This window comes from Moschus berezovskii, chromosome 11, assembly GCF_049115385.1.
Source record: "Moschus berezovskii isolate FMDL1 chromosome 11, NW_MosBer_1.0, whole genome shotgun sequence".
In the NCBI taxonomy this organism is placed as follows: Eukaryota; Metazoa; Chordata; class Mammalia; order Artiodactyla; family Moschidae; genus Moschus; species Moschus berezovskii.
The window spans coordinates 58,428,516-58,556,226 of NC_142470.1; the positions used below are offsets into that span (position 1 = coordinate 58,428,516).

The following is a 127,711-nucleotide window of genomic DNA, read 5'->3' on the forward strand; positions in this document are numbered from 1 at the left end:
CCCCCACCCCCCTCCTCAGATATCACTAATCCACTGTGGCTCTTTGTCTGGTGGGCGGGTCTGAAGCTGTCTGAGTTCAAGACAGTGCTCCAGGCAGTCACTATTAATTGAAGAGATGTGCTTTCTTGGTCATCCCAGTCTTAGGGCCATTCTGGAGTAAATTATGGGTGGGAACCCCTCAGGCTAGCCTCCTGGGGTACCATTGGGATGACATGATGAAGGATATGCTAGGAGGTCGCCTTGCTATGTCCACGGGGCTATGTGGCCACTCCATGACTGGCCTCCTCTCTCTGATCTGTTCCTTGCTGACCCTTACTCCACTACTGCAAACTGGAGGTGTGTTGCTAAAGTTCCTCCCCTGGGCCTGTCACCTCTAGGCAAAGTCCAGTCTCCTTAGCTGCCCATAGGACTTGTCACAGATGGTCCCATCCCCTCCTGCAGTGACTCCAGGGTCTCCCTAAACCTAGTTTGGTCATCTAGGGATGTGGCTGAATCCCATCCCCAGGTGTTAACAGCCCCTGTTTCTCAGCCATGTCTCAATACCCTTTCTTCTGGCTGTCCCCAAAACACGATTCTTTCTGGACGCTGGTGTTTACTGCTGTGGAAACTGTTCCTTTTTGTTTGTTTTGGCCGTACCTTGCACCATGCAGGACCTTAGTTCCCCAACCACGGATTGAACTCATGGTTCCTGAAGCGGAAATGCAGAGTTTTAACCACTGAACAGCTGGGGAAGTCCCAGAGACTGTTCTTTTTTAATCTAACTTCCTTCTGTATCGAATCCATCAAGACCCCTGATTCCCCAGAGGGAAATCTAATTCTCTCAACTCCAGAACCTGGGCAGACAGAGAGGCCCTGGTCTCTCTAACCCAACAGCAATGGCCTGAGTTCATGTCTCCCCATCCTAAGGCTCATCTTTCCTGTTCATATGTAAATCAGAACATTGCTTTGCTCCATCTATATTGGGAAGCCCATTATTGCTCCAGATCTCTGATGATTCTCAAAGGGCTTAGATCCCCATGGTTATCTCTTGAGAGTTGAGAGTTATCTTTGTTAGTTGCCCAGTTGTATCCGACTCTTTGTGACCCCCATAGATTGTAGCCTGCCAGACTCCTCTGTCTGTGGAATTCTCCATGCAAGAATACTGGAGTGGGTAGCCATGTCCTTCTCCAGGGGATCTTTCCAGGGCTCGAACCCAGGTCTCCTGCATTGCAGGCAGATTCTTCACCAACTGAGCCACTGGGGAAACCCATGGTTCCATCTCTCCAATCTAATTATCTCTCTCAATTGCTTCCTGTGGCTGATCCCTCCTGTCTATTCTGCTTCAGTTTAAGGAACACAGGCACTTTCCCTAGATCTCCCCCAAACTCAACTCACACAAGGCAGTTGTGTATAGAGGAATTATTAACATTTTTCTCTCTCCTGATGATTTTTTTTTTAAATGTTTACACTCCCAGAAAACCAAACAAGACCTTGCCTATTTCTCCCCAATTTCTTTAGCTGATTGCATGTATTTTTGACAGGTTCATCATGTTTCCAGCAGTTATAAATATTTTCCCCTCTGGCTTCTCTCTCTGACACCACATTTCTGCTCTGTGACTCACTGAAGTTGTCCCACAGCTGGGGCTTGAATCCAGTCTTTTTTCTTCAGTTTAACATCTCCCTACCCGACCCCAGGTCACCACCAAATCCCAGCCTGAAAACAGGAGACTGTAAAATACGATGCCCAGTGGAAAGGTCATAAGCAAATACGACAGCTGGCCGGGCCTCTCACCCACACTCAGCTGAGCAGGCATCCAGGTCTTGCCTCTGGGAGAAGAGATGCAGTGCCTAGACCAGCCACATTCCTCTCCCTAGGCTCTCCTATAACCGAGGCTTGTCCAGAGGCAGCTGACTGGCAACACCGAGGGGAGGAGGGGAGGAGGGGAGAGCACAGAGCCTGCCCCTGCCCCAAGAGGCAAGTAGAGCCCTGAATTTAGCCGGGTGCCAAAGCTATACCCCAAACTACCTTCAAAGACATCTGGTCCACAGACAACATGCATTCCTCCTCTGGGATTTCATTTCCACAACTAGAAGTTTCTAGAATTTTCCTCTTGCATGGACACATATGCATGCAACTCACCCCCCCCCTTTTTTTTTAAATAAAGAACTCAAAATCCTTCCAAGTCCCAGGAAATAAATCACCATTTTTGGAGAAGAACTAGAAGAAAAAATCAAGCGTTTGGTACACATTGGGATAGCTATGCTGACCTTTATTTTCTAAATAAAAATCAGGGTAAGGGGTTTAACAAAAATTTTAGTGCCTCTTCCAGGTGTGAGAGGCAGCCAAGGAAGTCAAATGCTGTAATTTGGGTTCAGCTCCAAGATGAACAGGACTAGGATTTTTAAGAACAAAGAGTTCAGTGATCCTCTCCACTGGGATCTGTAGCTAATATTGCCCCATCATAAAGGCTCTGAAAAGTCCTGCGAGGTTCCATTACAAAAAACCGTTTTCTTTTGGCTCCGATGGGTCTTTAGTGCTGTGCAGGCTTTTGCAACGAGCAGGGGCTACTCTTCAGTTGTGCGTGGGTGTCTCATTGTGGTGGCTTCTCTTGTTGGGAGCATGGGTTCTACGGCAGTAGTTTCGGCATGTGGGCTCAGTAGTTGTGGCCCATCGGCTTAGCTGCTCTGTGGCGTGTGGGATCTTCCTGGACCAGGGATCAAACATGTGTCTCTGTTGGCAGGTGGATTCTTGACCACCAGGGAGTCCTAAATTTATTTTTATTGAATGAAATATTCTTTAAATTCTATAGCACATTACAATTTTCAGAAGTTTTACATACATGATTTCATATAATCCCATAAGAACCCTTTTAAAAATAATTTAATTAAATTTTTATTTAAAAATAAATAAAAATTTAAATTTAAGAGGTTTTTAATTTAAAAATTTAATCCCCAGCCCCTATATTGCCCTTCCATTTATTTTATTTTATTATTTTTTTCTTTTTTGGCCCCTCCATTTAAATTTGAGAACTCAATGTCTCCCAAACTTGTTCGAGCACTACATTTAAAAAAAATTTTTATTGCCATAAAATGTGTATAACATAATATTTATCATTTAAATCATTTGAAGTGCCCTAAATAAGGTATGATGTTGTGAAAGCGTAACCACTAACTGTATTGCAGATTTTTTCATCATCCCTGAGAAAAACACTGTACCTATTAAATAACTTCCCTCTTCTCACCTTCTCTAACCCCCACCCCTTGTACCTCTATCCTACTTTCTATCTCTATAAATTTGCCTATTCCAAGTACCTCATTTAAGTGGAATACAATATTTGTCCTTTCTGGTTGGGCTTATTTCAATAAACATAATTTTTCAAAGTCTGTCCATATTGGGACTTCCTTAGTAGTCCAATGGCTGAGACTCTGTGCTCCCAATGCAGGGGACCCGGGTTTGATCCCTGATTAAGGAATTAGGTCCTGCATGACACAATGAAGATCAAAGATCCTACATGCTACAACTAAGACCTAGTGAAGTCAAATAAATAAAAGTAAATATTAAAAAACAGATCTACCCATGTTGAGCATGTTCCTATTTATGGCTATATAATGCTCCACTGTACATGTATGCTACATTTCGTTTCTCCGTTCATCTGCTGATAGAGCGCATTTATTCTTTATTTCATGCCCCTCCCACAGGACGAGCATCCCCCTGCTCCACGCCCAGTGGCTCAGTGGTAAAGAATCTGCCTGCATGCAGGAGACATAGGCGATGCAGTTTCGATCCCTGGATCAGGAATATCCCCTGGAGAAGGAAATGGCAACCCACTCCAGTATTCTTGCCTGGGAAATCCCAAGGACAGAGGAGCCTGGCAGGCTACTGTCCATGGGTTCACAAAGCACTGGACACGGCTGAGCACTCACAAATGCATCTCACTGGACACCACTGGCAGGGCGAGGTCCATGGAACACAATTTGGGGACTACTGGTATCAGGGCCACTAGAACGTTCGGCTTTTGGATAAGCTAGGATTTGCTTATACATGTGGTTGCCCCAGGCACTGCCAGAGGGTCTCTGACCAGCTGAGTCTCCAAACTGAAGGCAGAGGCTACAGCCATGAGAGGACTTAGGAGAGGGGGCTCAGCCGTCACCACTCAGGGGGGTACACACTGGAGAGCCTTGTTCTCCAGCCCTCACAGGACGGTGGAGGGGGTGCTGTGGGGACCTGCTGGGATGACTGACAGCTCTGTGCTGGTGACATCTGTCAGGGCGGCCTCTCTTGGCTTTGATGACAGGTCTGGATCGGAGCCAAGCTGGAGGGGAGCAGTTGCCTGAGAGGCCCCAGCCCCCTTTTGGCAGCTCATAGGTGCACCCTGTCCTGCTCCTCAGGGAGCTTGGACGGACTGTTCCGAACCACTGCCCCTCCCGTCAGCACTTCCCACAGGCAGACCCGTTGGGCTAAACCCGCCTTTCCAGGGGGCCTTCTCCTGCGCTATCCTCTCCCAAGCACAGGGATGTGGGAGAAGCAAGTGAGGAACCGCCCAGAACCAAGTGCCCTGTGACTGAGGGAGAACATGGCCCTCTGGGAACCCAGAAGCCTGGGGTCCAGCTTGGCCAGACCCTCAGCTCCCTGAGTGACCCTTCTTGAGTACAAGTAGACAGTGGCTCTGTGACCTCCAAGGTTGCTTGTAGTCCATTTCCCACCTGGGCCCCAAACTGCCTGCATGCCTGAGTTCAAGGCTCAGGTTACAGCCTGCAAGGGCTTTCCCACCACATGGAGCCTGAGGTCTTGCCTCCTTCTTGCTAGAAAAGTTTTATTTCTCCTCCTGAGGGATTCTTTTGAACCAGGGAATAACTGGAAGGAGCCGATAGCTTCCAGAGTCGTTAAACAAAACAAACACCAACAGAGCATCTTTAGAGAAATTACAAATAAATGAGTGGCTGTCCTTCTGATCCAAGTAGAGGTCACCTCCCCTGGCTCTTGACCTGCCCCTCAGTTAAAGGTCCTTTCACTTTTATCCAGATTCCACATGCCTTGCCTTGGGCCTGTTGGGACACCTCCTTGTCCCCTCGTGGCTCTGTGGCTTGTCTCTTCAACCATCTTACTGGCTTGACTGTGGGCTCCTGGAGGGCAGAGAATAGGTCTGTCTGTCACCACATTGCAGGACAGTCCTAGGCCCTGAGGCTTCAATATACAGCCTGGGCTGGGAGGGCTCTTGGGGGTCTCTTTACCCTGATAAGGAGCTACTGGGTGAGCCCCGAGGGCCCTGCCCACTCCACTCGAGTCCAGAATGTCTGGCAGAGCCCCACAGAGATGCAGGCCAGGGAGAAAGTCAACATGGTGAGAGTTCTTAGCAGGAAATGAATAATGAGTGGGAGCCGGATGGAACCCACAGGGAAGGGAACTCCAGGAGTAAACTGAGGTTCTGAGTTCAGTTCAGAGGGTTTAAGTGAAGTGGTCACACCCACAGGCTAAGGTGCAGGCTTTTCATTCCTCCCAGAGCCTGTGTGCCGCTTCCTCCGGGTCCTGGGCCCAGTGAGACCCACTCTCTCAGACCTCAGGGCCCCTCTCCATGATCAGGAGGAGTCCACTCTGCTGGGAGCCAGGCCTCTCTTTCCTCTGTCAGAGCCCATGGGCTTCTGCTGCCTCCTGCTTTCCCCTCCCCAGCCTGGTTTCCTCCGTCCATGGATTCAGGAGGCAGCACCGTTTCCCAGGCACCCCCTCGGCACGTACAGGTGCCAGGGGTCCTGATGCTGGTTCTTAGCCCTGCTGCTCACGGCCGCTTGACCCATGGCAAACACCCACTCTCTGAGCCTCAGTTCCTCCATTTGTAAAATGCGTGGTTCACGGACATGATGACTATAGGCCTCTTCCAGCTAGATAATTCTCTGTCCAGAAAATGTCACTCAGCCCCAGGGTGAGCTGAAAATCTGTTTCATTTCTATTTGAAATTCACCATTTTTAGCCTGCCCTGTCCCTCCAGGCATCACCCACAGCAGGAAGGAAGAGGCACTTCATAGCATCTGCTTTTCTCACTCAGGACAGACCTCGGCTGGCCTCTCCCAAGCCACCCCCATCCCCCGCTACTCCCCCACCCCCGGCTCCTCACAGGGCTGTGGCCTTCCTCTGGCCCGGCCCTCGTTGGGGACTCATTTCCTCCTCCCGGCCTTAGCACTTTTCCGAGGCCCAACACCAGTCCCAGCGTCCTGGAAGCTTCCTCAGAGGCAGCACTGAGATCAGGCCCCACCCGGCAGCTTGGCAAGCACTGACTTGCTGTTGATGGGACTTAATTAACGCAGGGATCCGCTTTCCTCCCGGCCGCCCGGCCCTGGGTGAGAGGCGGCCTCCTTGGAGCTCAAGGACACAGGGCCCTCCATTGTTCTCCGGAGACGGCCAGCTGCCCCACAGCAGCTTGTCGGGCTCATCAGCTGCTGTCCTCCTGGTCCTCCTTGCTCTCGTGCTTCTTTCCACTTCCCTGCCTGAGGGGCTTGTACAAGTGCCCACCCTCCGTGACAGAAGTCTTCCACCAGGGTTGGGCCAGCCCATCTTCTTCAGGATGTTGGTCCTTAGTTCTCATCAGACTTGATCGGTCAGCCGGCACACTGGAAACAGCCCATCCGTCCCCCCGTGAAACACAGCCCAAGCTCCCTGGGTTGCCCCCTACCTCTCTGACTACTCCTCCTTAGCCTCCTTTGCTGGTTGGGATGCCCTGGGGTCTGGTCCTCAGTTCCTGCTGTCTCCCTCCTTACCGCCCTCAAGACTGCATGACCTTTGTAGGTTGTTGACTTCCTAATTCTTGTCTGCATCCCCGAGATGGCAAGATCCCACTCAGAGTGAAGCCAGGTCCTTGCAATGACCTCCAGCAGGCCCACCTGCCCCATTACCTCCCTGACTTCACTCTGGTTCTCTGACACAACGGACCCTGTCTGCCCCTTGGCCTTGGCATCAGCTGTTTCCTTACCTGGAATGCTCCACTCCTAAATATCCCCATGACTTGTTTCCTCCCCTTCTTCAGTTCTTTGATCAAATGCCACCTTCTCAGTGAGGCCTTCCCTGATTGTTCTATTTCAAAGTGAACCCCTTCCCCCGCCCCCACACTCTACTTCCCCTGGCATTTTCTCCATCTTTCTTCCCTGTTCTGTTTTTCTCCATGCTATGTCTTTTAAGTGTACCTGGGGGTTTTTGGTTTCCTTTGTTTTTTATTGATTATCTCCTCCCTCTGAAAGATAAACTCCATGGAATCACGGATTTTTTTTTTTTTGTTTTAGTCACTGTATTCTTAGAGCCTGGCACATAGTAGTTAATCAACAAATAGTCATTGAATAAATTAGTGGGTATTTCATTAGATGTCCTTGTATGTATGTCTTCATGTTCTGTGTTTTGTTTTTTTTTAAACTTTTATAGAGAAGATCCTGGAAGTAGGGTTGTTCTGACAAACGTAAACACAAGAGTATTTTTAATTTTCATAAACAAGTCTAGATTACTTTCCCAAGAGGCTATAGAAGTTTAAGCCCATTGCTCTGCCTGTGCTGCATGCTCTTACACTTGACTTCATGCCAGTATGCTGGGGGAGGGGAAAATCACCTCATTGTTTTAATTTTCTTTTTCCTGACTCATTAGAGAAGAACATGCTTCTTAATTATTTACTTGTGAATTTTCTTGTTTATAACCTTTGCTCTTGATATTTTGTTGTTGTTGGAGAGGGGAGATTTACCTTTTCTAATGAGTTTGCAGAGGGAACCCTCATTTCTTAAAAGAAAATCCCATACAATTCTGATACTTACGCAAGTGTTAGAGCAATTGTTCTAGAGTGACCATCCTCCTGGTTTGCCATTTCCTGACACAGCACAGTCCCCCTGTGCATTTTGGAATTAAAGATGCTTTAAAGTTTTTTTTTCTTGTTGATTTTTTGTCTCTTCTACAATGTACTTGTGTTAGTTTAAAAAAAGATATTAGAAAAGGATCATAGGAAAATCCTTGTGTTGTAATGCCAAGTGGAAAAAACATTTACAATTAGGATGTAGTTTTGATGACAGCTACATAAAAAGGCTCTCTGTATATAGAAACTCTAGCAGTGAACCAGCCAAAGTGAAAAGGGTGGGATTATGAATAATTTTTCCCTACTGTGGGAGACAGGCAAGTGAGGGGAAACAGAGTGGTAGTGAGTCCTAGCAGAGAAGAATAAACTGTTGAAATCATGCACTTGGTTTACAGCACTCTCCCCTGGGCCTTGGGAGACATCACTAATCATTGCTTCAGTGGTTCCTCCCAAGCCCAGACTCAGCCTTAGAACCTTTCTCAGTGCAAGAGACCAGGGGGGGACTAGTCATAGATCAGAGCTTGCAGGCAGATTAAACCCACTTGCCCATCCTTGTCCAGTGCCATCAGCATCAGCCCTGCAGAGGTGCTCTTGCTGGAGCAGTAACATGCTCCCCCGTGTCCTCCTGGTTCCATCATGGCTGCAGTCTGGTTGGCTGTACCTCTTCAAAAATGCCCTGAATGAGTTTCCTGGGGTCTTTACAACTTGCATTTTCAACCCATCACTGATACCAAGCATCACTTTCTGAAATCTCTTTTCCTCCTGTTCCCTTGGCCTCATTGGAACTCCAAACACTGTCCTCAGCACGGACACTTAGATGCCTTGCCCACACCCTGGCACATCCCCTTGGGCACCACACCTTGGCTGCTCCCACTTTTGGACTGACTCTCTGTTCTGACTTCTGTTCTAATGGCATGCCCCCCACCGCCTACTCAGCTGAGATTTCCAGCCCTGGTACTATGACGGCTAGCCCATCCTCACTGTCTAACCAGACCTCTGGCCCTGCCCTCCTGCTGCCCTATGCTTGGCTTGCCTCTGATCTGATAGATTACCCAGCAAGTCTCAATGCAGGACACCCAGGAATTTTTCACCAACATTCTTTCTAGACCAGCTTGGGGAGGTGAGTTGACTCTGAAAGGATAGGAAGAAATACTGTGTATGTTTTTTTTTCTGTTTGGGGAAAAGCAGTAAATGATATAGAAAAATGACAAATGTATGAAATGACTGCCAATAATCCAATCACCTGGAGATAACCACAATGACTAGGCTGGCAAATATCCTTTCAATCACCTCTCAGCCTCCGCGCCCATTAAGATCTGCGTCTATCAACTGTCTTGAATGAATTCACGCTGTTATTCGACCTGTGTTTTTCACTCATCCATCTGTCACGAGCATTTTCAAGGATGCCAATGATGAGAAACATGTTTTCCTTTTTCCAAGAATGTAAATTATATTCCACAGCGTTCTTTTTTTTCCCCCCACCAGCATATCTGCGCATTTGCTTCTTCGGAGGCAGAAAATTTACTCGTGTACCATTTCCCTCCTATAGTAACAGACCACCCATTTTTGGTTGGGTGTCCAGCCACTTCAACAAAAATGATACATCCCAGCTCCCCTTGACTGTGTGTGGTCACGTGACTGAGTTCTAGCCAACAGGGGGTGAGCAGAAGAGGAATATGTGCAACTTTTTGGATGTGTCCTGTGGTGGTTTTACATGTGTTCACAAATTCTTTCACATTCATTTCATTAAGGTGAAGCCTAATTCCCACCCCTCCCTTAGATATATGCTATACTTAGGGACTTGTGTCTTTTTTTCCTGAAAGATTTTTAATTGAATGGAAGATTGTTTGAATTCTATAGTGCTTTACAATTTTCAAAAGTTTCACACACATGATTTCATATAATCCCATAATAACCCTTTTCCCCCCTACCTCTATACTGCCCTTCCCCTCTTTTCCCCACTGGTAACCACTAATTTGTTCTCTACATCTGTGAGTCTGCTTCTTTTTCGTTATATTCATTCAGTTCAGTTCAGTTCAGTCGCTCAGTCGTGTCTGACTCTCCGCAACCCCATGAATCACAGCACGCCAGGCCTCCCTGTCCATCACCAACTCCCGGAGTTCACTCAAACTCACATCCATCGAATCAGTGATGCCATCCAGCCATCTCATTCTCTGTCATCCCCATTTCCTCTTGCCCCCAATCCCTCCCAGCATCAGAGTCTTTTCCAGTGAGTCAACTCGTCGCATGAGGTGGCCAAAGTATTGCAGTTTCAGCTTCAGCATCAGTCCTTCCAATGAACACCCATGATTGATCTCCTTTAGAATGGACCGGTTGGATCTCCTGCAGTCCAAGGGACTCTCAAGACTCTTCTCCAGCACCACAGCTCAAAAGCATCAATTCTTCAGTGATCAGCTTTCTTCACAGTCCAACTCTCACCTCCATACATGACCATGGGAAAAACCATAGCCTTGACTAGACGGACCTTGGTTGGCAAAGTAATGTCTCTGCTTTTTAATATGCTATCTAGGTTGGTCATAACTTTCCTTCCAAGGAGTAAGTGTCTTTTAATTTCATGGCTGCAATCAGCATCCGCAGTGATTTTGGAGCCCCAAAAAATAAAGTCTGACACTGTTTCCCATCTATTTCCCATGAAGTGATGGGACCAGATGCTGTGATCTTAGTTTTCTGAATGTTGAGCTTCAAGCCAACTTTTTCACTCTCCTTTTTCACTTTCATCAAGAGGCTCTTTAGTTCCTCTTCACTTTCTGCCATAAGGGTGGTGTCATCTGCATATCTGAGGTTAGTGATATTTCTCCCGGCAATCTTGATTCCAGCATGTGCTTTTTCCAGCCCAGCGTTCCTCATGATGTACTCTGCATAGAAGTTAAATAAGCAGGGTAACAATATACAGCCTTGACATACTCCTTTTCCTATTTGGAACCAGTCTGTTGTTTCATGTCCGGTTCTAACTGTTGCTTCCTGATCTGCATACAGGTTTCTCAAGAGGCAGGTCAGGTGGTCTGGTATTCCCATCTCTTTCAGAATTTTCCACAGTTTATGGTGATCCACACAGTCAAAGGCTTTGGCATAGTCAATGAAGCAGAAATAGATGTTTTTCTGGAACTCTCTTGCATTTTCCATGATCCAACGGATGTTGGCAATTTGATCTCTGGTTCCTCTGCCTTTTCTAAAACCAGCTTGAACATCTGGAAGTTCACGGTTCACGTATTGCTGAAGCCTGGCTTGCAGAATTTTGAGCATGATTTTCCTAGCGTGTGAGATAAGTGCAATTGTTAGTTTGTCATATTTTTTAGTTTCTACATATAAGCAATATCATACAGTATTTATGTCTTTCTGTGTCTGACTTGTTCCACTTTAGCAAAATGCCTTCCAAGTCCATCTGTGTTGCTGCAAATGGCAAAATTTCATCCTTTTTTTATGGTTGAGTGTGTGTCCTATGTGTGTGTGCATATATATATATATATATTACATATACATATATACACCACATTTTAGATTTATTTTATTTTTTGTTATTGAAGTACAATAAAGAAATTTCTTTATTGATTTATAATGTCCCAGTCTCTGCTGTACTGCAAATTGACTCAGTTATACACTCATAGATGTTCTTTTTTAAATATTCTTTTCCATGTGGTTTATCTCAAGAGACTTTGATATAGTGCCCTGTGCTATATGGTAGGACCTTGTTGTTTATCCATTCTAAATGTAATAGTAAACATCTACCAACCCCAAACTCCCAGTCCCTCCTTCTCCCTCCCCCTCTCCCCCTTGGCAACCACAAATCTGATCTCTGTGTTTGTGAGTTTGTTTCTGTTTTGTAGATAGGTTCACTTGGGTCATAGTTTAGATTCCACATATATGTGATATGATATAGTATTTGTCTTTCTCTTTCTGACTTAATTCACTGAGTATGGTAATCTCTGGGTCCATCCACCCTGCTACAAATGGCATTCCTGTGCTCTTTTTTTTTAATGGCCGAGTTCCCTGGTGGCTCAGAGAATAAAGAACCCACCTGCAATGCAGGAAACCTGTGTCAAATCCCTGGGTTGGGAGAATTCCCTGGAGAAAGGAATGGCAACCCACCCCAATATTCTTGCCTGGAGAATCCCACGGACAGAGGAGCCTGGTGGGCTACAGAGCCTGGGTGGCAGAGTTGGACACAACTGAGCAACTAATACTTTCACTTTCAACAATCTATTGTATACATGTACCACATCTTCTTCATCCATTCATCTGTTGATGGACACTTGGATTGCTTCCACACCTTGGCAATTGTAAATATTGCTTCTATGAATAATGGGCAGCAGATATATTTTTGGATTAGTGACTTGCTTCTAAAGGGTAGAATATGGCAGAAGTTGTTGTGTGTGACATGTGAGGTGAGGAGGCAGAGGGCTTCCTCCTTGCTCTCTCTTGTAATAAGCGCAACAGGGAAGCCATCTGCCAAGTCATGAGGACAATCAAGAAGCACTATGGGACTGGTGGTCCAATAGTTAAGAATCTGCCTGCCAATGCAAGGGACATGAGTTTGATCCCTGGTCCCCACATGCTCAGGGCAGCTAAGCCCACACTCTAGAGCGCTCACATTCCAACAGCTACTGAGCCTGTGCGCCCTACAGACCGCGCTCTGTAACAAGAGAAGCTGCCACAATGAGAACCCTGTACACCACAACTAGAGAGTAGCCCCCACAAGCTGCAACCAGAGAAAGCCCATACGCAACAACGAAGACTCAGTATAGCCAAAAATCAATGAAAAAAAAAGAAGCCCCATGGAGCGGCCCATGTGGCAAGCACCTGAGGCTTCCTGCCAACAGTCATATGCCGGAACCGTTTTGGAAATGAACCCTCAAGCCTCGGTCTAGCTGGCATTCGGAGGACCTTGGTCTTGGCCAGTGCCTTGACTGCATCCTCTGATCTCCTGACTTGCTAAAACTGAGATAATACATGCTTGTTGCTTTAATTAATTAAGTTCTGGGATAATTTGCTATGCAGCAGCTAACACACCCTTAAGAGGATGAGCAGGCCTCTGCTTCCCCTTCACCCTCTCTCTAGATGGAAGGTGGGTGTGGGGTGTGCCATCCTGGATCTTTCAGATGAGGGCAGTGTGCTAAGGATGGAGGAGCAACAATACAGATGGGGTCCAGGCCTTTGACGGCTTCATAGAGCAGATTCAGAATGACAACTCACTCTTCCATCTGACGGGGAAGTGAACGTCTACCTTAATAAGGCCAAAGCTTCCCCATCAAAGTTTGGCCTCCCTGGTGTGTGGGTACCAGGTGTGTGAGGCTACTGATGGTCTCCATCCTTAGTCCAGTAGAGCTATATATTGCGCTGGCCAAAAAGTTCGTTTGGATTTTTCCGCACAGCTTACGGAAAAATCCGAACGGACTTTTTCACCAACCCAATAACTGTTGTCATTTTCCCTGAGTGCCAGGATGGGAATACGATTGAGGAAGCTTTGGATCTTGATCACAATAGCTGAATTTGATCCTAAAGAAGACTCTGCAAAGTAAGCTGATGCTGAGTTTGACTCATGCTTCTCTCCTTGATGGGCTTCCTGGGTAGCTCAGCTGGTAAAGAATCCACCTGCAATGCAGGAGACTCCGCTTTGGTTCCTGGGTCGGAAAGATCCCCTGGAGAAGGGATAGGCACCAGGATACTCCAGTATTCCTGGGTTTCTCTGGTGAATCAGATGGTAAAGAATCCACCTGAAATGCAGGACACCTGGGTTCAATCCCTGGGTTGGGAAGATCCCCTGGAGAAGAGAACCCACTCCAGTATTCTTGTCTGGAGAATTCCATGGACAGAGGAGCCTGGTAGGCTAAAGTCCCTGGAGTTGCAAAGAGTCGGACACAAATGAGCAACTTTCACTTTCTCTTTGATAAGCCTCCCCTCCCCGAGTGGTCATGCCCTGACGGGGTCTCTTAGACCTTGGCAGGAGAGAGCTGGCCCCACATCCGCTCAGGGGCCAGCTGGGCAAATAGGAATGTCCTCCCTTCCCCGCCTCTGGTGACTTTGACTCCTCCTCTCTCCCCGCCGAGCAGTCTCCACACCCCAACCTGACTTCTCTTCAGGCTCAGCTTTTCTCTTTCCTGCATCCCTGTTCTCTTTGTCCTTTGTGCGGTGTCTGTCATCAAGTCCTGACGGGGCAAGGTGCTTCATTCGGTTCTCTTGGATGAGAAGGGGGGCTCCCAGGCTGGGGTCTGCACTGGGAAGAGATGTCTCGTGGAGTAGTACCATGAGAAGACTCTTTCTTTGGTGACGGATCAGGAACGCTCACTGTTACCCTCCACTCCCACATTTTGTAAGCCTGCCTATCATGCTTTGGTTTTTTTTTTTTTTTCAATATGACTTCACATTGCTTATTTGATTTAACTCAAACCCTATGATGTAGGCTGGGTGTCAGTAACCCCTTCTCACTCCGAGGAAGCTCAGGCCCAGGGAGATGATGAGTCTTGCCTGCCCAGGAGGTCAGTGGTGTCATTGAGACTGGATGAAGGCACCAAATCCAGGAATTGTATGACCTCATCAGGTGTCTTGAAGGTATCGACGGTTTCAGGCTCCCCTGTTGCATCGTCATGCCTTCTCCTGCCATGAAGGGATTGGATAGAGAGATTAGGTTTAGAGAGCATGGACAAATGGGGAAGAAGGAACAGCTCTTCCCATTCCTCAGCTTGTGGCAACTCCAACCTTCTTTTGAGCTACCATTAGGGTGAGTCTGGCGACCTCAAGAGGCCAGGGCGGGAAAATGGGCTGCGTCGCCTTCTGGGCTGCTGCTGCTGCTAAGTCGTTTCAGCCCTGTCCGATTCCGTGCGACCCCATAGACGGCAGCCTACCAGGCTCCTCGGCCCATGGGATTTTCCAGGCAGGAGTACCGGAGTGGGTTGCCATTGCCTCCTTTGCGCCTTCTGGGAACTTAAGCCTAAAGCCATGGGGCTCAGGAAATACGCATCAAATTTTATTATCTAGGTACTTCAGAGAGGAGCTAAAGCGAGGATATGGGGGAAGGCCTGCTCAGGGAAGGCCCCATTGGGTCCTGCTCAAGTACATATCCAGTAGCCAGATGTGCCTAACAAGCAACTTAAACGTGGCCATCCAAATGAAGGGGCTTCCCAGGTGGCGCTAGTGGTAAAGGACCCGCCCAGAAGATGCGGGTTCAATCCCTGGGTTGGCAAGATCCCCTGGAAGAAGGAATGGCCACCCACTCCAGGATTCTTGCCTGGAGAATCACCATAGACAGAGAAGATTTAAAAGTCTTAAAGCGTGACTTGATTTTTGAATCTTTAAAGTAAAATATCATTAATGCATTTTTATATGTTAATAGTCTTATTGTCTTTCAGTGAAAACATGCCTACTTTTAATATAGTCAAATCAGAATATTTTTCTTTATGACTTTGATTTTGGCATGTTGTTTAAGGACTCCTACCCTGTCTAGAAAATAGACATATTTTCCTATAGCATCTTCTATGATTTAGTTTTGGCACTTATATAGATACATATTTTAAAATTTTTAATTGGAGGATCATTAACTCATTTTATATTGATTACATGTTGAGGTAATGATATTTTGGATATCTTGGATTAAATAAAATTGAAAAAGAATAAAACCATAGGTCTGGAATCCTTCTTCTTACCTGTGTAGCTTGCTTTCCTACAGGAAGTGCCAGTAACTGCAACCTTTTCTGAGAGGGTTTCATGCTCATGGTTGAAACATGATGTGATACAGAGAGAATGCAAGGAAAAACCTTTTTTCACTGCTGTCACCAGCACCCAGTTCCTTTCTTAGAGGAATCAATATTTTCTACTTTTGTATATCTTTCCTGAGAAATGTTTTATACATACATGCAAAGACATATATTCACATATGTGTGCATGCATATATGTGTATATGTATATATATCTTTGCTTCTTGTTTTACTTCACAAATAATAGCATATTATACATGCTTCTCTGTGGCTTGCCCTTCTCCACACTCCCACAATATTTCAGAGTAATCATAATAAACATTTATTAAGCAGTTACTTGGAGAAGGAAATGGCAACCCACTCCAGTGTTCTTGCCTGGAGAATCCCAGGGACGGGGGAGCCTGGTGGGCTTCCGTCTATGGGGTCACACAGAGTCGGACATGACTGAAGTGACTTAGCAGCAGCAGCAGCAAGCAGTTACTATGAACTGGGTGTGTACTGTCCTAAGAACTTAATGTCTATTAACTGTCTTAATTTATTTATTCCTCACAATAACCCCATGAGGTAACGTTATTATTTTTTCAACCCTACACATAATGGAAACCATGCAAACTAAAACACTGAGATAGTATTTTTCATTCATCATGCTATTAAAGATCAAAAAGCTTGCTAACATACCATGTGGGAAAGGCTGTGGGGAAATTGCCAGCCCATAGCTTGTTGGCAGGCAATTTAGTAATATCATTCAAAATTATAAAGGCTCATATCTTTGGCCCAGCAATTCCACTTCTAGGAATTTTCCCTGCAGATACACTTCACCAAGGCTGAATGACTTGGGCACAAATTGTTCATACAGCATTGTTTGTAACAGTGAAAGTTTGGAAACAGCTTAAATGCACATCAGCAGGGACTGGCTAAATAATTATGATATATTGCCATCCATTGAGTGAAATACTAGGTTGTGATTTTAAAAGTGAGTAAACTTAGCTCCCCTGGTGGCTCAGTGGTAAAGAATCCGCCTGCCAGTGCAGGAGACAGGGGTTCCATTCCTGATATAGAGAGATCCCACAGACTGCAGAGCAGTTAAGCCTGTGCACAACTACTGAACCTGTGTTCTGGAGCCTGGGAGCCTCAGCTACTGAGTCCGTGTGCTGCACCTACTGAAGTCTGCACCCCTATGCCTGTGCTCTGCAACAAGAGAAGCCGCTGCAATGAGAAGCCCGTGCACGGCAACTAGGGAAAAGCCCTTGGAGCAATGAAGATCCAGCATAGACCAAAAAAAAAAAAAAAGCGTAAGAGGCATCAAAGTGGACTCTACTCATTAAAAAAAAACGAGCAAACTCTCTATTCATAGAGGTGGGTTGCTCCCCAAGAGGGAGAGTGTTTTAGTCTGTTGGGGCTGCTACAACAAGATACCACAAACTAGGTAGATTGTAAATAACAGAAACTTATTTCTAACAGTTCTAGAGGCTGAAAAGTTCAAGATCAAGAAGCAGGCAGCTTCACTGTCTGGTGAGAGCCTGCTTACAGTTTGATAGGTGCCTGTTTTTCTCCTGTGTTCTCACAAGGCAGAAGGGACTAGAGAGCTCTCTCTGGGCCCCTTTCACAAGGGCACTAATCCCATTCATGAGGGCTTCACCCTCATGACCTAATCATCTCCCAAAGGCCTCACCTCGAAATACCTTGGCACTGGAGATTAAGAGTCAACAATTACATTCACAGAGAGGAGGTGCACAAACATTCAGTCTGTAGCAGAGGGACAAGGCAGTGCATCATAATGGTTAAAAATCCAGCTAGGAGCCAGGCTCCTAGGTTTTCATTCTGGCTCTGCTGCTTATCAACTGTGCAAACTTAGACTGTCCCTTTACCTCTCTTCACCTCTGGTCTGAAAAGTGAAGATTGTAATAACAACTTGTGATACCCCCAGCCAACTCAAAGACAAGTGAAGAATAAGTTGTTGTTCAGTTGCTCAGACATGTCTGACTCTTTGTGACCCCATGGACTGCAGCACACCAGGCTTCCCTATCCTTCACTATTTCCCAGAGTTTGCTCAAACTCACGTCCATTGAGTTGGTCATGTCATCCAACAATCTCATCCTCTGTCCTCCCCTTCTCCTGCCTTCAATTTTTCCCAGTATCAGAGTCTTTTCAGCTCTTCCCTTCAGGTGGTCAAAGTATTGGAGCTTCAGCATCAGTCCTTCTAATGAATATTCAGGGTTGATTTCCTTTAGGATTGACTGGTTTGATTTCCTTGCTGTCCAAGGGACTCTCAAGAGTCTTCTCCAGAACAATCGTTCAAAGGCATCAATTCTTCACTGCTTGGCTTTTTTTTTTTCTTAATTGTCCAACTCTCACATCAGTACATGACTACTGGAAAAACCATAGCTTTGACTATATGGACCTTTGTCAGCAAAGTAATGCCTCTGCTTTTTAATACACTGTCTAGGTTTGTCACAGATGAATAAGTACTTACAGTTATATGTCACTGTGATTTTGTGGGTGTTTGTTACACAGCATGATTGCAGTAACACCTAACTGATACAAGCAAATGGTAGGTGCTCATTAAATATGCTTAGTAGGAAACCAAGCAAGCCCTTTCCTTATAATGGGGAACTTCACAGTTTACCTGAAGAGTAGCTCCATATATGACCCAAAGAGAAAGCTCACAGTTAATATCCAAAGTATCACCAAAGCACTGGGGTTTTATTTATTCAACAGTCTGTGTTTTGAGTACCAGCCACTCTGGAAGCTAAGGTACATGCAAATAGAGTAAGGATTGGCCCTTGTTCTCAGAGCTCACAATCTCTGGAAGGAAAGATTTGAAAGCAAGTAATTATAAGGGGAAGAGCACTTGCTATAACTAAAGTGTGGACAAAGAATGCAAAAGAGAGAAAAAGCACATTAGACCAAGGTGGGGGTGGTGGTGGTGGTGGCAGAGGCGGCTTAGGAAGGGGATGGTGCCTGGTAAGGAGGGAAGTGATTTAAAGCTGCAAAGGTAAACTGAATCCAGGGTGGGAAGGACCTTGAGGGCTCCGGAAGAGCATCTGAGTGCCAGTCTTAGGGCCCAAGAGAAGGTGGTAGGCTTTAGGGGAGAGTAGTGCCATATTCAGGTTTGTGTTTTGGGGGCAATAACTCTGGAGTAGATGTGAAGGGGCACCCCTGGAGGTGGGGTGCCTAAATCTTACTTCCTGTTGCAGTCGGAACTGACTGGGGACCAATTCTGGGGACTGGATTGATCTGGGGCCATGTAACCTCAGATGAAGAAATGGGAGGAACGCAGGGGTTGATAACCAGGAAAAGTCCTTTCTTCCAAAGCCCCTGCTAGGAACTGTACCAGATAGGAAGGTATTTGACTGCAAGGAGGAAGAAGCCTGGTTATAGAGGTTTACACACACAGGGGATCTTTTTCTCATAAGGAGAAATCAGGAGAAAGAAATCAGAAATCAGCTATAACATTGCTGTTGCAGCTCAACAACTCTGAGGTTTCTTCTGGCCTTAATTATTTATTTAATTGATTTACAATGCTTCAGGTGTACTGTAAAGTGATTCAGTTAAATATACGGTTACATCTTTTTCATATTCTTTTCCAATATAGGTTTTTATAAGATATTGAATATAGATCCCTGTGCTATACAGTAGGTCCTTGCTGTTTGTCTATTATATATATAGTAGTGTGTAACTGTTAGCTCCATATTCCCAGCTACCCTTCCCTGCTCCCTTTCCCCTCTGGTAACCATAAGTTTGTTCTCTATGAGTCTGTTTCCATTTTGTAGATAAGTTCATTTGTATCATTTTTTTTGAGTCCACATTTAAGTGACATCATATGATGTCTTTCTCCGTCTGACTGACTTAGTTCACTTACTATGTCCATCCATGTTGCTGCAAATGGTATTTCATTCTTTTATATGGTTGAGTAATATTCTCTTGTATATGTATTCTAATATCTACCGTATCTTCTTTATCCATTCACCTGTCGATGGACACTTAATTTGCTTCCATATCTTGACTATTGTAAATAGTGCTGCTATGAACATTGGGGTGCATGTATCTTTCCAAGTCAGCCTTTTCTTTTTTTTCATTTGTTTGCCCAGGAATGGGATTACTGGATCATCTGGTAACTCTGTTTTTAGTTTTTTTTCAAGGAACCACCATACTGTTCTCCATAATGGCTGCACCAACTTACTTTCCCACCAACAGTGTAGGAGAGTTTCTTCTGGCCTTTTCTTTGTGGTTTTAGATTACTGGTATAGCACCATTTCCTTCTCCAGGGAATCTTCCTGACCCAGGGATCAAACTGGGGTCTCCTCCATTGCAGGTGGATTCTTTACCTACTGAGCCACCAGGGAAGCACCCAAGGTATCATGCCCACATTCAATAAAAAAACAGAGACAGAAAGATAAAAAGAGAGAGGCCACACCAGCTGAATCTGTCCCCTTTTGTTAGGAAAGCAGAAGCTCCTGGACTTGACACTGCAAAGTTCACTGTGTCTCCCCACTTCTCCTCCAGAGACTTGCTGCAGTGGGTCCCAAGTTGTCCCTATCTCTCCTTAGAGGGGCCCTTAGAAGTAGATCCAGCTGCTGTGTGACTGGTGCTAAGCAGCGTGGGGAGGGCTCCCTGGGTCACCTGACACGGGTGCTGAATACCCTGTGGGCCTTTTCCAAGCTGAGCTGGTGCAGAGGGCCGAGGGACTGCTGCCACTCAGAGTCCAGTTTCCTAGTAGCAGAGAGTTCTAGTAGCAATATGCTCTAGGGGCTGTATTGTCCATATAACTCTATGGCTTGTCTCCTTTCCTGGCAAGTCCACTGTGCCCTTACGCTGCAGTGAGGGGCCCTCCAAAGTCCAACTTGGTGGCTGTGTCAGTCAGGAGAGGATGAGTGAGGTTGTGCTAACAAATGCCCTTAAAAGGGTAATGGCTTAGGGACTTGCCTAGAGGTCTGGGGGTTAAAACTCTGCACTGCCAATGCAGGAGGCACGGGTTCTACCCCTGGTCGGGGACTAAGATCTCACATGCTACCAGGCTCAGCCAAAAACAATTAAAAAAAAAAAAAAAGATACATTAAAAAAAAGTGTAATGGCTTATAATGGCTTAAACACAAAGATTTTTCTTGTTCATTCTAAATGTCCATCATGAATCCACTCAGAGCTCTGTTCTATTTCTCCCCTCTCTCGGATGCAAGGAAATCCAACCAGTCCATCCTAAAGGAGATCAGTCCTGAGTGTTCATTGGAAGGACTGATGTTGAAGCTGAAACTCCAATACTTTGGCTACCTGATGCAAAGAGCTGACTCATTTGAAAAGATCCTGATGCTGGCGGGAAAGATTGAAGGCAGGAGGAGAAGGGGATGACAGAGGCTGAGATGGTTGGATGGCATCACTGACTCAGTGGGCATGAGTTTGGGTAAACTACGGGAGTTGGTGATGGACAGGGAGGCCTGGCATGCTGCAGTCCATAGGGTCGAAAAGAATTGGACATGACTGAGTGACTGAACTGAACTGGGATGCAGGCTAATGAATGGCCACCATTTTTAACTTGCTGGTTGCTGGAACAGAGGGAGAGGAAAGATCTGGAGGGTCCTGAATTGGCATTTAAATGCTTTGACTTGGGAGAGATGCTTATAGATTTTACTCACAACTCACTGGCCAGGACCAGTCACATAAGTCAGTTTAGTTGCTCAGTTGTGTCTGACTCTTTGCGACCCCATGGACTGCAGCACGCCAGGCTTCCCTGTCCTTCGCCAACTCCAGGAGCTTGCTCAAACTCATGTCCATTGAGTCAGTGATGCCATCCCAACCATCTCATCCTCTGTCGTCCCCTTCTCCTCCTGCCTTCAATCTTTCCCGCCATCAGGGTCTTTTCCAGTGAGTCAGCTCTTCACATCAGGTGGCCAAAGTATTGGAGCTTCAGTTATAGCATCAGTCCTTTCAATAAATATTCAGAACTGATTTCCTTTAGGATGGACTGGTTGAATCTCTTTGTAGTCCAAGGGACTCTCAAGAGTCTTCTCCAACACCACAGTTCAAAAGCATCAGTTCTTTGGCATTCAGCTTTCTTTATGGTCCAACTCTCACATCCATACATGACGACTGGAAAAACCATAGCTTTGACTAGATGGATCTTTGTTGGCAAAATAATGTCTCTGCTTTTTAATATGCTGTCTAGGTTGGTCATAGTTTTTCTTCCAAGGAGCATCTTTTAATTTTGTGGTTGCAGTCACCATCTGCAGTGATGGCCCCACCCAACTACAGAGGGGCCCCTGAGATGTGATCCTACCACATGCCTGGAAGAGAGAGTGGAAATGGCCAGTGAACAACACTCATGATCAACATAGTAATTTGGGGAAAGTTGTCTAATTTCTCCAAGCTTTCTTTACTTCTTCTAAAAATGGAGATCCTAAGGCAGAAACTGTGTATGCTCAGTCACTCAGTCATGTCCAACTCTTTGCGACCCTATGGCCTGTAGCCCACCAAGCTCCCCTGTCCATGGGATTTTTCAGGCAAGAATAGTGGAGTGGGTTGCCATTTCCTTGTCCAGGGCATCTTCCCCACCCAGGGACTGAACCCGTGTCTCCACAGACTAAGATTGTTAAGTGTCAGTTCAAGTTGCCAAATGAGTTCTGTTCAGCTCAAATGCATCCCTGAACATCACACATGTGAGAGAGGGAACTACAGAGCAGAGCCTGTGGAAGACAGGCTGAGATCCTCCATGCACAGATGCCCATGTGACCCAGGCTGCGTCCACTACAGATTGCTGTGCTCAGGGTGCGAGTGACCCCTGGGAGGCCCCTGACTATGAGGGGTCCTCAGGGATCTCTTTCTGGCCATGAGACACACTCCCCCCTCCCCGCAGTGTTACAGCCCTGGGGGAGGGGATCAGACTTCGCTTCCTCACATGGTCACCCAACCTGTGTTCCAAGTAGATCGCAGTCTCCTGGGACCTCAAGATGCTGGGGCTGGGGCTGGCAGGAGCCTGAGATGGAGCCACACCAGCTCCTTTTCACAGGTGAGGGAACCGAGGCCCAGTGAGGGTGAGGGAGTTGTATAGACTCACACAGCCAGTCAGGGAAAGAGACTGAATGATTTCAGACTAAGGTGGAGGTGCTGGGGGCAGGGTTAAAAGCAGGGATTGGACAAGGCTCCCCGCCCCCGCCCCGGCCCCAGCCCCGGCCGGCCCGGGTACAACCTGGATCAGCCCCTCAGTCACGGGGAGCCCTCCCCACCCCCATGAGATGAGAGAGGTTTCCAGCTCATAATTTCTTGCTCCAGGCGGCGTGGGAGGGGTGGGGGGGTGAAGCAGTGGGTCTCGCAGGCAGTCCGGCCCTAGCCTCCCGCCATCAGCGCCCCACACCAGGGCGGAGGAGGGGGCTGGGGGGCTGGGGGGAGGCTCGGAGGCCGGGCATGGGCGCCCTGTGCCCCCCAGGGACCCTCGCGGGCGCCCCAGCCCTGTGTGGGCTGCTTTGACTCTGCGCCGCGAGCCGAGCTTAGGCAAACCACGCCGCACTGGACGCCATTCAAGCTTTTACAGGCCCTCAAATTGGGGCTGGAGCCGGAGAGGAAATACTAAAATCCTGTGTACACAACTTCTGTCTGCGCGCGCCGGGCTCCGGGAGAATCCAGGCGCGGGACACATTTGCACAGTTTTAAGGGTTCCACGCCTTTCCCCCTGTCCTGCTTTGAACAGGGAGCGGCTGATGTGTAGCCTGAAACCTAGACTGCTAGGCATGGACCTGGGGAGGGGTCTGCAGGGTGGAAGGGGGAGGGGCGGGGGCGGAGAGGGGCAGAAGGGAGTCGGGGACTGAACTTTTTCTCCTGCTCTTACTTCAGGCCCACAAAGCTGGGCTCAATCCCAGGATCTATGAGCCACAGAGACCATGGCCCAGGACCCTTCTCTGGCAGCAGAAAAATATGGTGGCTTAGAAGGTCCCTGGAACCAGGCAGGAGGGGAAGGGAGGAGGAGAAACGGGCCGGGTGTTCTGGGCAGGGGTGTGGAGCCAGGCTCATTACTTTGCTGCTCTGTGACTGTGACCATCTTTCCCCATCTGTAAAATGGGTGCAGTCATTGTAAGGTGATAGTACCTCCGAGGTGTCCTATGAAGGTTAAAGGGATGATGTAGAAGATAGGGAAATAGCTCAGAGTCTGGAGCATCCTATGTGCTACCCAAATAGCTGTTGTTATTATTTATATTCTGTAATAGTCAGGTACTTGCTAAGTGCTGCACACAGTTGAATTTATTTCATGCTCACAGTAGCCATCATATTTGAACAACATTTTAGGTGAGAAACTAGAACAACAAGGAACCCGATGACTCACCCAAGGTCACACAGCTAGTGATTGGCTGGGTTGGGACTTGAACCCAGGCAGCCTGATTCAGAGTCTTAGGTGCTTTGCTACCCTCCTGAGGTGCTGGTCAGCTGTATGTGCCCGTGGCATCCTCAGCCTGACACATAGGTCCCCACGCTTGCCCCCTGCCCACCTTCCCTATTTCATCCCTGACAAACGCCTTCAAACATTCCCCACCATCACACATTCTCCTGGTTCTGAACCCGGGCCCCTCCTCCCGCCTCTCAGCCTGGGCTCAGCCCCTCTCCTAGCTCAAGGCTCTGTCTGCTGACCATCGTTCAGTGCGTTAGGTCCTCCTGGGCCCTCCCCACCAGACAGGGTACCCCAACACTCTGCTCACCTTCAGGTCTCCCATTCCCTTGGCCTTGGGCCACCTTGAGCTGTGGATGTGTTCATCTCCCCCATTCTGGTCCCTCATCAAAACCGCTGTAGGTCTGACCCAGCCTCTTGTGGGGAACTGAATTTTCATTGATGGTAAATCTGGGCTGCTGGGTGACGTCACATTGGTTGCCTCCAAGAGGGAAACAGAAAAGGGCCTCAAGCCAGCTTACTTGGAGGAGATGGGGGACAAGGTGGGTGCCAACTGCCTATTGCTGCCACCGGTTGCCAACCCAGGAAACAGGACAGTGAGAGTGGCCTGGGGTCCCCTGCCCACCCCTGCCTTTAATTTCGCTAATTGTCCTGTCATCAGGGCCTCCCAGGAGCCCTGCTCAGCCTCAGGGAAGCATAGACACCTCACAGGGTCCGAGCTCCTTCTGACGAGGCTGTCCCAAACAAGCTGCCTACAGTGGGCATCTGATCTCCAGGCCTGTCCGTGCTCCACGTGATGCCAACCTCAGCTTGAGTTATGCCAGCCTGTACCTGCACAGTGCACCTTCTAGACCTCTGCCAGGCAACTAGAACCCCCGCCATCCTGCTTCCCCCAAACACCCCAAACCCCCAGGGCCATGTTCAAGAGACTCAATTCTGTTGTGGAAATCATGTGGCCTTTGGAATCCAAAGAGGTCTGGGATTCAGTGCAGCTCCATGAGGTCTTGGCAAGTCACTTTGCCTTTCTTGTGTCAGTTTCCCCACGGGGTGAGGGTCTCTATCTCATTCCTTTGAGATCAGGTGACATGAGGGGTCTGAGCGGGCCTGGCACACTACGGGAGTGGAATTGATGGTGGGGTTAAGAGCAGTCACACAGTTGTGGTGACCTGGATCCTCCAGAGAGTCTGGAAGCTGGCCTGAGTGGAGACCCAGTGACCCGGTCCAAGGGATGAGACAGCTCCTCTGAAAGGGGGATGGATGCTGGATAGCACATCTTCTCCATACAGCTATGAGGGCTGGGGGCCTCCTTGAGGTGAGCTGCCGGTCCTACAGGCTGAGGCAGGAACAGTCTGCACGGCATGGCAGTGCCCTCTGCTGGCCAGGCTGGGCTGGCACCAGCTGCTCCTCGCTACAGAGAGTGACTCTAACACTTGCCACCTGCAAGGCCTCCAAACCCTGGACTGGGCAGGAGGGCCATACCCTGGCTTGGAATGGACTCTGGTAGGTGTGAAACCCATTTCCACTTGACAAATAAGAAAACTGAAGGCCGGCGAAGTGCGGTACATTGCTGTCGAATGGCTGAGCCAGACCGGCCCTGCAGTGGTCTTGTTCTGTTGGTGGTTCAGTAACAGAGTTCTCACCTCCCTCCCTGCAGTGCTCTTCCTCCTCCTCCAGGAAGAATCAGTTTATGTAAATATCACAGGACTCAAACGCTGGAAATGGTGCCCTTCCCTATTTCGTTAAAATCAAATTAGACCTGGAGTGGGGGAAGGATAAATGAGGAGGTTGCGATTAACCTATACACATTACTATATAAAATAGATAGCCAACAAGGGCCTACTGTATAGCACAAGGAACTCTACTCAATATTTTGTAATTGCCTATAAGCAAAAAGAGGGATTCCCCAGGTGACTCAGTGGTAAAGATCCGGCTGCAGTGCAGGAGCCTCAGGTTTGATCCCTTGGAGAAGGAAATGGCAACCCGCCCCAGTATTCTTGCATGGTGAATTCACACATGCCCACATAAGCGAAAGGTCTTGGAGAAAGAATATATACATAAGAATATATATATATATATATATATATATATTTTGCGACCCCATGGACTGTAGCCCCTCAGGCTCCTCTGTCCATGGGATTCTCCAAGCAAGAGTACCGGAGTCGGTGGCCATTTCCTCCTCCAGGGGATCTTCCCAAACCTAGGGATTGAACCCGGGTCTCCTCCACTGCAGGTAGATTCTTTACCATCAGAGACCTGTCCTGTCCTGTTCCGTCGCTCAGTCGTGTCCGACTCTATGCGACCCCGTGGACTGTAGCCTACCAGGCTTCTCCATCCATGGGATTCTCCAGGCAAGAATACTGGAGTGGGTTACCGTTTCCTTCTCCAGGGGATCTTCCCGACTGACCCAGGGATCGAACCCGGGTCTCCCACATTGGAGGCAGAAGCTTTAACCTCTGAGCCACCAGGGAAGCCCACCATCAGAGACACCAGATTGTAAATCAGCTATACTTCAACTTAAAAAAAAAAATCAAGTTAGACTTGACTTCACCTTGCCAGGGCTGAAGAAGCATTCGAATGTACTTGTTTTTGGAGGTGGGGTTCCTCCTCCCTAGGCCCGTGCAAGCACCCAGGAGCCTAATGGGATGCAAGGAAAAACGGGAGTGGGAGGCAAGGGAATTATTCATTGTGTCGGGGCCACTGTGAGAGCTTCACATTTAAGGTTTCAGGAGTTTCTGCTGCTTCCTCACCAAGATCAGCAGCCCCAGGGCCTGGATCACACCCACGTGCTCCCCGGATGTCCCACACAGCTTAGCCTTGCCACTGGAGGCTCTGTCCCTTCTGGTGGGCACTGCGACTCTGGACCACCACTCTCCCCAAACCACCTCTTTCTCCCCTCCCCAAACCCCCAGACCACTTCCCTTAAATTGTTCAAGATCCTGAAAATAAAAGCAGGAAAGGTAGGTTGAATACGGGGAGGAAAACAGATTAAGAACAAAGGGTAAATGATTATCTCGGGAAAAGCTCCTGCCCCTCTAAACTCTGCCGGGCAGCAACTTGTGCCTGTGGGAAAATGCTATGTATCTGAAGTGACCTTTTTGCTGCAGCTGAAGCCAACAAGACGTGGCTCCATCAGTGAGCAGGTTGTGTTGTGTTGTTAGTCCCTCAGTTGTGTCTGACTCTTTGCAACCCCATGGACTGTGGACTGCCAGGTTCCTAGGTCCATGGAATTCTCCAGGCAAGAACACTGGAGTGGGTTGCCATTTCCTTCTCCAGAGGATCTTCCTGACCCAGGATTGAACCCGGGTCTTTTGCACTGCACAAAATGATTTTTGAGAGTCGCTTAGACTGTAAGGAGATCAAACCAGTCAATCCTAAAGGAAATCAGTCCTGAATATTCGTTGGAAGGACTAATGCTGAAGCTCCAATACTTGGGCCACCTGATGCGAAGAACTGACTCATTGGAAAAGACTCTGATGCTGGGGAAGATTGAAGGCGGGAGGAGAAGGGGATGACAGAGGATAAGATGGTTGGATGGCATCACCAACACTATGGACATGAGTTTGAGCAAGCTCCAGGAGTTGGTGAACTACAGGGAAGCCTGGCATGCTGCAGTTCATGGGGTCGCAAAGAGTCAGACACGACTGAGGGACTGAACTGAACTTCTGCATTGCAGAACTTCTGCATTTGAGCCACCAGGGAAGTGGGTGAGCAGGTTGATTCAATCCAGCCGAAGAAGCCTGGGGGAGGGAGGGACTTCCCTGGTGGACCAGTGGGTAAGACTCCGTGCTCCCAGTGCAGGGGGCCTGGTTCCATCCCTGGTCAGGGAACTAGATCTCACATGCTGCAACTAAGACCTGGCAGAGCCAAATAAATACTAAAAAAGAAGAAGCAGCAGCCTGAAGGAGGGGTCACGAGGAATGGAACATGTTAACTGATGTTCCAGTTAAGCTGATAAAAGCAAAAAAAGAGGTTATGGAAAACTGGGTAAAGGGTTAAATGCCTAGGGAGCCTAGGTTGCAAAGCCATTTCTATCTGAAAGGGATGAAATTGGGGGCCTCTACTTGTCATCTCAGGGCTTCCCTTGTGGCTCAGGAGTTAAAGAAGCCACCTGCAGTGTGGGTTCGATCCCTGGGTCAGGAAGATCCCCTGGAGAAGGAAACGGCACCCACCCCAGTATTCTTGCCTAGAGAATTCCATAGACAGAGGAGCCTGGCAGGCTACAGTGCATGGGGTGGCAAAGAGTTGGACACGACAGTGACTAACACTTGTCATCTCAAAATATACAAAGGGCCTGGTGGATCCAAACTGCAGCCCTTTGGACTCTGTAGCTTCTAGATCCACAATTCTGTCTTGAAGTTCTGAACAGAAAACATCCACCATTTGGCCACACACTCAGCCACGTTACCAGTTCCCTGAGGGTGGTGCCCTCGGCCTGTTGGAAGCAGTGCATTCGATTCTTCAAGGGCCCTTTTCCAACCTGGGAAAGTTGAGGTTTAAACATGAAGATGATAAGATAAATTAAGCCCTAAGGATCAAACTATTAAGTTTAGGAGTAACCCTTGTATTTATTGTAGCCCATGAGACTCCTCTGTCCATGGGATTTCCCAGGCAAGAATACTGGAGTAGGTTGCTGCTTCCTTCTCCAGCGGATCTTCCCAACATAGGGATGAAATCCGTGTCTCCTGTATTGCAGACAGATTCCTAACCACTGAGGCACCAGGGAAGCCCAACCCTTGTATCGTGGTTTCTTTAAAGTATTATAATAGTTAAGAGATTCTAGCACATTGAAGGGAGAAGGAAATGGCAACCCACTCCAGTATTCTTGCCTGGAGAATCCCAGGGACGGGGGAGCCTGCTGGGCTGCCGTCTATGGGGTCGCACAGAGTCGGACACGACTGATGCAGCAGCAGCAGCAGCACATTGAAGACTGATAGATTAGCCTGATGCATTTTAAATATGTAATCGTATTTAGACTTTTGAGTTTCAGTAGGAAAGGGAATGAAAATTTGATTCCATTTTTGTGAATATCATGAGATTTTAAAGAAAGCTGGTGCTTCACTATATTAATACATCTTATTTCTCAGGCTTATAAGAATTTGTTACTTGCAGATATTTTGCTTTGTTAGAGAACCAAAGCAGAGCTGATTTCTCTAGGCAAGAATACTGGAGCAAGTAGCCATTCTCTTCTCCATGGGATCTTCCAGACCCAGGGATCGAACCTGGGTCTCCCACACTTCAAGCAGATTCTTTGTTATCTGAGCCACTAGGGAAGCACCATGAGAATTTATTACTTGGAGATATTTTGCTCTGTTAGGCCACCAAAGTGTTTACAAAGAAAACACAATATATTAAATTTATGAATGCAGTTCAAAGTGTTTAGGGGAATTTAATTAAGTTTGTAAGTGAATTTTCAAAAGAGCTTAGTGTCCTCAAGTTAACAAATAGAATTGAAAGACACTAGACTCATATTGTCATATTTATAAACAGAATAACAAGATTTGTGAACTGAACATAACAGCTTGAGGATAACTAGGTAACTTCTATGTTATGAAGGGAATATTAATTTAAAATCTAAGTGGTCCTTTGTGGTCTACTCTCAGACTTAAAAAAATAATTCAGAGATGGCCATTAATGCTAACAGCTAATATTTATGGAGCACTTTACGCAGGTGATCTCATTCCATCTTCTATTCCAGATGTTGTTGTTCAGTCACTCAGCCCTGTCCAACTCTTCATGATCCCATGGACTGCAGCACTCCAGGCTTCCCTGTCCTTCACCATCTCCCGGAGTTTACTCAAACTCATGTCTATTGAGTTGGTGATGCTATCTGTCATTGCCTTCTCCTCCTGCCCTCAATCTTTCCTAGCATCAGGGTCTTTTCCACTGAGTTGGCTCTTCACATCGGGTAGCCTAAGTATTGGAGCTTCAGTTATAGCATCAATCCTTGCAATGAATATTCAGGGTTGATTTCCTTTAGGATTGACTGGTTTGATCTCCTTGCTGTCCAAGGGACTCTCTAGAGTCTTTTCCAGCATCACAGTTCAAAAGCACGAGACTGTGGGAGGTCAGGAACTTGCTCAAAGCCACACATCTAGGAGGTTGTACAGGTTGTGCTTGAGCTGTTTCTTCCAGAGGCTACACTGTTAACCACAGTGCTGGATGATCTCTGGGGCCTGGGTTTCCAGGGTCTACACTGAGGTTGCTGGGGAATGGCTCACACTTCACTAACTTTTATACCAGTGAATGAGAACTTGTCTGCACCCATACCTGCCCCACTGCCTGGTGCTCAGCACAAACAGAGAAAGATAGACCCATCTGAACACAGAGTTCCAAAGAACAGCAAAGAGAGGTAAGAAAGCCTTAAGTGATCAATGCAAAGAAATAGAGGAAAACAACAGAATGGGAAAGACTAGAGATCACTTCAAGAAAATTAGAGATACCAAGGGAATATTTCATGCAAAGAGGGGCACAATAAAGGACAGAAATGGTATGGACCTAACAGAAGCAGAAGATATTAAGAAGAAGTGGCAAGAATACACAGAAGAACTATATTAAAAATGTCTTAATGACCCAGATAACCATGGTGGTGTGATCACTCACCTAAAGGCAGACATCCTAGAGTTTCAAGTCAAGTGGGCCTAAGGAAGCATACTACGAACAAAGCTAGTGGAGGTGATGGAATTCCAGTTGAGCTATTTCAAATCCTGAAAGATGATGCTGTGAAAGTGCTGCACTCAATATGCCAACAAATTTGGAAAACTCAGTAGTGGCCACAGGACTGGAAAAAGCCAGTTTTCATTCCAATCTGAAAGAAGAGTAATGCCAAAGAATGTTCAGATTACTGCACAATTGCACTTGTTTCACATTCTAGAAGGTTAATGCTCAAAATCCTTCAAGCTAGGCTTCAACAGTATGTGAACTGAGAACTTCCAGATGTTCAAGCTGGTTTTAGAAAAGGCAGAGGAACCAGAGATCAAACTACCAACATCCATTGGGTCACATAAAAAGCGAGAGAACTCCAGAAAAACATATACTTCTGCTACATTGACTATGTTAAAGACTTTGACTGTGTAGATCACAGCACACTATGGAAAATTCTTAAGTAGACAGGAATACCAGACCACTTTACCTGCCTCCTGAGAAACCAGGACAAGAAGCAACAGTTAGAACCAGACATGGAACAACAGACTGGTTCAAAAATGGGAAAGGAGTACATCAAGTCTGTATATTGTCACCCTGCTTATTTAACTTATATGCAGAGTACATCATGGGAAATGCCAGGCTGGATGAAACTCAGCTGGAATCAAGATTGCCGGGAGAAATATCAGCAATCTCAGATATGCAGATGACACCACCCCAATGGCAGAAAGCAAAGAGGAACTGAAGAGACTCTTGATGAAGGTGAAAGAGGAGAGTGAAAAAGCTGGCTTAAAACTCAACATTCAGAAAACTAAGATCATGGCATCCAGTCCCATCGCTTCACCGCAAATAGATGGGAAAACAATGGAAATAGTGACAGGCTTTATTTTCTTGAGCTCCAAATTCACTGTGGATGGTGACTGCAGCCACAAAATTAAAAGATGCTTGCTCCTTGGTAAAAAGCTATGACAAAACTTGACAGCGTATTAAAAAACAGAGACATCACTTGACTGACAAAGGTCTGTATAGTCAAAGCTACGGTTTTTCCAGTTGTCATGTACAGATGTGAGAATTGGACCATTAAGAGGCGCTGAAGAACTGATGCTTTTGAACTGTGGTGCTGGAGAAGACTCTGGAGAGTCCCTTGAACAGCAAGGAGATTAAACCAGTCAATCCTAAAGGAAATCAACCCTGAATATTAATTTGAAAGATTGATGCTGAAGCTGAAGTTCCAGTACTTTGGCCACCTGATGCAAAGAGGGACTGATTGGAAAAGACCCTGATACTGGGAAAGATTGAAGGCAGGAGGAGAAAAGGAAGACAGAGGATGAGACGGTTGGATGGCATCACTGATTCAGTGGACAAGAGTTTGATCAAATTCCAGGAGACAGTGAAGGACAGGGAAACCTGGTGTGCTGCAGTCCATAGGATCGCAAAGAGTTGGACAGAACTGAGCAACTGAACAACTACAGCACTGAACCCACGCGCCTAGAGCCTGTGCTCTGCATCAGGAAGCCTATACACCACAACTGGAGAGGAGCCCACACACAGCAATGAAGACCTAGGGCAACCAAAAAAAAAAAACTTTTTAAAAATAAACACATTAATTAATTTTAAAAATTTGCCTAAAATAGGAAATGATGATATTAACATAACAGTATTGTTTCTTTTTTTCTTTATAATACAATGAGCATCCATGCACTTTAGATTTTTTAAGATTAATTAATGTATTTGACTGTGCTAGGTCTTAGCTGGGGCATGCCAGATATTCTGTCTTCCTTGTGGCATGCTGGATCTTTACTTGCAACCTGCAAACTCTTAGTTGTGGCATGTGGGATTTAGTTTCCCAACCAGGGATTGAACCCAAGCCCCCTGCATTGGGAGTTAGCCACTAGACCACCAGAGAAGTCCCTCCAGGATTGTTTCTAGGTAACAGAAAATTCAGGTGGGATTGGTTTTTGAACTAGAAGAGAAATTAACGTTGAACAGAGATGGAGGCAGTGACTAGGGGAACCTGGTATCTAATATTTTGTGGACAGAGTGAGTGTGTCCAAAGGTATGATGATGGTTGCCTCCTGTTGTCAGAGTGTAGTGATCACTGTCACTCAGAAGTTTAAATAGTATGGGGTTTCCCTCATAGCTCAGTTGGTAAAGAATCTGCTTGCAATGCAGGAGATCAGGGTTTGATTTCTGGGTAGGAAAGATCCCCTGGAGAAGGAAATGGCAACCGACTCCAGTATTCTTGCCTGGGAAATCCTATGGATAGAGGAGCCTGGCAGGCTACAGTCCATGAAGTCCTAAGAGTCGGACATGACTTAGCAACTAAATCAATCAATCATGGATGCTGAGGAGCAAAGAGGCGGGCTATGCTGGGTCACGTGCACTGTCTCCTGATTGCTTGTCTAGAGCATCATCTCCACTGCAGGATCTGGAAATCCAAAACCCGTAGTCCCTGACTCTCCTGCCTTTCTACCTGTGAGGTTCTGGTGATGACGGGAGGCAATGGAGGGAGACTGGAAGAGGGATATGGGAAAAGCCTTTTTTGGGGGGTGGGGGTGGTGGTGCTACTGGGAGCAGCTCTCCAGGGAGCAGTGGTGGTGGTTCTTGTAACAATGTTGCTCTTTGCTTCCTGCAGGCATGAATCTGTAAGTAGCTTTAACCTCCACTTTGTTCCTATAGCAATCCAACCCCTTTATCACTAATGCTCTGTGTTCTAGCCCCTCTGTTTAAAATATTTACAGTGTTTTCCATTTTGTCCATTGGACTGACAAAGGTCTCATTCTGTTGTTTGCTTTTTGTGCTCAGCTCTTTGATTTGAAGTTAGATCCATGTTGTAGCATCTACATCAGGTCTGGTTGCCTCTAACTGCTATGTGGTACTTTGTGAGGTGTACATGGACCACACTGGACCCATCTCCTCCTCCAGGGTGGACACCTAGATTGCATCCACCAACATGCTATGATACATATTTTTATACATGTTTCCTTTTTAGACCTGTGTGAGAATTTATCAGCAATTAAATTACATACCCAGGATTGAAATTGCTTTGTCATAGATCAAAGGTCTCTGCTATTTTTGACTAAGTATTATAAGATCATGATCTTGAGTAGCACACCTCCCTATTAGATAATATTAGATAATTAGAATATTAGATAATGCTACAGATGTTGCTGTTTAGTTGCTAAGTTGTGTCTGACTCTTTTGTGACCCCATGGACTGTAGCCCACCAGGCTCCTCTGTCCATGGAATTTCCCAGGCAAGAATACTGGAGTGGGTTGCCATTCCCTTCTCCAGGGGATTGTCCTGATCCAGGGATTGAACCCAGGTTTCCTGCATTGGAGGCAGATTCTTTACCATCAGCGCCACCAGGAATTTGTTACCTGTGAGATGTTGCCTATCAGTTGCCTAAACTGAGTTGTTTAGTGGAAGAGCCCTGGAATTTTCTGCATTTGGAGTCTGAGATCCAGGCTAGCTGGGGAGGAGGCAATGTCCTGGAGGAGATGGACATGCTAGGCTGTGGCTCTGGAAACTTGATGGGGAGGCCCCACTGCAGATCTGCGTGTGGGAGAAAAGAGAGCCAGTGTGACCTGTGAGAGTGGATGATTCCTCAGGAAGAGATTACAATTGAAGGGGAAAAGAAGAGACGATCAAGAGCAGAGACTTTGAAGGGGTAAGGTGAACCCAAGGAGAAGTGGTCAGAGATAGTGCAGGAAGGAGGGAAGTAACCCCAGCTGAAGAGGAGGCCTGACCTGCACAGGAAAGGGGCCGACTCCCTGCTCTGGAAGCCTGGTGCTCTGAGAGCTGCCATACACCATATAGACACGAGGTGGCGCTGTGGCCCATTCTAACAGCCACTCCTTTTAGTGTGGGGATTTTCTCCCTATTGGGCTTCCAAGGTGGTGCAGAGGTTAAGAATCCGCCTGCCAAGGCAGGAGACACAGGTTCAAGCCCAGGGTTGAGAGGATCCCGTGGAGAAGGAAAATGGAAACCCACTCCAGTATTCTTACCTGAAAAATTCCATGGACAGAGGAGCCTGGGAGGCTACCATCCACGGTGTCACAAAGAGTCGGATGCGACTGAGCAAGCACCCACAATTTCTTCCAGGCTACAGTCCGTGGAGTTGCAAAGCATTGGACATGACTGAGCGACTAACACTTTCAAAGGGAAATTAATGTGTGTTGCCCTCCCCACAACCCTCCCTCCCCATGACCTCTTTTTTGTTGTTCAGCTTCTCAGTCATGTCCAACTGCAGCACGCCAGGCCTCCCTGTCCATCACCAGTTCCCAGAGCTTGCTCAAAGTCGTGTCCATCAAGTCGGTGATGCCATCCAACCATCTCATCCTCTGTTGTCTCCTTCTCCTGCCTTCAATCTTCCCCAGCATCAGGGTCTTTTCCAGTGAGTCAGTTCTTCGCATCAGGTGGCCAAAGTATTGGAGCTTCAGATTCAGCATCAGTCCTTCCAATGAATGTTCAGGACTGATTTCCTTTAGGATGGACTGGTTTGATCTCCTTGTAGTACAAGGAAATCTCAAGAGTCTTCTCCAACACCACAGTTCAAAAGCATCCATTCTTTGACGCTCAGCCTTCTTTATGGTCCAACTCTCACATCCATACATGACTGGAAAAACCATAGGTTTGACTACAGACCTTTGTCAGCAATGTTTCTGCTTTTTAATATGCTGTCTAGGTTGGTCATAGCTTTTCTTCCAAGGAGCAAGCGTCTTTTAATTTCATGGCTGCAGTCACCAACTGCAGTGATTTTGGAGCCCAAGAAAATAAAGTCTGTCACAGTTTCCGTTGTTTCCCCATCTATTTGCCATGAAATGATGGGACCAGATGCCATGATTTTAGTTTTTTGAGCACTGAGTTTTAAGCCAGATTTTTCACTCTCCTCTTTCACCTTCATCAAGAGGCTCTTCAGTTCCTCTTTGCTTTCTGCCTAAGGGTGGTGTCATCTGCATATCTGAAGTTATTGATATTTCTCCCAGCAATCTTGATTCCAGCTTGTGCTTCATCCAGACTGACATTTCGCATGATGTACTCTGCATAGAAGTTAAATAAGCAAGGTGACAATATGCAGCCTTGACGTACTCCTTTCCCAATTTGGAACCAGTCCATTGTTCCATGTCCGGTTCTAACTGTTGGTTCTTGACCTGCATACAGGTTTCTCAGGAGGCAGGTAAAGTGGTCTGGTATCCCATCTATTTAAGAATTTTCCACAGTGTGTTGTGATCCACACAGTCAAAGTCTTTAGCATAGTCAATGAAGCAGAGGTAGATGTTTTTCTGAAGTTCTCTTGCTTTTTATATGATCCAGTGGATGTTGGCAATTTGATCTCTGGCTCCTCTGCCTTTTCTGAATCTAGCCTGAACATCTTTAACAGATGAGAAACCCAGAAAGGGATGTAGTTTGTCCCAAAGCATACAGGGGTGTCATGGCCAAAGTAGGGCCGAGTTACTCACCAGGCCCAGCTCTCCAGCACCACCCACTTTTCAGTCTTGCCAGCAGTGAAATCATCTTTCTTGGTTTTTCCCATCCTTTCTGTTTCAGGGTTCCCCACCCACCCCACCTCCATTATCCTTCCACCTGCAGCCAGCCTCTAAGATATGTTTCAGTATAAACTGAATCAGGTTGAACATACCACCAAGACCCTCTGGTGGTTCCATCTTACCCTGATATTCATCTTACCCTGGCCTACAGGGCTTCCTGCCTCTGGAAGCTTGACTGAATCTATCTATGCTTGCCTTTTGGGTTTGCTCTGATAAAGCTGGTCGTGCGGTGCCACCTCCATCAGTCTGTTTGCTCTGTTTCCCGGCTCTTCCCCTCTCCCCCACCGATCCTGGTCTCAGGCTGACTCCCTGGGCATCCCCTACATTCTCCACAGTGCCCTCCCCTCTGCTCTACTGCCTGTGTCGCCATGTTCAGGTCTTTATTGTTTCCTTCCCCTCAGGACTCAACAGTGGGGCGGGAGGCCAGGGTCCGTCCTGTCTGCAGCCTGTCCATCGGGGTCCAGGCTTGGTTCTAGGAAGGTTGTGGCACTAAGGGTGACCGTACTGGCAAAGCAGAGATGGCTGGCACCAGGTGTCACAGGACAGGGTCGTCGGGGGCCAGACCACTGAGTACTAAGATACAGCCAAGAGCATCTGTTTGGAACCTTGAGCAGAGCGTCCGCTGTTTTCAGCATTTGACCAAATGGTGTTCAGTACAGAACAGTCTGCCAGAATGGTTAGCCAGAGCCACAGAATCAAGGCGGCAGAAGGACCCCTCACTGTTTGTCTCACTTCTGTATTCTAGGAGCTGGTATATTTCAGTGTGTGTATAAAAAAAAAAAAACTGAAACTTGGTTTCAATTCCAAGTTTTGGAGAATGTGGGGCTGCATCTGGAGCAGGTAGGAGTCAACATGGCCTTTGTTCTGACTTGGTCAGACACTCTCCCAGAGATGGAGACACCAGACCCTTGAGCCAGACAATGACAATAATGTGAAAGCATGCCATTGCTTGTGGATATAACGAGTTTGGTTTGTTGGTCCATCGGATCGACACTTCAAAATATTTCCCTCTCCTTTCTCTCATACAACAAGGCTGGGAACTTTCGTGGTGGTCCAGGGGTTAACAATCTGGCTTCCAATGCAGGGGACGCACGTTTGATCCCTGGTCAGGGAACTAAGATCCCACATGCCTTGGAGCAATTAAGCCTGAATGCCATAACTAGAGAAATCCCACACACTGCAACCAAGACCCAGTGCAACATCGCCCCTCCCTCTGCCACCAAAAAAAATTTAGAGAGCTGTATCAATGGGTGTGAATAGAGGTTTTAGATTTCCTCAGTGCATAAGCCAGACAGCTGCAGGGTTACTGCAACACAAGTTTGTTATGCAAAAGTCATACACAGAGACTGGAAAAGGCTAAGGAAATAAAAAATGATCTAAATTAGCTTTTCTTCTATTTCGTATCTCAGTGCTAAATGATATTTGTTTTTTATTTTTCCAGAAGTATCCAAAATTGGACAACAGAAATCAGATAGTCCTTTATTTCTACAGGAAGTTTTGACATTTGACAAACAGAAACAAGTCTGTGGTTTTTAAATCTGGCTCCCCGCTCCAGGCCAGAAACTCCTCAGCTGTCAGCTCAATTCTGCCAACTTCCTGAAGAGGAAGAATTCTGTCTAGTTGGAGAGATGCTAAATCAATGTTCAGTACAGGATGTGAACAGGGGGTGGGGTGGGCAGAGGAAAGAGAAGACAGGAAGAAAATCAGGACTAGCTCTTTATGGAGAGAGGTTTGGGGGAAATTCTGCAAAGGCTTTGAAGCAGCTGCAGGCTGAGATGCAAAGGTCAGAAGAACCCTTTCTGAAAGTTACTCCAAATGTCTTGGCATCAATACTTTGTGTGTGTATGCTTAGTTGCTCAGTTGTATCCAACTCTTTGCAACTCCATGGACTCTTGCCCTCCAGGCTCCTCTGTCCATGGAATTTTCCAGATAAGCTACTGGAGCCAGTTGCCATTTCTTATTCCAGGGGATCGTCCCAACCCAGGGATTGAACCCGAATCTCTTGCATCTCCTACATTGGCAGGCTGACTCTTAACCACTGCACCACCTGGGAAGCCCCACAAATACTTCTTAAAAAACAAAAAATAGGTCACTAGGAATAAGTATATAAAACAATGAGTATGGTGATTATACTGTTTAAAGTCAAAATCAGGATATTTGACCTGCTAATTGGACAATGTAATTGGAACTGAGACTGACCACCCCTTCCAGAGGGGGGGCTCCAGGCCGGCATGCATGAACTGGAAATGTTTGGCTGTAGAGCAAAAGGTCGACCAGATGGTTTCCTGTTCCTGATTAGGCTTCCAGATCATGCATAGTGGCGGTGCTGAGAGAGCAGGAGAGGTTAGTAAGAGGACAGAGGGTCTGTCTTTCTGACTTCTCCTCAGCTCACCCCTCAGGACCACAGTGCACTGTGTCCCTAAATTTAGGTCAAATTTGCTAAAAAAAAAAAGTGACATAAATGAGCCATTGGCAAGACAGTGAGGAAAAGACCACTGCTGGGACATTCCTCTCAACCTTGTCGGGACAAGACTTTTGGTTTACACTGGAATCTACCGTTTTGCTTGTTTGGAGTATGTGTATGCATGTATAATCTGAATCTCACTCACTCTTTACACTGGAAGCGGAAGCAGCTCCAGAACAAGACCTGAGTCAGAAGGCAGGTTTTTTTTTTGGCCGCCCCTCATGACTTGTGAGATTTTAGTTCCCTGATTGAGCCTGGGCCCCAGTAGTAAAAGCACTGAGTCCTAACCACTGAACAAATAGGGAATTCCTGTGTCCACCATTATTTTAAAGACTGCCCAGTTCAAAATGCGTCATATCTTTCGCAATTTTCTTTTTTGTATATATTTATTCATTTGTCTGCCTCCATCTTGTGACATGCCGGATCATCATTATGTCATGAAGGATCTTTCACTGCAGTGCAGGGACTCTCTAGTTGTGGTGTGTGGATTCAGTAATTGCTGCTTGCTGGTTTAGTTGCCCTGTAGCATGTGGGATCTTAGTTCCCCAACCAGGAATTGAACCCAAGTCCCCTGCCTTCCAAGGCAGATTCTTAACCACTGGACCACCAGAAGTCCCTATCATCTTTCAAAAATAATCTTTATTGAGTAAACCATGTATAGTTTTTTTTTTTTTTAAAGAGAAATGTGTAGGTAAAATAGAGAAGTATTATCTTGGTTTCCAATTTCCATATAATAAACTCACTAAGACTGCCTTGACTGCAAATCATAGAACCTTTGATTCAGGAATTCCTGTTAAGAGTCAGAAACCCCAACCCACACTGTGATACATACCTCTCAGTGGGTCTTTGAAAAGATAAGCTACACGGATTAAACTTCTATTTTAGAAACTTCTGCAATAAATTGGTTTTCAAAAACATATGAACATGATACAGCCATTAAACAGACCTAATAAGCTTTTACACATTCTTTAAAATATCATTTAAATCGTTAGGATAATTATATAAAGAAAAAGTGATATTACAGAACTGACGTCCAGCAGTTCGATGCTCAAAAATCAATATATGAGGACTTCCCTGGTGGTCCAGTGGAAAAAGAATCCGCTTACCAATGCAGGGGACAGGGGTTCAGTTCCTGATCTGGGAAGACTTCACATGCCACAGGACAACTAACCAGTGCTCCACAACCACTGAGCCCGTACTCCAAAACAAGAGCAGCCTCCACAGTGAGAAGTCTGAGCAGCACGACAAAGGGCAGCCCTTGCTCACCGCAGCTGGAGAAAGTTTGAGAACCGCAACAAAGACCCAGCATAGCCAAAAATAGATGTTGAAAAAAAATCAATAGGCAAGAAAGAGACAAGTGTTGGTAGAAAGGAAAGCTACTTTTAATTAGAATGCCAGCCGTCTGGGGAGATGTTGGACTCAATGCCACCCCCCAAACCATCTCCAAAGGTTATACTCAGCCCTGAAAGTTTCTGAAGGGGAAAAGGGGAAGCAATCTCAGTTAATCGCTGAGGCAGGGGGTCAGAGTCCTCGCCCTCCCCACCGGTGTGCGGCCTTGTCGACCTCTTGCAGTTTTCCTTTAGATGCTCTCTTGTTCACACAGTCTGTTCTCAAGATTACTAAGCAGGAAAGGAGGGTCACTATCTGGTCATCTGTTAATTATTAGCACTTATTCTTCATTTCTGCTTCTTTGATCAACAGAAAGAACCAACACGTTAGGCAAGGTATCGTGTGATCAAAAGATCTGAAAAGTGTGTGAGGGCTTGAGGTGAGAAGAGCATGGGTGGCGCCTGGTTTAAAGTTAGTGCCAAGGGACCTCCTGCAGAGAGCTCTTTTCTGCCTGAAGCGCTTACTGTGACCACATTTATTTATTGCATTAATCACCTGTATTTCCCTTCTTCTTAGCATAAAAGACTTCCTTAACCCAGCTTATAGACCCAAGAGTTCACCATAAACAATCTTAAAACCATCAGCTGACTGTCTTCAAATTACATCAAAGATATCAAATAAAATCAAACATATTTGGACTTCTCTGTGGCCACCCGACAGTGCAGGGGACATCGGTTCAATTCCTGGTCTGGGAAGATTCCACGTGCCTCAGAACAACTAAGCCTGTGCCCAACAACTACTGAGCCTGTGCTCTAGAGCCCTCGTGTTGCAACTGCTGAAGCCCATGTGCCTAGAACTCCACAAGAGAAGCCACCACAATGAAAAGCCTGAGCGTCACAACAGAGTAGCCCTCGCCAGCTGTAGCTAGAGAAAGCCCGTGTGCAGCAATGAAGATCCAGTGCAGAAAGAAAGATCTTAAAACATCAAACATATTTATTTAATGCCCACAATAGGCAAGGTCTTCTTGTGGGTGCTATGGTTTAGTCGCTAAGTCATGTCTGACTCTTGCGACTCCATGGACTCTAACTTGCCAGGCTCTTCTGCCCATGGGATTCTCCAGGCAAGAATACTGAAGTGGGTTGCCATTTCCTTCTCCAGGGAATCTTCCCAACCCAGGAATCGAGCCCGGGTATCTTGCATTGCAGGCAGATTCTTTACTGATTGAGCTATGAGGGAAGCCCATTGGGCTATGTGGGTGCTATAGATGGAATAAAGTATAAAATTCTGTCACTAGAGAGTTTATAACTTAGTTCCAGATGTACTCTCAAATTCTTATTGCTTTAGGACTGATAGTCAATTTCTTCCCACCCCAAATGAGTCATCCTGAGAGGATATCTGGATATGTTATAGGTAACAAAATGAAACTACTTTTGTTTGACTTTAGTCATTAATTGCTCTTATCTGCACATTCTATCTCTGCTAATTTATTACCATCTGGTAGTTTGGAGAGGTATTTCATATCAAGGCCCTAACCAACATTTTATGGGCTTCCCAGATGGCTCAGTGGTAAAAAGAATCTGCCTTCCAATGCAGAAGACTCGGGTTCCATTCCTGGGTTGGGAAGATCCCCCGGAGTAGGAAATGGCAACCCACTCAAGTATTCTTGCCTGGGAAATTCCATAGACAGAGGAACCTGGCAGGCTACAGTCCATGGGGTCGCAAGAAAATCAGACAGGACTTAGCAGACTAAACAACAACAACAAAGCAATATTTTAAATGAACTCATTGTCTTTACTGTTTGTTTTGGCCATGCCTCAAGGCTTGCAGGATTTTAGTTTCCGACCAAGGATTGAACTACCACACTTGGCAGTGAAAGTTCCGAGTCCTAACCACTGGACCGCAGGGAATTCCCTCTTTGTCTTTAAAACCGATTTTCTTGAAACTGATTTTCTTTGGTAAATATATATATTTATAAATTATGTATATACATATATATATATGTGTGTGTGTGTTGGTTGTAGGTAAATACAGATAAATTCCCTGTTCCATGAACACAAAAACAGGCTAGAATGGTCTTGCGATGTAGAAAGAAGAGAAATAGACTGAGAAATTTGGGTCTGGGTATCTGGCCCTCTAGGGAAGGGCAAGAAGTGCACTGTGTCCTCAGTCCCTTCCCCTGGTGGTCTGTACTTTAGTTCAAGAGCTGAGCATGTGGTCCATCTTGAGGGTCAGCATCTGGGAAGCGGGTGTCGGTCCCACAGGCAGCTACCTAGGGACCTTCATTTGTTGCTGTTGTTGTTTGTTCACTAAGTCGTGTCTGACTCTTTGCAATCCCACATACTGCAGCTTGCCAGGCTTCTCTGTCCTTTATCATCACCTGGAGTTTGCTCAAACTCATGACCATTGAGTTGGTGATGCCATCTAACAATCTCATTCTCTGTCGCCCCCTTCTCCTCCAGCCTTCAATCTTTCCCAGCATCGGGGTCTTTTCCAATGCGTCAGCTCTTTTCATCAGGTGGTCAAAGTATTGGAGCTTTAGCTTCAGCATTAGTCCTTCCAATGAATATTCAGGGTTGATTTCCTTTAGGATTGACTGGTTTGATCTCCTAGCAGTCCAAAGGACTCTTTAAGAAGTCTGTGGCTTGTCAGGAAGTGGGCTGCACACAGGAGGTGAGCGGAGGGCAACTGAGTATCTATATTTATGACTGCTCCCCATCACTTGCACCCCCCTGATCCGTAGAAAAATTGCCTTCCACGAAATCAGCCCCTGGTGCCCAAAAGGTTGGGGACCACTGATTTAGAGCATGTACTGCCTGCTAGAAATGAAAAGTTGAGAGGCATGGGCCCAGGGCTGACATTCGCTGAAATGAAAGCTGGAAAGTGCTGGACAGAGCTCTGGGCTCTGGAGTGCAGACTCAATAGCTGCGGCAAATGGGCTTAGTTGCTCCAAGGCAAGTGGCATCTTCCCGGACCCGGGATCAAACCTATGTCTCTTTCATTGGCAGGTGCATCCTTAACCATGGAGCCACCAGGGAAGCCCTTAAATCTCACCATTTAATGGGTGAGATGTATCTTAAAACAGTAGAAAGCAAAATCCATAGAAAAATTTTAAGAAAAGACATAAAATCACAGAAATGCTATTTTGCTACTTGGGCCCTTCTGAGCTTGGCCCCAGGACCCTGGAGATCAGAGGGACTTGTTCAGGGCTATGATCCAACTCTTTGCCCTGCCCAGGCCGAGGAGCTGGCAGATGTGGGAGCCACTGGCCTTGGCTGGGGGTCAGAGCTGCACCAGGGCTGTGGGTGACATAAGAATTGCAGGGGAAGGGGGCAGCAGTACCTAGGGAGCTGGAGAAGAGAGAGACACAGGGGCAGTGGGAGGTCCCTCCATCCCGTCTCTACTGTCCCTACAGTGAGGTCCTGCCTGGCAGCGGCATCCAAGAAGGACATTTTACTACACTTATAAACTTCTTTTCTTAAAAAAAAAACAAACCCAAACCCTCAAATTAACTAGCTTATAAGAGTTCCTCAAAAGCTTTTATTCTTTTTTTTTTTTTGACCAGCACACTGCCTGGTACACATTGCCAAGTAGGCATTCAAAAAAAAGATTTTTTTTTAAATAAGAAATTTATAACACTGGGAAGACTTTATTTCAGTGTTTCCGAAAACATTCCTAGAAAGAGTTTACTCCCCTATGACTCCAGAGAACAGAGGTTTTGTCCTAATTTTTATAAGCTACCTCAGAGAAGACAGTGGAATCATTTGGATGAACACTTAAGTGTTTGGAAGGGCAAGTTAAAAACTCCCAGAAATCTAAGAGTTGTCCTAATTGCGGGGAAGATCGTGGCTTCTGCCACCCAGGGCAGCTTTGCAGTACTCAGAGGACACAGAAAGTGTCTCAGTGTCCCTCCCTGACCAGGGGCCTCCAGGATATTTCTCCTGCTTGCTTCCTCTAAGACTTCTGGCAGAAGGCAGATCAAGAGAGAGGGACCATGAATTCTCCAAGTGGCCCAGGCTTCAAGCACTAGCTTGGCCCAACCAGTGGTTTAACTACCAAGCATGTCACCGTGAAAGTGCGTCCGACATTCGTCCCACTAAACAGACTAACAGAGAACCAGAATCAGGCATTTGGAACTGTCATCAAAGGAGTCACCTCCCTTTTTCCACTTAATGACCTGGGATTCTGTGTGCAGTAGACAGGAACAGAGCTTTTACAAATTAAATAACTTCCTTACCATACAATAAAACATCATGACATACAATTCTCTTTGGAAAGTCTTTCCCATTCTCAAAATTAACTTACAAAATTTTGTGCAAAAACACTGGCCTCAAATAAATAGGGGGAGAAAGTGGGAAAAGCAGAACTTTTGTGGTTGCTTTTGTTTTTTAAATTAAAAGTTAAAAAACACTGGCTGCACTTCAAAGTACTTGCAGGATGAGATTCATCAAGAAGGCTGTGAAAAACAGCCCTCTGGGTCAGAGCTGCATTTTTTTTTTTTTTGGCTGTGCCTCACAGTATGTGGGATCTTAGTTCCAGAATGGGGATTGAACCTGGGCCCCCAGGATTGGAAGCACGGAGTCTTAACCACTGGATGGCCAGGGAAGTCCCCCGGAGCTGCATTTTCAAGTGAGGTTTTTTTGGGTTCAAAATTCACTATGGATGCCTCCGCTGAGATCTCTCACCACGCCCTCTCGGACCAGCTTCAGGAGGAAACTGGTCTCTGTTGTCACATTGTGCATGGTCTGAAAGTTCATGGCAGCCATGCAGAGATTGTCGAAGTAGTGCAAAGGGGTTCTGGGTTGGTTGAGGGCGTAGCTAAAGCCCGCCAAACTGACTTCATCGCACAGATGCGTGGCTAAGACGACGGCAATGACACCAATCGTGGGGACATTCTGCAAAGGAGAAAAGACAAAGAAAAAAGGTCTTAGCACAAGTCACTGTTTCCCAGGTTCGCTACACGCTATGCAAAGTAATGCAAAGATGTACTCAGGACTGCAACTTTATATATCACACCATTTTAAATATCACCCAGTTCTAAAGTCTGACCTGCCATCCAAGTCAGGAATCTGGACTCTAAAACATGGTCTGTGATGTGAATTCTCGTTTCTTTTCTAAAGTTTTTGTTTATTTATTTGGCTGCACTAAGTCTTAATTGCAGCATGTAGGATCTAGTTCCCTGACCAGGGATTGAACCTCGGTCCCCTGCATTAGGGGTATGGAGTCATAACCACTGGACCCCCAAGGAAGTCCCGATGTAAATTCTTTGAACACATCAGCGAAAGGCAGCCTGGCGGGTCCTTTAAGCACCAAACTAAAAGGTATTCTTTCTAAAACCTTCACCCACCAGCCCTACAAAGGATGACCATAATGGCGAATCAAACTCATGTCCTCTCTCACGTGACAAAAGTCCACAAGGGCTGCTCTGGGATAAGTGGCCATAGCCCTTCTTGGGACATGGATTTTGGAGCCCACCCTGTCCTAACTGACTCCTAGCTCCATACAGCCTCTGCCTGAGAACAGAGGGGACTCAGAACCTGCCCTGTGAAGACTGTGTTCACCCCTTACCTGCAGATTAAGGCCCCCATCTGTTTTCCTGGCAAATAACGTCCCTAGGTCATTTTCACATGTCCTGTTGCTCAGTCAATTTCTGCTTACTCTCTGATCAAGCAAGTACATTTTTAACCTCAAATTATGGGCTTTCACATTTGGGTTTTTTTCCCCTCAAATGTACCCTTACTCACTTTAGGCTAGAATGCCAAATGTCCAATTCTGAATTCTGACTGTATCACAGTTCCCTCTTCATGTCCAACATCTTGCTGCTAGTACAACTGGAAGCCTGCTCTCTGAATTTTCCATGCAGTTTGTAGATAAAGATAATACACAGGGTGGCAGACAGGAATATAGAGAGCCCTCCTGGAGGCTACTGCCCATCTACTACTTGATATTCTTTTGCATCTACTAACATATTCATCTGAGCTGAGTCTGTGGCTTCTATAAGCAACTGTCCTTTTCTATCAACTAGGACAACAGGGAACCCTTCAGAGATCATAGATGAAAGTGGGATTAGGAAACATCCAGGGAGTCCACCATTCGGTAAAAATTGCTTCCTGATCCCCAATGTGCCATGTCTACCTCTCAAGTCTTATTATGAAGGAACTCAACAGTCATTTTGCAGGTTTGCAAACAGAAACCAAGGGAAATTGATCCACAGAAAGCCTGACTCTGGCTTGGGCTTAGGACTCTCAGGTGTCCTCTCTTCTCTAACTGCACCCAGCAGGTCAAGAATTGTTGTTCAGTCACAGTTGCTAAGTTGTGTCCAACTCTTTTCGACCCCATGGACTGTAGCACACCAGGCTCCTCTTTCTCCACTATCTCCTGGAGTTTGCCAAATTCATGTCCATTGAGCCAGTGATGCCATCCTAACTATTTCATTCTCTGCTGTCCCCTTTTCCTCCTGCCTTCAATCTTTCCCAGCATCAGTGTCTTTTCCAATGAGTCAGTTCTTTGCCATCGGGTGGCAAAAGTATTGCAACTTCAGCATTAGTCCTTCCAATGAATATTCAGTGTTGATTTCCTTTAGGATTGACTGGTTTGATCTCCTTGCAGTCCAAGGGGCTCTCAAGAGTCCTCTCTAGCACTACAGTTCGAAAGCATCAATTTCAATAGGCTATTTTAATCCTTGGCTATTTGACCTTGGCTATGATGAACCACCCAGAATAGCCACGCAGATTATCTCTAATTTCCTTATAATAAAAATTTTATAGTTAAAAATTTTAGAGTCCTTCCCAATTTCCCTATTCATATTTTAAATTGATACATACATTGCCAAACTACCCTCCAGAAAAAGTGCCAACTTAAATTCTACCTACATTCCTGCCAAACAAGGACATTATCAAGCTTTTAAATCTCTGCTAAGAAAAACATGCAAAAATGTCATTGTAGCTTTAATTCCCTTTTATTTGATTACTGGTGAAGTTGAACATTTTATTATCTATTCCTTGGCTGAATTAATTTCTTTTGTGAAAATCTGTTCAAATTCTTTTCCCATTTCTTTTTTGGCTTATCGTTTTCTTTTTGATTTAATAAAATCTTCCCTGGTGCTCAGATGGTAAAGCATCTGCCTGTAATGTGGGAGACCCAGGTTTGATTGCTGGGTCGGGAAGATCCCCTGGAGAAGGAAATGGCAACCCACTCCAGTACTCTTGCCTGGAAAATTCCATGGACGGAGGAGCCTGGTAGGCTACAGCCAATGGGGTTGCAAAGAGCTGGACACGACTGAGCGACTTCACTTTCACTTAATGTTTTGAGAGTATTTACTCCATTGTTTCTATGATAAATTTCCCCCCACTAACTTTGTTTCTGATACCCTTTTCTATTTAGCAACTTCATATTTTATGTAATTAAATTTTTAAAGGTTATTTTTTAAATAAAATCGACCTGCAAACCAACAAATGAGCATTTGCCTGTGCTTAAAAAATACTATGGAGTAAAATAAAGTAAAAATACTCTATTAATACTATCTAATATAAGAAAGAAACCAGGCCATTTAAAAGATATAGAAATCTAGGTATATTATAGTGAAATCTCTTTATAACTTAGTTTAAGAGTCTTGCTGCAGTATGTTATCTTTTTTTAGAAAAATTGTTTTGCTAAAAGTGATGCCAACAGGTTAAAAATTGTAAGCCCACATTCTGGGGGACTGCACGTGCTCCATGTAGGGGAGGCCAGCTAGAGCCGGTCAGAGACCTGACAGTCACTGGGAGGGGATAGGGCTTCTTTCCTCTGAGAGGGAAAAGGCACCGTGGATCCTGAACATGTTCCTGCAGTGGCAGGAATCACATGGCCCTCCTGGGCTCCCCGTGGATGGAGGGCAGAGCCCCCGAGGAAAATGGCGGCCTGTGAAGGGGACCACTTCCACCATGTGAACTGTTTCACCTGAGCTGGGTACCCAAGCCCGAGGCTGGAGCCGGCTCTTACTGAAGATCCCCCAGAGAAGGAAATGGCTACCCACTCCAGTATTCTCTCCTGGGAAATCCCAAGGACAGAGGGAGGCTGGCGGGCTACAGTCCGTGAGGTCACAAAGAGTGAAACACAACTTAGCAACTAAACAACAACATTCGGACACTTGCTTTCCTTAACAACCACAGAATTCTTAATTTAAAATTTACACAGTTGTGTTACATCATCTTTTTATTTAGAATTTGGTTCAAAGGGCAAATAGAAGAAGCTGCTCATCTGTCTATTGGATGAGGACCCCCCCCGAGTCCAGTTCGGTGTTGCAAACTGCCTCCTGGATCAGTCCTACCTTCTAGGAGGTATCTCAGGCCCCTGGTGTGGGTAGCAGAACCTCATATTAAAAAATTCCTTGCTCTCCCTTATATATAAATGCTTTGCTTAAAATTCTGTTTAAAAATGATTTCCACTGCTTTTACAAAAGTTTTATTTAGAGACACAAGAGGTGGCCCTAGTGGTAAAGAACCCACCTGCCAGTACTGGAAACCTAAGAGATGCAGGTTCGATCCCTGGGTTGGGAAGATCCCCTGGACAAGCAAATGGCAACCCACGCCAGTATTCTTGCCTGGAGAATCCTATGGACAGAGGAGCCTGGTGGGCTACAGTCCCTGGGGTCACAAAGAGTGGGACACGACTGAGGCGACTTAGGACAGATAATTCTTTAGATCATCAGGTGATAAAGGCGTATCTGACCAGAGCCACACAAGTTGACTGCAGGTAAAGAACCTACTGCAGTGAACCATCTACAGCACAAAGGTTCTCAGGGTAGGCTGCACAGCACAGATGGATGAAATCGGAATGTTTGGGGTGTGGGACGCAGGCATCAACTGAAAAGCACTGCTCGAGACCAGGGTTCCCAAGCTTTTTGGCACCAGGGACCGGTTTTGTGGAAGACAATTTTTCTACGAACCTGGGGGCTGGGAATGGTTGCAGGATGATTTAAGCACATTATATTTATTGTGCACTTTATTTCTATTATTATTATACTGGCTCTACCTCAGATTATCAGGCATTAGATCCTGGAGGTTGTGGACCCCTAATCTACAGAAATTGCCCATTTACCATCACCTATGTATGCGTGCATGTGCGTGCTCAGTCGTGTCCAACTCTGCGACCCTACAGACTGCAGCCCATGAGGGTCCTCGGGAGTGATGATAAATGTCAATTTTCTCTTAAGTGGCCTGTAGTGCTAAAATGTAGACAACTTTTCTGGAGTCTTGAAGTAACTTTTTATGGATTCCTGGAGTAAAAATACCTTAAATAACATCTCAGTGATTGAAGTGCTAACTATAATAAAGAGACGAGCCACTGGGGGTGAAAGGATTAAACAATGGGGAGCCCCTAAGGTCAAGATGTTGAGAGGTAAACACACACGGAACATCTAATCGATGATGAGGTGTCATCTCTGGAAGATGCTCCTGGGTCTACAGCTGAGCCTAACTGAAAGGTGTATAGATGGCTCCTTTCCAACACAGAGAGGAACAGTTACGTATCAGCAGTGACAAAAATACCTTATCTCGGCCCCAGAACCTTGACTGAGGCTCTGAGTATTGAAGGATATCAAAAGCAGTCTCTTTGATAATAACTGGATTCAAAATCCTGAACTGTTTCGGCTGTAGTGGGATTTTTTCCGCCACCTGCTTCCAAAAGAAGAGCCGCACCCAAAATGGCTAAGGAAAGAGAGCAAGCAATCATTAGGGGGAGTTAACAAGTTATCGGAGGAGGGGGAGAATGTGGCCCCTGCTAATGAGGGCAAAGCTGTGGGTGTGGCCCCACATGGGTTTGTGTTCTGCATTCTGTGGCAAAGTCACAGAGCTATGCAACTGTAAGGATCTGATTCAGGAAGGTGGCACTGGACAAGGAAAGGAACTGCAGAAGCAACTCTTATCGGTTTGGGAAAAGAAATTCTTAAGGTAATGGCCTCAGATGGTAGGTCTTTTCAGGATCCAAAGCCATCATTTTGTCCAGGGAAGATCAAGCAAATAGATTCAGTTTGAGGCCCACTTCTGCTCAGGCCCCACCACGCCCCCACCCCCAGCCACTTACTCCATTTCCTGTCTGGTGATATCTCTTGTCTGACTATAAATCATTTCATATGTGCTTCATCTTTCAACTAGAAAAACTACCCAGAGGAAATCCAGAGGACCCCAGTAAGTTTTGGAGACACAAATTCTCCGTCACGTGAAGCTTCTCTAAAGAGTTTGATATGTCCTATTAATTTTACAGTCACCCAGTTTGTGCAAGTGCATATAAATGCACACACACTCCTTAAAAGTTGACCTCTAAAATTTATTTCAACATAATGGAGGGGGCCTCATAAAGTAGGGTGATCAATTACTGTAAAGAAAAACAAAAGGAATACCGAGTCAGGGCCATCTCATCCACATCTGCCCTTCTGGAACGCTGTGAATTGAGCACCACCAATCAAAGCATTTTTGGAGACTCTTTTTGAAAGGACCCCTCAGAGAATTTATGGATATCCTTCTGAGCAGCCTTGATAATAATTTATACTCATGCACGTAAGTCTAATTTCTGACAACAGCCAGAAGCCATGTAAATCAGCTGGGTGGTCAACCTCAATCATAGCAATTTTGGTCCCATGCTTTTTATTTCCACTAAGTAATGATACCGGTTTCCATGTGTGACTTGGGTTCTGAAAGCAATTTCCCAAGGGGAGTTCTGAGGGGCTTCAACAAAAGGAGAGGCTATTTGAAAGACAACACAAAAGCATGAATGTTAACTTAAAAATGGAAACAAAAAACACCCTATAATTCCAATTAGAGAGTCCTTCACTTTTTACAAAGGCACATCCGATGGGTGAATTTCTAGCGCTTACCAGGGTTTCATTTTTGACCATTGCCTGAAGCCAGTTGAAGTCAACACTCTTAAATAAAACAGCAACAAACAGGTCACTGGAATAATATTCAAGGTCAGACAGAGGTGCACCTTCTGGATAAGTCATCCTTATGGTAGTTTTATTGCCAACATGCTCCGAATATCCTTCAACTGGTGCGTTGTTTAACCTATTTAAGTAAAAAGGACAAAGATAAATGGGCATTAACCACTTAATCATATGCAAAATTCCTGCAGCGTGTTTTCCACATTTTTTAAGGACTGGGAATGAGGGCATGGCTGGGGATAGGGTGCCTCCCTTCCAGCAGCCCCATCGTCCCTCAGCTCTGCCCTTTCCAGGTGTTGATGAGTGAAATCTTCAGTCTGCAAACTAGCAACGTCCACCCAGATCCAATCTGTGAATGACAAGCAATTCCATCTAGTCCTGCCATGTTAAGCCAACCTAAACACATTATACTGTGTGTGTTCTCTGGGCACTAGTAATGTTTCCTTGAAAGCTTTCCATTGTGCTTGGATATTAGTGGTTCTTGCCAGAATTTCAAAAAGATAATCAGAAAAGAAAACCTAGAAACCACGGCAAAGCAGACACAAACCATAGTTACACAGACAGCGTTGGGACTGAGGACGGCACTGGGCCCACGTGTAAAGTGAAGTGAAAGTCGTTCAGTTGTGTCCAACTCTCTGCAACCCCAACTGTAGCCTATCAGGCTCCTCTGTCCAGGGTATTCTCCAGGCAAGAATGCTAGAGTGGGTTGCCATTCCCTTCTCCAGGGGATCTTCCCGACCAAGGGATTGAACTAGGGTCTCCTGCACGACAGGCAGATTCTTTACCGGCTAAGCTACCAGGGTGCAACCTGGTCTTAAATTAAAGCAGGAATTTGGGGCACTGACCACTGTTAGATGGATGGAGGCTTTGCCAGTGTGGATGGTCTGGGGGAAACACTAAGAATCCTTCCTAAAGCAGTATCACTCACCCAGGTACATAGTTTTGAAATCTCAAGAAAAGTCTGTTTGGTCTTTTCCCTGTATTATCACATCTGCGTAAACCTTTCTTTTCCATTCTACTGCCACTTCCTCTTCTAGATCTCAGATACCTAAGTCCTGGATCATTAAAAGATATTATTAGACATGACAACTAAATGCAGAGTATGATCCTGGACTAGTTTTATTCTTTTTCTTTTCTTTATTTTTTAAAAATTTTTGGCTGTACTATAAGGCATGTGGGATCCTAGTTCCGTAACCTGGGACTGAACCCATGTCCCTGCAGTGGAAGTGCAGTCTTAACCACTGGACTGCCAGGGAAGCCCCTCCTTTTTTTATAAAATAATGGACACTACTGGAATAACTGGTGAAATCTCAATCAGGATTGTAAATAAGTCTCTACTGCATCAGTGTTAATTTCCTTATTCTGAATATCATCTTGTAGTTCTATAACAGAATGTCCTTGTTCTTAGGAAATGCACACTGAAGTATTTAGACGTAAAGCAGCAGCTTGAAATTTGCAACTAACTCTCAAAGGGTTCAGAAAAGAATAATAAAATATAAAGAGAGAAACTTATAAAGCCAGTGTGATCAAGCGTTATCAGCTGGGGAATCTGGAAAAGGGGAGCTCTTTGCATGACTCTGGCGACTTTTCTGTTAATTGTAGAACTGCTTTAAACCTAAAAGTTACCCACCAAAATTTTTCAACCGATTTCCATTACAATCCGGCTAAGACACCCTCCTTAGTCCCCAGTGTTAACGTTCATGCCTCCCAGTCTGACCCCACCATCACTGGGCATCGAACGAGCCCCTGTTCCCTCTCTCATTCTCCTCCTGCAAGGCAGGGCTCAGCACCCAGACCTCCCTGCCCTCTTTCTTCAAGGTCAAATCCCACCTTTGTTTTAGGGGTTGTGAACAATAGTGGGGTGAGAGACGATGAAACCCCTGTTTCTGGGTGCTTCCTGTGAGCCAGACACTGTCACGTACTCTGAATATTCTCATTTTTTGTTTCTTTTTAAAATTTTTTAATTAATTAATTTTTACGTATTTATTGGTCTGCACCAGGTCTTAGCTGTGGCATGCAGGATCTAGTTCCCTGACCAGGGATGAAACCTGGGACCCCCGGATTGGAAGTGCAGAGTCTCAGCCACTGGACCACCAGGGAAGTCCCTGAAGAGTCTCCTTCTTTGTTGAAGCCGTCTCATTAGCCAAATCCCACGCTTCCTCAAGGTCAGCTCCAGGCCGTCCTTCTCTTCCACTGTAGCTCTCCTCTGGCCAGAGTGTGCACGCTAGTTTCTCACTGTGTCCCCTCCCATACCCCACTCATGTACCGTTAAATGGGCATGGGGTCCCGTCTACCTCTTCCAGTGCTGCCCGTGCACATCGCTCAGCTGCTCACACAGAGCTGGGGCTGCAGTTCTGGAAGCCTCAACACTCTGTGTTTGGACTGTCAGGGTCTGGTCGGAACTCCACGCCCTATGGTGCCTCCGTGTCCTCATCTCTGACACTGCCTAACAGGATGGCTTCACCAAGGCATGAGACCTACCAGAGCTGGCGACAGCGGCTGGCACACAGGAAGTCCCCACAGGAAGGAAGCGGTTACACCCTCCCTCACCTCAACAACTTCCACACCCCTGAAGCCCTGACCCTACTCCCAAACTTCACACATTTTGCCTTAAAACTTGTTCCTTGGTTCTTCTCTCTCTTGGCCCTTACAAAAAAGTCTGGTTCTTTCCTAGAAACCTCTTGCACCCCCTCCCCTTTCTTCCATGGCTCCTCCTCCTTCCTATACATCTTCTAAACATAGCTCATAACAGCCACTCTAGTGTTCTTGCTTGGAGAATTCCATGGACAGAGTAGCCTGGCAGGTTACCATCCATGTGGTCACAGTGAGTTGGACATGACTGTGTAACTAACACTTTCATTTTTCACTGAGCATCTACTGTAAATCTGACACTGTTCCACATGCTTTATTCCTGTTAACTCATTTTGTCTTCACAGTAACCCTATGAGCTCTGTGCCATCATGGCCTCCATTTACAGAAGAGGAAATCAAGGCACAGGACAGCGAGGAGACTTGCCCCAAATCACAGCTACTGGTGACAAAGGCATAATGTGGACATATCACCCTCTAAATGTCTAAGATGGATCTTGTCATCCTTCGTCACTAGCTAGGGATTTTCCTCAACTATCCCAGTGGTTCCACTAACATCTTAGACCTGGTGTTTCCTAACATGACTGTCAAACTATCAGCAAATCCTGTAATTTAGGATGACTGCCTCTTGCCTGTAGTGAGCGTGATTAGTCCACGTCAGCCATGGATGACTCTTTGCAACCCTATGGATTGTTGTCCACCAGGCTCCTCTGTCCATGGGATTCTCCAGGTAAGAATACTGGAGTGGGTTTCCATGCCCTCCTCCCGGGATCTGGTGTTTAAATGCTTCTGTGTGTTTTCTGGTCCCAGCCAGGGCCACCTTCCAGGTTCACCCACCCCAAGTCCCACTCCTAGAAGCCAGGTGTCCCACTGACTCAAGTATGCCCCCCTTCCCCACATTCTCCTCTGGGCCCTGCCTAGCACAGCCTTCCTCCTTCGCTGGCTTATCTGAATCTACCCATCCTTCCAACCCTCAACTCCACTGAAAAGGTTTTTACCAAAATGAGGGTCAGTACCGCACAGTTTGGAGCATCCAATCATTTCATGTCTTTGTTTCAACTTCTCAAAACGTGAGTCCCTGGAAGGCAGGGACATGTGGGGTTGTTCTGGGTGCTTCCTGTTTGTGGTGCTGCCCTGACCCATGGCAGTGAGCTACAGTCTACAGGACAGAGGCTGGTCTTCAAGCCACCGTACCGTATCACGACATCAAACTGGTTCAGGGCATGGCCCAGCTCCAGTCCGTGGAGGATCCCGCCGCTTCCGATGACCACACAACGCTTGCAGCTCTTGGCTCTCAAGTGTTCAGGAAAGTCAAGCTCTGGCAAGAGTTCCAAGAGGGTCTGGACTTTCCCAGAGAACTTGCGGAATCCGAAAGGAGGGTCGTACTTGTACTCAGCCTCGCTCTCCGCGGGAACCTTCGTCACGAACGGTGGCAGGTCCAAGCTGTACCTGCTCCCAAAGAGCTGTGCCATCGATCTCTTGGCAAACTGGGGCCGGCACTCCTTCTGCAGGACTTGCTGGGCGTACTGCTGGGCTCTCTGGAATGAAGCACACAGACCTGCGTGTCAAAGGCTTGCAGGCATTAGAAGTACACTCTGACAGGTGACACTTGGCCCTGCGGTGTTTGATGTAGCTCCCTTGTGGATGACTAACTTGTAACACAAAACAACTGCATATAAGAGTTAGTTTATGGGCCTTTCCTGGTGGCCCAGTGGTTAAGAATCCTCCTGCCAATGCAGGGGATGAGGGTTCAATCCCTGGTCCAGTAAGATTTCACTTGTCAAGAGGAAATGAAGCATGGGGGCCATGACTACGGAGCCCATGCTCTAGAGCCCACGAGCTACAACTACGGAGCCCATGCTCTAGAGCCCATGAGCTACAACTACAGAGCCTATCCTTTAGATCCCGAGAGCCACAACTACTGAGCCTAAGCACTGTAACTACTAAAGCCCTTGTGCCTGGAGCCTGTGCTCTGTAACAAGAGAAACCACCGCAAGGAGAAGCTCTCGATGGCAACTAGAGAGAAGTCCCCACTCTCTGTGGCTACAGAAAGCCCATGTGCAGCAACAAAGATCCAGCACCACCAAAAATAAATAAACTTTTAAAAATACTTTAAAAAGAGTCAATTTATGCTAGACGTTTCAGAGGAAAATCTAGGAGAACCACATGAAAAGGAGATAAACTCAATTAAGATGTTTCGTTGTATGAGGGAAACAGGAAGGCCCCCACCTCCCACCCTTCCGGCCTAGCTCGTTCACATAAATCCGGGGTTCAAAAAGGTGTTTAAGATTTTATTTTTTAAAAATCTTCTCAGAAGATTTCATGGTTCATAAAACCCTGACACGTGCTATAACACAGATGAACCTCAAAGATCATCGAAATAAGCCAGTCTCAAAAAGACAAGTACTGTAGAACTCTACTTGTAGCGTATCTAATGTAGTCAAATTCACAGAAATAGAAAGAATGGTGGTTTCTATTCTATTCTAGAATAGACTGGTGATTACTAGGGGCTGGGGGGAGGGGATAGTTTCATTTTAGCAAGATGGAAATGTTCCAGTGTGAATATATTTAACAGGACTAAACTACATTCAAAAATAATAAATATGGTAAATTTTAAATTAAATTTAAACTTTATGGTTTTTTTTAAACCACAGTTTAAAAGAAAAAAGATTCCTAGGGACTTCTCTGGTGGTCCAATGGTTAAGACTCTATGCTCCCAGTGCAGGGCGCCTGGGTTTAGTCCCTGATTGGAGAACTAAGATCCCACATGCCGCATAGCGTAGCCAGAAGAGAGAGAGAAAAAAAAAAAAGAATTCCTGTTTCAGGTTCCTATCTAGTGGGATGAAAAAGAAGATTATTTATCAGTTAGGGTAACGAGCTTCACAGCATGGAATGGAAACTAGGTGTAACCTGCAACTTTGTCCTGTCAACAAAAAAACTGCCTTGGTTTTGTATACAATTTTCCCTGCAAAGTTAATGTTTTGCATCAACAAGAAATGACTGCTGAAGGCCAAGTACACTAGCCTGGCTGAAGGCAGCTGGACACGAACAAACGTGGAATAAATGGCCACTCAGCCCACAGTCTGCCCTTTGGCTCAGTCTGGCCAAAGGCTGCCTTGGGCCCATCTGGCAGGAACTTCTCCTTCATCACTGAGCTCCGTGTTCTCGTAACTACACGCCGCAGCCTTGGCCATGCCTTATCCCTCCTTCCATCAAACTGCATGTGCGCGTGCACGCGTGTGTGTGTATGTGTGTGTGTGTGTGGTCCTCTATTTGCTGGGATATTTATTTTTAGTATTGAACATGTCCTTTGAACCGTGTCAGTACTCTTACGCGGATTATTATTGCTGTATACAGTTCTAAATGTTTGCCTCCACTATGTTTTTTTCTCAAAGTCCTGTCTGATTTTTGCATGATAAAATTTTTGTAGAAACAACGATTCTCTGCATATAGCAGAACCCCCTCCCTATTTTTAAAATCACCGCTTCAGAAAGTTATTATTCTGGAAAGAGCACATTGTTTGTATCTTTTATATCTTGAGGATCTGGCCTCACACCTGGAGAAGGGAAGTGATGTTCTTGGAGCCTCGGACAATGCTGCAGACATGGTCACAGTCTAAGGACACCTCGCAAGATGGTCCTGTCTTCACTTTGTAGGCTCAGGGTGGTTCACCCGGAAGGAAACACCTGAGCCGGCAGGTCACCTAGTCTGATCCCCTCCCAGGCTCTGATGATCCTAGCCTCTGTCCACAGAGAGCAGCTGACAATCACCATTGGGAGCAAGAGTTTGAACTGGCATCTTGGTAAGCAATCAGTGAGAAAGCCAAGCAAGAAGCCAGCTGTGACCCAAGAAAACCCCAAATGGAGGCCTCACCATGACCACGCCTCCAAGTTCAGTGACACTCCGCAACCACTGGCACTTAACGCCGGACTGTGCGGGCAGGGCAAGCAGAGGGACCATGGGTAATGTACCCACTTGTCTCTAGACCCCAGGCCTGAGGGTTATTAACAACAGTTTTTAGAGAACAAAAGGTCTAATTCTTCACTACAGAAGCATATCCCAAGCATCTTGTTTTACAAATCTTCTGGGATAAAAGAGAACATCAGAAAAGTACCAGGAGACAGAAGCCTCATGACTGACCCAGGACCAGAGAGAGAGGTTAGGTGATGGAGTTGGAGACCTGAGCATGACTCTTCCGGCCACCGAACTTTCTCTTTAATTTGAAAGGAGTGAAATTTCCATTCTGGCAGAGAGTCCCATCTCAGGCTTCAAAGTGAATTTTCTAAACCATGAGCAGAGCACCTTCTGATGGTGACCCCTCCTGTCCCTCATTCATAGCAGGGGCAATAAATCCATCCCAGCGACCATGTTCTCAGTGCCACTGGAAATGGCCGAAACCACAGCAATTCCTTTTCCTCTTTTGTTTCCATTTGTTGAAACGTGTTGTAACCCGTCCCACAAAAGTCTCAGCCTCCCTTCTTCCTCTTCCTGGCTTCAAAGCTTAGAAGAAAAATGCCCGGGGAGGACAGCTCGCCTTGCAGAGCTGCAGTCAAGACCGGAAGCATCACAACCTTCCTCTTCCCTGCTGCAGACAGTGCCAAAGCTGGGAGCCAGCACAGGCTGGTGAGGAAGGACAGGAGTCTGGCTGACATCCGTCCCAAATGGGGTCCATCACCAAGCAGAGGGCTGGACTCTCTCACAGACACAGGAAGCCCCTTTGCTCCTGATCAACACAGGGACACAGGAGACTCAGCTTCTCAAAGACTTGCAGGCTAAGTTTGCTGACTGCCCATGACTGAGAATAAACAGATGCCAGGCAGCTTCAGTTGTCAATGACATAGCCATTTGCCATGGAAACCCACAAAGTGAGAATCCACAGAGGGATATTAAAAAATGAATGTTCTTCAGTAGAATCTCCATGTTCGGTTCTACCCCATAATTTTTAGGACAGTCCTTCTCAGAAATATAGGTAAGTGGAATAATTCTGAGTAAAAGGCAATGTTTTATTTATCGATTTAAACCCAAGACAGGGAACAGCATTTGGGTTGGAGGGGGAGGGTCTGAGATCTGGAGCTGACCGGACATGTGTGGGAACCCAACTCAGCCACAGATCACATGAACCAAAGGTGTGGGTTACGTTATGAAACTTTCACTTCTGTGTTTGTAAACTCTGGCTTAACTCCCACAGGTTAGCTGTCTTTAGCTTTTACCTGTTAAAGACAGAAAAATCTGAATAACCAAGTCACAGAGAGAATAGCATGATAAAATCTCAACCAGCCAATGGTTGCCTGGGGCTGGTACTGAGGGTAGGGACTGGCCACAGAAGGGGTGACAGGGAATTAACGTGTGAGGAAATGTTCTCAATGGGATTGTGGTGATGGAGGTATAACTATAAACTTACTAGATGCTCCTTCTAGAACTAACACTCAGAAAAGATGCCCTTTTCATCACAGGGGACTGGAATGCAAAAGTAGGAAGAGACACCTGGAGTAACAGGCAAATTTGGCCTTGGAATACAAAACGAAGCAGGGCAAAGGCTAACAGAATTTTGCCAAGAGAACGCACTGGTCATAGCAAACACCCTCTTCCAACAAAACAAGAGAAGACTCTACACATGGACATCACCAGACAGTCAATACTGAGATCAGATTACATTCTTTGTAGCCAAAGATGGAGAAGCTCTATACAGTCAGCAAAAAGAAGACTGGGAGCTGACTGTGGCCCAGATCATGAATTCCTTATTGCAAAATTCAGACTTAAATTGAAGAAAATAGGGAAAACCACTAGACCATTCAGGTATGACCTAATCAAATCTCTCACGATCATACAGTGACAGTGACAAATAGACTCAAGGGATTAGGTCTGATAGACAGATTGCCTGAAGAACTATGGACAGAGGTTCGTGACATTGTACAGGACCATTCCCAAGGAAAAGAAATGCAAAAAGGCAAAATGGTTGTCTGAGGAGGCCTTACAAATAGCTGAGAAAAGAAGAGAAGTGAAAGGCAAAGGAGAAAAGAAAAAATAGACCCATTTGAATCCAGAGTTCCAAAGAATAACAAGGAAAGATAAGAAAGCTTTCCTCAGTGATCAATGCAAAGAAATAGAGGAAAACAACAGAATAGGAAATACTACAGATCTCTTCAAGAAAATTAGAGATACCAAGGGAACATTTCATGCAAAATGGGCACAATTACAGACCTAACAGAAGCAGAAGATATTAAGAAGAGGTGGCAAGAATATACAGAAGAACTATACAAAAAAAGACGTTCAGTTCAGTTCAGTCGCTCAGTCGTGTCTGACTCTTTGCGACCCCATGAATTGCAGCACACCAGGCCTCCCTGTCCATCACCAGCTCCCAGAGTTTACCCAAACTCATGTCCATCAAGTTGGTGATGCCATCCAGCCATCTCACCCTCCGTCATCCCCTTCTCCTCCTGCCCCCAATCCCTCCCAGCATCAGGGTCTTTTCCAATGAGTCAACTTTAATGACCCAGATAACGACAATTGTGTGATCACTTACCTAGAGCCAGACATCCTGGAATGTGTAGTCAAGTGGGCCTTAGGAAGCATCACTATGAACAAAGTTAGTGGATGTGATGGAATTCTAGTTGAGCTATTTCAAATCCTAAGAGATGATGCTGTGAAAGTGCTACACTCAATATGCCAGCAAATTTGGAAAACTCAGCAGTGGCCACAGGATTGGAAAAGGTCAGTTTTCATTCCAGTGTTAAAGAACATTCAAACTACTGCACAAGTGCACTCATTTCACACGCTAGCAAAGTAATGTTCAAAATTCTCCAAGCTAGGCTTAAACAGTACATGAACTGTGAACTTCCAGATGTTCAAGCTGGATTTAAAAAGGCAGAGGAACCAGAGATCAAATTGCCAACATCCACTGGATCATCAAAAAAGCAAGAGAATTCCAGAAAAACGTATACTTCTGCTTTATTGACTATGCCAAAGCCTTTGTATGGATCACAACAAACTGTGGAAAATTCTTCAAGAGATGGGAATACCAGACCTGCCTCCTAAGAAATCTGTACGCAGGTCAAGAAGCAACAGTTAGAACCAGACATGGAAAAATGGACTGGTTCCAAATTGGGAAAGGAGTACGTGAACGCTGTATATGGTCACCCTGCTTATTTAACTTATATGCAGAGTACATCATGAGAAATGCTGGGCTGAATGAAGCACAAGCTGGAATCAAGACTGCCGGGAGAAATATCCAATATCAATAACACTCCTCCAACTGGGTGCCTAAAAGGAGAATGAGTAAGTCTTATGACATGTATATTTTATCAAAAGACACTGTTAAGAAGAAAACAATCAGAAGATCCGGATCTAGACTCAGTTCCAGATCTCTTTATCACAGTGGTGTTGTTCAGTCACTGAGTTGTGTCCAACTTTTTGCAGCATGTCAGGCTTCCCTGTCCTTCACCATCTCCCTGAATTTGCTCAAACTCATGTACGTGAGGCCATCCAACCATTTCATCCTCTGTTGCCCCCTTCTCTTGATCTCAATCTTCCCCAGCATCAGGATCTTTTCCAGTGAGTTAGCTCCTCACATCAGGTGGCCAAAGAATTGGAGCTTCAGCATCAGTCTTTCCAATGAATATTCAGGACTGATTTCCTTTAGGATTGACTGGTTTGATCTCCCTGCTATCATAGTATAAACTTGGTTAAAGCATGAGCTGGAGGTCTAGGCTTCAGTTTCCTCACCTCTACGAGGCTACTGAATGATGGTCAGGGGGAAAAGTAAGGACACCAGGGAGAGAAGGACCAGTTTGGAAGTATGAATGCCTGGACTGATTTAAAACTCAGCCCAGGGTTACTCTGCTTACTTCGTTTTTTTTTTGGCTGCACTGTGTGGCATTTAAGAACTTAGTTTCCTGACCAGGGATCAAACCCAGGCCCTCTGCCGTGGAATCATGGAGTCCTAATCACTGGACCACTAGGGAATACTCTGCTTACTTTAGATATGTGAGTGTGGGTCTACGGAGTCAGAGCAAAGCATAAACTTAGCCTTGATGAACAGCCCAGAATGCAGTCCCCAGGGTGATGATGTATGGTTGTTAGTTCCTAAGAGAAGGCCAAGTTCAAAATGGTGCTACCATGTGGCCCCAACCTAAATTGATATGACTGTGACCTTGTCTCTCTTCAAATATCTCTTAAGTGCAACTTGGCACCTGTACCATACTCAAACTGTTCTAGCAACCCTGAAGACACCACCGTCAGTCTTTTTGCACAAGTTGCATATTAAGTTCAGTTCAGTTGCTCAAGTCCAACTCTTTGCGACCCCGTGAATCACAGCACCCCAGGCCTCCCTGTCCATCACCAACTCCCGGAGTTCACTCGTACTCATGTCCATCGAGTCGGTGATGCCATCCAGCCATCTCATTCTCTGTTGTCCCCTTCTCCTCCTGCCCCCAATACCTCCCAGCATCAGAGTCTTTTCCAGTGAGTCAACTCGTCGCATAAGGTGGCCAAAGTATTGCAGTTTCAGCTTCAACATCAGTCCTTCAAATGAACACCCAGGACTGATCTCCTTTAGAATGGACTGGTTGGATCTCCTTGCAGTCCAAGGGACTCTCAAGAGTCTTCTCCAACACCACGGTTCAAAAGCATCAATTCTTCAGCGATCAGCTTTCTTCACAGTCCAACTCTCACATCCATACATGACCACTGGAAAAACCATAGCCTTGACAAGACGAACCTTTGTTGGCAAAGTAATGTCTCTGCTTTTTAATATGCTATCTAGGTTGGTCATAACTTTCCTTCCAAGGAGTAAGCGTCTTTTAATTTCATGGCTGCAATCAGCATCCGCAGTGATTTTGGAACCCAAAAAAATAAAGTCTGACACTGTTTCCACTGAAGTGATGGGACCAGATGCCATGATCTTTGTTTTCTGGATGTTGAGCTTCAAGCCAACCTTTTCACTCTCCTCTTTCACTTTCCTCAAGAGGCTTTTGAGTTCCTCTTCACTTTCTGCCATAAGAGTGGTGTCATCTGCATAGCGGAGGTTATTGATATTTCTCCTGGCAATCTTGATTCCAGCTTGTGCTTCTTCCAGCTCAATGTTCCTCATGATGTACTCTGCATATGAGTTAAATAAGCAGAGTGACAGTATACAGCCTTGACATACTTCTTTTCCTGTTTGGAACCAGTCTGTTGTTCCATGTCCAGTTCTAACTGTTGATTCCTGACCTGCATATAGGTTTCTCAACAGGCAGGTCAGGTGGTCTGGTATTCCCATCTCTTTCAGAATTTTCCACAGTTTGTTGTGATCCACACAGTCAGTGGCTTTGGCATAGTCAATAAAGCAGAAATAGATGTTTTTCTGGAACTCTCTTGCTTTGTCCATGATCCAGTGGATGTTGGCAATTTGATCTCTGGTGCTTCTGCCTTTTCTAAAACCAGCTTGAACATCTGGAAGTTCACAGTTCATGTATTGCTGAAGCCTGGCTTGGAGAATTTTGAGCATGACTTTACTAGCATGTGAGATGAGTGCAATTGTGCGGTAGTTTGAGCATTCTTTGGCATTGCCTTTCTTTGGGATTGGAATGAAGACTGACCTTTTCCAGTCCTGTGGCCACTGCTGAGTTTTCCAAATTTGCTGGCATATTGAGTGCAGCACTTTCACAGCATCATCTTTCAAGATTTGAAATAGCTCAACTGGAATTCCATCACCTCCACTAGCTTTGTTCGCAGTGATGCTTCCTAAGGCCCACTTGACTTCACATTCCAGGATGTCAGGCTCTAGGTGAGTGATCACGCCATTGTGATTTTCTTGGTCATGAAGATCTTTTTTGTACAGTTCTTCTGTGTATTCTTGGCACCTCTTCTTAATATCTTCTGCTTCTGTTAGGTCCATACCATTTCTGTCCTTTATCGAGCCCATCTTTGCATGAAATGTTCCCTTGGTATCTCTAATTTTCTTGAAGAGATCTCTAGTCTTTCCTATTTTGTTGTTTTCCTCTATTTCTTTGCATTGATCGCTGAGGAAGGCTTTCTTAGCCACACTTCTGCTGTACTCATACTGGCAGAATGTAACCAGATGTTCAGAGTCCAGTGGGGTTGCTGGCCTTGCAAGCTGCTTAATGTCATCAACAAAGCTAACAGGGCCCCCTCACATGACACTGAGATCTTCTGCTGATACACAACCATAATCATCAGATTCATCCAAGTGCTCTCGGTAGGAATGGTCAGTCTCCACCAAAGCCTGGACACAGAGATTTCTCTGTAGGGAGCTCATTCTGAATACCACCTCCCAGCCATTCACACCAGACATTTTCCCGTCCACTTCCTCTTCATAATGGGGACTTAGAGGGTTTCTCTTCCTGTTTAGTGATGTGGGACCAGATATCAAATTTAGGAGCTGCCCAGAGTCTAGTCAAAACTATGGTTTTTCCCATAGTCATGTATGCATGTGAGAGCTGGACCATAAAAAAGGCTGAGGGTTGAAGAATGTATGTTTTCGAACTGTGGTGCTGGAGAAGACTCTTGAGAGTCCCTTGGACAGCAAGAAGATCAAATCAGTCAATCCTAATGGAAATCAACCTAAATATTCATTGGAAAGACTGATGGCTGAAGCTGAATCTCTTATACTTTGGCCGCCTGAGGTGAAGAGCCAGCTCACTGGAAAAGACCCTGATGTTGGGAAAGACTGAGGGCAGGAGAAGAAGGGGGCAACAGAGGATGAGATAGTTGGATGGCATCATCAAGGCAATGGACATAAGTTTGAGCAAACACCGGGAAATAGTGAAGGTCAGGGAAACCTGACACACTGAAGTCCATGGGGTCGCAAAGAGTCAGGACTGAGCGACTGAACAACAACAGAGTGGAAATCAAGGTTTTTCCTGCTCTGGTCCTGTCTCCTTTCAGTCTCATACTCTGCTATTCCCCACCCGACATCCTTAGCAGCATCCAGCTCTTGCTGTTTCTCTCCTTGGCCATGTTTGCTGAGAAGCGTGCTTTTCGGCACAGTCATGACCACCGTGAGAAGTAGGGCATTTTAACAGAGTCAACAGCGCTAACATTTAAAAAAGTGTCAAGTAATAGAATAAAAGATACCCCTCATCTCACCATGATTAGAGGAGGTTTTCACTTTCTACTTTTTAAATTTCCAAACTGAGACTTGAACAAACCTGTTTGAGTTACACAACCATATCCCTATTCCTTCTCCTTTCCACACAATTATGGGGCACTTTCTAATTGGAAAAGATAATGATCTTTTAGAAGTCTTTCAGAACTGGGTTGAGGTGGCTGGCCCCTTGGACTGCCTCCTGGGTCTCCATTTCCTGTCCCTTCCTCTTCCGGGAATCGTAGTGTCATCATCCCTTCTCCAGCAGGCAGTGGGGCTTGGGAGGCTGACCCTGCCCATTAGGTACCCCGCCCCCTCCACCCCTGCTCAAAGACTAGTCAGGAATCCTTACTGAAGCCAACTGGGACAGGGCACTAGCACCCATGAGAGGCTGTTACTGGTTCAACAGTGAATTTAAGTTTAAAACTGGCCCCACCAGCCTAAAGGGGGAATTCATGTTGCATGGCTTAGGGGGAAGAGGAAGGAGAGCTTTATTTCTGTCTACTGGGAATTATGAAGAGTCAAAGAGGAAGTATCTGTCTTATTCTTCGAAGGAATATTATATATATTGTATATTACTGTAGGGGCTTCCCAGGTGGCGGGAGTGATAAAGGACCCACCCGCCAATGCATGAGACGTTAAAGATGCGGGTTCAATTCCTGGGTTGGGAAGATCCCCTGGAGGAGAACATGACAATCCATTCCAGTATCCTTGTCTGGATAATCCCATGAACAGAGGAACCTGGTGGGCTACAGTCCATAGTGTCATAGAGTCGGACACGACTACAGAGACTGAGCATGCACACACGCATATTACTGCTAAGTCCTCAAAGAACTGCCTGTTAAAACTTAACCATGGATTTTCTGTACAATCTGGAGCTCAAAGAGGAGACATTACCCTGTGGTTCATGTAACCTCTCTCCTTCCTCTGGAGTTTAATACAGCTCAGTAATAAAAAGACAAATAACCCAGTTAAAAATCAGGTGGAGAATCTGAATAGACTTTTCTCCTTAGAAGATCTACAACTTAATTGTAGATTAAGGGTTTTGTTTTTTTTTTTTTTTGTGCCTGATACAGGCAGGGCTGGGATGGTGGGGTGACACAGGGGCTGAAGAGACTGCCAGGAACCAAGTCATGCTGCCGGGATGAACTGAGTCAGCAAACGTCTGAGGAAAGAAACAGCAGGAAAGAAAGGCCCCATGATCAGCAAGACTCCTGAGACACAACGGTTCTACACAAGCCATGTGTGCATTTATTAATTACGCTCTTTTCAAGTTCATGTTTATACCTGTTTGTCCCACAAAAATATCTGAGGCACTTCCAAGCATATACAGATTAGAAATACATGAGTAAAAGCCAGAACTAGAAAAGGGGCTCTGTGCCGGTTATCTTACTGGACTCTGATCACTCCATTTCACAGATGATGTTATCGGTACCCCACAGCTGAGAAAATGGGGACTCCAGGGTTCAATCTCTGGGTCGTAAAGATCCCCTGGAGGAGGGCATGACAGCCCATTCCAGTATTCTTGTCTGGAGAATCCCATGGACAGAGAAGCCTGGCGGGCTGCAATGGTCCAAGGGGTCACAAAGAGTCGGACACGACTGAAGCAACTTAGCAGGCATGCACACCAAACAAATTAAGTTACTTGCCCAAGGTCTCACTGTAATTGAGTGGCATTTAGATTGGAAACCAGCTCAAAGTTTAAGCGCTCTGCTCTCTTCATCACACTACCTATAACTTCTGGCTTCTTCTTTGTGGACACACTCTAGCCAGGCAAGGAGCAGAGTCATCAGGAGCCTGCACTCTGAAACCACACTGCTGGGTCCAAGCCCTGACTTGAGCACTCAGGTAACCTTAGACAGGTTACTTAATCTTGCTGTTCCTACATATCCTCAGCTATCAGATGGGGTGATAATAATACCTTTATCTCCAGGACTATAATGAGGGTCAAATGAACTTCTATTGTAAAATCATTTTTAGAACAGCTCCACAGTATATGCACTTCCCAGGTGATGAAGTGGTAAAGAATCCACCTGCCAACTCAGGATGTGCAAGAGACGTGGGTTCAATCTCTGGGTTAGGAGGATCCCCTGGAAAAGGAAATGGTAACCCACTCCAGCATTCTCACTTAGAAAATTTCACGGACAGAGGAGCCTGGTAAGCTACAATCCATCAGGTCACAAAGAGTCACAGACATGACTGAGCACACACACACACACACACATACACACACACACATACACACACACACAATATACTAGATTAACTAAACTAGCTAACTAAACTAATCATCATGTGAAATGCTGGGCTGGATGAAGCACAAGCTGAAATCAAGATTGCCAGGAGAAATATCAATAACTTCAGATATGCAGATGACAGCACCCTTTTGGCAGAAAGCGAAGAGGAACTAAAGGGCCTCATGATGAAAGTGAAAAGAGGAGGGTGAAAAAGCTGGCTTAAAACTTAACATTCATAAAAACAAAGATCATGGATCCAGTCCCATCATTTCACAGCGAATAGATAGGAAACAATGGAAACAGTGCCAGACTTTATTTTCTTGGGCTCCAAAATCACTGCAGATGGTGACTGCAGCCATGAAATTAAAAGACGCTTGTCCTTGGAAGAAAAGCTATGACCAACCTAGACAGCATATTAAAAAACCAGAGACGTTACTTTGCCAACAAATGTTGGCATAGTCAGTATTATGGTCTTTCCAGTAGTCATGTGTGGATGTGAGAGTTGGACTATAAAGAAAGCTGAGTGCCAAAGAATGGATGCTTTTGAACTGTGGTGTTGGAGAAGACTCTTGAGAGTTCCTTGTACTGCAAGGAGATCCAACCAGTCAATCCTAAAGGAAATCAGTCCTGAATATTCATTGAAAGGACTGATGCTGAAGCTGATGCTCCAATACTTTGGCGACCTGATGAGAAGAACTGACTCACTGGAAAAGACCCTGATACTGGGAAAGATTGAAGGCAAGAGGAGAAGGGGATGAGAGAAGATGAGATGGTGGATGGCATCACTGACTCGATGGACACAAGCCTGAGCAAGCTCTGGGAGTTGGTGATGGACAGGGAAGCCTGGCGTGCTGCAGTCCATGGGGTCGCAAAGAGATGGACACAGCTGAGCGACTGAACTAAAACTAAGTGTGAACTTGGGCCAGCAGCTTAACCTCTCAGGGCTTCACCTGTAAGATGCAGAGAACACTGCATGACAATTAAATATAATTTAATTTATAAAGATAATATATGTAAAGCACCCATATGTGTCAGTCATTATTAATACCATGCTACTTTACTTAAAATCATCTCATCTTTAGTCCAGGGCTTAACATTCTCAGATAATTTGCAACTCAGTCAGCAGAATTAGCATTTAATATGACAATTGATTAAAAAAAAATACACATTGAAGGAAAAATCCTGAAATACAATGTGAAATCATTAAAACAAAAAAATTAAACACAGAAATGACAAACAATAGGAAAAGAATTTCTTCCTGATCTGCTTTAAGAACATGGACATTGAAACATCACAGCATATTAACTTCACAAACCCCCAGGCCATAGGCCAAAACCAGTCCATGATCTGTTAGAACTGGGCCACACGGCCGGAGGTGAGAAGCTGGCAAGCAAACAAAGCTTCATTTCTATTTACAGACGCTTCCCACTGCTCACCTTACTGCTTGAGCTCCGCCTCTGTCAGATCAGCAGTGATATTATAAATGTAATATGCTTGAATCATCCCAAAACTATCCCCATTCCCACCCCAGTCCATGGAAAAACTGTCTTCCACAAAACCCTGGTGCTCAAAACCTCCCCCCATGACTTCAGTGAATGCAGGAAGAACAATGAGGGTGAGGTGGGTGCTTTGAAGTGCAAAGGTTAAACCATTTCCCTTCTGCTTATAACTTCCATGAACATTCTTATAACACTTCAGAGATGATATTACTATTTAGGTATACACTTGGAAATATTCTAATTTAAACCACACTGATGGAATAGCTAACCTTTATGCGATCGGGATCCATGTAAGGCATTCTTTTCATGTCACATTCTTCAGTAGTATGATTTAGCTTGAGGATATAAAAAAGGATCCACGCTCCAAATACAAGCAGTGTACACCTAGACAAAAGATTAATGAGGCACAATGACGCTGTCATGGAATAATCAAGAGAGAACACGTGAAATAACTGAAAACCTAATCCAAACTGAGTTTGTCTGACGCGTGGCAAGAAAGTACAGCTTTTAAGATGACCTCGTAGGGCGGCATTTCTTATTTTCCTAACAAGATAAATGAGTCACTTATGACTGTCTTTGTTATAAACAAGTAAAGAAAAAATTTTGTTCTGCAAAGGTACCACAGTAAAATCTGAACTGGACTTCGAAAAATAATAACAATAAATTTTGAGCTACAGAATCTCAGCTTTGTTTGCTACTTTAAAATAGCCCTTCAAATTCTGTAAGATTCCACTTACATGAGATGAGCCTAGTCAAAACTACAGAAACAGAACCTAAAATGTTGGTTGCCAGGGGCTAGAGGAAGCGGAGGAGGGGGTAGTGTTTAATGGGTACAAAGGATCAAGTTTTTCAAGATAAAAAGAGTTCTGGAGGTGGATGGTGTGATGCTGTATAACAGTGTGAATGTACTTAATGCTGATGAAACTGTATACTTAGAAATGGTTAGGACAGTAAATCTAAGATATTTTACTATAATAAAAAAAATTCGGAGAAAATACTGTGAGCTCTTCCATAAAAAAAGAAAACAAACAATCTACTTATTATTCATTCTTCTAAAAAGTTATACCCAGAAACGAGACAGAATGAAAGACAGTACCACTAGTCACCTTGAAGACCACTTGTGAAAACAATTTTTAAAACTCTGACAAATTTTTTTAAAAAGCCTGATAAATTAAAAGTATTCTACAGTTTAAAATACACACACACACACTGGGAGAAAAGAACTGAGTTTAGTCCTGGTTCTGGAAATCTCATTCTTTCTGGCCAGGCCATGAGGCTTATGAGATCTTAGTTCCCCAGCCAGGGGCTGAACTTGGGGCCAGGCAGTGAAATGCCGAGTCCTAACTGCTGGACTGCCAGGGAATTCCTAAGAAATCTCATTTTACTAAGCTCCCCAAGGGTTACTGACAAAGTAAAGGCTAAAAAATTTTAAATCAAGTTTAAGAAGCACTCCTTTAAATAAGTTGTGTTATTGAAAAAACAAAGTGAAGGAATAACCTTAAAGGGAAAATAATCAATTTTTTAAAGAAAGGGACAGTTTAAAAAATAGAGCATCTAGCATAGGATACTGTATAAAATAGATGAGAAATATTTCCTAGTATCTGAGGATTATGACGCAAGAAAGTATCACTGGGAAGTGGGAGGTGATGTATGTGTAATTATGGCTGATTTGCACTATTGTATGGCAGAAACTAACACAACATTGTAAAGCAACTTTCCTCCAATTTAAAAACAAATTTTAAAAAAAGACTTCTTGATTCTCATTTCAATAGAGTCCATCATGAAACCTGAACAAGTATCTTAATTCTTCTGTGGTATCAAATACAGAAGTGAGTGGGATGCAACCATTTGCGTAAAAGTGAGTAGGATGCACTCATTTGTGTAAAAATGAGTAAGTGAGTGGGATGCACCCATTTGTGTAAAAATGGGTAAGTGAGTGGGATGCACCCATTTGTGTAAAAATGGGTAAGTGAATGGGATGCATCCATTTGTGTAAAAATGTGTAAGTGAGTGGGATGCAACCATTTACGTAAAAAACTGAAGGTTTGGAGAGGGAAATACACACAGAGTATTTGTTACATACACAAGACTGGTAATACTAGTCATCTTTAAGTGGAAAGAGGAAGTGTGGGGAGCAGAGATGATGAGTACCTTTAATCTGTTTTGAATCTTGTGACGGCAGTTATTACCTATTCCTTTCTTCAGCCCTCAGTAAAGGTATTATATTCAGTGCATTAATAATTCCCTTATTTCGATTAGAAAAGGAAAAAAGGGGGCAGTTTCCTGGCAGTCCAGTGGTTAGGACTTCAAGCTTCCAAGGCAGGGGATCAGGGGAACTAAGATCCCATGAGTCATGCAGCACGGATGAAAAAAAAAGAAAGGAAGAAAAGGTTAATAGCAGGTTCAGCGCCACACTCGGCTTGAAGGCCTGGAAACAACCTGTGACTCACAGTAGCCTTTCCCGGTGTGTGACTTTTACTCAGAGACCTTTTTTTTTTTTCCTTTTTCATGAAAGGTAGCAGGTATTTGGAGAAGGAAATGGCAACCCACTCCAGTGTTCTTGCCTGGAGAATCCCAGGGATGGGGGAGCCTGGTGGGCTTCCGTCTATGGGGTCACACAGAGTCGGACACGACTTAAGTGACTTAGCAGCAGCAGCAGCAGTAGCAGTCAGCGTCTACAGCACTGATTTTGCTGCACTCTAATTCCTGGCTGTGAGTCTGTCCCATCCACATTGTATGGAGTTCTGGTCCTAGGTCTATCTCCCATTTGGCCAGTTCCCAGCACAGAGCCAGGCATGTGGAAGCCTTGATAATTACTGGTTGATGATAAAAGGAGATGTTTATTAATATACACTTTCTTTTCTACCCATCTCCTTCCCAAATTAGTAAAATGAGGTGAGAGACTAGATTTCAGGGTTGGATTTCTACCCAGAGACATGAAAAAAAAAGGGTAATTTACCACCTGGTTTCACTGGTACCAAACAAAACAGACAAGATGCCCCCTTTAACAATTCTTTCTCTTATTGACTTCCCAGGTGGCTCAGTGGTAAAGAATCTTCCTGCAGGCAGGAGCCCCGGGTTCAATTCCTGGGTTGGGAAGATCCCGTGGAAAAGGGAATGTCAACCCACTCCAGTACTCTTGCCAGGAAAATCCCAAGGACAGAGGAGCCTGGAGGGCTACAGTCCATGGGTTTGCAAAGAGTCAGACACCCGACTGATGAGAGCATGCTCACATTCATACCTCTTATTAGGATGGAAGGGTGACCTGGCTGGAATACTTCTCATGCTTTTTAGTGTTTAATGTTAAATGTTATTCAAATGCCTGTAGGGAATTTTAACTAACCGCATTTTTAGACTCACTGGAAATAGCGAAGGGGAAGCCCTCTTTTGTTGGACCGCAATGGGAAGGGCTGTGACCTGGCAGTTGCAGGGCCTGGCGACCCCCTAGGCCAGCACTGCACTGCCACCAAGCATGACCTGATGCAGGTACCTGGGCCACATGTGCTCTCAACCCTGACTCAGACACGCCTTAACAACCACGACCAAGTGTGACCAAGGGGCTCTCACTGAATCTTTCTCCCAGTTCTGCCCAAATCAGAGGCATCTTGTGGCCTGAGGGCCCAGGCTTACTTGAGGATGTCTTTTAGCAACAAGTTGGGTCTTCGCATCTTGTTCTGAGCTCTGGTGTACCATTGCAGGGAGGGCCGTGAGCAATCGCTTCTCAGCTTCACGCGGCTGTGGTCACTTGGCATTGCTGTGAAGAGAGGAGAGAGAGGAGAAGGGGAAGAGGCAAGTAAGTTTGGCAGATGATGCTTTTAAAGAACCTTTTTTCGCAGGGGTCGGGGTGGGAGGCACTTTGTATGGCTTGCAGAATCTTAGTTCCCTGACCAAGGATTGAACCTGGGGCCTCAGCAGTGAAAGCACAGAGTCCTAACCACTGGACCAGCAGGAATTCCCTAAGGAGCCTTGATGTTGTACAGCCGTACCATGTAATACCACTCAGCCAGAAAGAGGAGTGACAGATTGACAGACACAGTAACTGGACTAATCTCGAGCTGAGCCAATACTAAAAGGTTACGCATTATAGGATTTGATTTACATAATGTTCTTGAAATGACAAAATTACAGAAATGTAAACGGATTAGTAGTGGTCAGGAGTAAGGGAAGGAATGATGGAAGTGGCTATGGAAAGGCAACATGAGGGGTCCATGTGGGGATGGAAAAATTCTGTTTCTTGACTATACGCCTGTCAATATCCCAGCTTCAATAGTCTACAGTTTTGTTAACATTAGGGGGAAGGGCTTCCCAGGTGGCTCTCTGGTAAAGAATATGCCACCAATGCAGGGGATGCAGGAGACTTGGGTTTGATTCCTAGATTGGGAAGATCTCCAGGAGTAGCAAGTGGCAACACACTCCACTCCATTCTTGCTTGGGAAATCCCATGGACAGAGGAGCCTGGAGGGCTACTGTCCATAGGGTCAAAAAGAGTTGTACACAACTGAGCACACACAGACACACAGCACTGGGGGGAAAAGGAGTAATCTGTGTTATATCTTACAACTGCATGTGACTCTACAATTATCCCAACATCAGATCTAATTTTTTTTTTTTTGAGCCTTTACCTTTTAGAGATACATATGGAACTATTTACAGACTAAACAGGAGACATGAAAACCGCTTCAAAAAACAGGAAGGGGATAAGTGTGTGTGGGAACAGCTGAAACAAGATGAACCTTAAAACTGCTATTGAATCTAGGCAATGGGTACACAGGGCTCACTATACAATTCTCAATGATATTTGAAATTTTCTACCATAAAAATTTAAAAAGAAAGTGTACATAAAAAAGAAAAGGAATGTACACAGAGGAAGAGAGTTACACTAAGGAAAAAAGAAAAACATGGTAATTTTAAAAGAAGCTTTTCTTTAAAAAAAAAAAGTATGTTCTCAGGCACGCTGCCTACTTAATCTTTTGGATTAATCTTATTCTCAGATTCTCTGTTTTTAAGTAATATTCTAATGGGTATTGCAGTAGACATCAAAACATCTCCCCCCCAGATCAGTTTCCCCCCTCCTCTCAGTTGAGCAGAACTCTGGATTTTGAGCTGGGCACATGGTCTCCCAGAATAAAAACTACATTTCCCAGCCTCCCTCGGGGCTAAGTACAGTCTCCTGGCTAAGTTCTAGTCAGTGGGAAACAAGCACAAGTGACTTGTACAGCTTGAGGGTGCATCTCTTGGCGTACTCCCCTTTCTCCTCTTCCTGATGGCTGAAATACTGACAACTGATGAGCCACTCTGGACCACACAGCACATCACCCAAGAGATGGAGGAGCAACGAGAGAAGAGACCGGGGTCTCTGGGCCACCCTTATGGGCAGAGCCACCAATCCACCTCGGACCGCCTGTCTCTGGACTCTTGCATGACAGAAATAAACTTCTGTCTTATTTAAGCAACAGTTACTTAAATCTCAGCTAGTACAGGCACCACAGCATTATGGTACATTTATATATTAATTTGGAGAAGGCAAAGGCAACCCACTCCAGTACTCTTGCCTGAAAAATCCCATGGATGGAGGAGCCTGGTGGGCTGCAATCCATGGGGTCGCGAAGAGTCGGACACGACTGAGCGACTTCACTTTCACTTTTCACTTTCATGCATTGGAGAGGGAAATCCACCTTGGACCGCCTGTCTCTGGACTCTTGCATGACAGAAATAAACTTCTGTCTTATTTAAGCAACAGTTACTTAAATCTCAGCTAGTACAGGCCCCTACAGCATTATGGTACATTTATACATTAATTTAGGAAATCATGTCTTTACTGTACTTAGTCTTGCAGCAGGAGGAAGTAACACCTCATTGTTCACTTCATTTCCCCCATTAGTGCTGTGACATTTTCTTCGAAAAAAGCTTTTCTCAAACTGACATTCAAGTATTTGATGTTTTGCTACCATTAACACTCTCCCCAGTTCTAACCGTGCAGCACTAAAATGTAAGAATTTTTATAGACCTGCGTCACTCCATTTGAATATTAAAAACAAGCAAACAAACAAACATGCCAAGGGCTTCATGAGCAAACTTCTGCTGAAGAAACTACTGAATTCTTTTTAAAGGAGAAATGAGATCAACCGAGACCCTGAAAGGTTTTCAACCACCATAACTCTGTGGTTACCTGGACACACAGTCAGCCAAGCAGAGGGTCCCAAGGGGCTGCTTATGATCAAGACATTTATAAAGTGGAAGTTTCTATGATGCTTGTGTTTTTATGACCAGAATGACACTTTACGCCTGAGTGGACCTCCCGAGAGCAAAGCAGACGGTGCTATTAGAATCTGGATTCTGCCCTTGCCTACGGCTGGCACCCTGGATAGCGCTGTGGGCTCTGGCCTCTACTCTCCCCCGCCTCTCTCATTGTCTCTGCCACTGAGACTGAAACCTGCAAACTGCATTCCCAGGCTTTCCGTTGTGCCACCCGGCTTCCTGCTGAGTTGTGACTGTGGACCATCTAGGTGGAAGCCTGGAAGGCAAGGACAGGTGGCGGCAGCCTTTCTTTTCCCTGACTCCATCACACAGGAGCAGAGGTGATGGAGTTGCCCGCAGGCAACTCCAGCAGCAGCTGGGGCCCCCAGCACCCTAGGTTTCTGCCCAGCAGAGGGGACGGCACCTCCAGTTCTGTGTCAAGTACGAGCTTCGGCACAGGCTGACAGTAGCTCCCTGGCCGCTGCCCCCTGCCCTTGCCTTCCAGGCTTCCACCCCAATGGTTCAGGGCTTAGGTAACCTGCATCCTTTAGGCACTCTGGTTTCTGGCCACAGCTTTCCAATCCAGCCCCATCAGAGGCCTTTCTTAAATCCTGTCCACGCTCCTTCCTGGGGTCTCTGGACAGGCAGCATCTTCTGGAAACCCCTCCTGTGCTTGCCTTGTCAGTTTCTGGTCAGGCTCTCTCTCCCGAGCCCCTTCCTAAATGCCCAGCTTCCTTCATGGGTCTCTCCTCCCCATCATGACAGCCCAGCTGCTCCTTCACTCAGTCTGCAGACCACACTGGGTGCCTTGGAATCACACCTCCATTCCCACCGCTGCAGTCATCAACTCCCCCAAGCAAGGCACAGGACTCCAGGGTCCTGGTCCCCATTCTCTGCACCGTTTTCTCCTTGCAAAAGTGGAAGTGCTAGTCACTCAGTCATGTCCAACTCTGCAACCCCGTGGACTGCTGCCCACCAGGCTCTTCTGTCCATGGGATTCTCCAGGCAAGAATACTGGAGTGGGTTGCCATTCCCTTCTCCAGTGGATCTTCCCGAATCAGGGATAGAACCTGGATCTTCTACATTGCAGGCAGATTCTTTATTGTCTGAGCCACCAGGGAAGCTCCTTCATTCTTAACCCTCTCCTTCTCTGTGAAGGTCATTTTAAACACCATAATCACCCCTGGGCACTCCCCTATCTCTGTTTACCATTATGAACAGAAATTTCCCGTGTACATTTTAGGTCTCCTCCAACATCCTGGGTGTTCATTGGAGGGACTGATGCTAAAGCTGAAACTGCAATACTATGGCCACCTCATGTGACGAGTTGACTCACTGGAAAAGACTCTGATGCTGGGAAAGGTTGGGGGCGGGAGGAGAAGGGGACGACAGAGAATGAGATGGCTGGATGGCACCACCGACTCTACGGACATGAGTTTGGGTGAACTCCGGGAGTTGGTGATGGACAGGGAGGCCTGGCGTGCTGTGATTCATGGGGTCGCAGAGAGTCGGACACGACTGAGCGACTGAACTGAACTGAACTGAACTGAACCCTTTGGCCTGGATGACTGAGCTGTAGGGGTAGGACCTGGCACAGAGCAGGACCTTAAGAAACATCCCAGGGATATCCCTGGAGGTCCAGTGGTCAAGAATCTGCCTTCCATCAGAGGGGATTCGGGTTTGCTCCTTGGTTTGGGAAGTGATATCCCACATGACGTGGAGCAACTAGGCCCATGTGCCACAACTAGAGAACCTGCATGCTGAAACTTGAAAAGCCTGCATGCCACAACAAAGATCCAGCACAGCCAAAAAAGAAAGAAAGAAAGAAACATCCCACACGGAATGAACGTGTGTTATGCACCTATAGTCTGTCATCAAACAAGATAAACTCCCCACCACCAAAATGTACTTTCCCAATGATATTTAAGATTCAAACTAAAACTGAATGTGAACAGCAATTATAAGAGCAAAGAGTAAAATGTAAACTCTACTGAACTATCTAACATGCCTGCATGCATGCATCCAAGTCACTTCAGTAGTGTCCAACTCTTTGCGACCCCATGGACTGTAGCCCACCAGTCTCCTCTGTCCATGGGATTCTCTAGGCAAGAATACTGAAGTGCGTTGCCATTTCCTTCTCCAGGGGATCTTCCCAACCCAGGGATCGAACCTGTGTCATTTAGGTCTCCTGCATTGGCAAGCAGGTTCTTTACCACTAGCACCACCTGGGAAGCCCTTCTAACATGCCTCAGTTCAGTTCAGTTCAGTTCAGTCGCTCAGTCGTGTCCAACTCCTTGCGACCCCATGAATCACAGCACGCCAGGCCTCCCTGTCCATCACCAACTCCCGGAGTTCACTCAAACTCATGTCCATCGAGTCGGTGATGCCATCCAGCCATCTCATTCTCTGTCGTCCCCGTCTCCTCCCGCCCCCAATCCCTCCCAGCATCAGAGTCTTTTCCAGTGAGTCAACTCGTCGCATGAGGTAACCAAAGTATTGGAGTTTCAGCTTTAGCATCAGTCCTTCCAATGAACACCCAGGATTGATCTCCTTTAGGATGGACTGGTTGGAACTCCTTGCGGTTCAAGGGACTCTGAAGAGTCTTCTCCAGCACGTGAAATCTCACAACTGCTCACCACACCCGACTCTTGCTGAATCAAGGGATTCATATAAACATTTAGTTTGAGAAGCTCTCGCTTATTCAGTGCCTACATTTATTGACACAGGAAGATACTGTAAGAAAAAAAGCTGGTTTGTAAAATCATATATATATATATATATACATGAAATCATGTTCTGGGGTATATCCATTCAAACCAGGAGAATTTGATTTCCCATATGAAGTTTCACTTGGGCTGGAATATCTTCTTTCAACTTAGAAGGGACCATTTGGATTCTATGTCCCTCCACACAACAAAAGGAGGGCCAACCTGAGTTGTCTTCACAGACTTACAGCTGACATACAGCTAAGTGGCGCTAAGGTGCTCCTTTGGAGAACCCAGGGGTTTATAGTCATGCTCATCTCTATACCATCTGCACTGTGTCCACTCAGTCCCTTTGTCTTTAATGTTCTGTTTGGGACTTGTTCGTGATCCAGTGGGTTAATAATTCCACATGTCGTGAGACAACTAAGTTGTGTATGCCACAACTACTGAAGCCTGTGCACCCTAGAGTGTGTGCAACAAGAAAAGCCACTCCAATGAGAAGCTCATGAACCGCAAGGAGAGAGTAGCCTCTGTTCTCCGTAACTAGAGAAAAGCCTGGGTATGGCAACAAAGACATATAAATAAATTTCTAAAAATGTTCTCTTTGGTAGAGGATGGCATGCAATTGAAGTTTCCATTAGAACACTTATCATGAGACAAATTACTGATAATTTTTTATTTTGAATAGACATTTCTCTCTTTTCTTCCCCACTAGAATATAGATTCCAAGAGAGTAGGTTTCTTTGCTCACCACTGAGTTCACAGTGCCAAGGCTATGGTTTTTCCAGTGGTCATGTATGGATGTGAGAGTTGGACTATGAGGAAAGCTGAGTGCCAAAGAATTGATGCTTTTGAACTGTGGTGCTGGAGAAGACTCTTGAGAGTCCCTTGGACTGCAAGGAGTTCCAACCAGTCCATTCTAAAGGAGATCAGTCCTGGGTGTTCATTGGAAGGACTGATGCTAAAGCTGAAACTCCAATACTTTGGCCACCTCATGCGAAGAGTTGACTTATTGGAAAAGACCCTTATGCTAGGGGGGATTGGGAGCAGGAAGAGAAGGGGACGGCAGAGGATGAGATGGCTGGATGGCATCACCGACTCGATTCACATGAGTTTGGGTGAACTCTGGGAGTTGGTGATGGACAGGGAGGCCTGACATGCTGCGGTTCATGGGGTCGCAAAGAGTCGGACATGATTGAGCAACTGAACTGAACTGAGGATGGTAAAAGGCACATAATAGGCAACTAATACCTATTTACTGAAAAAATATTCCGTTTCTTACAAAGTTTCAGACATGATGGTGGTTTCAGGCATTCCTCCAAGGACGTGTGTTAGCAGGCCATCACCGTCTGCCCCGTGGCACTTTCCTGGTTCCCAACTTGTCCATCTCCTTCACCGGCAGCTCCTCCCACTCCTTCCAAGTGCTAAGATCCCAGGGCTGATGAATATCTCCCTCCTTTCATTCAGACTGCCAGGGTAAGAGCCTCCACTAATCCCTTCTATGCAGAAAAGACCTGGATTTCAAAATTACCTATTTCCATTCACATATAAAAATGTAACAGCTGCTTCTCAAATGTTTATATATCTGATGAGCAAATCACTCTTATTAAGGCCCCGATGAAGAAACATTAGGGCAAGGTCCAGGCTTTCAATCCACTTGTAGATCTGGCACTAACGGTTTCAAATTAAGAATTAACCATTCAAGATAAGAGTACAACATATGCTGCAAAGCAGTATATGAAAAATTTTTAGATAAACTATATAGGCAACTACTGGTGCAACAAAGAGTAGGGCACTAATATTTATTGGGGGGAATAATCCTACACAAGATATCACTAAATCCTAAGTCACTAAAACACCTACTTCATTGGACTGCTATCTGCATTTAACCTGATAAATTTAATCTGAAAGTCACACGTGGAGAAGTAGAGGGCTGAGAATTCCAACCGTCTTTATCCATTCCCTTCCACGTGGGGGTTGCTTAGGGAGGGTAGGTATTGGAATATGTGGGTAGACTTGTATGTGAAGGGGTTTTTGGGTTTTTGTTTATTTTTTTAACAATAAAGGCTGGCTTCCTGTGTGGCTCAGTGGTAAAGAATCTGCTTGGATTCAGGAGACACCAGTTTGACCCATGTGTTGGGAAGATCTCCTGGAGAAGCGCATGGCAACCCACTTCAGTACTCTTGCCTGGAGAATCCCACGGACAGAGGAACCTGGCAAGCTACAGCCCATGGGGTTGCAAGGAGTCAGACATGACTAGAGCAACTGAACATGAACACACACGCAAGATTATTAAAAACAAAAACTCAAAGCTGACAAACCAGTAAATAAAAATGACATGGGTCTGGGAAGATGAGCAGGTACAGCTTAGACATTAACATGGCAGTCAAAAGAGCATGCCCTTTTAGGTGGGAGGTGTCTGAGAAGGACGGTGCAGCAGGACAGAAGGAAGCCTCACCAGGCTGCCCGTGGACAGCGGGGCAGGATGCTGGGTGCTTGAGGGGAAGGGTAGCCTGAGGCACATCTGGGTGAGAAAGAAGACAGGATGAGGATAGACATGGATGGAGAAATCATGAAGACTTGCACTGAAAAGATGCAGGCTAAAGGAAACTGCAGTACTTTGGCCACCTCATGCGACGGAAAAGACTCTGATGCTGGGAAAGGTTGGGGGCGGGAGGAGAAGGGGACGACCGAGAATGAGATGGCTGGATGGCACCACCGACTCTATGGACATGAGTTTGGGTGAACTCCGGGAGTTGGTGATGGACAGGGAGGCCTGGCGTGCTGTGATTCATGCGGTTGCGGAGAGTTGGACACGACTGAGCGACTGAACTGAACTGAAGACTAATTTGGGTCCTGGTTACGGAAAGAAACAGGAATGGAAGTCAACTTTGGTAGTTTAGTGATGATGGCCACAGGACTGGAAAAGGTCAGTTTTCATTCCAATCCCAAAGAAAGGCAATGCCAAAGAATGCTCAAACTACTGCACAAGTGCACTCATCTCAAACGCTAGCAAAGTAATGCTCAAACTTCTTCAAGCCAGGCTTCAATAGTACGTGAACCATGAACTTTCAGATGTTCAAGCTGGATTTAAACAAGGGAGAGGAACCAGAGATCAAATTGCCAACATCCGCTGGATCATCAATAAAGCAAGAGAGTTCCAGAAAAACATCTATTTCTGCTTTATTGACTATGTCAAAGCCTTTAAATGTGTGGATCACAACAAACTGTGGAAAATTCTTAAAGAGATGGGACCACCTGACCTGACTCCTGAGAGATCGGTATGCAGGTCAAGAAGCAACAATGAGAACTGGACATGGAACAACAGACTGGTTCCAAATCGGGAAAGGAGTACGTCAAAGCTGTATATTGTCAGCCTACATATTTAACTTATATGCAGAGTACATCATGAGAAACGCTGGGCTGGAAGGAGCACAAGCTGGAATCAAGATTGCTGGGAGAAATATCAATAACCTCAGATATGCAGATGACACCACCCTTATGGCAGAAAGTGAAGAAGAAGTAAAGAGCCTCTTGATGAAAGTGAAAGAGGAGAGTGGAAAAAGTTGGCTTAAACCTCAACATTCAGAAAACGAAGATCATGGCATCCGGTCCCATCATTTCATGGCAGATAGATGGGGAAATGGTGGAAACGGTGAGAGACTTTATTTTGGGGGGTCTCCAAAATCACTGCAGATGGTGACTGCAGCCATGAAATTAAAAAACATTTGATCCTTAGAAGAAAAGTTATGACCAACCTAGACAGCATATTAAAAAGCAGAGACATTACTTTGCCAGCAAAGGTCCATCTAGTCAAAGCTATGGCTTTTCCAGTAGTCATGAATGGATGTGAGAGCTGGACTATAAAGAAAGCTGAGTGCCACAGAATTGATGTTTTTGAACTGTGGTGTTGAAGAAGACTCTTGAGAGTCCCTTGGACTGCAAGGAGGTCCAACCAGTCCATCCTGAAGGAAATCAGTCCTGAATATTCATTGGAAGGACTGATGCTGAAGCTGAAACTCCAACACTTTTGCCACCTGATGTGAAGAACTGACTCATTTGAAAAAACCCTGATGCTGGGAAAGATTGAAGGTGGGAGGAAGAGATGACAGAGGATAAGATGGCTGGATGGCATCACTGACTCAATGGACATGAGTTTGAGTGAACTCCGGGAGTTGGTGATGGACAGGGAGGCCTGGTGTGCTGCAGTCCATGGGGTCACAAAGAGTCAGACACGACTGAGCGACTGAACTGAACTGAACTGATGATGATATGAGGAACTTGAGATGATAAAAAACTAGACAAAGACACCCCGAGGCAGCTGGAAATGCCCTCCCGCCCCCGGGCTCCACAGAATACCCACCCTTCCAGCCAGCCTTTCTCAGCAGGTCTGAGAGTGACACCCTGAGCCAGTCAACAAGATGAAGTCAATTCACGTCTCTCCTGTGAACCCCAACTGGTGCAAGTCATACCCATCCACGGGAAAGCAGAGAATATGATTACTTGACCCGTGCTTGGGGTTTGTGTTTTAGATGAAGAGCTCTACTTGATAAAAGAGGACAGGAGGCAAGATAGAAAGCCTGTCCCAGAAGGAGACGGCTCTGAAGTGTGCAGAGATTAAACATCCCCTGGTGCCAAGGACAACAAACCCAGCTATAGCAGGAGCAGGGGCAGCTGCGTGAGGCGGGAGACCCACCCTGTGGGCAGAAGGAGCAAAGCAGAGGTCTGGGGAGTTTGGGGAGCAAGTGAGCTAGGTGCAGCTGAGAAAGTATGGCCTGGGTCGGGGCACAAGCAGGACTTAAGGGCAATACCGTGGGTTTGCTGGACATCCCAGGGCCGGCACCACATCTCGGCTGTGAGTGTTGACAGAGCACACAACTACCCGCTTCTCCACGATGTGCCCTCTGTCCCCAGGCAATGACTAACGGGGTATAAAAGGCCTGGGATCACTCTGAGCAAGCAGTTCGAGCTCCGTGGGGGACAGCAGAGACCATGATTCCTATTTCAGGCTCTGCTTCCAGGGAACCGTGACTCATACAGTAAAGAATCTGCCTGCAGCGCAGGGTACCAGGGTTTGATCCCTGGGTGGAGAAGATCCCCTGGAGGAAGACATGGCAACCCACTCCAGTATTCTTGCCTGGAGAATCCCCATGGACAGAGAAGCCTGGAGCCATGGGGTTGCAAAGAGTCAGACACAACTGAGCAACTAACAGTTTTACTTTCTAGAGAACCTGACCTAAGATACGCCATTATGTCTGCAGGGTCAATATATGGATGATGGCAGAAGGTCGTGGATGATCACAAGAAGAAACGTTGAAGATTTTATTCGGGTGTGGTGGTAGGGGGTCATGATATGTGCACGAGCATCACTGGGGAGGCAGCAGGGATATGAGAGAGGTGGCAAACCTGAGACAGGGCTGGCCTCGGCAGCAGACCTTGTGCCCTGGCCGCCACGCTGGTGGCTAGATGGTCAGGAAGGGCTTCCAGCTGCAGAAGAGATGGGCTTGAGCTGGTCAGACGTGGTAAGCAGGCAGGATGGAGAACTCAAGAGTCAGGGACGTCACAAGAAGGACATGTGAGTCCCCAGGGTCTGTGGGCCATCAGGCTGATAGACCCCATGCTTGGAGCCCTAGGGAGGGATCTGAGCTGGAGTTTCAGCCAAGGCTTTTGGCTAAAAGACTGTATCTATTTTCTTTTGTTTTTTAGCTGCACCTTGAGGCATATGGGATCTTAGTTCCCTGACTAGGGATTGAACCTGTGCCCCTGCAGTGGAAGCCCAGAATCCTAACCGCTGAAGCCCCAGGGAAGTCCCCAGGGGTGTCTTCTTCTCACAGAATGAGAAGTCCAGGGACAAACAGAAAAGAGCTGGCACAGGGGCTCTCAAAGCCATTGGTGTTCCCGGCTCCCACCAGTATCTGCTCCAAGCTCCAGGCTGGAGGGAGATAAGGGATGAACCGGAGAGGAAGGGGAGGCACCTCCATCAGGGGAGGAAAAACTTCCCTGGAAATCCCTGATAGGCAGCCAGTTCTGTCCCTTTGGCCAGAACTGCATCATGTGACCACTCCCAGCTGCCAGGAAGGTTTCACATGCTGCTCAGGCGGCTTCCTGCATGGAATGAGAATCCTGCCCATGAGGAGGGTGGAGACAAGGAATATTTCAGAGTTAGCAGTAGGGCCTTGATAAGGGCCCTACTTGATAAGGGCCATGATAAGGGCATGGAGCTGTTTGGATAAAGGGACAATTAAGGCTGCTGTAAAGAGATTAGATCCCCAAGAGGAAGAACAAAGGGCAGAGCCTTCCAGGGATTGGAGATAAGAGGAAAATGCTGCTGGAAATCAGACACCTTCAGTAAAATCTGTGACTCTGTGTGACAATTTCAAGCCCATCCATTCCATTCCATTCTGTGGCTCAGTCGTGTCCGACTCTATGCAACCCCGTGGACTGTAGCCTACCAGGCTTCTCCATCCATGGGATTCTCCAGGCAAGAATACCGGAGTGGGTTACTGTTTCCTTCTCCAATAACACTCTGGAAATTCAAGCATTTAAGAAAGGAGTACAACAGTTCCTAAACAAAATGCATTTTGAATCGCTTTAACCTAAAAAAGTAATACAAGTGTCCCCACTAAGCTGACTTAAAACTCAACGTTCAAAAAAACGAAGATCATGGCATCCAGTCCCATCACTTCATCACAAATAGATGGGGAAAAAATGGAAACAGTGACAGACTTTATTTTCTTGGGCTCCAAAATCATTTCAGATGGTGACTGCAGCCGTGAAATTAAGACCCCTGCTCCATGGAAGAAAAGCTATGACAAACCTAGAGAGCGTATTTAAAAGCAGGGACATCGCTTTGCTCTCAAAGTTCCGTATAGTCAAACCTATGGTTTTTGCAGTAGTCATGTATGGATGTGAGAGCTGGACCATAAAAAAGGCTGAGTGCTGAGGAATTGATGCTTTCGAATTGTGGTGTTGAAGACTCTGGAGTCCACTGGATAGCAAGGAGATCAACCCAGTCAATCTTAAAAGGAAATCAACCCTGAATATTCATTGTAAAGACTGCTGGTGAAGTTGAAGCTCCAATACTTTGGCCACCTGATGTGAAGAGTCGACTCACTGGAAAAGATCATGATGCTGAGAAAGATTGAAGGCAGGAGGAGAAGGGGACGACAGAGGATGAGATAGTTGGAGGGCATCACCGACTCAATGGATATGAGTCTGAGCAAGCTCTGGGAGATGGTGATGGATAGGGAAGCCTGGCGTGCTGCAGTCCATGGGGTCACAGAGTCGGATGTGACTGACTGAACGATGACAACCACCACTGTACACACAAAAAGGATGACGTCTAATTCCATCAATTCCTCCTCTGTGCTCTGCGGGGAGACCGAGATGAAATGAAGGACTGAGGGACTTCCCTGGTGGTCCGGTGGTTAAGACTCTGCTTTCCACTGCAGGGTGCACAGCCTCCATCTCCAACCTGAAAACTAAGAGCCCATATTCTGTGCTGCTGCTGCTGCTAAGTCGCATCAGTCGTGTCCGACTCTGTGCGACCCCATAGACTGCAGCCCACCAGGCTCCCCCGTCCCTGGGATTCTCCAGGCAAGAACACCGGAGTGGGTTGCCATTTCCTTCTCCAATGCAAGTGAAAAGTGAAGGTGAAGTCGCTCAGTCGTGTCCGACTCTTAGCGACCCCATGGACTGCAGCCCACCAGGCTCCTCCGTCCGTGGCAGTTTGGCCAAAAAAAAAAAAAAAAAAAACGAGAGAGAGAGAAATGAAGGATTGAGACCCCGCTTTGTAGAAACCCAAGGTCCAGGGAAATGACAAGCACGTGACTAAATGGTGTGGGGAAAGTGGTGGGAAGGAGGCCGTTCAGAGGTGTGGTGCCGGACACACGCACAGACACAGACATGGTGGGGTCTTACCCACGCCCACCCACCGGCACCGTCACAAAAGCCCCAGGGCTGGGATCCAGAAGCTGGGAAGCCGTAGGTGAGAACAAAGCTCTGAACTACACTTTATTATACCCTGACCCGACTGGGCGGGGAAGCTGTGGGAGGAGGGGTATGGTTAAGTTGGAAAAGCTCAAGAGCGCACCAGCCAGTGTCTTCCCTGGGGCTCATGGAGTCTTGATGACTTGTGCCTCTTGTCTGACCAAGCACAATGACATCTTCATACAAGCTAGGAGGATAATTCCAAACCAGTTTCAGCTGTGGGACTCTTTTTTTTTTTTTTTTAACAGGAATGCTCACTTTGAACCCTAACATATAACACAGATAAGAGACACTGAGTTGATCTTTTGCAGAGTTTCTCTGCCTCGGCAATGCTGACATTTAGGCTGGGTAATTCTTTGCTGTCGGCTTCCCTGGTGGCTCAGTCAGTAAAGAATCTGCCGGCAATGTAGGAGACACGGATTCGATCCTTGGATTGGGAAGATCCCCTTGAAAAGGAAAAGGCAACCCACTCCAGTATTCTTGCCTGGGAAATTATGGACAGAGGACAGAGAAGCCTGGTCAGACAGTCCATAGGGTCGCAAGAATCGGACACGACTTAACAACTAAACCATCAATTCTTTGCTGTAGGTGGCAGGAGGTTGTCTTGTGCACTGTGGGCTGTTTCATAGCATCCCTGGCCTCTACCCACTAGAAGCTGCTATCATCTTCTAGCAGGACCAGAGGTCCTCCCCTCTCTCCCAGCTGTGACAATCAAAAATGTTTCCATTGTCTGCTGACTACCCATTGGGATAAAGTCTCTCTATATATTAAAACCTCAACACTGCTGTATTTGTTGTTGTTGTTTGTACTTATTTCCTTTTTGGCTGCACTGGGTCTTCATTGCTGCACTCAGGCTTTATCTAGTTGTGGTGAGTGGGGTCTACTCTTCATTGCCGTGCTCGAGCTTTTCATTGCAGTGGCGTCTCTCGTTGTGGAGCACAGGCTCTAGGCACAAGGGCTTCAGTAGTTTCAACATGAGGACTCAGGAGTTGCAGCCCACAAACTCTAGAGCATGGGCCCAGTAGTTGTGGAGTATGGGCTTAGATGCTGCACGTGAATGTGAGATCTTCCCGGACCAGGGATTGAAACTGTGTCCACTGTAATGGCAGGCAGATTCCTATCCACTGTACCACCAGGGAAGTCCCAACACTGCTGTATTTTTGAAGTATTTCAGGTAATGAAGCAATGCAAAAACTGAAGATCAGAATCTAATCGTTTTCTAGATTTGGTTTGGGTTGCATAATCTCAAGAAATTTTAACTCATCAAGGTATGGGGTGCTGGTCTCACCTGTCTCACAGGACAGGAACCAACTGGCAGGCACAGATAGGCCTGAGTTCAGATACCAGCCTGCAGAAGTGGGGTTCACTGGTGTGCGTGGGTAGGTGGGGAGAAGGACCGCTTTCACTCCTGGATCCACGCAACTTAATCATCTCATTGCACTCCCACCAGCAAAGGTGGGAAACCTCTGTTCTAAGGGACTTTCCTATTTCTGTTGGGTAGGCAGTGGTTCAGTTCTATTTTAGGAATGTGAAACTTCATTCATGAGGTCAAAATCACAACAAACCTGCTGGTGAGAGCATGGATGCTGAGATCACGCTCAATCATCATCCCATATCTTCTAGTCTTCGTTCAATTTAAATGTTCAGTGCCTCCACCCAACTCGGCCCGCGATCCTCCAACCTGACCAGTGCAGGAGAACCACTCGTTGCTATAACACACACAGATTCCCAGACCTCATCCCCAGACCTTCCTGCCTGGCAGGACCAGGTGAGGATACCAAATGTGCTTTATAAGCAAGATCCCTCCAAGGTATGAGGGTGGGTGCGGCTGTTTGGAAAACTGCTCACCAGCAAGTTTGCACAGCTGTGAATAACAATAGAGTTTAGCCTAAAGAATTTCCGATCTGCCTGCAAACTATGTAAAAATTATGAGGACCTGTCTTCTAATAGAAAATAAAAGTGTTGCTCTGTGAATAAGTAATCTGTGTGCGTGTGTGCTCATTCGCTTCCGTCATGTCCAACTCTTTGCAATCCACGGGATTCTCCAGTCAAGAATACTCAAGTGGGTTGCCATGCCATCCTCCAGGGGATCTTCCTGACCCAAGGATCAAACCTGAGTCTCTTATGTCTCCTGCATTGGCAGGTGGGTTCTTTATCACTAGCGCCACCTGGGAAGCCCGAATATGTAGTCTACACTCTAATTTTGACCACCTACCAAGATGCAAACACTTGCAAGACGACTGAGGTATGCTTTGTAATCTACTTCTAATTAACTGGTATACTTCAATGTTGAGAATACATGATGACTATCATTCAATTGCCTGCTTTTTATAGGTTTAAAAGCATTAAAGGAAGTTAAGTCTGAGCCCTTGGATGACATAAACATTTTCCAAAATGAGAATATGCCTGGAAACTTCAGATGTTGTTCCTTCAAGGTTTCACTGAAGTGACAAAGATGTTAAGACAGCAACTCTTGCAGGGACAAATCCATGGCTCTCCTGCACCATCTTTATCCTGGTTTTTATTCAAAAGTTGCCTCCTTGATCACCCTCTGTAGCATTGCATTCCCACCCTAAGCCCAAGATTCACTTTTCTACTTCACACACTCATCACAACTCGTCCATATTTGCCCACTTTCTGCTTTCCCCACTAAACATAAGATTCCTAGAGAAGGGACTGTCGATGTTGTTCATTGCTGTAACCTCAGATTCTAAAACAGTGCCTAGCATGTAAAAGGCACTTAAATACTCATTGAATTAATGAATACTTCATACACTTATCAGGATTCATCCGTATTTGCCTACTTTCTGCTTTCCCCACTAAAGCATAAGATTCCTAGAGAAGGGACTGTCAATGTTGTTCACTGCAGTCATCTCAAATCCTAAAACAGTGCCTAGCGTGTAAAAGGCCCTTAAATATTTGTTGAACCAATGAGCCAATGAATACATGAATGCGCTGATCAGCGGCCTGCAGCCAGATCCACACAGAAAAACTAACCCAAACTCAGCAAGATCCTAACAAGAGGCAGACATGGAGACGAGATCCTTTCATGAGTCCAGATATCACGTTCATTGGCTGGTTGTGCAGCGTCCAGAGCACATGGAGAACACTGATGGGAGTTGTTTTCCCATCAAGAATCTCTGCGTGTGCATGGTGAGGAGGGGGGGATAAACATAATCCAGTGACTGTCCCACCCAGCAACACGGAAATAAAAGAGCAACTGGAACACCATATACAGGTGAACTCTAAAAGAGCAGGATTCACAGAAACAGCAAGTAGAGTCGATGTCACCGGGGGCTGGGGAGTGGGAGCAATGTGGAAGTGTCAGCCCCCAGTTGTAAGTTCTGGGGATCTGTTGCACAGCATGATGGTTATAGTTAATAACAGTGTATTGCACACTTGAAAGTTGCTAAGAGACTACATTAAATGCTCTAACCACACATACACACAAAAGATGATAATTATGTGATGTAATGGAGGTTTAAGCTAAGGCTATGGTGGTAATTATTTTGCAGCAAATAAGTGTATCAAGTCAACATGTTGTACACCTTCGATTTACACATGTTACATGTCAATTATATCCCAATAAAGCTGAGGGGGAAAAACAACTTAAGAAAAAAAAAAAGCAACCAGTTCTGTTTTTCAAGAAAAAAGAGAGAAAATACTTGATTGTTTGGCTGTTGTCTGTTACATGGTGGCCAAGTCACTTCTCTGAAGATGTCTGCTAGTATGTTCAAAGCAGGTTGGGTGATAATGTGAAGTTACACTCTGCCTAGGAAGTCTCCTTGGCAGGATAGCTGTATGTCTAGTCTCAACCAGGCAAATGCGTGGATTGGAGCTGGCTGACCAGATACCCAGGGGACAACAGCAGGCATGATGTCCCACTGCTTCAGGGACAGCAGTGGTGATGACAGCAACAGGAAGTTAGGGAAAGAACTTCCTGTCAGGTGAAGCCACACTGAGTGGTCTCCAACCCATTTTCTACAAAACCAGTTCTGAAGAGAGCTCAGTGTCACTGGAAATGATTTCAGTAGTGATCCTGGAAAGGACAGCCACCGAGAGCCCTGGCCTCTGATGCTACACTGGCTGCAATACCATGACCCGGAGGTTTTTGGGATTTTAAACTTTATTTTTGGACATAACCTCAAACACACAGAGAGACTGAAAAAAGACTGCAAAGAATTCGCCTCGCTCAGACAACCTCCTTGTTACCATTCTACCACATTTCCTTGGTGATTCTATTTTATGATATCCATACTACTTTTTAACCACTTAAAAGTAAGCTGAGGACACAACGACATTCAACCCTAAATATTTTAGTATTTCCTAAAAAGGACACTCCCAGACACAGCGAAGTATGATGATAAAAATCAGGAAATTATTATTGTTTTAACACTATTCTCTACTCTAAAGACATCAGACAAATCTCTTTAGCAGTCCCGATAATGGCCTCAGAGCAAAAACAGGAACACACGTCCAAAACCGCATGTGACATTCAGCTGTCATATCTTTTTAGTTTCCTTTAATCAGAAACAGTTCCTTTATCTTTCATGACCTTGGCATTTTTTAAAAGTACAACCTAGTTGTTTTGAAGAGTGTCCCTCAGTGGAGATCTGTCCACTTCTTCATGATTAGATTCAAGGTACGTGTTTCAGGCAGGAATTTCCCAGAAGTGGTGCTGGTCTGTCCTGGTGTGTTTTCTCAGGAGACCCCTGACATTGCTTTGTCCCGATACCGTTGATGTTAAATCAGTTGGTCAAAGTTGTGTAAGGCAAGTTTATCCACTATCAAGTACCTATTACTCTGCTAGTTTCTCTTATGGTGAGTCATGCCTTCTAGACACGGCCCTTCATTTACAAAGTGCGTAGTGGCTACACCCAAGTTCAGAGGTCTGACAGCTAGTCATCCTCATTCAGAGGCCTGGCTCTCCAGGGACACTGCTAAAGGGTCAGTTCCGTGATCCACTATTGGTGGACTGGTCCACTATTGGTGCGTGTGTGCTAAGTCGCTTCAGCTGTGTCTGACTCTGTGCAACGCTATGGACTGTAGTCCACCAGGCTCCTCTGTTCATGGGGATTCTCCAAGCAAGAATACTGGAGTGGGTTGTGAATAACCTGGCTGTGCCTTACTATAAGGCAATGCAAACTCGGGATGTTGCTTTTAAATATAGTTTAAATATAGTTCCTATCAGTTCAGTTCAGTTCAGTCGCTCAGTCGTGTCCAACTCTTTGCGACCCCATGAATGACAGCACGCCAGGCCTCCCTGTCTATCACCAACTCCCGGAGTTCACTCAATCTCATGTCCATCAAGTCGGTGATGCCATCCAGGCATCTCATTCTCTGTCGTCCCCTTCTCCTCCTGCCCCCAATCCCTCCCAGCATCAGAGTCTTTTCCAGTGAGTCAACTTATAGTGGACCTATATTTAAAAACAAAGCCCTAACTCTCCATTAAGCTGAAGCTCTAATACTTTGACCACCTGATGCAAAGAACTGACCCACTGGAATAGATGCTGGGCAAGATTGAAGGCAGGAGAAGGGGACGACAGAGGGTGAGATGGTTGGATGGCATCACCGACTCAATGGACATAAGTTTGAGTGAGCTCCAGGAGTTGGTGATGGACGGGGAAGCCTGGTGTGCTTCAGTCCATGGGGTCGCAAAGAGTGGGACATGACTGAGTGACTGAACTGAACTCTCCATTGCCTTATAGTAAGGCACAGCCAGGTTTAGGACCTCTAATTTGGCTTATTCAAAAACGTTTTTTTTTAAACTCTGTTATCACAAAGTTAAAAACCTCAGAAAGAACACGTTGAAATCACACACTGGTTGTTACACTACAACACAGTGCTGTCCACCCCTAACACTATGCTCTATATTGCATCTGCCTTCCCTCTTGGAATATGTATATTTTATCAGGATTGGGATCATATTACTTATACTAGACATCTTCAGGCTGGGTTCCACTAGAGATTAAGCCCTACAGAAAAGGATTTATATGTCTATTTTCTTTTTTTTAACTTTTAATTTTATATTGGAGTATAGCCGATTAACAACGTTTCGACAGTTTCAGGTAAACAGCAAAGGGACTCAGTCACACATACACATGTATTCATTCTCCCTTAAACTCCTCTCCCATTCAGGCTGCCACACAACACTGAGCAGAGTTCTCCAGGCTATACAATAGGATTGAGTGTCTATTTTAATTTTCTCAAGGATGGTCTATAACTCGAATCACTCCAGAAGCCTGGGAGAGAAGTTAATTCATAATATATTGGGTTTGGCCAAAAAGTTGGTTTGGGCTTTTCTGTAAGATATTATGGGAAATCCCAAATGAACTTTTTGGTCAACCCAATATTATGGTGGCCTTAGAGCATTTGGGCTTAATCCTTTGTAGAGACCCAGCTGGGGAGGGCTGGTCTGTACTGTTGTATAATTTGCTTTGTTCACCTAATGACCCTTTAAACAGATATGTAATAAGCATATATCAGGCACTGGGAATATAAAGAAAACTAAGACATTTTGAAACGAAAAATCCAGCCAGGGAAAACAAAAATACCTAAATACTCAAAATGCCAAAAAGCGGAGGCGTGGCAGTACGCCTGGGGTGCCCCAGGCAATGGAACACTAGTGCCATCAGATGAAATCAGGGAAGCCTCCTTGAGGAGACGAAGTGTAAATGGGTCCTTTAAGGATAGACTGGACCTCAGAGACACAAAGGAGAGACAGAGTATGTATTCCGGATGGGAGGACAGGCATGCCAAGATGCCCAGGGATGGCATCTCTGGCCAGGTCACAGGGGATCCGGGGAAAAGTGGGAGAAGAGGTAGCAAAGAAGGAATCATTAGACTTCCATGGTGGTCCAGGGGCTAAGACTCTGTGCTCCCAATGCAGGAGGCCCAGGTTCAATCCCTGGTCAGGGAACTAGATCCCACGTGCTGCAACTAAGAGCTTGCATGCCAATTCAAGATCTTTCGCGCTGCAACTGAGACCTGGCACCGTCAAATAAATGAATAAACAACAAAAATTTTAGAAAAGAAGGAATGAGAGCCTCCAAATTGGCCCCAGAGGAGGAGGTGACCCTAAGTGGTCCTTAAGCAGGAGGGCAGAGGGCTCACACAGGGATGTTAAGAGGCCACAGGAGGGATGGTCAAGGGGCTCTGATGACCACCACAGCCAGGGCTGATGGAGCAGGGGAGACGGGGAGGGACAGAGAGATGGGGGCCAACAAGAGTGGTGAAGGAAGAGGCCACAGAACTTGGTGACTGAGCTGGCAGCGGCTGTTCTTTTAGCACCCAGCCTGCAGAGATCCAGCCTGCATAACAAATTCAGGCTGCTAATAGAAAAAAAAAAAAGCAAAGCATGCAAGAAGGCCCCAGCAGCTGCCACCGTTCCACCAGGCACTGAGACAATTTCACGGCCAAGGTGGGGGTAACAAAGGGGGATAAGAGAAGGCCAGAAGGGATAAGGCAGGACACTGAGGTAAACTGAGGTAACTGCCCGGAGAACTGCCCAGGTCCCTCCAAGCTCTAACAAAACATCTTATGTAATATCTCTCAGGCGGTGGGCCCCCATGTGACAGCATTTTAGACATGCAGAAGATGCTACAGCAGAACACATCTGTGGCACCCTCCTGAATGCCACAAATAAAGCAAAATCTAAAAGCTACCTTTTCAGTGAAAGATCTCCCTCTTCATCTAAAGGGAATACAAGTAGTCAGGCTGCATAAGTAATACTTAAAAGGAAAAAGTGAAAGTCAGTAGAATGAACAGTTAACAACAGCAACTCTGGGACTCAATACGAACAAGCTCCAACATGGGGACCTTTCCCTAAACTGGAGTATAAGCGAGTGAGTGTGCAAATTCTAAAATAACCAAGATCCCACCTAATCAAAAGAAAGGGTCAGGGTATAGGTTCTTATGTTTTGAGATTATGAAGAGACGTCACAAAATAGGACCTTAGCAATATTCCTCAGGGAGCAGATAGCTACTAAGTGGGGAAGGGAAGGTGGAGGATTCGGTAGGCAGTTTATGTAGTAATCTGGTATAGTGGTCCCTTGATATCTACAGGAAATTGGTTCCAGGACCACCACTACTTCTTAGATACCAAAATCCACGGATGCTCAAGTCTTTTATATTAAATGATGCAGTATTTGCATATAATCTATGTTCATCTTCTTGTATGCATTTTAAATCAGCCCTAGGTTACTTATAATACCTAATGCAACATAAATGCTATGTACATAGCTGCTGGCATGCAGCAAACTCAAGTTTTGTTTTCTGGAACTTTCAGGAAATGTTCCTTTTTGAATATTTTTGATCTGCAGTTGGTCAACATGGAGGGCTGACTATATTCAATAACACTTTTTGTCCTTAGGAACAGAAGAACCAAAATAGTCATATAAAATGACAAATCAGAAAGTGATAATGACCCCAGAAAAGGAACTGGAGGAACACTGACTGGGAACAACCTGAAGGTTGACAGGCCCTGGCCGTTGAGAGCCTGAAAGAGAGGGAACAACCACAGGAGACAAAAGAAAGTTTTGTTTGAGTTGTTTTAAGCTCGGAACAAGTTAAGCGTGTTTGAATTCCTAAAACCGACAACAAGTATTCAGGTCTGTTCTGTGAGAGGCATCACTAAAACATACAATTTCCTTTTATGCCTAAATCACACATCCTTTTTACTCTCTGCTCCAAAAATTTGGAAAACCAGCTCTTGGGCAGCATCCCAAACAGGCATACTGTCATTCATGTAACCTCCTTTTTAATCAGGCAGGGAATATGTGCCTGGGGGTACAGCAAGAAGTAACACAGATATAGCCTCTTCTTCAAAAAACTCTCATCTCATTTTTAAAATTAGACAAGTAAATCCATCACCAATGTCAATATTTTCCTCATTTTTCTTGTTAACTTATTCTACATTAGATATGAGGGCAGTGTTAGGAGATATTTATTGTGTGTTTGGGAGGGAGTTTAGAAAAGCCTCCTCCCACTTCTGGAAGGAATGATGGATAGGACTTGGTGGGGATTGGGGAAGCAGGTGCCCCTGAGCAGGGACAGTTGGCACTGAAGTGAGTGTTTGAAGGTCCAGCCCTGAAGGGAACAACATACCGAGAGGCTGCAAAAGGAAGCAGACCATGCCACTGTGGGTTGGAATTTTATCCTAAGATAAAAGAAGCAACTGTGGGAGGGGGATTTAAACTGGAACTGGATTTTGGAGAGACCTCTCTTGAGGCAGCACTGGAGATGGGGAAGTCCTATTGGGAGGCAGGACCAGTGAGGAAGTTGCCATGGAGACCCGGCAGAGTGAGGATACTGTACCTGGAAACGCAGGAACTTGGACGGGGGACCACCTCAGATCCTCCTCTCAGGAATTTCGATGAGAGCTCTTCTGCTGGGTGGAGTGTGAATGCGCTGAGTGCTACAAAGGCAGAGATGCATTTGTCTCATCCACCAGCTCCAGGTCAGTTTGCCTGAGTCTGAATCCCTGCTCTGTCCCCTATAGTTTCTTGACCTCCCTGAGCCTCAATGTCCTCATTTGTAAAATGAGGATAATAATGGTACCAAACTCATATGGGTTCTGTGAACATTAAAAACATATATATATATGTATATCTATATATACGTAACATATATGTGCCTGGGGGCATAGCAAGCAGCAACACGTGACCTATAAATATACATATACATATATAACACGTATATAACATGGCCTATTCAGTTCAGTTCAGTTCAATCACTCAGTTGTGTCTGACTCTTTGCGACCCCATGAATCACAGCACGCTCGGCCTCCCTGTCCATCACCAACTCCCGCAGTTCACTCAAACTCATGTCCATAGAGTCGGTGATGCCATCCAGCCATCTCATTCTCTGTCGTCCCCTTCTCCTCCTGCCCCCAATCCTTCCCAGCATCAGAGTCTGAGTCAACTCGTTGCATGAGGTGGTCAAAGTATTGGAGTTTCAGCTTCAGCATCAGCCCTTCCAATGAACACCCAGGATTGATCTCCTCCAGAATGGACTGGTTGGATCTCCTTGCAGTACAAGGGACTCTCAAGAGTCTTCTCCAGCACCACAGTTCAAAAGCATCAGTTCTTCGGCGATCAGCCTTCTTCACAGTCCAACTCTCACATCCATACATGACCACTGGAAAAACCATAGCCTTGACTGGACGGACCTTGGTTGGCAAAGTAATGTCTCTGCTTTTTAATATACGATCTAGGTTGGTCATAACTTTCCTTCCAAGGAGTAAGCGTCTTTTGATTTCATGGCTGCAATCAGCATCCGCAGTGATTCTGGAGCCCAAAAAAATAAAGTCTGACACTGTTTCCACTGTTTTTCCATCTATTTCCCATGAAGTGATGGGACCAGATGTCATGATCTTTGTTTTCTGAATACTGAGCTTCAAACCAACCTCTTCACTCTCCTCTTTCACTTTCATCAAGAGGCTTTTGAATTCTTCTTCACTTTCTGCCATAAGGGTGGTGTCATCTGCATAGCTGAGGTTATTGATATTTCTCCCAGCAATCTTGATTCCAGCTTGTGCTTCTTCCAGCCCAGCGTTCCTCATGATGTACTCTGCATATAAGTTAAATAAGCAAGGTGACAATATACAGCCTTGACATACTCCTTTTCCTATTTGGAACCAGTCTGTTGTTCCATGTACAGTTCTAACTGTTGCTTCCTGACCTGTATACAGGTTTCTCAAGAGGCAGGTCAGGTGGTCTGGTATTTCCATCTCTTTCAGAATGTTCCACAGTTTATTGTGATCCACACAGTCAAAGGCTTTGGCATAGTCAATGAAGCAGAAATAGATGTTTTTCTGAAACTCTCTTGCTTTCTCCATGATCCAGCGGATGTTGGCAATTCGATCTCTGATGCCTCTGCCTTTTCTAAAACCTGCTTGAACATCTGGGAGTTCACGGTTCACATATTGCTGAAGCCTGGCTTGGAGAATTTTGAGCATGACTTTACTAGCGTGTGAGATGAGTGCAATTGTGCGGTAGTTTGAGCATTCTTCGGCATTGTCTTTCTTTGGGACTGGAATGAAGACTGACCTTTTCCAGTCCTGTGGCCACTCTGAGTTTCACTGAAATCATAATCACAGGAAACTAGTTGATCTGATCACATGGACCACAGCCGAATGTGGTCCACTGGAGAAGGGAATGGCAAACCACTTCAGTATACTTGCCTTGAGAACCCCATGAACAGTATCAAAGGGCAAAATGATAGGATCCTGAATGAGGAATTCCCCAGGTCGGTAGGTGCCCAGTATGCTACTGGAGATCAGTGGAGAAATAACTCCAGAAAGAATGAAGGGATGGAGCCAAAGCAAAACCAATACCCAGTTGTGGATGTGACTGGTGATAGAAGAAAGGTCCGATGCTGTAAAGAGCAATATTGCATAGGAACCTGGAATGTTAGGTCCATGAATCAAGGCAAATTGGAAGTGGTCAAACAGGAGATGGCAAGAGTGAACGTCGACATTCTAGAAATCAGTGAACTAAAATGGACTGGAATGGGTGAATTTAACTCAGATGACCATTATATTTACTATTGTGGGCAGGAATCCCTTAGAAGAAATGGAGTAGCCATCATGGTCAACAAAGAGTCCGAAATGCAGTACTTGGATGCAATCTTAAAACCATAGAATGATTTCTGTTCATTTAAAAGGCAAACCATTCAATATTACAGTAATCCAGGCCTATTCCCCAACCAGTAACGCTGAAGAAGCCGAAGTTGAACGGTTCTATGAAGACCTACAAGACCTTTTAGAACTAACACCCAAAAAAGATGTCCTTTTCATTATAGGGGACTGGAATGCAAAAGTAGGAAGTCAGGAAACACCTGGAGTAACAGGCAAATTTGGCCTTGGAGCACGGAATGAAGCATGGCAAAGGCTAATACAGTTTTGCCAAGAGAACGCACTGGTCATAGCAAACACCCTCTTTCAACAACACAAGGACGACTCTACACATGGACATCAACAGATGGTCAACACCGAAATCAGACTGATTATTTTCTTTGCAGCCAAAGATGGAGAAGCTGTATACAGTTACAAAAACAAGACCAGGAGCTGACTGTGGCTCAGATCATGAACTCCTTATTGCCAAATTCAGACTGAAAGTGAAGAAAGTAGGGAAAACCACTAGTCCATTCAGACATGACCTAAATCAAATCCCTTATGATTATACAGTGGAAGTGAGAAATAGATTTAAGGGACTAGATCTGATAGATAGAGTGCCTGATGAACTCTGGATGGAGGTTCGTGACATTGTACAGGAGACAGGGACCAAGACCATCCCCATGGAAAAGAAATGCAAAAAAGCAAAATGGCTGTCTGAGGAGGCCTTACAAATAGCTGTGAAAAGAAGAGAAGCGAAAAGCAAAGGAGAAAAGGAAAGATATGAGCATCTGAATGCAGAGTTCCAAAGAATAGCAAGGAGAGATAAGAAAGCCTTCCTCAGTGATCAATGCAAAGAAACAGAGGAAAACAACAGAATAGGAAAAACAAGAGATCTCTTCAAGAAAATTAGAGATTCCAAGGGAACATTTCATGCAAAGATGGGCTCGATAAAGGACAGAAATGGTATGGACCTAACAGAAGCAGAAGATATTAAGAAGAGGTAGCAAAAATACACAGAAGAACTGTACAAAAAGATCTTCACGACCAAGATAATCACGATTACGTGATCACTGACCTAGAGCCAGACATCTTGGAATGTGAAGTCAAGTGGGCCTTAGAAAGCATCACTACGAACAAAGCTCGTGGAGGTGATGGAATTCCAGTTGAGCTATTTCAAATCTTGAAAGATGATGCTGTGAAAGTGCTGCACTCAATATGCCAGCAAATTTGGAAAACTCAACATGGCTTATACATATACATATATAATATGTCTAAAACAGGTAAGGATGTAGTGAGTCAGTACAGTATTTATCTTTATTTCTGTCCTATATTTTAGAGCATGTGGGTTTGTTGTAGAGAGTAGTATATAAGATTTTCAAAAAGAGTTACCCTCTGCGAACCTCAAAACACTCTTAGATTCTCATGAATCTTGATTCTCTTGGCAGATAATTGAACCCCTCTACTGTTAGCTCTGATTGCCCTCTTTATCACCATAAATACCTTCAATGTTTATAGGAGGCAAAGATACCATGAGCCACATATGGCTGCTGAGTAATTCAAATGTGGCCCGTCCAAACTGAGATATGTTCTCATGTAAGATACACACAAGGCTTTGAAGAATTAAGTTTGACCAGAAGAATGTAAAATAGCTCAAAAACAACTTTTATACTAATTTAATAATATTTTATACATATTGGTTTAATGAAAATAAATTATTAAAATTAATTCACTTGTCTAAAAATAAATCCTTCTAATCTCTTGGGTTTAATTGCTATGTTCCCAACTTCTTAATTTAGTTGACTGGGTTATTAATTTTTTCCTATTTTCTTGCTAATATGAGTCATTAAGACTGCATATTTCCCTTACCTTATTTAGTTGCAACCCACAAGCTTTAGGTGTACAATTCATTCTACAAATTTTGACATATCTTTTTTCATTGCTATTACTTCTTGATCATTCAAATCTAAATACTTTCAAATTAAAATTTTCAAATATGTTTTTAAATTATATTTTAAAACTGATACATAATTTAGTTTCATTGCATTCAGAGAACTTGGTCAATATGATACTAATTATTTTAAATATGTTAGAACTTACTTTATGACCTGGTGTATGTTCACTTTTTGTAAAAGTATACTCTTCACTTGCTGGAACTATGTTTTCTATTTAATTTGTTTAATCAACCTTATTAATTGCTTTGCTTCTCAAATCAATCCCTTATTGGTTTTTAGCTTGTTCCATCAGTTACTGAAATAGACATGCTAAAATCTCTCATTATGTTGTCACATTTGGCAACTTTTTTTGGTCATTCTGTCACTTTTTACTTTGTACAGTTTGGAGCTGTATTATTAGGTGCATACTAGTTTAGTTTAGTTTTGTTTTGTTTTAATCTTCCTGGGAAACCAAAACTTTTATCCATAGGTTTCCTTTTAATTTTTTAAATGTAGCTACTAGAAAATTTTTAATTATATATCTATGACTTGGGTTATATTTCTACTGGACAGAGCCACTCCAAAGGAAGAATAAACAAGAAAGCCAGACATCAAATCCTGGGTGACTAAGGACTTGATTGCAGAAAATGACAAGCAAAGCACAGAGTATTGGCAGCCCTATTTGGAAAAAAAAAAAAAGTATCACAACTCTGTCTTCCTCTTTTGTTGCTTGAGTCTAGATTGGAAATGAAAACAAGATGTTTGTGAAAAGCAGAAATGAGGTGGAGAACAAGACAGAAGAGAATAAAAGTAGAAGCTGAGGGGAGAGAAAGGACTAGAGAAGACGGAACACTACATGAGTAACAGAAAAACTGTTTCTGCTTTGAACTCAACACATGTAAGCCTTCAATTATGAAAATGACACCTCGTCTTAAAGGCAGACTTCATGTACAAAACACAACGTCCTATTCCATCAAAACAGACTTTTCAAATGTGTTATCTGTATCAATTTTTTTCCTCTTTAATCATATCACATCACATGAAACAGAACCATTAATTCCAGATCATGTCAATGTATGGCAAAACCAACCAATATAATATTGTAAAATAATTAGCCTCCAATAAAAAAAATAAAGTATTTAAATATTTTGAAAAAAAAAAACTTGAAAAGGGGAAGAATTCATGGGTATAAGGAGTTGATGAACCATCCAATATTACTTAATTCTGTATATTTTTCCACACTCTAAAGGGGAACAAAAATGTCTTGCATGGCCTCAAAAGATCAAATAAGAAACAAGCTTTTCCTCTAAGACGTGGGGGAACTGTTCAGTAGAAACCCAGAGGTACAGGGAACACAAGTCACATAACTAAAAACAAAGCAGAGAAAGTACAGTGTTAGAAAAGGTAAGGGAGAAGTTTCCAGGGGTGTCTGTGGCAGTCTGACCAGAGACAACCACTCTCTGACCACAGAGATTCATGGAGCTAAAGGGCTCCCCAGGGCTCAGCCTGTCCTGCCAACTGACCCAGGGCGGCCTGTGGCCTGCAGGTGACTGCACTAGCCGAGAATCTATAGTGCACAGCCACGTGGTAACTGATCATGGCTCCTGGCACGAGTCCTTCCTCGGTCTCCCCGATTCAAAGCCAATGTTGAGCTAATAAGTAAGCAGTGAGGAACTACCCGTGCAAAGTTGAGTATACACATACCCATGACCCAGGAATCACACCCCTACATAGACCCTCATCAGAAATGCACACACAGGGGCTTCCCAGGTGGTACTATTGGTAAAGAATCTGCCTGCCAACGTTGGGGACACAAGAGACCCAGGTTCGATCTCTGGGTCTGGAAGATACCCTGCAGTAAGAAGCGGCAACCCACTCTAGGATTCCTGCCCAGAGAATTCTATGGACAGAGGAGCTTGGTGGGCTACAGTCCACAGGGCCATAAAGAGCTGGACATGACTGAGTGACTGAGCACACGGATGGTCCAGTGGTCAAGACTCCATGCTCCTAATGCAGGGGCCCCAGGTTCAATTCCTGGCCAGGGAACCAGAACCCGAATGCCACAATAAATTAAAAGATTAAATAAATATAATATTTTAAAAAGCTGTTAAAAAGAGAAATATGTGTACACACACACAAAGCCAGGTATGAATACAGTCACAGCAGCACTAACTGTAATGGCCAAAGCTGCTGGCTGCCCAAGTGTCCATCAACAGTGCACAAAGATGTAGTATATTTTTCACCCACAGGCCCAATCAGCAGTGAGAGCGAGCACCCTACAGTGAGAGGCAGCATCTGGAGTGAGTCTCAGAAACCCAAGTCCGAAGGAAAGAAGATAGACACTGCAGAAGTCCAGTGATACAAGCTCGAGAGTCAGCAGGGGTTCTCTTCCAGGACACAGTGACTCAAAGGGGACCCACGGGGTGCTCCTGCTTCTTGATCTCAGAGCATGGCATGCTGAATTTGTAAAATCTGGTGGACAGTAATCCACTTAGGCCTACTTTTCTAGCATGTATGCTATACTTAGAAAAACAAGATAACGCTCTTCTAAGTCAGACAAGCCTGGGAATGTCCTTGTACCTCTCTAACCTCGCTTTTCTTCCACTCGCTACATCTGCCTTGCTCCCCCTCTGCACGTGTGCTCAGGCGGGGTCTCTCTCCCTAAAGGCCTGCGTGTCACCATTCACAGTGACCGTTTCCTCCCACTCTAAGCCAGTGACCCACCCACTTCTGGATGCCTTTGCTAACTTACACCCCTCATACTGATCCAGCCCCTTGCTGCTGCTTCTCAGCAGTTAGGGAGTGCGTACCATTGTTAATGTGTGTATACTTCCAGTTGCTTTAATTCTGCCAAGGCTCCCCAGATGAACCAAAAACACAGAGCATGCCCTCTGGGAGCGTCTCCACAGGCAATTCAGATTAAATTGATTAAACCGCTTCTCAGGAACTAGAAGGGTGTGCAAAGGGAGCCGTGACCCTTCTTCCAAGACTCTCCCTTCTGCCCCCAGCACCTGGATGGACTCCCATAGAGGACCTGAAACCTCTTCTATTGTCTCTTTCACCTCCCAAGAGCCAACCTGCTAGACAAACTCCTGCCAAACAGACCAGCAGGGCAAATAGGGGAGGATTGGAGGAGGCACATCAAAGAACAAAGGGTTTTTTCTTATCCTGCCTTGACCATAGTCTTAAAATTCAACACTACTACTCAGAAAAAAAGAACAAAAAAATGCCATTTGCAGCAACATGAATGGACCTAGAGATTGTAATACTGAGTGAAGCAAGTCAGACAAAGACAAATCATAGGCTATCGCTTATCTGTGGAATCTAAAAAAATAGTACAAATGAACTTACTCCCAAAACAGAAACAGAATTACACACGTAGAAAATAAACTTATGGTTACCAAGGGGGAAAGAAGAGGGAAGGGTTACGGAGACTGGGATTGACATATACATACCACTATATATAAAACAGATAAACAAGAAGAACTACTGCATAGCACAGGGAACTCTTTTCAGTACTGTATAATGAATGGCCTATATGGAAAAAGAATCTAAAATATATATATATACATATATATATATGGCTTCCCCAGTGGCTCCACGGTAAAGAATTCGCCTGCAATGCAGGAGATGCAAGTTCAATCCCTCAGTTGGGAAGACCCCCTGGAGAAGGAAATGGCAACCCACTCCAGTATTCTTGCCTGGGAAATCCCATGGACAGAGGAACCTGGCCGTCTACAGTCTAGCATGTATGCAAAAGAGTCAAACACGACTTAGTGACTAAACAACAACAAATACATATTTATATATAACTGATTCACTTGGCTGTACAGCAGAAACACGACATTATAAACCAACTATATTCCAATAAAAACCAATAAATTAATTCCAAAAAATTCAATACTAACCTATCGTGGTAATATGAAACAATCTGGCAGTTTAAGCCAAAACTATAAGCATTTTCAAAATAGTCAGTCATTAATGTGCATGTTTATCATTGATGCCTGTCAGCCCTCTCCCTCTCTTCCACAAACACCTTCATGCCTTCCCACCTCACCCATTTTTTTTCTCACCTAGAGGAAGACCCAACAACTATTCATAACCAAGATTCATTTCATCTCACAGAAACAGCATCCCTCAAACAACAGACAGACCTACGAAGAGGTTCACTATACTCTGGTCACAGGACTCTGTCAGTTTACATCAGTCTCTCCTCGTCCAAGCCCTGGCTGGAATTCAGGTGATTCCTGGCTCTACAACTAGAAATGCAAGACATTCTCCTAACTTGTCAAGCTTTCAGGATTAGGCGAGTGAAACCACAACCCATCCTGACAGTTTCTGACTCTGGGCCCCTTCACTCAGCAGACAGGATTCCTCCCCAAGGTTCCTCTCTTCTGTGGAAGCAGATTACCAAGAGGAGGGCTCAGCTTAACACCAGAGGGCAGGAGCCACAGCTCCTTCCTCTTTGTAATCCCAAAGTCAGATCCATACTTGGCCTGATGAGCAGGTAAACCAAAGGGGCAGATGCAGGCTAGCAGGTAAAAACCATTTTCCCTTTTAAACAGACTGATACTTAATGAAGCAAAGGCCACAGACATGAACTAAGACATGAGGACATAAAATTTGTCTTTCCAGTGAGCTAGTGATTCTGCAGGACCCTTTTCACTGGTGAACACATTTGCCATCAGAACCACAGAACCAGGGGCCTGAAAGGGACCTAGGCCATCCGCAGGTCAAGCCTCCCACTACAGATCAGGAGATGGGAGTCTTACAGGGGGATCAGCGTTGGCCAAGGTCACCCATCTCTCGTGGGGTTGGGCAGGACCTAGCTTCTTCCTATTCGAAGATGCTCTCAGAAAATCTTATATTACTTAACACACTAAAGGCGCATAAGAATGCATGCCCACGTCAAGCCACTCCTTACAATTCGGGACACACCAAAGGTCACCAAAACGTCTCTTCCGCAGGGCTGGCAGCACAGAGTGGGCACGAAAGGTCACTGGCGAATTTCTACCTGCAGACACTGTACATCACGCCTTCCTGATGGATGCGAAAGACAGCCGCCGGAGCTGCTAGTCACCAAAGGTTCCCCAATCCTGTCCCGGGGAAATGAGTTAACTGGGCTCTCCTGGCTCGGAAGCTTCGAGCAATGAATTAAACCCCAAGTCGCTGCGGAACACAGAAGGGAAAGGGACAACGCTCCTGGAGCGCACATCCCGGTCGTTCACCCCTCCGTCTCCACCGCGTCCACACTTGCGCGGGCCGCGGCGTACCCAGCCGGTCCGCTCCGCGCGAGGCCACGACTCCCAGCCCGCGCCCCCGCCAGGCGCATTTGGGGGAGCGGTGCCCTGGGCGCTGCCCGTAGGAGGCTGGGGCGGAGCCGCCGGGCCCAGCCACGCGGGGTCAGGGACCGATCGCCGCCGCCGCCCCCGGCCAGCGGGCCCCGCTACGCCGAGGAGGGGGCTGCGCCACGTACCTCGGCCGGCAGGTGCCGCCGCCGCCGCCTCGGCTCGCGGCTGCAGGGGACGCCGCTCCGCGCCGCCCGCCGCCTTCTTTCGCATATTAGGGAGCGGGCGCCAGCCTGCCTATAGTCCCGGGCCCCGCGCCCCGGCCCGCCCCCAGCGCCGCGCTAGCGCCCATTCAGTCTGGGACTGAGCGCTCCCCGGCTCGGATGCGGAGGAGGGGCGTGGGGCGGGGCCTGGAGTCACGAGGACACGAGAACCAATCAGAGCGCGCGAGGGCTCCCGAGGCTGCCTCGCTCCCTGGACTCGCAACCCTCCACCCTGCGCGGCTAGGGTAGTCGGGCGCCCCCAGCTGGACGCGCGTCTGACCGTGTGCTGGCGCTCGCGGGGGTCCCGGGCACCCACCGCCCTCTAGATCTCTGCGCGCGGTTAGATGGTGAAGGAATAAAAGGTGTTTGGACTGAGTATAGACTTTTACTGCGCAGAGGACTCGTAGACGCGGAGCCGCTGAATGAAGGGGCTTTATGGAGTCACGTGCTTTATTCTCTAGGCTGGACCCGCAGACAACACTGGATTGGAGTTCCTGGGGCCCTGCAGACAACAACGAGAGCTGCCTGAGTGTATCTGGGGATTTGCTGAACAGTTTTATGTTGTTCCAAGTATTGGAGAAAAGTGAGCGAGCACTGGTTTCGCGGATGGGTTATTGAGACTCAAAAGAAGTGAGTCACACTAAATCTTTTAGTGGCAGAGTTTGAGTGCGAACCTGCGTTTGGAGCGCTCATTTTCGTATCTCTGGAATCCCCCTTGAATCTGGAGAGGACATGTCATAGAGTTTTTAAAAGCGTGAATATTCGTGAATCCCCAAGTTCAGGAATTAAAAGACTTGAAAGCACAGATACGTTGTTTCTTTAATACAGCCAGGTGTGTATAATGCACCTTGAGACATTTCTGTGCGATAGGACTTATTGACTCTTCAGTAAGGTCGGTGAAGTTCTGCTTTCAGAATTTCCTTTGGGGTTGGCGAACACAGGGCATCGCAGTCACGTGCCTGTGATGTGGTTCCGGTTCCAGTTTGAAAAGCAGGATCCTAGACACGGAGCCAAATATATTTGCATAAACGGAGAGTCTTGTCACTTTTTTTTTTTTTTTTTGGCAACAGTTTGCACATGGTTTGCACCGTTCTAAACAGGACTTGGAGTTGTCTGTCCTCTTCCCCAGCTGGGGGCAGGGGGACTGGGGGAAAATGTGGGATCTTGGGTAACAAAGATCAGAAGGGAAAACTTGGAAAGGAAAGGGTGGAAGGACTGCCTTCACACCTTTCAAAAGGATTTTGTCCTAAAAGTGTTTCTCGATTATTTAAAGGTGGGGACACCTGAGCATTTTTTAAATATTGGAGGAAATTTTGTCACTAGGAGATCTGAATCCTGAGTGTTGGCCAAGGCTGGCTAGCAAAGCCAAGGCCTAGCTCTCTGGGGTCAGTGACAGTTGCAAGGAGAATGCTAAGCACCTCAGCCCCTCTCGGAAATAAGCAGAGGCCTGCTTTATCACTTTTTCCTTTTATCTGCCTCAGCTGCTCTTCCACTTTTCTCCCAGATATTCTTTAATCATAAAGCCAGACCTCATTTGAAAGTATTTTTTAAAACGGGTACAGCTGATCTTCCAGTCAGTCCACCACTAGCAGAACCATCGGAGAAGGCAATGGCACCCCACTCCAGTACTCCTGCCTGGAAAATCCCATGGATGGAGGAGCCTGGTAGGCTGCAGTCCCTGGGGTCGCAAAGAGTCAGGCAGGACTGAGCGACTTCACTTTCACTTTTCACTTTCATGCATTGGAGAAGGAAATGGCAACCCACTCCAGTGTTCTTGCCTGGAGAATCCCAGGGACGGGGGAGCCTGGTGGGCTGCCGTCTATGGGGTCGCACAGAGTCGGACACGACTGAAGCGACTTAGCAGCAGCAGCAGAACCACTGTTGTTGTTTAGTCATTCAGTCATTCAGTTGTATCAGACTGTTTGTGACCCCATGAGCTGTACACCTCCAGGCTCCTCTGTCCATGGGATTTCCCAGGCAAGACTACTGGCGTGGGTTGCCATTTCTGTATCCTGCATTGGTTGGCAGATTCTCTATCACTGAGCCACCAGGGAGCCCAGCAGAACCATGGTGAGGCCTTATCACCCCCATTCTCCCCTCCTGTGCAGGGACCTCATCCACCCACCTCCATACTTCAGCTGCCCTGAGGCAGGCAAGAGCCAGATGCCCTTTATGGCTGGCATGAGATTCAGCAGTACCCTAGCTTGGAAGGTTGTGAGAGAGACTGACTTTCTGTGCAACAAGACAAGCCGTGCTCTTAATACTCCTTCCACTAAGCTGCAGGGCCACCTTTAGTTACTTTTGGCCACAATGCAGAGCATGCGAGATCTTAGTTCCCCAAGGAAATCAACCCCAAGTACTCTAAAGTGGAAGCGTGGAGTCTTAAACACTGAATGGCCAGGAAAGTCCCCACCACCCTTAGCTACTGTTCAGGGTTACTACAGAGATCCCCAAACAATAGATGAGAATCAGCCACTGGATCTCAAAGCCTCACACGTGTGTGTGTGCTCAATCATGTCTGACTCTTTGCAACCCAATGGACTATGGCCCACCAGGCTCCTCTGTCCCGTGGGATTTCCCCAGGCAAGACTACCAGAACAGGTTGCCATTTCCTACTGAAGGGGATCTTCCAGGCCTAGGCATCGAACTCATGTCTCTGGAGTCTCCTGCATTGGCAGGTGGACTGTTTACCTTTGTTCCACCTGGGAAGACCTCAAGACAGATACTGGTCTTAGAAAAGCCTTTGGACCTTGACTAGCAAAATGGTGGGGCTGTTTGTGAATCTGGGACAACATCCATGATTTTTTAATTTGTTCATTACTTTATGCTCATTACTTTGGTCATTCTCATAGCAGATACTGTGATTGCTTCCAACATCCATCTCATCTTCCCCCTTCTGTGATGCAACATAGAGTTAAGGTAAGCCTGCCCCACTCTTCGGAGAAGGCAATGGCAACCCACTCCAGTACTCTTGCCTGGAAAATCCCATATATGGAGGAGCCTGGTAGGCTGCAGTCCATGGGGTCGCAACGAGTCAGACACGACTGAGCGACTTCACTTTCATGCATTGAAGAAAGAAATGGCAAACCACTCCAGTGTTCTTGCCTGGAGAATCCCCGGGATGGTGGAGTCTGTTGGCTGCCGTCTATGGGGTCACACAGAGTCAGACACGACTGAAGCGACTTAGCAGCAGCAGCAGCAGCCCCACTCTTAGCTCTATGACTGGGCTCTGATTGGTCCAAGTCAGTGGTTCTCAAAGTATGGCCCACAGACCCCTGGTCAGGGGTGTCCCTTTCAGATGACCTTTCGGGGCGACCTTTCAGAGAATCTCTGAAGTCAAAATTATTTGATTATAATCTAAGACATTATTTTCCTTTGTTACTGATGGTGCAAAAGCAAAGGTGTGCAAAAGGTGTTCTGGTGCTTTCCCAATGGAAGGGCATCCAACTGTAGTAGTATTTTCATCACCACACACTCATGGCGGGAAAAAAGAAAGGCAGTTTCATTTGAGAATTTTCTGGATGGAGCAACAAAAATGTGATTAATTTATTAAAAGCTCAGTCTCTCTTGAGTACACACCTTGTAAGTATTTTACATGGAAACTGCACATAAAACACTTGCTGCAAACTGACACGTGACGGTTGTGCAAGAAGAAGCACTCATGCAATCATTTGAGTTGCATGCTGAAATAGCTGGTGGGTTTTTTGTTTTGTTTTTTCATGGAACTCCATTCTTACTTGAGAAAACAACAGACAAATTATGGTTATCTCAACTTGGGTGTTTGGTAGACTGTTTTTTTTGCAAATGAACTAAGCAAGCCTGTCTCTTCAAGGAAAATAAATGACTCAGTTCAGTTCAGTTCAGTTCAGTCGCTCAGTCGTGTCCGACTCTCCGCGACCCCATGAATCACAGCACGCCAGGCCTCCCTGTCCATCACCAACTACTTGTTGCCAATCTTGAAAAACTTTTGGATTTCAAAAGAAATTTGGAATTTTGGAAAACTTGTGTTGCCATCAACTTGACAGCTTTTCAGTATTTATATAAATAAAGAAATAACCTCTTGTAGAGTTTTGGTGTACTATCAAAGAAGAATATCCATAATATTCCTGAAAGACTATTAAAGTACTCTTTGCTTTTCCAATTTTGTATCAATGTGAAGCAGGTTTTCTTCACATAATTTAACAAAAACAACTTGTAACAGATTGAATGCAAAAGCAGATATGAAAATCCTGCTGTATTCTATTAAGCCATACTTAAAGAGACTTGCAAATATGTTTTTTTTTTTAAAAAGCATTCTTCTCATCTTTTTGTTTTTGAAAACGTTGGCCTTTTTGTCAACATATTAACATGCAATTTTATTATTTTTATGAATTATTTTTAAAGAATTTAGTTTTATCTTTCAGTTTTATTGAGATATAATTGACATACAGCACTGTATAAATTTAAGATGTACAACATGATTTGACTTGCATACACCATGAAATGATTATCATAAGTTTAGTAAACACCCATCATTTCATCTAGATAGAAAATTAAATAAATAGAAAAAAATGATTCCCTCATGTAAGAACTCTTAGGATTTACTCCTGTACAATGTTCATGTGTAATATACAGTAGTGTTGACTATACTTATCATGATGTACATTGCATCCCTCGTACTTATTTATTTTGTAACCAGCAGTTTGTACTTTTTGACTGCCCTCGTGTAATTCCTCTCCCGCCATTCTCTGCCTTTGGTAACCATGAATCTGATCTCTTTTTATGTGCATCTGCTTGTTTTTTGTTTGCTTGTTTTTAAAGTGTAATTGACCTACAACACTATGTTAGTTCCTGTTATACACTATAGTGGCTCAATATTTTATACATTTCAAAATGATCGCCATGATGAGTCCAGTTACAATCTGTCACCATACGAAGGTATTACATAATTACTGACTTAAAACTCAACATGCAGAAAACTAAGATCATGGCATCTGGTCCCATCACTTCATGGTAAATAAATAGGGAAACAATGGAAACAGTGACAGACTTTATTTTCTTGGGCCCCAAAATCACTGCAGATGGTGATGGTAGTCATGAAATTAAAAGACCCTTGCTCCTTGGAAAAAGAGCTATGACTAACCTAGACAGCATATTAAAAAGCAGAGACATTACTTTGCCAACAAAGGTCCACATAGTCAAAGCTATGGTTTTTCCGGTAGTTATGTATGGATGTGAGAGTTGGACCATAGGAAGTCAGAGCGCTGAAGAATTAATTGATGCTTTCAAACTGCTTTTAAGCTTTGGATTGTGTAGGAGAAGGAAATGGCAACCCACTTCAGTGTTCTTGCCTGGAGAATCCCAGGGACGGGGGAGCCTGGTGGGTTGCCATCTATGGGGTTGCAAAGAGTTGGACACGACTGAAGCGACTTAGCAGCAGCAGCAGTTTTGGTGATATAGAGTTCTATTATTTTTCTGTTGACCAATCATGATACAATGGTATTAAGTGAGTAATAGTTACATAATCACAATAGTAAAAGATGTTTATTAATTTTCACAATCAATAGCCAGACAAAAAATAAAAGATATTTACAATTACAAGTCATAATGGGAACATGATTAACTTAACAATATAAAATAATTACATACAATTTTGGAGGGGTGTCAAGTAGGGTGATGTTGTAAGTGGCAGTACATATATGCACATGTTTTCATCCACCCAGCCATTCTATGTCTTTGGTTGATGCATTTAATCTATTTACACTTAAGGTAATTATTGATATGTATGATCCTATTTGGAGATGGAAGTGGCAACCCACTCCAGGACTCTTGCCTGGAGAATCCCACGGACAGAGGAGCCTGGTAGGCTACAGTCCTTGGGGTCGTAAAGAGTTGGACACGACTGAGCGACTTCACTTTTTACTTTATGATCCTATTTGGAGAAGGAAATGGCAACCCACTCTGGTATTCTTGCCTGGAGAATCACATGGACAGAGGAGCCTGGCAGGCCACAGTCCGTCGGGTCCCAAAGAGTCGGACACAACTGAAGTGACTTAGCACGTGCACATGATCGTATTACCATTTTCTTAATTGTTTTGGGTTTATTTTCTGTAGCTCTTTTCCTGCTCTTGTGTTTCCTGCCTAGAGAAGTTCCTTTAGCATTCATTGTAAAGCTGGTTTGGTGGTGCTGAATTCTCTTAACTTTTGCTTGTCTGGAAAGCTTTTGATTTCTTCATCAAATCTGAAGGAGAGTCTTGCTGGGTAGAGTATTCTTGGTTGTAGTTTCTTCCCTTTTATCACTTTAAATAAATCATGCCATTCCCTTCTGGCTTGTAAAGTTTCTGTTGAGAAATCAGTTGATAGCCTGATGGGAGTTCCCATGTATGTTATTTGTTGTTTTTCCCTTGTTGCTTTTAATATTTTATCTCTGTCTTTAATTTTTGTCAGTTCGAGGACTGTATGTTTCCGTGATTTCTTCCTTGGGTTTATCCTTCCTGGGACTCTGTGCTTCCTGGACTTCATTGACTATTTCCTTTCCCATTTTCAGAAAGTTTTCAGCTATTATCTCTTCAGATATTTTCTCAGGTCCTTTGTCTGTCTCTCTTCTCCTTCTGGGACCCCTATAATGCAAGTGTTGGTGCATTTAATGTTGTCCCAGAGGTCTCCTAGGCTGTCTTCATTTCTTTCCATTCTTGTTTCTATATTCTGCTCTGTCGCAGTGATTCCCGCCTTTCTGTCCTCCAGGTCATTTATCTGTCCTTCTGCCTCAGTTATTCTGCTATTAATTCCGTGCAGTGTATTATTCATCTCTGCTTGCTTGTTCTCTAGTTCTTCTAGGCCATTGCTGAATATTTCTTGCATCTTCTCAATCTTTGCCTCCATTCTTTTCCTGAGATCCTGGATCATCTTCACTATCTTATTCTGAATTCTTTTTCTTGGACACGGCCTATCTCCATTTCATTTAGCTGTTTTTCTGGGACTTTATCTTGTCCCTTCATCTGGGACGTAGCTTTCTGCCTTTTCATCATGATTGACTTCCTGGAATATGTTTTTTGTATTAGCTGCTATGAGACTGTGCTGCTTCTTGTTTCTTCTGTCTGCCCTCTGATGGATGAGGCTCAGAGACTTCTGTAAGCTTCTCGATGGGAGGGACTGGCAATGGAAAAAACTGGGTCTTGCTCTGGTGGGAAGGGCCTTTCTCAGTAAAACTGTAACCCAATTATCTGCTGATGGATGGGGTTGCACTCCCTCTCTGGTAGTTGTTTGGCCTGAGACTTCCCAGTCCTAGGCTCTGTGGTAGGGTTAATGGCGAACTCCAAGAGGTTTACACCAAGGAGGATCTTCCAGTGCCGCCGTCCCTGTGGTTAGGCCCTGCCAACCCACACCTCCACAGGAGGCCCTCCAGCACTAGCAAGTGTTTTGGTTCAGTCTCCTGTGGGGTCACTGCTCCTCTTCTGTGGGTCTTGGTGCATGCAAAATTTTGTTTGTGCCCTCCAAGACTGGAGTTTCTATTCCCTCAGTCCTCTGGAAGGCCTATAATTAAATCCCACTGGCCCTCAAGTCCAGATTCCTTGGGAACTCCCAGTCCCTTTGTTGGATCCCCAGGCTGGGAAGCCTGATGTGGGGTTCAGAACCTTCACAATATGAGAACTTCTTTGTATTATTGTTCTTCCACCCAGTGGGTATGGGATTTGATTTTATCAAGATTGCATCCCTCCTACCATTTTGCTGCAGCTTCTTTGTGAATGTGGGGTATCTTTTTTTTTTGGTGGGTTCCAGCATGTTCCGGTTGATGGTTGTTCAACAGCTAGTTGCAATTTTGGTTCTCTCACAGAAGGAGATAAACACATGTCCTTTTACTCTGCTATCTTGAACTGGAAGCCTGGATTCTATTTATTACTTTTTCTTATGTGATTGCCATGGCTAGGACTTCCAATACTATATTGAATACAAATGGTTAGAATGACCATCCTTGTTGTATTCCTCATCTTAGAGGAAATGCTTTTAGCTTTCACCAGTGAATGTAGTGTTAGCTGTGGGCTTGTCATACATGGTCTTCATGATGTTCAAGTATGGTCCCTCTAAACCATCTTTGTTGACAGTTTTATCATAAATCAATGTTGAATATCATCAAAAGATTATTCTGCATCTATTGACATGATTGTATGTATCACACTGATTGATTTGTGGATATTGAACCATCCTTGCATCTTTGGGATAAATCTCACCTGATCATAATGTATGATCCTTTTAATGTATTATTGAATTCAGTTTGCTAATGTCTTACTAAGGATTTTTGCATCTATGTTTATCAGTGATATTGGCCTGTACTTTTCTTTATTGTGTGATATCTTTCTCTGGTAGTAGTATCAGGGTGATATTGGCCTCATAGAATGCGTTTGGAAATATTCCTTCTCTGTAATTTTTTGGCATAATTTGAGAAGAATAGGTGTTAACTCTTCTCTAAATGTTGGGTAGAATTCATACATGAAGTTTTTTCTGGTCCTAGACTTTTGCTTGTTGGTAGCTTTCGATTACTGATTCAGTTTTATTGCTGGAAATTGGGCTGTTCATATTTTCTATTTCTTCCTGGTTTGGCCTTGGGAGATTGTACATTTCTAGGAATTTGTCTATTCCTTCTAGACTATCTGTTTTATTAGTATAAAATTATTTGTTGTAATCTCTCATGATCCTTTGTATTTCTTCAGTGTTGATGAATTTACTTTCTAATTTGGTGAGTATTGATAGATAAAATTTCCACTTAAAGGATTCTCTGGGCTCCTCATTAATTTTTGTGAGTGTAAAGGAGTCCTGAGACTAGAGTTTAAGACTTACTGGTTTCAACCACGCATATTTTTCTCATCCTCCTTGCCAGTAGGATTGGTTCATGGATGGCCATAGGAACCAGACTGTTCCAATCACAGGAGACTGTGGGAATTTATCAAATCATATGAGAGAGATGCTTTCATACCCTGCTAGACAAGGGCCAGGCAATGTGTAGTCCTAGAGATTACTGATAAAGCCTCCAAGTAAGAAGAACTTAACGTCAGTTCAGTTCAGTTCAGTCGCTCAGTCATGACTGACTCTTTGCGACCCCATGAATCACAGCATGCCAGGCCTCCCTGTCCATCACCAACTCCCAGAGTTCACTCATACTCATGTCCGTCGAGTCGGTGGTGCCATCCAGAAATCTCATTCTCTGTCGTCCCTTTCTCCTCCCGCCCCCAATCTTTCCCAGCATCAGAGTCTTTTCCAGTGAGTCAACTCATCACATGAGGTGGCCAAAGTATTGGAGTTTCAGCTTTAGCATCAGTCCTTCGAATGAAAACCCAGGATCGATCTCCTTTAGAATGGACTGGTTGGAGCTCCTTGCAGCCCAAGGGACCTTCAAGAGTCTTCTCCAACACCACAGTTCAAAAGCATCAATTCTTTGGCGATCAGCTTTCTTCACAGTCCAACTCTCACATCCATATATGACCACAGGAAAAACCATAGCCTTGACTAGACGGACCTTGGTTGGCAAAGTAATGTCTCTGCTTTTTAATAGTCTATAACTTTCCTTCCAAGGAGTAAGTGTCTTTTAATTTCATGGCTGCAATCAGCATCCGCAGTGATTTTGGAGCCCAAAAAAATAAAGTCTGACACTGTTTCCACTGTTTCCCCATCTATTTCCCATGAAGTGATGGGACCAGATGCCATGATCTTTGTTTTCTGAATGTTGAGCTTCAAGCCAACCTTTTCACTCTCCTCTTTCACTTTCATCAAGAGGCTTTTGAGTTCCTCTTCACTTTCTGCCATAAGGGTGGTGTCATCTGCGTATCTGAGGTTATTGATATTTCTCCCGGCAATCTTTGATTCCAGCTTGTGCTTCTTCCAGCCCAGCGTTCCTCATGATGTACTCTGCATATAAGTTAAATAAGCAGGGTGACAAGATACAACCTTGACGTACTCCTTTTCCTATTTGGAACCAGTCTGTTGTTCCATGTCCAGTTCTAACTGTTGCTTCCTGATCTGCATACAGGTTTCTCAAGAGGCAGGTCAGGTGGTCTGGTATTCCCATCTCTTTCAGAATGTTCCATAGTTTATTGTGATCCACACAGTCAAAGGCTTTGGCATAGTCAATGAAGGAGAAATAGATGTTTTTCTGGAACTCTCTTGCTTTCTCCATGATCCAGTGGATGTTGGCAATTTGATCTCTGGTGCTTCTGCCTTTTCTAAAAGCATCTTGAACATCTGGAAGTTCACGATTCACATATTGCTGAAGGCTGGCTTGGAGAATTTTGAGCATGACTTTACTAGCGAGTGAGATGAGTGCAATTGTGCGGTAGTTTGAGCATTCTTTGGCATTGCCTTTCTTTGGGATTGGAATGAAGACTGACCTTTTCCAATCCTGTGGCCAGACAATAATGTTGTGGAGAAAATACAGAGAGAGATTAGAAAGAAACTATTCTTTTCTGATATTTGAGTCACTTGATCAAACCAGACCTGCAGTTCATCCTACCACTACCTATTGCAGTTTTATAAGCCAATGAATTCCACCGTGGTTAAACTAGCCAAACTTAGGTGCCCCCAGTTAGTGCATTATGTACCTTTTTGTGTTTTTTGTTTTCCTCAACAGCTGCCTAAGGCCTCAGGATAATATGCTTTCTAGGGTTTACTCATTCAGTTGTAATCACTACAACACAAATTAGCTTCTAAGGTGAATTTGGAAGGCATAGGAGGTTCTGGGAGGTAAAAAACCTAACACAGATAAGTGGCATCAAAAGTGCCAACAACATTTTTGAGAGAAACAAAGAACTGTGGCATCTGATCTTGACTAGCAAGATTACAACAGATTTTTATTTTCTTTTGTTTTCATGTATTCTCAAATTGGATGACATGAGCATGTATCACTTTTACATTGAGAAAAAGTAGAACTATATTTTTTTAATAGCTCACTAAATAGGGCCACAGACTCAGAGCATGTTGGAAATGGAGTGCAGATTGCTCTCTTGGTGAGAGAACTCTCGGGCTAAAATTGCTAGCAGGGAAGAAAGAAAATCTGTAAGGCATGCAAATGGGCTTAGAAAGCAAACTTCCTTTCATTTCCAGTGTTGCCCAGAGCCAACTTCAAAGATTCAAGGGAATGAATAATGTCCTGAAGGGGTAAGAAATCATTAATTATGCTTCAATCAATTTGGATGAAATAGTTTCAGTTAAAAAACAGAGAGAGATCAATGTGAAGATTATTCCAACACTGAAAAAGGTTTCAGACATAACATTAAATGAAAACAAACAAACAAAAAGATAGATTGTATGCAAATTTTTCCATGTGGCCAAAAACTGGAAGATAACTTGGAAAAAGAAACCAATTGCAGGATAAGGGTGATGGGGTCATGAGTAATCTTTCTTCCTTTTTTAAGAAATGTACTTCCGTGTTGCTAAATGTTATTTTTTACAATAAATAAAAACAGGGAAGTCATTGGTTCAAATTACCTAGGTCAAATAAATACATTTCAAGGAATAAATGAGATCTGGTATAATATCAATTAATTGCCAGGCATGGGTCTTATTTTGATCTTGATTTCAACAAACGAAAAATAATAAATGATCAAAATTATAAGACTGAATAGCTAAACATGTTAAGGAATTATTAGACTTTTATCTACATGTAATATAATAATTGTGTTTTTCTTTTTTGAAAAAAAAAAAAAAAACCCTTATCTTTAAGAGCTATAACCGAAATAAAAATACTGAAATGGTAAAAAAAAACAAAAAAAAAAACAAATTACCTAGGTCTCAGGGGTATGGTTTTTCCAGTAGTTATGTACAGATGTGAGAGCTGGACCATAAAGAAGTCTGAGTACCAAAGAATGGATGCTTTCGAATTGTGGTTTGGAAAAGACTCTTGAGAGTTCCTTGGACTGCACGGAGATCACACTAGACAATCCTGAAGGAAATCAACCCTGAATTTTCATGGGAAGGACTGATGCTGAAGCTGAAGCTCCAATACTTTGGCCACCTTATGCAAAGAGCTGACCCAATGGAAAAAACCCTGATGCTGGGGATGATTGAGGGCAGGAGCAGAAGGGGGCAAAAGAGGATAAGATGATTAGATAGCATCACTGTCTCAATAGACATGAATCTGAAAAAACTCCGGGAGATCGTGGAGGACAAAGGAGCCTGGTGTGCTATAGTCCGTTAAGCTGCAAAGAGTCAGACACGACTTAGCGACTGAACAACATCAATAACAGAGGCCTCTCCAGATGCTCTATTTTCACCTTCCAAATGACTATCATTTGACACCAAGACAGAAGCTACACCTTCCCCAGGGACTGGCATCCTTGAGGCTGCTAGGGGTGATGCTGACGTGACTATTTTGTAAGCGGCCAGAAAGGAAGGAAGGAAGTTGTAGCAACTAAGACTGAGGATGTGTGTGAGTTGGGGGCTCAGGAATCCCTCCCCCTCCATCACTGCCTCGTGGGGGTTCTGGCCCAGGGATTGTCTTCATCTTTTACCCCTGGTGGGTTTCACCTTCTGTTAGACTCCCATTCAAGTCCTCTGGGGACTCTGTGCTTCCCTCAGTCCCCAGAGGCTGGAGCACAGCTGCAGCCAACAGAACACAGACTCTGTCTGCTGCCCTGAAGCACAAAGGAAGTCGGTCCCTTGAGGTTTTTCTAGGAATGTTTCCTGTGAACAATCAAGGGAGAAGCAGGAGTAAAACAAACAAGGGAGGGAAAGAGACAGTACAAAAGCATCAGGGGAGACTCTCTGTTGGCAGAGGACAGCTTATTGAGGAAAGAGTTCTGCAGAGACTGAATCCTTTAGGAAGCTATGGGACGTGTCTTCACACACAGAGATTCAAGCAGGCCCTCATTCCATCCATCCTCCACCTGTATATTCATTGCACAAACATTTACCAAGTGCCTGTTATGTGCCATAATTATTATTAGCATATGGTATTATGCTAATCAAGATGTTGAATGCATTTTGTCTTCACAACTTCCCTTTGAGGGAAGAGATATCTTGTCTAAGGAGAAACTTGGCTACTTCTGCTGCTGCTAAGTTGCTTCAGTTGTGTCCGACTCTGTGCGACCCCATAGACAGCAGCCCACCAGGCTTCCCCGTCCCTGAGATTCTCCAGGCAAGAACACTGGAGTGGGTTGCCATTTCCTTTTCCAATGCATGCAAATGAAAAGTGAAAGTGAAGTCGCTCAGTCAAGTCCAACTCTTAGCGACCCCATGGACTGCAGCCTACCAGGCTCCTCCATCCATGGGATTTCCCAGGCAAGAGTACTGGAAATAAACTATCCAAGGTCATATGGAAAGGAAATAATCCACCAAGATCACATGGCTAAGAAGTAGCAGACTCGGTTTGAACCCAGGCCATCAGACTCCAGAGCCCACCTAAGACACTGGTCCTTGCTTCAGGACCAAATGGTCCTTCTGGAACAAATGGTCTAGTGGAAGAGAAAGACACTTGAGAATAAACAAAATCGGTCACACAGTGAGATATAAGAGAAAGACAGTGAACAAAGCAGCAAGGGAGCCCCAAGGAGACATGGCTGGATCTGCCTGAGGGGTGAAACTTGAATGTGGCATTGAAAGTTAAGGTAAATATACTGATAGCTACATTAATTTGGGGCTGTATTAGTTTACTGTTACTATAAGACAAATTACCATAAACTTAGATTAAAACGACACGAATTTACTATCTCACAGATTTGTGGGGGAGGGGTGGGGAGAATATGCACCATATGGCGTGCAGAATCTTTGTTGACCAAACAGGGATCAACCCCACACCCCCTGCGTTGGCAGCACAGAGGCTTAGCCACTGGATCACCAGGGAAGTTTGCACTATCTCACAGTTTAAGTTCAGGTACAGCGTGACTGGATTCTCTGCTTAGGATCTCATGTGATTGAAATCAATGTGTTGGCCTTGGCTGCAGTCCTTCTCTGGGCTTGGGATCCTCACTCAAGCTCACTGGTTTTGGGGCACAGTTTATTTCCTCATAGTTATGGACTTGCAGTCCTTGTGGTGTTTGCTCACTGTTGGCCAAGGAACCGCCCCCAGCTCCTAGGGGCTGCCCATAGTTCCTTGCTTTGTGGCCCTTTAGGAGGTTGACAACACATATGTTTGCTTTCTTCCAGGCCAGCCAGAGCAGAGTTCCATGACTTTCTCTTTTGTTACCAGTCGAACAAAACTTTCTGCTTTTAAAAACCTCATACGATTAATGCAAGTCTACCCAGAAGAATCTCCTTATTTTAAGATCAACTGACTTGCGACATTAATTACATTTGGAAAATCTGTTCACAGTAACCTAGATTAGTGTTTGATTGAAGAACCAGGAGAAAGTATGGGTCCACCAGAGGCTTGGGATTGGGGAGCTGTTTTAGAATTTTCTGCCCATCACAATTGTTGTTCTTAGTCAGTTGCTCAGTCCTGTCTGACTCTTTGCAGCCTCATGGACTGCAGCACGGCAGGCTTCCCTATCCTCCACCATCTCCCAGAGATTGCTTAAACTCATGTCCACTGAGTCGATGATGCCGTCCAACCATCTCATCCTCTGTGGCCCCCTTCTCCTCCTGCCCTCAATCCTTCCCAGCATCACGGTCTTTTCCAATGAATTGGCTCTTCGCATAAGTTGGCAAAAATATTGGAGCTTCGGCTTCAGCATTAGTCCTTCCAATGAATATTAAGGGTTGATTTCCTTTAGGATTGACTGGTTTGGTCTTCTTGCTCTCCAGTAGGACTTAGCAAATGGATAAAATGAAAAAGATCAATCCAGGAAGAGAAAATAGATTGAGCAAAGGATTCCAAGAGGCTGTTGGAAAATGAAGATAAAAAAATGAATGCCATGCTCCAACAATACAGCAGGCTATCTGCTGGAGAAATCTGCCAAAAATCCCTAAGTTGCTGAGGAAACTATCAAAAGCGTATTTTTACAGGAAGGCTGAGTTGCCCCTCTGAGGCAGAAACAATGAAAAAATGTGACTATAGAGAGATGAGCAGTAGTCAGAGTTGCCTTGGATCCATCTGTTAATTCTGGCCAGGTAGATCAGAGAGGGAGACAAAACTGTCAGATTAAATGGGAGATCCTTATGGGTATCCAGAACCCTCAAAGGGTGGAAATTTCAACAGATGTACTCAGATCTCACTCCCCAAGGGAAACAATGGGATACTCACCATAGATAATTACTAGCCTTAAGATACCTTCTTTGGGGCTTCCCTGTGGCTCAGCGGAAGTCCAGTGATAAAAGAATCTGCCTGCGATGCAGGAACCACAGGAGATCCGCGTCTGATTTCTGAGTCGGGAAGATCCTCTGCAGGAGGGCATGGCAACCTACTCCAGTATTCTTGCCTGGAGAATCCCCATGGACAGAGGAGCCTGGCGAGCTACAGTCCCCGGGGTTGCAAAGAGCTGGACATGATTGAATTGACTGAGCACGCACACACCTACTTTTATTTCATAGTGGAACCAAAATAAAGAGAAAGTTTCCTCAGAGAATTCCAACCAAAAGCCAGCACTCATGCAGGTTTGGGGCTGGAAATCATATCACTTTTTTGTTTTCTTCTGAGTTGCTGCCTAGGTAGTTTACAGTATGCTAATCCTGCTCACCCTCAGAGTCTGGACATTTTAGTTCAGCTGCTCAGTCGTATCTGACTTTTTGCCACCCCATGGACTGTAGTGTGCCAGGTTTTCCTGTCCTTCACTATCTCCTGGAGTTTGCTCAGATTCATGTCCATTGAGTCAATGATGTCATCCAACCATCTCATCCTTTATCACCTTCCTCTCTTCCTGCTCTCAATCTTTCCCAGCATCAGGGTCTTTTCCAATGAACTGGCTCTTGGCCTCAGGTGGCCAAAGTATTGGAGCTTCAGTTTCAGCACCAGTCCTTCCAGTGAATATTCAGGGTTGATTTCCTTTAGGATTGACTGGTTGGATCTCCTGAAGTCCAAGAGACTCTTAAGAGTCTTCTCCAGCACCCTTGTTCGAAAGGATCAGTTCTTCAGCACTCAGCCATCTTTATGGTCCAACTCTCACGTGGACTTGAGTTTAGGATTCCTGCCCTCAGGATTCCTGCTTTATGAGGTAGCTTTATTTATTTATTTACTTGTGTGCTTACTGATTTTGTCTGCATGGCACGCAGGATCAAACTCAGACCCACAGCAGTGAAAGTGCGGAGTCCTAACCACTGCACAGCCAGGGAATTCCCAGAGGCAGCTTTAAAATGACCATTTAGGACTTTCCTGGTGGTCCAGTGGTTCAGAATTCACTTGCCAGTGTAGGAGACATGGGTTTGATCCTTGGTACGGAAAGTTCCCACTTGCCACAGAGCAACTAAGCCCCTACCCCACAACTTCTGGAGCCATTGCACCCTAGAGCCAGTTCTCTGCCAACAAGAGAATCACCGCAATGAGAAGCTTGGTGCAGGAAACTAGAGAGTGGCCCCTGCTTGCTGTAACTAGAGAAAAGCCTGCACGCTGCACAGCCAAAAATAAATAAATGAATATTTTTCAAAAAATAATCACTGAGAGTTAAGTGCTAGAAAACTTAGTAACCGCCACATGCACTATCTTATAAGTATTAGGTGCTTGCTGCCCTGCTCTGTCTGTCCTGCTCGCTCATGACCCTTCATTGGATGACTGGCCTTCCCCCAGCTCACTGTGCCCCACTCCCTTCCCCCAGCTCTTAGAATCTTGACAGTAATAAATCTTATGACTCTACTTACATCGTGTAGGTGTACTGAAACTGTGCCTTCAATCAACATGACCCCATGGGTTTCATTTCCTCAAAGTGGAAGTTCAGATGCTGAGGGAGCTCTGTCCTGTGCACCAACCCCACCCACCCCCACCCACCCCCACATAAGTGGCTCTGCCTCTGCACTCTGCAGGTCATAATCAGCATATTATTAATTAAGAATACCAGCTTCTGGTTTCTCAACAGGGCAAGGAGTGATAATGGCTTCCAGATGTTGCAAGTCTCTGGCATTTTACCATCTTCTTTTGGCTCCCTTAATTGTGCTTCTGAGGTGGCACTAGTGGTAAAGAACCTACCTGCCAACGCACAAGACTTAAGAGATGTGGGTTTGATCCTTGGGTCAGGAAGATCCCTTGGAGGAGGGCATGGCAATCCACTCCAGTATTCTTGCCTAGAGAATCCCATGGACAGAAGAGCCTGATGGACTACAGTCCATAGCGTCGCACCGAGTTACAACATGACTGAAATGACTTAGCATGCATGCATTTGGTCAACAATTCCTTCACTGAGCTGTCCTCAGCTTCCGCCTTTCATGGACCATCTGCTTTCTGCTAGGAGGGACATAATGTCAAACATCACCAATGGAAAGCATTCATTTCTTCCACCTATACAGGAGCTAGCTGATACCCAGGAGGGAACCCACTCATCCAATGTCCCTTGGCTTTGAGTGCCAGAGTTAGGAATGGTCTTCTTGGTTCAGTGCACTTCTTTTTAAATCTTTCTTTCTTTTGCTGCACTGGGTCTTACTTACAGCATTTGGAATCTTTGGTCTTCATTATGGGCTTCCCTGGTGGCTCAGAGGTTAAAGCGTCTGCCTCCAATGTGGGAGACCTGGGTTCGATCCCTGGGTCGGGAAGATCCCCTGGAGAAGGAAATGGCAACCCACTCCCGTATTCTTGCCTGGAGAATCCCATGGACAGAGAAGCCTGGTAGGCTACAGTCCACAGGATCGCAAAGAGTCAGACATGACTGAGCGACTGAACGGAACGGAACGGTCTTCATTATGGCATTTAGTTGCAGCGTTGTGGCATGTGGGATTTAGCTCCCCAACCAGGGATCGAACCCTCCACCTCAGCATTGGGAGTCCAGAGTCTTAGCCACTACCACCAAGGAAGTCCCTGATTCAATGCCCTCCTCACCATAGATGTTATTTCTCAGGGGAGAAACCGGTCTGTTCTGATAACAGTGCCCAAGTGTTCCTTGTTGCTTACTAATCTCTCTCTTACACTCCCTTCTCTGTCCTGCTCCACTTGCTGCTGGGCCTTGGATCTACCTGGCCCAAGGGAGATGGCTCATTCCTTCTCTCCCCTAACTCAGCACTCACATCTGTCCTTCCAGAGTGCTCACCCTTCCAGAGTGTTCACCTTTTCTCAAACACACTTGTACTTCACCTCTCTGCTTTGATCATAAGCCCTTCCCAGCAGAGGCCCAAAGGTCTAACCAAATACCTCTTCCTCTCTTAGCCCGCTGTCCAACTTTTCTCCTCTATCCAGAAAGAATGGTTGCCTCCCCTGTTCTCCCGAAACTTTAACCTAACACTAGCCTGAATGGCCACTAGTGTGTATGTGTTTTCCTGACGATGCTGCGATTGCTGCTTTGAATGCCCATGCTGTATTCCTCTGACTCAAACAGTCCCTTCACTGTTCCATGTTGAATTAAACTGCATTCATTGGGCCATCACAAGCATTCAGATGTGAAAGATACTCTGATGAGTCACAGATGAATGTCTATCATGGTCATTTTAAACAATTCTTTATTTATAATTCGTTCATTTATATTTGGCTGTGCTGGGTCTTCATTGCTGTGCGTGTGCTTTCCCTAGTTTGTATCAAGCAGGGGCTACTCTTTGTTGCAGTGCATAGGCTTCTCATTGTGGTGGCTTTTGTTGTGCACGTGGACTCTAGGGCTTCAGGAACTGTGGCTCCCAGGCTCTAGAGCACAGGCTCAACAGTTGTGGCACATGGGCTTAGTTTTACCTTGGCATGTGGGATCTTCCCAGATCAGGGATTGAACCTGCATCTCCGGGATTGGCAGGTGGACTCTTTACCACTGAGCCACCAGAGAAGCCCTATTCTGGGCATTTTAAATGATTATTTATTTTCAAATGATATATTGATGAGATGGTCTGAATCAAGGGTGGGGTCCAGGTGGGGGACGGGGCTCTTGTCAGTCTCTAATTCTTCCCCTGAGGTCTGAGGTAAAGGGGCAAGGAAGCAATCATCCAGTTTTATTATGGGTCCTGGGTCCTCTAGCCAAGGTCCTTAGATGGGCAGCATCGGCCCTATAAACCCCAGTGATCCCTTGCAAACTGTCAAGTGAGGGTGTACCTTGGGGGAATGGGGATGAGGGGAGAGATAGGGAGGAGCCTCAGAACTCTCCTTGAATTCCCAGAGGGACTCAGCTCCAAAGAACACTTTGGCCTCCTTCATTCCTTCCTTCCTGTGGCTTTGACAATGAAGGCAGCCTTGCTGAGCTCCACATTGGGTTGGATCAAAGCTTCTGCAAGTTATCAGCTGTTCTTGCTGGGTTTTTCCTCTCTGCAAGGATCTACCATGGGGATCCTGAGGAAGGGTAGCACTGGCCTCATTGCTGTTGTTCAGTCGTTAAATCGTGTCCGACTCCTTGCGACTCCATGGACTGCAGCACACCAACCAGGCTTCCCTGTCCTTCATTATCTCCAGAGTTTGCTCAAACTGATGTCCACTGAGTCAATGATGCCATCTAATCATCTCATACTCTGTCTCCCCCTTCTCCTCCTGCCCTCAGTCTTTCCCAGCACCAGGGTCTTTTCCAATGAATTGGTTTTTTGAATCAAGTGGCCGAAGTATTGGAGCTTCAGCTTCAGTAACAGTCCTTCCAATGAATATTCAGGGTTGATTTCCTTTAGGATTGACTGATTTGATCTCCTTGAAGTCCAAGGGACTCTCAAGAGTCTTCTCCAGCACCACCATTCAAAACCATCAATTCTTTGGCATTCAGCCCTCTTTGGAGAAGGCAATGGCACCCCACTCCAGTACTCTTGCCTGGAAAATCCCATGGATGGAGGAGCCTGGTGGGCTGCAGTCCATGGGGTCTCACAGAGTCGGACATGACTGAAACGACTTAGCAGCAGCAGCAGCAGCTCTCTTTACGGTCCAACTCTCACATCCATACATGACTACTGGAAAAACCATAGCTTTGACTAGACGGACCTTTGTCGGCAAAGTGTTGTCTCTGCTTTTCACTATGCTGTCTAGGTTTGTCATGTGTGTGGGGGCTAAGTCCTTTCAATCATGTCCAACTCTTTGCGACCCTACGGACTATAGCCCTCCAGTCTCCTCTGTCCATGGAATTCTCCAGGCAAGAATACTGGATTGGGTTGCCATGCCTTCCTCCAGGGGATCTTCTAGACCTGGGGATTGATCGCATGTCTTTTACATTTCCTGCATTGGCAAGCGGGTTCTTTACCACAAGTGCCGCTTGGGAAGCCTGGGAAGGTTTGTTATAGTGGCAGCTTATTTGGGATTATTTGAATCCAGAGTCAAGGCCATGTTTTTGCCTCCTTCAGACATAGTTCCTATGAACATCCATCCAGGACCTGAGCTTGGGGGGCAAAGTCCTTTCTGGAGAAGGACTGGAGCCACTTCCATGTTTACCCATCTTGGTGGGCTGACCTACTGGCAGTCAACTCCCAGCTCTGAGCACCTCAGGGACCTTGGACTGTGAACTAAAGTGATCACATGTCAGGAGGACAGAATTTCCAGAAAGGGCCAGGTTTTTAGGCAAAGATCTTGGCTCTTGGAGGGAAATCTGGAGCAGATAGTGACTCCAGAACCTTCTCCCTCAGAGGAACAAAGAACTGAAATGGAGATGTGGGTTTCAGGACTGATGGGTGGTCTGGGGTTTACTGACCATGATTCTCTTCTTCCCTTTTTTCTGTCTCACTTAGAAGAGGCCTTGGCAATGAGTGAAATTTATGCGAGCCTAATGTGGCTTCTTTAGGAGAAGGCAATGGCAAGCCACTCCAGTACTCTTGCTTAGAAAATCCCATGGACAGAGGAGCCTGGTGGGCTACAGTCCATGGGGTTGCTACTAGTCGGACAAGACTGAGCAACTTCACTTTCACACATTGGAGAAGGAAATGGCAACCCACTCCAGTATTCTTGCCTGGAGAATCCCAGGGATGGCGGAGCCTTGTGGGCTGCCGTCTATGGGGTCACACAGAGTCGGACACGACTGAAGCGACTTAGCAGCAGCAGCAGTGTGGCTTCAGGGCTTCCCTGGTGGCTCAGTGGTAAAGAACCCACCTGCTAATGCAAGAGACACAGGTTTAATCCCTGGATCAGGATGATCCCCTGGAGAAGGAAATGGCAATCCACTTCCGTATTCTTGCCTGGGAAATCTCATGGACAGAGCAGACTGGAGGGCTGCAGTCCATGGAGTCACAAAGAGTCAGACATGAATTAGGGACTAAACAAACAAAATGTGGCTTCAACCCTAGAAGGTGGTGTTGTGCCCAAGGTCCTCTGGATGTCCTCCCACCTCACAGAACCCTGGGAGGGTGCCCCAGACTGTCCACCTCCGCACCTGTTCTGCCAATGCCAGCTCCCTGTGTGTTCTTGGGCAAGTCACTGAACTTCTCTGGGTCTTGACTCCCTCAGCTCTCAGAGGGAGATGATACTCCTACAAGGCCGTCAGTGTTACTTTGAGGATCGAGATGATGAGTGTGGAAGTCTTTAATTTGCTCTCAAGTGTGATCAGTATGAATTACTATTTACCCTGGGAAGCCTTCCTTCCTTTGGGCCCTGCTACATGAACCAATGTGTAAATGGTTAGTAATGAACATTTTGTTTCCCTTTTCAAACCACTATTTGCACTTGTAACCAGGACTTCCATGCCTTTATTCAGAGAAAAGAGAAGGGGATCAATTTCAAGTTTGCAGGCAGGTGGGGAAATACAGCTTCCGAGTTGGAGGGGAGGATCCTGTTTCCTTCATGGGCTACTTTGCTGGCATTGCCACCTCTCATCACAAAAGGATGGACCTAGTAATTACCTATGTTGTCAGGGAAGTCCCATGCAGAACGCTGAGGGGAAAAGAATTTCCAAGGACAAAACACTTGCTAGGAAAGTCAACTTCCCAAATTTCCTCCATTTGTAAGCTGCTCCAAACAAGTTAATGCTTGAGGCTGTTTTCAGTTGGAAAGCTGAAAAGACACCACATCAGTGGGAAAGGGAAATGAGTCTTTCCTGGCATTCCTTGTTAGGCTGGTTAAAGGGGAGACAACTGCCAAGAAAGTTTAGTAACATTTGAGGGCGCGTGTCGAGTTCAAGGTGTTTGTTTTCATCGGATGGGCTGGCAGCTGCTTTCTTTCTCTCTTGCTCAATCCTTTCTCCTGCATTCCATCAGAGTTCTTGTTTCCTGTCCAAGGGGCTCAATTCCTTTTTGAGCAATTTCTGCTTTGTAGTCTCTGATCTCTTCTTAATCCTCTAAATATGGACACTGATTCATCCAAGAGTTTCCCAGTTAACCTTGGTGTAGCCCCACATCGCCTTCCTCAGCATCTGGCTCATAAATTAATTCGTCTTTCAAGTCTAACTCAATTCTGTACATCACTTTCCTGTTTGCAAACTTCTCATCAGGCTCCTTGTTATCTACTGAAATAGCTTTCATCTCCTAAACTTGGTCTTAAGGGCCTTCTTCTGTCTGGTCCCCAGGGCAACAACGAGCACAGACTTGCAGATGAACCCGGTTGCTCCTGCTCACTCGTCCCTTTGTCACACACCTGTGGATCCCAGACACCCTTTCCAACCTCATCTCCCATTTCTCCCTACTCCTGCCCTGCTCCCTGGCCCAGTTCCCGTTCACCCCCTTTCTCCAAGGCCTCACCTATCCTGTGTCTGCATATTTTTTATACTACTCCTTCCACCCCACCTCTTTAACTTCCCTTTTAAAACCAAGAGTCATCTCAGATGGCACTTCCTCATCAGTCCAGCCTGTGTGGATGGACCCTGATCATATTGTAGGAGATCTGGGTGGGCAGTTTCCCACATAGCCCAGAGCTGCCCAGACTCTTAGAGGAAAATCTTCCAGGTTCCTTCCTGAAGGGTGGGTCAGGCTGCCAGCATGTTCTGAACCCTGAGTGGCAAGAAGAGTTGAAAGTCCTTGAATTTATAAATTAATGGCATGAGTCCTCCATCCTTCTGTTCTACACTCCATGTTATTCAGTCTTTCGGCCCTCAATCCAGAGACCCACTCTGTTACCCTCTGCAGAGAGTGAAACTCCAGATTTCTACTGCAGCAAGAGAGGAGAATGTGCCCAGTGGAATCAAAAGGGTCTTAAGGGACCTAGGAAAGAAAGTAACAGTAGATACTCATAGATTGCTTACCAAGCCCAAACATTGCTTTTGGTGAGCTCAAGGTAATTTACATATCCTGCTTGGTTTGCATCTATAAACATATATTTACATTTATTGTTGTTGCTTGTTCTTGTTGTTCTAGTCACTAGGCTATGACCTACTCTTCGCGACCCCATAGACTGTCGCTGGCCAGGCTCCTCTGTGGGATTTCCCAGGCAAGAATACTGGAATGGGTTGCCATTTCCTTCTCCAGGGGATCGTCCCGATCCAGAGATCAAAACTGTGTCTCCTGCATTGGCAGGCGGGTTCTTGAACACTAAGCCACGTGGGAAGCCCACTTAGATATTCTGACTACTCCTCAGACAGCGCTTCTCCTAGTCCTCACCCAATTAACCACACAACTCCTGCCTGCTGGACCCAGAAGTTCCTGCAGCTCCAGTTTCCTCAC

General features: G+C 45.5%; 1 protein-coding gene across 7 annotated transcripts; it reads right to left on the reverse strand.

Moving 5' to 3' along the window:
* Positions 1 to 40,830: 40,830 nt before the first annotated feature.
* ST3GAL5 (ST3 beta-galactoside alpha-2,3-sialyltransferase 5) lies at positions 40,831 to 104,321 on the reverse strand. Of its 7 annotated transcripts, XM_055399392.2 has the most exons (8): positions 104,132 to 104,258; positions 94,423 to 94,522; positions 71,807 to 71,930; positions 68,446 to 68,560; positions 54,552 to 54,895; positions 50,707 to 50,893; positions 49,382 to 49,540; positions 40,831 to 44,749 (listed from the first exon to the last, which is right to left on the reverse strand). In XM_055399392.2, the coding sequence occupies exons 3-8, from the start codon at positions 71,926 to 71,928 to the stop codon at positions 44,501 to 44,503; spliced, it is 1,176 nt and encodes a 391-aa protein (XP_055255367.1). In that variant the 5' UTR covers positions 71,929 to 71,930; positions 94,423 to 94,522; positions 104,132 to 104,258; the 3' UTR covers positions 40,831 to 44,500. The 7 variants fall into 7 exon arrangements, with proteins under 7 accessions (XP_055255367.1, XP_055255366.1, XP_055255368.1 ...); XM_055399391.2 differs by lacking the exon at positions 94,423 to 94,522 and having other exon boundaries at positions 104,132 to 104,317; XM_055399393.2 differs by lacking the exons at positions 94,423 to 94,522; positions 104,132 to 104,258 and adding an exon at positions 103,670 to 103,993.
* Between the last annotated feature and the right edge of the window lie 23,390 nt (positions 104,322 to 127,711).

Bases quoted from the DNA above. Each gene is read 5' to 3' on its own strand.
- ST3GAL5 (XM_055399391.2), bottom strand. From the start codon at position 104,216: ATGCGAAAGAAGGCGGCGGGCGGCGCGGAGCGGCGTCCCCTGCAGCCG. The intron at 68,561-71,806 runs GTAAGCCTGGGC...TCTTTTGTCTAG, and splicing joins TTGCTAAAAGACATCCTCAA to GTGTACACTGCTTGTATTTG. The intron at 44,750-49,381 runs GTATTTTTGTCA...TCTCCTTTGCAG, and splicing joins GGTTCTGGGGCCGAGATAAG to AATGTCCCCACGATTGGTGT.